Source organism: Bolinopsis microptera, chromosome 8, assembly GCF_026151205.1.
Source record: "Bolinopsis microptera isolate Bmic1 chromosome 8, MBARI_Bmic_1.0, whole genome shotgun sequence".
Classification (NCBI taxonomy): Eukaryota; Metazoa; Ctenophora; class Tentaculata; order Lobata; family Bolinopsidae; genus Bolinopsis; species Bolinopsis microptera.
The window spans coordinates 16189106-16333284 of record NC_087079.1 but is presented as its reverse complement, the minus strand read 5'-3'; the positions used below and the strand labels follow the sequence as shown (position 1 = coordinate 16333284).

The following is a 144179-nucleotide window of genomic DNA, read 5'->3' as shown; positions in this document are numbered from 1 at the left end:
CTAGGAGTGACAGATTCCGCTGATTTGTCCGGGACCCCACACTTCACAACAGGATAGCTGAAGCGTGCAGGGAAAAGTTGCTTCTTGGTACTAAGGCGTTCAAATCGGAAGACAAGCCACCATGATGACACAGTACAAGTCTCCTCGTTAGAAGCCAACTGGAGTTATTGCTGTCCATCTGTGGAATTGCTCTAAGAACAATGACATCCAACAGCTCGAAGGGATTCACGCGTACGTTTACATCGAAAATAGATGGCACCCAGCACCTCAACTACTGGACATAGATTAAAGCCCTAGATCTGATGTCCCATTGCAAAGAAGAATAGAACGGTAATTTAATCATCAACATGTGGAAAGTTCTGCATTGCCAAGTGCCCTACTGATATTGGTATCCCGTTCTTCGGTGACTCTCAACATGGACAAAAAGCGTTGTGCCAGTATAGGCTAATCCCCAGCAGTCAACGTATCAACACTACATGACAACTAATTGCAGTCCACTGGACCTCGATTATGGAATGTAATCCCATTACAATGCACACCATCGAGGATCCTATGCCATTCAAAAGCAGCTTTAACGAACTTTGTGAAGTCATTTCCGGACGAGAGCCTCCGCTCCAGGATACCAGCCTCGGAATGGAAACTCCTTGCTGATTGGAGTGTGATAAAACAGTTTTCTACACTGTCCGGGGGGTCGACTTTATTCGAATGGCCCGATAAGATTCTATGAAGCCCAACAAAGTAACCAAAGTAATACACAACAATCTCCTACCAATCTGTAGTTGAGGTTGAAGGATATTTAAGTAGCACTGATATCCACTGAAAAACGCGTCACTGATGTGGGGCCACGAGTCTTCTCTGTAATCCAGCGGCATTTAACTGATAAATATTCCTCATTTACTATAATACACATTTTAATAAACTGAGACATGCTGATAATAATAAATATATAATAAAGCATGATCATAATATTTGAAAACTTTACAGCTATAAATGCGTCACTAATGGCAGCCCACAGCATTGAAGGTGGTGTCCAGTTCAACAGTTGTGTGAGAAATAGTCAACATTCCCTATTCTTATAGGGCTTGAATAAATACAATATCATTCCACACGTAAATTTAAATTTCCACTATTAATTATTATCAATTAACAAATTATAAGAAACGACGAGGTACTCAAACTTCAATTCCCAAAGAAAGCTGTTGATATAAACGGAAAATCCATAGACATATAAAAAGATTATTTAGATTCAGAATATTTTAGAAGAGGAGCTTATCTGCCGTCCCCTACCGAAATTTCGCGTTTTTGACTAAATTCTTGACCAGGACCAATCAGCAGAAGGTCGGCTAGAGTGACACAAGGCGCCATCAAGGTATTCGAACCATATATTATCCGTTAAAACGTTGACGAATGGAAATTTTGAAAATAAAATCCTACGTTCAGTTTAACGTTCCTGCCTAATTTATGATACATATTACATAAAAGTAAAACTCTAATTTACCGCGGAGTTTTTGGAGGAAAGGAAACATCCACGGTAAATCGGGGTTACGGTAAATCAGAGGTGCGGTAAATCAGAGGGATTTACACAGACCTTGATAATCCGAAGGTGAATGTGGCCAAAAGGGGTGTCTACCCTCTGATTTGATGGGGAATCTCAGCAGTTTTAATCGCATCAGTCACCACGGGATCAGCACATCACGCACTGAGGGAGGGGGGGGGAGGCAGTTAAAGTTTCTACTTTTATCTTCTCATATATTGAAGATATTAGAACTCAAAAAAAAAAACCGATTTCTTATTGAAACTAATTATAAACCTACAAATAACCATTTACAATAACATCATATCCGAGCAGATTACTAAAATGTTATCAATAAAAACTTTCGCCACTCACAGTAGTTATGCCTTTCTGAGGACCTGGCATCGAAAACCAGATTTGAATTGTCAGGTTTGAATTACAGGTAGAGAGGCCCACAATGGGATAAGTATCGCAAACAGTATCCAATACATTCTGAGCTTAAAATAGTTTGTGATGAGAGTGAAATAGCAGATCAAAAACTACATAATCTCTACAGTCTATTTTGACAGTTAACACTTTTGACTAAACGAGAGGGAATGCAGCAAGTCTACCAAATCCAAAGTTAAATTTTGGGAACGAAAGTGAACAATGAATGTTGTATTTGTTAACCTAAACAAGTAGTATAAAATATATTAAAATTACAATGTCAACATTACAAATCATAAAATTCTTCAAGCTGAAAAGATTATACTTTATCGATTTGAAAATTAATGATAAACATTATTTATATATTTAGAAGGAAACAAAATTTTTAAGAAAAACAAAAAAACCGATGGCTAATTCTCTACTAAGGCCAGAAATTCTTTTATTTGTACGCCCATTATAATGTCAAGTAAGGTTCATGGAAAGTATATATCTTCAGTGAAATATTCTTCGAAAGATTCAATGATTTTCTACAGCTTTGTCACTGATTCAGGGATTATGCAAAGCCACTCGTAGATACGAGGTTAACCTTACTCTTAGAATCCGAGGCCATAAAAAAGGCTCAAGGTAAAACAGATAATTGTATTATTAAACAATACCTTTACAAATTTTAATATCAAAGGTATCTACAGATGACTTAAATTCAGGCAATTCTTTAACTGAACTCCTTCTTTTTGTGCAGTCCCACAATCATGAAACACCACCATCCCTGGTATAACAGGCATATTGGCATTAGTAAAAAGCTTTTTTGAAGTTTGGATAATATTCGACGAAAATGTTCCTTGCCCATTGAAAATAAGATTTCCTTCGGAGGGATAACATAAGTCCTTTGCCTCTGCAACAGCAGCTAAAGCTTCTTGTAGGATATAGTGCTAGCTCCAAATGTGTCACATTTTACAGATCCAAAAAAGCTTCTCGATCATATTTGCACCACCAAAGGCCCAACCGACCCGCAACCTAACCCTCCACACATTTTAACCCGGCACTGCACAGGTTATCGATACTCATCCCACCATTCCCTGACAAACGCCATCTTTGAATAAAAACCCTCCATTTAATTTAGAATTAATTAATGAATAAAATATCGGAACGCATATAATTAAGTGTTATATAAACTTCATAAAAAAGGCTAATAGAGACAAATGTCATAATTCTAAAAGTATACAGTTATGTGGATATGGGAACATCCTCTGTCCCTTAATGAATTAATTAAACTTACCTAGGATTTAGCAAAAGCTTGACTTTACCAGGTAGGGATCCATCTAAGGTGCTCGTGGTCCCATCAAATACATATCGAACATAACTCTCGTCAGCAAGTATCAACAATTGTACTCCTTACTTCAATTTTGAAATAAATTCAAGCTCTATTCCTGAAAATTGAACTTCATAAAAGTCAAATCATTTTTTTGAATACAATCCACCGTTTATAATGATCAAGTTTAGTAAAACTGTGTATGATTGCTTGATCATTTAAAACAAGCTTGATATGAGCGTATAAAACAAAAGTAAAAAAATTAACCTTACAAACTTTGCCGGTCGGATTGTGGGGTGTGTTTAACACAATCATCTTTGTGTAACAATAAAGCTGTTTTTCAAATAATTTCCTCATCAAGTACCCATGAACCGGTGGACTTGAAAAAATCAAAGTAACATCAAATTGTTATTTACTGTACCCTAAAACCCTGACTTTATATGTGATTGATCTATTTTTATTCGACTATTATCTCGACTAAACAAAATGAAACTTCTGCTAACGAATAACGATGCTGCCACTGGAACTGTTGTTTGATGAAGTCAGTTTTTGTTGAACTGCTTGTGAAAAAATTATCATTAATTTTCAGTATTCTGCTTTGTGTATGAATCTAGGATTTCACTTACCTCCAACTTAAGTGCTACAGGACGAATTTGCTCCTGCTAGGACACAGTCCAAGCGGTATGCAATCAACCAAAGGATCAAACACAATAACCTCTCCCCAGCTTGAACAAATGCTTCAAATGACCAAAATAATCCATGATACGCTCCAATAGTTACAAATTGCTTCTGATGGTTGAATATTCTCGACCAACTAAAGGATAATATGTTGCAATAATCTCTTCAATAAACTTTGGATGTCCTTGAGCTCGTGTATACCTAAAGTTGTGATATACATTAATAGTTGTAAATCCAAATATTTTCTGTGATCTAACAGTGAAACAGAAATTTGAAAATTATATGATAGGTATGCATATCCACTGAGTGTGAATTGAGAGCATAATGAATAGTGGAAAAAAATAACACTTTGATCTATCCTCTTTTTGAAAGAAGCTGCTGCTTTTCAAATACATAGCATTACAGCACCTTAATCAAAAGAAATTCCCCCCCAAATTAAAATGTGAATACAAAGAAAACAACTTGTGAACTTTCGTACCCCTATTTTCTTGAGCCGAAATCTCCGAGTATTAACTAAATTACAGAGAACTATTGACTAAACTATTATCTAAATACAGACTGAGAAACACCTACCAACAAGTCACAGGATTTTCCTGCGGCACTGACAAGTACTTTTTCTCCCTCAAATCAGGGTGGAGGAGGAAAATTAAGGAAATCCAGATCCTGAAGAGTATCATTTTACAACATGCACCAAGGTGACCTGCTCCACTACTTTATTGAATTTTATGCGATAATTCGCCCATTTATTTGTATTTGATTGATAAACATGTGACCATAGGATAAGAAAACTAGGCTGAATCAATTTTTTGGTTTGTCTTGTATAGGTTATTTATTTAGGTTATTATTTATGTTATTATTAATGTTTTTGAATATAAATGTATGTATCCTTAATAACATAAAAGATGTTTATGACCTAAATTACAAGAGTTGTTCTCCTTGCTAAGTCCCCCCCACACTATGCCACATGCTGGGTGCTGCCCAGTTCAGAGAATACTTGTCTCATGTCAATTCGCATATTATCCAGAAGGGTATCTACACTACAAGGTAAAGTTATCATTAAGAGAAAATTTGTGGAGTTGTACATTACAACCTCTTTTAAAAAAACCGGTGATACTCCGTAAAATAATTGTTTCAATATTAGACCGTCGACAAGTACAACTCGGTGTGCGTCTTGGTAGGTTATAAACTACAAAACCTCTTGCAATCGTATGCAATTTAATAGTCAAGTCAGTTATAACAAATCGTGAGAGACATTTCATACTTTGAGTTTGAAGAGATTAGCCCTCTTGGACTGCTTCAATCATTTTTGGTTTTCAGGAGCTAACAGTCAAATAATTGAATATGGATGAGAACCTCTTCAATTTTGGCATTATCCCTACTGTTACTGGTCCAGGGGGGGTTGGATTAGGTACCACAAATACTAAGCCCATACCTGAACCTCCATTATAAACCGCTTAATCACATTATTTTGTTTTAATCAAGCAAAGGTAAGAGTTAGGAGTTATTTTTTAATGTTTATTTGCTAGACAATTTTGTTACAAGTCTGATTCAGTTTTCGACGAGGGGAATATACTTTCGCTATATTGTTTTTAAACTGCAATAGCGAAATTCAGCCGAAATTGGGTTGTACAATAACCTTACTACTAGTGTGAACACTAAGTGTAATGTAAATACTCAGCGATTCAATATTTAATATACTTTTTTATCATTATATTTTAATTACTGGGCGGCGCTCAAGCTGTCATTTCCGCCGAAATCTTTATTCGGTGGTTATGAACATATAGCCTGGGGGTCCCAAGATAAAAGATTTAATACACAACCAGTTGATTTGCTTCGCCATTTGGTGCACTGAAGATTTTTATTTTGCAAGTGCAACGTGTTTTTGAAGATTTAAAACGTGCAGCCTGAACACCTGCTATAAGCACTATGCAGCTTCATATTATTTCGCTTCAGAGTACTTACTAGCTTATATTATTATGGTTGTTATTATATCATCATAAGATAATAAAGACGGCAGGTTTTATTAATAGGTCTAGTTATACTCGCAAAATACTTGTTTCCAGGACTTCGCAGCTTCGAAAACGGCCGCGCGAACTATCATTAAATGGCTTTGCAGAGCAACATGATCTGAATTGGAATCACGTCAGACACCCCATCGTCGTTTCACTTAGTACAGTTTCACTATAGATAGTTTCACTATGGTAAGAGTTAGTACAATACAATGGGGAGCCGCACACATCGTGCACGGCGGTCATACAACGTATGACAAGATCTGAAAGGTGATATCGTCAATCAAATTTGTTCAAATATTAAATTAATTATTAGTCGATAAGATCGACTGAAGACCGCCGAACGATCCAACTCGGCGCGCCGCTTGGTAGGTTATAAACTTACAACAAGTCCTTGATTCCCGATGACAATCCTTTGCATCTCGTCGAATCTAGCATTACATTTGTGGTTGCGATAAGCATATATTTGATTGCGCGCGCGACCCAGTAGTGCATCGCGCCTACAAAACACGTCTATCGTAATTGGATCAATGTATAATGAAAGCAGATCCTATTAATATTTTGTTCGAGATGCGTCTGTTTGTAAGATTAGTATGATCTTCAAAAGCCATGTGTCTACGCGTACTGCGAACGCGCCTTCGGCGTCGCGCGCTAGTGGCAAGCGAGAGGGCTCTGGTATAGAGCAAAGTACTTATTTTAATGTGTGCCACTTCAGACGCTCTAGGATCATCGAGGGTGATCCTATATTTAATTGGTATATATCTGATTAAAACCCTAATTTAGCTGGCCGGCGCTTCAGCTGTCATTTCCGCCTAATCTTTATTATCCTTATATTGTTTAAGAAACATAATTGACGATGTCAATTCATCGTAGCTCGGGCGAGGCCCAGTAGCGCATTTCGCCGATTTAGTGGTCGGCGATAACATAATGAGTGCGCGGCGCGCCCAGTAACGCATTGCCCACAATATAAACATAATCTTTACTAATTTCTCGCCCAAAAATATCACGTGACTTAGAGTTTTTTATGGTTTTTGCAGCGTGCAAAACGGTGTTACCGACACCCTACATCCCAACCCTAACCACCTAAAGTCTAAACCCTAACCAAAACCCCGAACTAGAAGCTATCTTAACCCTTCGAGCGTGCTAATCCTCAACATTCGATCTTCGAGATGTGTTCTAAAGGGCCCCCGACAGTTGAAACCAACTTCAATCGATGTATTTTCGACGCTGATTCCGAACACCCCCCCCCTGAACATAGGGGGTTAAAATCCTCCCTGACGAGATATTGGCGAAAAACTGTCTCGATTCACGTGATATGCCCATAAAGGAAGTTAGTTCTAATATTTCGGTTATTAGGGTTAGGGTTTAGCAATGCTTTGTAGTTTATGGGATGGGTTAGGGTTAGGGTTGGGATCAACTAAAAGGTTAGGGTTCCGAATAGTCTTTTAGGCCAGCTAGAGAACGGGTTGAAAAAGACACGTGACAGTCGAGTGTAAGGATTAATCATCATCCTAACCCCTTACCATGTACCACAACCCTAACCCTTACACGAGTCCTAAAAATCGAATTCATGTTTTAACCCATAAATCCCAGGGAAACATTTTTACCCTAAACGTCATGGGGTGATTCGGATTTCCGGAAACAGCGTCTAAAAAACAAACCGATCTAGATCAATTTCATACCCAAAGGGCCTTTTCTCACACGAATTTTCTTGAATTTGGGGCATGCGATTTAGTAGAAGCGATATCTGATGAACTCCAAGTAAACATATAAACCTCGCATAACTCGGCCTTGAAGCATCGGATGTTACGTGTCTAAATTTCTTCGAAGAGCGCGCGCCGCTTTCTTCTCGAATGTTATGGGCCCTATGGCACGTGCACGAAGTAGCGCGCGCCCTGGGCCAAGACCATTAACACATTTATGAACAAGAAATGCGGCCGCTTTTCTTTTGTGGATGGCCGCTCAATTTCCCGATCCGTGATGGCGTATTTATCATATTCCATACAACCTGGGGACGGCCCAGTCTTTACTGTTTATATAAATTATAAAAATGCAAATATGGCGAAGTGACATGCCGACTGCCGAGCGCAGCCCAGTTAATATAATTCTATATTGAATTTTAAAATCGTGTATACTTCTATGTAACCATATGTTTTTTGTTTATGCAACCTGACACGGATCTGAGCAAAATAGTAATACTAACTCAAAATAATAATAATATGCTATCAATTAGTGCCTAGTGGGATACGTACATGATGAAATTAATAATGTACTTGGTTGGTTCAGCGCCGCGCGCCAACAATTATATAATTCAGATTATCACGCAAAATAACTTTTCGCAGGTAGTTATGTGGGCGATAACAGTGCTCGCAGGCACGCACGGTCGCAAAGCTACCATATTTTTAAAAAACCTCGATCGCTAACCCTTGTCCTTGACTCTTTTGTGCCTTCGGCACCTTTGAGTCATGGATTGGGAAAAAATTTGTTAAGAATCCAAAAACTTAAATGGTCTTATTAGAGGAATTGAACTCGAAATAACAAAGTGTGGAGTTAAAGTTTTTATGCCAAAAACCTGATTGGTAGGGTAGCTAATGTATGAGTCTGGTTCTGTATAGTTTTTACTGTCTGCAACATACTGCTGAAACCGTTCCAACGTGTTGAGACGCTCACGTTCTTCCGAGATGTAATCCCCAAGCAATTGCACCTGGAAGAAGTACTTTTGAGAAAGTAACCAATGATGCTGGAATGTTATTGATTAATTTTAAAAGTCAGCACAGATCTTTATGTTGAAGACTGGCTGTATTGCAAGTGTTCTCTTAATATAATTTTCTGTTGGCACAATTACTAGATCATCTGAAACACAGGGATATAGAAGCCAAGGCACACGGTCATCTGCGTCCAAAAGGTGTCCATTTAGAAATTGGGCCCATGATTACGAACAACAATATAGAGTTGGCTTTAGGGAATTTTTAAGGAATACTAGATTCATCACAGAAGCCAGTTGTAAATTTTCTCACCAGTTGATTCTCGATCTTGTTGATATGCCTTACATTCTCATAAGAGCTGTAGACTTCTCCAGTTGCTTTCCAAAACAGGTTCAATAGAATAAACAGCAACATCCTGATGCCTATTATAAATTATTGTGATCATCTCAGTTCATTATGTGTATAAATTTATAGACATCCCAAAAATACAGGGAGATTAACATTTAAGATAAAAATACGATAAATGAATAAGTAAATAAAAATAATAATCAATGACGAACATCTTCTAATTTGATCCATTGAATATGAATTTTTTTAAATTATTCCTGGTATATCGATATTATCAAAAAAATCAATGGAGAAAATTTCGATTTTACAAGAATCATTGGACAATGGACACTAGAGTTAGAATGATAGTTAACAGTGTTGATACTGTATGACTTGATACGATTCATTACTACCTTTCATATAACAACGGTGTAGTTACTGGTACCAACACACAAGGTTAACAGTGGTTGCAGGAAGTGTGAAAATGTCAAAGCAAAGCCCTCCTAGGATTGGTGAGGATTATGGAGCATGGAAAAAGGAGATAAAAATCTGGGAGTTAGGGACAGATGTCGCGGTGAAGAAACAAGCTCCTACGGTTATTGGGGTCTTGGGTGGAGACTACAAAACTGTTGCAATTGAAATGTCTCTAGAAGATATGGTCAAAGAAAATGGTTTGGAACTTTTAATCACACATCTAGACAAGGTGTTTGAGAAAGACAAAAATGATATGGCCTATGAAAGGTATGTTATTTTTGAAGATATAAGAAGAAATCAAGATGAAGAAGTCGCAGACTTCATGATTCGTTTTGACCGTGCTATGAAACAAGCTAAAGCTATTGACATTACTTATCCTGATAATGTGCTTGCTTTCAAATTGATGAGGTCCATGGATCTGAGTGCTGATGAACAGAAAATGATCATGACTGCTTGCACTGATATTAAATATGACTCAATGCAGTCTGTCATCAAACGTATCTTGGGTGGAAAAACCAGCACATGTGGATCAAATGATATCAAAATTAAGCAGGAGACACAAGAGTCGTTCTATGCCAGACAAGGACAAAAGAACTACCAAAACTTCAGATCAGGGAACAAATTCAGTTCAAATAATAATCAACAGTATTACCCGAACGGTAATCAGCAGCAACATCAGGGCAAGAACAAGTACATAAATCGAAAGGACAAGTATGGGAACATAATGTTGTGTTTGATATGTGATTCAAAGTATCATTTGGTGCGAGAATGCCCACGCAAAAGTACACCATCCTTCTTTACACGCTCAGTCCAAGGAGAGCTGGAAAGTGAACCTAATCTGGAGAACGTTACAGAGAAGGTGAAACTTCAATATTTCACCAAAGAGTATTCCTCACCCCAAGCTATTTACCTTGCTGAATCATTTGGTAATGCTATTTTGGATACTGGTTGTACCAAAACAGTGTGTGGTGAATTATGGTTGAAGGATTTTGTGAAATAGTCCAAAGTTGTTCTCGAAACCTCTCCTTCTTCGTCTGTGTATAGGTTTGGTGATGGTGACCCTATCAGAGCAACAAAACAGGTTCTTCTGCCAATGAATCTTGATGGTGAGTTGTTTGATCTAAAATGTGATGTGGTAAATGATGATATACCTCTTTTAATTAGTCAAGAGACTATGCAGAATACTGAGACTGTCATTGATATGGTCAACAACCGTGTTAGTATGTTTGGGAAGGACATTCCCACTTCTTTCACCTCCACTGGGCTAATAATGATTGATATGTTGCCTCACATTGAGATTGATGATACATTTGAAGACCACTTAGAAGAAGCAGCTACCGTTAATGTCTGTCAGTTTGTCGAAAAGAAATTGGACAAAGCTTCGGTGAAAAAGCTTCATTGTCAGCTGGGACATGGTTCATATGACAAGCTCAGGCGATTACTTAGTGATGCTGGTTTGGGAGATGTAGATTTGTTTAGAGTTCTACAAGAGGTCATTGAAACTTGTGAGATCTGTCAAGTTTACAAGAAGGCTCCTGCTAAACCATGCACATCATTTCCAAGAGCTCGAGGAATAAATGAATCAGTTGCCATTGATCTGCACAAGCTGGATAATAATGTGTACTACCTGCACATCATTGATGAATTCTCTCGGTTTAGTCAGGCTGGGATTGTCAGGTCCAAGAAGACTAGTGAAATTATTGATGTTCTCAGTCAGAAATGGATATCCGTCTTTGGGTGCCCTTCATTGATATTCTCTGATAATGGCGGAGAGTTTTGTTCCAAAGAGTTTGAAGATTGGACACAGAATTTCAACATTGAGCATAAGACTTCTGCTGCCTATAGTCCTTTCTCAAATGGAATAGTTGAGCGGCATAATGCTGTAATTTCCTTGATGATGCTGAAACTGGCTGAAGAATTTCCAAATACTAAGGTTGATACCATACTCAGCTGGGCGTGTAGTGCAAAGAACTCACTCAGTACTGTTGCGGGTTTCTCACCCAATCAGCTCATGTTTGGGACACAAACATACCTGCCCAATGTCCTCAACTCAAGTCCACCTGCTCTTGAGAATGAAACATCAAGTAAAGTAGTCGCTAGTCATATTAATGCAATGAACGCTTCTAGAAGGATGTTTCTAAGCTGTGAAAGCTCCAATAGGATAATGAAGGCTTTGAAGAAGCCACTGAGAACTTACACAACACCCATAACCTTTGGAAGTAAAGTTTACTACAAAGCTGTGGGATCAGACAAGTGGAAGGGCCCTGCAACGGTAATAGGACAAGATAGTACAGTGGTATTTCTTCGTCAAGGAAGCTTTGTAACAAGAGTACATCAGAGCAGGATCTCTCTTGTGAAGGACCAGGTTCCCTATGAATCTAAATCTGATAGTACAAATGGTCCAATTCAGGATGTTGAGTCTATCAAAGAGGCAAGTGTACTTAGAATACCAGGTCTTGACTGTTCTAGTGATGATGTTCCAGTCCAAGAAGTTGAAGTAGAGCCTTCTACAAACCCTGTAGCTGAAGTTAATTATCCAACTGAAATCGAAGCTGAGTCACCTACAAGTTTGCCTGAAATTGCTGAGTTAGATAAAAACACAGTCAGTACTAAGCAGGATCAAAGAATTGACAAGCCAACTGCCATTAAGAGAGGCTCAACAATAATCTTTGTTGATGATGGGACACAGTATGAGGCTGTTGTATTGTCAAGAGGAGGGAGGGCTAATGGTAAACATAAGAATTGGTACAATGTTCATGTTAAAGAAACAGACGAAGTCATATCTATAGATGTATCTACCATTGATGACTTCACTGTACTGAACAAAGATGAAGGTGATGATTTTGATTTCGACCCAATTGAAGATGTCTATGCTGTTCAATTGGATGACTATGCAACTGAAAAGCAGTTAGAACTGAGTTCGTGGGTAACTAACAAGGTGTATGAAGAAGTTCAGATAGAAGAGCTAGATGCTAGAAAAATTATCACAAGTACTTGGGTATGTAAACAGAATGGCGATACCAAAAAGGCTAGACTAGTTGCTCGGGGATTTCTTGAGGATACATCGTCCATCCTAAGTGATTCCCCTACTTGTTGCAAAGAGAGTCTTCGTTTGCTTCTTGCCATCATTGCCGGAGAGAATTGGATTGTACAAGCATTAGACATTAAGTCTGCTTTCTTGCAAGGGAACGACATGATGAGACCTGTGTACATGAAACCTCCTAAAGAAGCAAAAGTTGCCTCAGAGGTAATATGGAAGTTAAAAAAGTGTGTCTATGGGCTAGTGGACGCCAGTCTTAAGTGGTATCAGCGAGTTGCTGATTGTTTAATTGATCTTGATGGTGTGAAATCGAAAGACCCTGCTGTGTTTTACTGGAGAAAGGATGGAGACCTTGAAGGGGTTCTTGCCTTGCATGTCGACGATTTCATGTTTGCTGGATCAGCGAAGTTTCTTGAAGAAGTAATGACAAAAGTAAAATCTGAATTCCTCATAAAGATTGAAGAAAAATCTGCTTTCACTTACCTTGGGCTAGAAATTCGTCAAAAGGCTGACTATATTGAGATGGATCAGAAGAAGTATATTGAAAAGCTTTGTCCCATTGATATACCAGGTGGCGCCCTTAAAACCAGGGACCTCTCCAGTGATGAGAAGAATACTCTTAAGTCTAAGCTGGGCCAGATCCTTTGGGTATCCAACCACTCTAGGCCTGATGTGTCATTTCAGGTTTGTGTCACCAGCACAGGTATCAAAGATGCCACTGTGAAGGACTTTCATGACTGTAATCAGGTCATAGAAAGGCTAAAGAGAAAGCATGTCTGTATCAAACATCACTCACTTGGGAATCTGAAAAATCTGAAGTTTATCCTCTTTAGTGATGCCTCACACAAAAACCTCTACAATGGAGCTTCACAGGGTGGATATGTAGTGTTCATTAAGTCGGATGATAGCCAGTTTGCCACTCCTTTGATATGGTGCTCAAAGAAGTTAAAGCGAATTGTAAGAAGCACCTTGTTTGCAGAAACCTATGCACTCCTTGAAGCAATTGACTCCTGCATCTTCCTTCGCAGAATGACATCACAGCTACTCAACATTGAGGATATTAAAATTGAATGTTATGTTGATAGTCAAACTTTGTGTGATTCCATTGTTAGTAATAAACTGAATGAGGATAAGAGACTTAGGCATGAAATAGAATGTTTAAAAGAAACTGTTAAATTAGATAATATTGATGTTCATTGGATATCTAATAAACTGCAAGTTGCAAACGTATTTACCAAAGCTGGGGCACCGACAAATTTAATACTTGAAGTTCTGGATACTGGAGTTTTAAGATTTCGATAATTTATTTATCGTGTATTTGATAGATTTTACCCCCGGTGTTTTTTATGGGTCTATTGTTAGATCTCATTCGTTGTTTTATATGAACCCCCAGAGTTTCATCTCACCTTTACTTTATAAATGAAGTTTTATATTGACTATTTAAATTATTACTATCACCTCGATTTTATCCTAAGCTTTTGTTCATTGTTTGAAAGGGGTAAGATTGTTAAGTTGCTTTATATCATTAACTATGTATTTCCCAGGGCTTTGCTGTATATAAGCGTATGACTTGATACTGTATGACTTGATACGATTCATTACTACCTTTCATATAACAACGGTGTAGTTACTGGTACCAACACACAAGGTTAACAAACAGGACAGGATGGCACTCAGCTGTTCGATTAGAATAAGCACCACAATGAAAACGGCACTTCAAAGTTATGAGGGAGTTGTCAGGTAGTGGCGTAACGTTGCATGTTGCCCCCCCCCCCCCCCTCTACTCAAACGTTCGAATGTAAGCGCACGCATGATCTTTGTGAAGTCATGTTGTAAGGTGTCCAATCCTCGTTTAGACAACTCAGCCATGCAGTTTTAACACACAGTTAATTGCAAAGCACATCATCACATCATATCAACCAGGGTGTCCAGGACACCCTGCAATTTGAACTATCTGCTATCATACTGCGCGGCTGAGATCATACACGTGTGGTGTCCTATTTCACTCATTTTATAAGTTTCCGTTTTTGCTTGCTGTCACCTGTTACTCATTACATACAGGCCCTGTGTGTAACTGTAATATGTAAAACATGTGGGCTCCCACGAGCCGCCTCTGGCCCCCCTATCGGCACTCCTCCCCTTTTAGCGCACCTCCCTTAAAATAGACAAATTAGGAGATTCTTAAGGATACGCCGGCAAAATCTCTTGCGCAAAATCTCTTGCGCAGTGTTGCTAGTACTGTAGTTAGGTTTTTCAAAATTGTCCCACATTCAAACAACGATTTGGCGCTTCTCTAATATGGTAACCCTCTGCACAGCTGGGTCAGCGGGGCCCTTCGTCACGCCACTGTTGTCAGGCTGAATTTTAGGGTTCATTTGTCGAGGAAGGTAATATGAAGGGACAGTAATATGATAGTATGACTGGTTGCTTTATTAAGGTATGTGCTTCTGGGGTTCCTTCTCTCAAATACACAGGCAAATGACAAATCTGAATCATTGTAGTTTACAATGAGCATTTCAAAAGATTGTCTTATATGAACAGAAACATTCTTAGCACATAGTGGATCTTTAAGTATTAAAAATATATTAATACTTTAACAGATATTCAGGTCGAGCAATATCGTAATTTGATAATTTCACAGTGCACAGTGATGTTACCTGCAGCCAGAGATATGAAGTGGTTGATAAAAGTCATTATCGTAGGAGATATAAGGTGAGTGAGATATGAAGCAAGTGATGTTGATTTATTTGAGTTTTGATTGAGTAGTCAAAATTTTGATGCGAATGGAAGCTTAATGCGAAAAGTTGTGATTTAAAGGGAAATTCTGACATGTTAAAATTTACCTGTATTATAACTTTTTGTATTATACTTCCATTCACTTCCACCTTTTAGATATTATAAAATGTAAAATGTTGATTCATTCTCAACTAAGTTTCACTATTATTGGTAATTGACTATTCAAATATGGGCTTTACACATTATATATTATGTTACCAAATGACATGTTATAATTCTAAATATAAATTTCTTCAAAAGAAGTATTAAGTAAATAAAATAATCCACATCAGGTCAGTCTATGCCATTGATAAATAATAAAAAATAAAAGACAAAATCATACTATGGAACTACAATAATCTATATATGATATAAGAAAATTGTAAATACAAAAGATAAAGAGTTTAAAAGGTTTTATATTAGAACCATATGATGTAATTTTGCGTGCAACAAAGCATTACAAATAACAAATAAACTAAATTAACACAAAAGTGATCAAATAATTTTTTGTTCAATTGTGTGCACTTATATTCTTTTAACTATATTCATGTCATTATATTATATTGACAAGTGACCGAGTGTAAACAAAATAAGGGACACCGAAACACCAGTTGACCAGTAAACTGATCATAGCAATTACATCGGGCCCTAAATGCACCTATAAGTGAAGCGATGCTGCAACCAAGGCATACTAGGTTTATTCCATTGAACTAATAAGGTTACAGCCTAAAATATAAATATAATAAATAACAATGTACCATAAATCATAATTATAAACACACTTTATTTAACATATTTTATTAATTATACTTTTTATCAATTTATATTTAGATAAATGAAATGGTAGGTTTCTTTTATTCAAATCATTTATAATAAACTTTAAAAGATTACTTTGGTGTCGACCAACACGTCCTTTCATGGTAAATAACGCATTAACAGCAAATTGAAGAGCTCTCGATAAATTTAAATGCACGATTCAATTTCATGTTAAGTTATTGTCATAAATAATTATAATAAAAGTATATAGTTATTAATAAAATTATGCCACTACATAATATATAATATAAACCAGTATAGAAGCGCGATTATTTGTTTGCTTTGATACATGTTAAATTACGTATCCGCCTTCGGCGGCGCGAAAAGTGGCATGCAACGTATGCATATGATTAATTAATAAAACAAATATTTTAATAAAACAAATATTTATTTTTACGGCACAATCAAACAATATCAATAATAAATAAATCAGGGGAGGTTTGAAGAGGTTTCAAGTGCCGAAGGCCGCTGCTTATCTTTAGGATTTGAGAGTGACCTGTGCTTGAAACCCCCTCAACCATCCACTACGTCAATACCTATACTTATTATACAAATATATGATATAGAAAAATATAATTATCTAAGCTAAAATTGACGATGTCAATTCATCTCAGCTCGGCGCAGCACCACAGTAGCGCATCCCGCCGATTTAGTGGCGCATGTCGCTGTGAGAAGCCTCATTGAGTGCGCGGCGCGGCACAGTAACGCATCGCGCTACAAGTATATGTTTGCTCATATCCCATTGAATGCCTGAGCGCTAAAGTAGCCGAAAAGTTTTTAGTGACGCTGACCGACGCGCGCTCGAAAAGAGCATTAACGGGTGATACTCGTAAAATATTTGTTCCGATTATTATTACAAAAAGAGCATTGCAATCTGACAAGGCAAGTCGCGCGTTCAGCGTTGTAAATTTATAACTTATCAAAACGCGCGCGTTGTGTTTGACTCGAGGACGTCTAATATTTGAAACAACTATTTTACAAGTATCACGTGTTTAGTTGCGAGCCACGAATTAATAATACTATTTGATTAGTTGAAATATAATGGGACGGCCTGTTGACCATTGTTAATGATTAGGCCCGGCGTGCGCTACTTCGAAGAAATTTAAACGAGTAACATCCGTCAAGACGGCCTGGGATTTAAATTACAAATAATGGTATATTTTAAGAAATTCAAAATTTTAAAGTGTGTAGTGAGTCTAATTGTAAATTTATAACCTACCAAAACGCGCGCCGGGTTGAACTCCGGACTCGTCGACGGTCTTGGAATATTTTGATATTTGGAACAAATATTTTACGATCAGTATCACTCGTTAAAATGGTTACTGGTTAATAGGTGAACATATATAATAACAATAAAGTAAAGTAAAGTAAAATAAGTAAAGTAAAATAAGGAAAGTAAAATTTATGACATCACATCATCATTCATCACACATGTTTACAAAATATCGTTGCACTATTTGAGAAATTATATAATAACTTTTTTTTAAATTTTAAAAATGGTTACTGGTTAATAGGTGAACATATATAATAACAATAAAGTAAAGTAAAGTAAAATAAGTAAAGTAAAATAAGGAAAGTAAAATTTATGACATCACATCATCATTCATCACACATGTTTACAAAATATCGTTGCACTATTTGAGAAATTATATAATAACTTTTTTTTAAATTTATCAAAACATTATCCTATGTCCTATTTAAAAAACTTATCCTTTCATTAATTCATTCATTTGATCATTTGTAATCATTTGTAATACTTTTAGAAATCATGTCTTTCTGAAATCCTACTAGTTTAATTTTAAAGCCTAAAACTGTCACAGAGTTTTTGACGTCCGGAGGGAGTTTGTTCCAATATGGAGTTTCTTGATCCGGGAAAAAGACAATTAATAAAAATAATTACAAATTCAGTAAAAATGTATCGGAAAGATTCCTTTAAATAGTATCAATATAATTCTATTATTATTGGTCTTTTGAACCAACTTCTATGATTTTCTTAGTATAGGCGTATTTTGTCCTGAATAATTGCGAGTATGCAGGAAGTTAATGATATTGTCGAGCATCTAGACCCACTTATTCCACATGCCTTGCAAACTTACAGCACGGTATCTCTATGTGCGATGGTTTAATTATTCCTAGTTCCCGTTGAAGATTGAACCGTTCATGTCAGTATCATCGGAGAATATAAAGCTTAGCCACATCTGGGCTCACAAACAATCAAGGAGGCTGCATTTTTTCTCTATTTGATGTGTATTGTGTACCCTAGTATTTATCTGTACAATTTAGTCTTAGTAATTTTCTTGAATTATTTCACATCAGTCAAAAATCATTAGTTTTAAGAAAACTGTTAATCAGATAGGTCTTTTAATTGCCTACATTGAGGGGCCATGTTTGTTTCAATCTCATCTGTACTCTGCTCGCTTGTGAGCGACTTTCAGCAATCTTGCACCATAGTTCTAGGGTCCAGACTACAGCATGAGACACTACGGCTTGAGACTCCGCAGCGGCGCCGTTTAAAACTGGACTTTAAAGCGTGGGAACACGAAAGTACAGGACTTTTACGATGGCACTGAATCATTTTCCAATTTCAAAAGAAATACAGCTAATTTTATACATATAAATAGGATTCCCGTGATCACAGGGAGTGTTCTTTGAAAGTCATTGCATCAAGAAATATCCATCCTGACCTATGATACAGCCAATGAAATGTAACACTGTTTAAACACATTTGCAAATTTGACAACCAAAACTGATGATAATGTTATTCCAATAATCTATGCATATTGCACTTGCATGTGCAAGACTGTTACTATGCGACTTTTTTCACCAAATCTGCACATGCCCTGGGAGGTCAAACATAATGGGGCCCAATTGGTTTCTATCTTCGATCCTGTATCACCCTGAATTCTTTTTGACGTATTTTTGTATTAGGTATATATTTTCTAGCCACTCTCTTGCTACTCCAAGTCCCCTAAGATATCTGGTATAAAGGTCCTGCTAGTTATATATAAAATATATTTTTGTTTGCTTTAATTGATACTAAATAAAATTGTTGTTTTCTTGAAATTTTTGTTTTCTTCTACCTGCAAAAGTCAAAATGACAATCTCATCTGACAGAACAGAGTTATTATAATGAAAATACTCTACCGAAGGTGCATGTTTGGCTTTATTAAGATCTGAGTAAAATAGCAGGCACAGCTGCAGAATCCTATCGTTCGATTCAGTTTCCTCCACATCTTCCAACAGATGGCAGATTATTGATGAATTTATTAGTTGGAAATATGAAAATGTTTACCTGTTGCCACCGGAAGGTCATGTTATTTCACTTCTCCATGCTGCAGAGTCCTGTTTTGCATGGCCTTACAGTGCTGTAAGTGACCACTGAACAGTGTACCATTGCAGTTTCAAGGGTCAAATTAATGACTTATTTTCGGATGCAAAAGATAAATTGACTTATCTCTAACTGTAGATCTTTCATATCGAAAATTTACCAGTCACTACTTTACAATACTGTATCTGAATTATAGACATTCTCCAATTGTCAACTTTTCAAAACCTATTAAATGGCTTATAATCAAGTAATTACATACAAATTGTGTGAGCCAATATCTTAATTTGATCATGTTATATAGTGATGGCAACCAGAAAGAAGGTCCTATTAAAAGTCATTATCTTAGGAGATAGTGGGTGAGTGATGTTAATTTATCTTATTGACATTTCATATTTTCAGCAGTGATTCAATTAATCTTGGTGGTTAAAATATATTCATAAGTGTTAGGAAAACCATTTATATCCGAACACAAATATAATTACCAAGATGACGACTTGTAGTACAATATAAGACATCAATAATTTAACAGAACTAGTAGGTTAGCTTATTGTTGGTGTTTACATATTTAAAATTTTTCATTCCAAAATTAAACCCTTGTTTATTAATAAAAGCACAGCCCACAACTGATTAGAAATGCTATAATAACATTGCTCAGTCACTAATTAGAATTATGATTAGAATTAGATTAAAATGTACACTGCACAGCCATTACCAATGATGACACAATACACACTCATGAGTGTCCAGTGTATTCAGATAATCTACATTGTATGATCTAAAAATGAGCTGTACAGGATGTATCAAATCATATGGCAACATTACGATGATGTGGCTACCATTTAGTTTTCCAATGACTACATGCCTTAGAAACCAGATAATATATCTGCAACAAATTTAGTCGAACTTTTGACTAAAATTGTTTTAAATGAAATATAATGTGACTAAATGAGTCAACAAATAATTTAAATGCCAATCAAAATTTTGGTACCAGAGGATAAATACTTCTAATTTACCATAAAATAGTTGATTACAACAGCTCTGCTAAAATATCATGATTATCTTCGACCACATCCACCCATTCCTTCTCAAAGTAAAAAGTTTGGTTTTCAAAATGCTAAGTTATTCTTAGCTTGTATTTTCATATGAATTTCACTCAAATTAATGGATAAATAGATAAAAATGTTAGTATTGTCGTGGACATATCTTGTACAATGTACATATATTTTTGAAACTTTTAAACCTAATCCTCTCAATGGCCGTTCGCTGGACCTGGTGAAAGTTTATCATTGTAAATAATAAACACAATTACTAATATTGCAGGGTGGGCAAGACGTCGTTGATGAACCAATATGTGCAGAAAAAGTTTAGTAACCAATATAAAGCAACTATTGGGGCAGACTTTCTGACAAAAGAAGTTGTTGTCGATGACAGACTGGTGACTATGCAGGTATAAAATTGTAATTTTATTGAGGTTTCAAAAATCCACTGCAACCTTTTTTAATATATTTAACCTTTTTCGTATAATTATGATCAATTCACAAAGCCTTTAATTGTGCAGTGTGCACCTTTTATCATAGTAGCTTGTTTTATGTTTGTCACTGTTTATCATGTCAGCTTGTGTGTCACAAGCTGAGATGTTGTGGTATGGAATCTTAATTTTCTAGTTGCCGAACTCTTAGTCACTCCATTGTGTTTTCTCATGCGAAGTGTATGTGGCCCTCTTGGACCGAATTTGCATACATAAAACAATCACGTGCTACAAATTCTGTGTTTGATTTTGAATATATTTCAGATTTGGGACACAGCTGGGCAGGAAAGATTTCAGAGTTTAGGTTAGTAATAATTGATAGATTAGAATAAGCAAGAAGATTTTATCCTAACTTTTATTGATTGACATTTGACATAAAGTGTAAACAATATATTTATGAGATTATATCAGGTTAATTTCAATATGGTCATCATGTCTGTTCAATTAGTTCAATTAGTTCAATTAAATAAGCAGAGTACTGTTTTCTCGAATCTGCAAGTTTTAGCATCATGATAGTTTGGGTGCAAATCAGATACAAATAGGGGTATACTGAGGGTCCTGGTAATCTGTTCCACTAAAAGTAACCCCTTATTGCAGGTGTAGCATTCTATAGAGGGGCCGACTGTTGCGTACTGGTGTTTGATGTAACGCAGCCAAATACATTCAAGGTACGGACACGTGTACACATTTATAACATCATTTATTCACTTTACAGCGGAGATTAGTAACTTTGCAGATTGCATACTGTAACTACTAACTAAACTACTACTAACTACTCATTCGAGGATTCTGTCGCCAGAATATAAACTTCTATTTTCTGGAGGCCACACCCTTTCAACATTGAAGTAATTATATACTCGTCATGGCAAACGAGCTAGAAACCCTATTTTTTACACATCGAAGTAGGTTTAAATCGATTGTGACATATGGTCGGAATAAATAATGTGCACAAAACGGAGGTTTCCAGCTCAAACGGTTTGATAATAATCAGCAAAAAATACGGTTTTCAAGTTCTGGCCATAACGAGAAATGGCTGGGTGCGGGATAAAAACTCTATACTGGCACACTATTCGCACACATGCCGTTAAAGCACATGTGAGTCATCAGTCATTAGGCTTTGCTATAAGTGCCCTGCTACCGTGTAATCCGGCAAACTACTAAAACTTGAAAGTATAATGTTAAAGTTCGGGCGTCCGTACGCAATAAAAGCCCATATATAACATGCGTTGCCAGGCTATGCGTTGCAAGCCCATATATAACATGCGTTGCCAGGCTAGGCTAGATTTTACATGGTTTTATTTCAGACACTGGATAGCTGGAGGGACGAGTTTTTAATACAAGCATCACCACGAGATCCTGACAACTTCCCCTTCGTCGTGCTCGGCAACAAAGTGGACCTCGAGAATAGGGCGGTCAGTTTACTAATAATAATAATAAGATTTTGGCCATATAGCCAACTCAATTCGATCATTAAAACCCTACTCGAACTCAACCCGATTGCAGTTCACACCAAGTTTAATCAGTTCTTTTTTAAAAGAAAATCATTAAAATTTGTATTAATAGTAGACTGTGCATTAAAGTTTACTCCTGCATTTTTCTTCCTTGCGGATATTAATTACTTGAGCAGCCATTTCTTTTAACACCATATAAAGCTAGTTTAACCCTAATGCATGGGTTCCTGTGATACAATGTACATTCTGACTTGTATGTACCTAGCATTTTCACTGAAATTCTCGGAATTCGTAATAGTATTTATTTTATTACATTTTACACTCCTCGCCAAATCCACTCAACGTAAGGAACATATAAAAAGGTAGTTTTAAAGATAAATATACGAAACAAAATATGTAGAAACAGTAATTAAAACTAACGGGTAGAGGAAGGAAGCCACCTACCATACATATAATTTGCAAACTAACGACAAGACAACTTGGCATTGGTGATGTCATTAACACGTCATTATGAGATCATCAATGCCTTATACATTATGTTATATATTAGCTGTTTTGTCTTTATGATTTATATTTTGATTGCGGTCGAACATTGGACAATTGGACATCATGTCATACGTGTTCAGTGTTCGTGTCATTCCATAGAACGTGATTGGTGAGTGTTTGTGGAGAGGAAATAGCCAGTACATACCAGAGCCAGTACATACCAGTACATACCAGAGCCAGTACATACCAGAGCCAGTACATACCAGTACATACCAGAGCCAGTACATACCAGAGCCAGTACATACCAGTACATACCAGAGCCAGTACATACCAGAGCCAGTACATACAAGATACAAGGGCAGGTATCTCCCGAACGTTGGGATGGCCTGAGGTGCTTATCTCCTTTTCAGTAACCCTAAGCCACTCTGTGCCGAGGCACTATACTAGCTGTAGGGGGGTTAGTCCTACGAGCCAGAGAGTGTGTATTACCAGAGCCAGTACATACCAGAGGCTAAAGAATGTACATTGCAGACCTCTGTATATTGTTAGACTTTTAACATTGTAGTGATCAGTAGATCTATAGACTTTTAAAGCTAAAACTGTAAGCACTAATATTGCAACTGTAAGCACTATTGTCAATATATTTCAATACAAATGGTCAACATGGCATTGAGTCATCTCGCTATTCTCGAATAGGTCTAACAATTTTCTCCATTCAATTTTGTCACTCGCTAATTCTGGGGGGGGGGGGGGTCCAAGGGGAACTTTGGGGAACTTTGGGAAAGTCCCCCAAGATTTCTGAAGTTCCCCAAAAAAAAAGTTCCCCAAAACTCCCCAAAGTTCCCCAAAATTATTCAAAATTATTTAAAATTATTCAAAATTATTCAAAATTATTCAAAATTTCTCTGATATACATTAATACCCATTAATGTTAACATGTATGTTATTATAAGGTATAATCTTAACTTACTTGTTGATACTTGCAGCATGATAATTTGTTTGGCATTATAATTTTTTTGGGGAACTTTGGGGAACTTTGGGGAATTTTGGGGAACTTTCTGAAGTTCCCCAAAATAAAAATTCCCCAAAATTCCCCAAAATTATTTGTTTCATTGATAATTTTTTGGGGAACTTTGGGAAAGTCCCCCAGGTTTCCTGAAGTTCCCCAAAAAAAAGTTCCCCAAAGTTCCCCTTGGACCCCCCCCTAATTCTCTTATATTTAAAATATTATCATAGCTAATCAAAACACAATGATACATTTAAAGATCATCACAAATATTCATAAAAATGTATTTATAATGAAACTTAATTTAATACTCCAAAATGACAATCCATCCTTGAATACTAAAAGTAGAATACAGAATGGTGTATAGGACAACTCACCCTACTTACTTGGGAATCACCTGAATCCTGATCAATATACATTATACATATACATTATAAAAGCTCGTTAATGAGATCCTTGATTGGCTGACAGCCCAAATGATCCCTCTTCGTACCATGAGACAATTGACTATGACTTAATTTACTATACTAATATTACAATATTCATATTAACATATTAAGGTTCGCATCTGGCCTCTTCCTCCCACCATATTTACATTAACATATTATCATCTTAACAATAGCTTCTTTTGTTGTAATAATTATAAAACTGAAGATTAGTGCTCGTAATCTCCCACATTGAAAAAGGCAGCTACTCTGACAACCCCGTGAGCAAAGACTGTGCTTGGTGCCAAAAACGTATGGGCCTCGAGACCGTCGAAGATGAATCACATGTTTTGTGACCTGTACTCAAAACAGAGATCAAAATTAGCAAAAGATCTTACTGGGGGGGGGGGGGGGGGTACCGACGGACATTTATGGCAGTATTTTAAAATTTTGCTCAGACTGCCATTAATGCCCATTAATGCACATTAATGTCCGTTGGTCCCCCCCCAGTGGCGTAACGTTGCCTGTTGGCGCCCCCCTGCCGAAAAAAGCGCCCCCCCCCCCCTGTTGGCGCCCCTCCCCTTTTGGTGCCCCTCCCTAGAATTGAACAAATTAGGTGATTTTAGAGAATACGCCGGTAAAATCTCTAAAAAAGTGTGTATCTAGAGCAAAACGCGCAGTTTTGCTAGTACTTTAGTTAAGTTTTCGAAATTGTCCCACATTCAAACGACGATTTGGCGCCCCCCTAAGACGGCGCCCCCCTGCACAGCGGGGTCAGCAGGGCCTTTCGTTACGCCACTGTCCCCCCCCCCCCCCCCCCCCCCCCATCTTACTAAAAGGCCACAAATCGCAAAAAGGACTGAAACCACCAACACAAGCAAAATCAATGAAGCAAATCTCATAGACCATTGCATTATAGCAATTTTGTCACATTACCCACCAATTGCTACTATAAATTCACAAAATCACCTGACCTTCATATTGACTGTCACCGCTCACTCATTATTGAACCAAACACACAATTTAGTGAGAACCTGGCTCTGATTTCAAACCAACTTACTAAAAGGCCACAAATCGCAAAAAGGACTGAAACCACCAACACAAGCAAAATCAATGAAGCAAATCTCATAGACCATTGCATTATAGCAATTTTGTCACATTACCCACCAATTGCTACTATAAATTCACAAAATCACCTGACCTTCATATTGACTGTCACCGCTCACTCATTATTGAACCAAACACACAATTTAGTGAGAACCTGGCTCTGATTTCAAACCAACTTGGATGATAAATAATGCTATGTTTATCCGATAGTGTGCAATTATGATGTCCCTTAATTTAATTTTAATCCTCTAACATGTACGTGATATTAACGTGTACGTGATATTAACTTGTTCAGAGCAGACGAGTTCTCAGAATCACGTACCACACTGTTTTGGCCTTGTCAGCACATCCAGGTGCTCTGTAGAATGAAACATTATACAGAAGAGTGTACGCCTGCGCAGTGTTTTAGGCCCTATATCAAGTTCCTGTAAGAAAGCTGATACCATACACACACACACACAAAAAAGATAAGGCTGCTCAGCAGAGTGAAGCAAATTATGCGGTCTATTATTAGGCCCTAACTTTTATTTCATGAATAATCTTCAGATTTTATCAGACTTGATAATTACGGTTGACGGACATTTAAGTGTGTACTATTCCCTGGGTACATGCATTATATTGAACCTAATCAATAGCTTGGGTGTTTCTTATCCATACTTGTAATTTGACTCAAAATTAGGAAAGTATTACGTTACTAGTCTGTAATGCTCATCGCGTGACTTAAAGGGACACAATTACATATTAACTAAAACTACTAGCTCCTCACTGCCTCAGACTTGTGAAAATCTTCTATTATTTCCTCGAAACGCGCGTAGTCGCGCCGCGCATATTTACCTTTGCGCCGAATTATGTAGAGATGTAGCTGTTTACTATCTAAAAATAGATTAGCAGTGAACTGGTTTGATATCTGACACACGGATTAATGATACAATTTCGAGTTTATTGCCTGTAATCTTTTGAAATAACAAATGGAAATCCTAAAACCACCTCATCTACACGCTGTCCTTGCATATCGGGGAAACACATAGGGTTACTGATCAACTGGGAGATAGCGAATTGTTTATTGGTATATTATATTAAGTTTGAAAACAAAGCCTCGTTCAAATTGTAAACATTAACTTACCGAAATTTGTACAGGACTAATTCTTCTTCTGCGTACACTGTCACAGTACTGATCCAACATCTCAGCATGAATATTACGTTTCAACAAATATTACGTTTCAACAAATTAATACACTAGTCTGATCAGAAAACATTACAAATGGTGAACAAATGAAGAAGAAAAAAATATGTGACATGAATATTAGATTGCGGATACTAAACCAGATTCTCAAACTAATTACATCTGCTTTTCAGGTCTCCCAAAAGTGGGCCCAGCAGTGGTGCCAGGGCAAGAACAACATTCCGTATTTCGAAACTTCCGCCAAAGAAGCGATCAATGTTGAACAAGCATTCTACACGATCGCCCAGAACGCCCTTCAACAGGAAACGGACGCCGACCTCTACACGGAGTTTCCCGAAACGATAAAAATACCTCCTGGTGGCCAGTCGGGACAGAAGAGCGATTGTGGATGTTAGAGAGTGCCCGGTACCACTTGCCATGGAAATGGAGCACGTTACCCTGAAGATGGTGCCCGTTGCCATGGAAACTGTACATCATGACAGGAACTCGGAGCCTAGTTGACCAGTTAAATGGTGGAATACTGGCCACCTCCCCTCGGTGATCACCACGGCTACCATGGATAGTGTTGTCATGATATTGACAACATCTTAGTGCGGTTTTGTTTTATTTTAAACTGGGCTAATATCTATCCAAAGAGGCCCAAATGTGTAAAATATAAAATTGACTCTTTATAAATTGATTTGTCTTTTTAATTCAGAGAATTGTGGGCAAGATGTAAGAATTTGTTTCCTTGCGCGGCAGTTAAATACAGTGAGCTGTGACACGCAGTAAGGGTTACCATGGATAAAATCTTCTTGTACCCTCAGTTAAAGTTGTATTGAGGCTGGGGGACTTCCCCCGTATAATAGTGCTACTTTTGTTGAGTAATCTAAAATGGGAACTTTTTAATGATATTCGCATGCCTCAGTTACCACAGTTGCCATGGTAACCAGTTGAGTTGGAACTTTATATGCGCATGTCTCAATTTTAAATAAAACTGGGATCAGTAGATTATTATTGTAACGTAAGTTTTATTTTCATCAAAATTATTGTTAGGTTTCCCATAGTTAGTGCAGGATAACTTTTTCTTCAAGCTGATATCAGCTGGTGGCAAACTTGTTGGCCCTGCAATGGATAAACTGAGATTAAAACGGACATTCGACAATAGAGAGTTAGAACTTGAGTTAGAACTTGATCCTTCATTATTCCGAATCATTCGATATGAGAAAAGAAATTGGATAAACTCAAAGTTTCCAGATTTGAAAGATATTGAACGTTGTACAAGTATTTCGTGACATTTTCATGGAAATTACATCAAACTCATTTTCCATGTTAGTGGTTTTGCCGTTGACTGAAAATCATTATCCTGCACAGCTTCACTAGGGAAATGTTTTAGTTGATCAAGCTTGAAAACGGTCACATGGTACATATTTAAATGGGACTAGCTAGATATGCGACCTTGACAACGCCTGCACACCGTAACCATGGAGACACTATTTTAGTAATGATTTTAGAGGCTACATCTTATGGATGAGTTGTTTGTTTTGTTATATTGATTTGTGTGAAAATATTACCAGTAAATACGTTTTGATTTACTAAACCGTTACGAATGTTGAAAATTGTACATTAAGAAATTCCAACTATCAACCCTAGCAGTTTTTCCCAACTAAAGTACTACATGCCTTTGTTTTTCTATATACGAAGTAACCAATTAGGGCTATTAAATGCCGAACACAAGGATATTTCGTATTCGGATCATATGCCTGCAGGCTGTCTGTCGCTTAAGACCATGGTGATGTTAAGTGAGACCGTGAGCACCACTTCTTGCCAATTTGCTTTTGAATTACGGCCCAATCATGAAGTTAAACAGTACAAGTTGTGTTTTAACGGCAAAATACAGCGAATTCTAGCCCTTGAAAGTTGTAGGTTTGGAAGATCAATACGGCTGCTTTAATTCTTAAAAGTCTTAAGTTAGAACGACCAAAACACCCTACTCGGCGTCAGCCAGCTGCATGGCCCTAAATGCCACAAATTTGTAGCCAGCGCCCAGCATAGATCCAATGTTAAACTTGTTGACAACAGTAACTGATTCTTCAATCTTCATCGGAGGAAACTGCCGAATTAAAATACTAGCTAATCCTGGGTCAATAACTGAAATCATTTCATTTCTGGATTGACCTCAACGTATGTATTCCTTTCATTTCTGGCTGAGTTTTTTCCAGTTCCCTAGCTATTTGGGTTCAGTGCAGCTCCTTGGTTTACTGGGTTTATTTCAGTCCCCTGGCTGACTGGGATTAGTTTAGCTGCGTTGTACCAGCTCGTGAAGCACCGTTTGACCCTCTTCCTGACATCTCTCACCCCTTTATCTGTGATGAGTTCTCCGTTATCTTTCACAACCACCAATCTGGGTATTACCACCACACTGTGCTTTAACTTTAAGTAGTTTATGAGACTGCTCGAATGGGGTAATGACATCCAAGAGGTCGGGAAATGACTCGCCAGCTCCCTCATTTCCTCTCTAGTTCTGTCAAAACTCACGTAGATAACTTGCAGCGGGGCGTGGTCTGACTCTAGCTCAGAGTAGAATCGTTTGAAGAGAGATAAGAACTCCAAGAAGGGTGGGGACCAAGCGGCGCCGTACAGCAAACAAATAACTTTGCCGAGCAGCGCGTCCGGGCTGACTTGTTGTCCAGACTGACCGAGAAAGTAGAATTTCTCTGACTCGGCAAATAGGACGTGTGTAGTTTTCATGTCATCCTGAATTAAACGGGTGATACTCGTAAAATATTTGTTTCAAATATTAGGACCGTCGACGATCAGTCCAACTCTGAACTCGGCGCGCGTCCTGGTAGGTTATAAACTAGGCTATCCACTCCGATAATCGTAACACTAACCGATAATTATCTCCGATAATTCGTTAAAAACAGTTATCTGTTTATCTAGATAAAACATATTTTTATCGGTATAAAAATTTACTACATACTAGAAATTACCAAAAATACTGCTACAATACCGTAATTTTTTTTAAATGAGTGTTTTTGCCTCTCTCTGTTCCCAAGTAGGTATTCCAAGAAACAGTCCCAAACGTCTTCTAGTATGATGGAAGAGGTAGTTCACTTGGATGTGAGCTTAAGAGGTTTATTTACATTTGTATACCTATGGAACTGTAGAACTGTAGAAATCCAGAGAAGGTTATTGACATTGTTCTCTTGAGGGTGCTGGCGTTTCACCTTACAACCATTCTGGAGTCGGGAACGAGCATGCTACTGTTAACAAGAGTCAAAAATACCGGCAGGGCACTCGATTGAATTCCGTAAGTGTTCTGGGCGTGAAACATTGTCTTCAGGAGAAGGAATCTGTTGCTCCAAGTTATCCCCAGGATAAGGAAACGGTTCACTGAATCATGCTCTATTCATGTTTTGAGGAGAATTGGTATTTGCTGCACTACTGTTCTCAGGAGAAGGAAACCCTTCGTCTACTGTTTTGAACAGAACTAGTGCGTCACTGTTCTCAGTTCTCAGGAGAAGGAAACCGTCGGTCTACTGTTTTGAAGATAACTGGTAGTGGTAGTACACTACTGTTCTCAGGAGAAGGAAACCGGTGGTCTACTGTTTTGGAGAGAACTGGTGCACTTCTGTTCCCCGGAGAAAAAAAACTGATGCTCTAATATTTTCAAAAGAAAGGAAGTGGTACTTTACCAAGATTACTGGTAAACAGTGATAAAACGAACTAGTGCGTTACTGTTTTCAGGAGAAGGAAACCGTCGGTCTACTGTTTTGAAGAGAACTGGTGCACTTCTATTCCCCGGAGAAGAAAACTGATGCTCTAATATTTTCAAAAGAAAGGAAGTGGTACTTTACCAAGATTACTGGTAAGCAGTGATAAAAGTCGACAATTAGTTTTTGTGAAATTTGGAAAACAGTTTGGCTTTGGCCCAGTAATCGACTGGGATTCCCGGCGCCGTGAAATCCCGGCACCGGGGGAGCTATTTCTTCCCGGCCCCGGCCGATTTTCAATTTTTGCCGGGAATTTTTGATCAAAATCGGCCTAAAACTTTCATATAAATCTTAAAATGGATTTTCAATTTTGAAAGGATGATGTCCAGAGTGCCAACTTTCAAGAGCAGTCCTTTGTTTTTGTCGTGGATTTATTAAATTCACGGCCCCGGCCCCGGCCAAATTCCAGAACGGCCAATTCACAATTCCCGGCCCCGGGAAAATTTGGACATTCCCGGCCCCGGCCAAATCCTACCCCCGGTCGTTTACTGCTTTGGCCTTCAGCAGAAAAATTATCGGTTTTATCTATGCGATCTAGATAAAACCTACATCTTTATCTGCCTGTTTATCTAGATAAAAGATTTCATACCGATAATGGATATCCTATTATAAACCTACAAACAAACAAACATATCCTGAGATTATTAGTATTGATAGCCTGGGCCGTCCCCCGGTAACGCCCCTTACCTGATATGAGGACCCCCGAGCGTGCTAAATCACGTTACAGTCGATCTTCGAGATTATTCTAAAAGGGCCCCCCGACAGTTGAGACCAACTTCATTCCGCGATTTATTTTCGGACGCTGATTCCGAATCACCCCTTACGACATCAGACATAGGGTTAAAATGCTCGCGGGGGAGCATTTTAACCCTATGTGAGGCCTGACGAAATATTGGCGAAAAACTGTCTCGATCACGTGATTTAACCTACAAACAACCTATAAGCAGGACGCGCGCCGAGTTGGACTGATCGTCGACGGTCCTGAAACAGATATTTTACGAGTATCACCCGTTATTAGGGGTCGTTCACATATTACTTAATCAGCCGAGGGGGGAGGGGGTTTCCAAATGCTTACGATTGATTGCGGAGGGGGGGGGGCGGGGTTTCGGTCGTTTGTCGTTATGATTGCGTAATCAAAATTTTCTTTTTTACCGTCTTGAATAATAAAAATTTGACAATATTTCAATTCAAATTCCACTCTGATAGTTGATAGTGATAAAATTTAGAAATTGATCGAATATCCGGCTATAATAGTAAGTAGTTTAGAAGGTGCTTGGCCGGATATCATAACAATGATTTCGGCTCATCATGATAGCATGATCGGGGTAGCATGAAACGTAGAGAAAAGTGTTTTCTAGGAAAAAAAGTCAAGGGGGGGGGGGGTCATATCAGGCCATGATTACGTAATATTGCTGTCAGGAGGGGGTAGGGTTTTGATTACGGTTGATTACGGAAGGGGGGAGGGGGTGAAAATTGCTCAAATATTGATTACGTAATATGTGAACGACCACTATAAGTATAATAGAGGGGGGGGGGGGGGTGTCACGTCCGTTTATGTCCGCTTGTCTCATAGAATCCAAAAAGGACAGGACATAGGCGGACATTAATGGACACCTAAATTGCTAAATAAAATGTTCAATTTTTTACATCAACTGTCTTTTTCTTTAAAAAGGCATAAGATGTATAGAAGTGGAAGGAATTGAGAATGGGTATAGTAGGTAGGTATGTTTTTCGTTCGGTGTCACAAAGGAAAACATGCATAACCCTCCGCATACGTTATTTTAATGTATATTGTCCGCGCGCAGAGCAGTTATGGTGTCGTCGACATGGTTACCCTCCGCATACGTTTGCACGATTTGACGATTGATTGAATTACACCTCAAATGCGCGGCGCCAAGCATACAATTTGAATTCTATGGTAATTGATTTGAATAACAAGCGATTTCCCAAATCTTATAAATGTGTTAAGTAGCTCACGCTCTTTTTTACTTGATCATTGATCATGATGCGGTACAACATACTAACTTCTCGTTTTGTTGTGAGTGCTTGATTTGTTATACGAAATGGACCATAAATGTTATTATGAGTTGCATGATTATTATATTATACCTACTACTATACGGATTTCACGACTTTTATCTGCATATCACCACACAGGTGCAGGCTACGGTGTCCGGTCATTTAACTTTTTAAATTTGACTATTGACAATGGCAACCCCTCCACTTTATGTTCCGTAGCGCCCCAAGAATGGTGAATAAAGAACCATTATTTAATATTTTGACCAACATGAAACTATCGTTAATTTTAATTTCAAATTTTAAAAGGCATGGCAATCACTACGGTTGATGGAAATCTAGCGTCCGCTAACCGGCGCAATTCTTGTTGCTGTTATATTGATACATGTTTTGTACATCCTTCGGCGGCGCGCGCGAAAAGTGGCATGCAACGTATGTCAACTGTTATAGCATATAGGGGGATCATGTTTTTTGTCCGTTCGGTACCCTATATTTTCAAAACGGACAAAAAATAGAGCGGACAAAAACGGACAAAAATGGAAATAACATTTAGATGCTTCCTCCTCCTACTCTTCCTCCTCCTCCCCCTGATCTTCTCTTCCTCCTCCTCCCCCTGGGTTTTCCTGATCTTCCTCAGTCCTCTTCCTCCTCAGTCCTTCTCATCAGTCCTCAACAGTCCTCCCCCTCCCCAGTCCTCCTTCTCCTCCTCTTCATCCTCCTCCTCAGTCCTCCATCCTCCTCCTCCTCCTCTTCCCTCTCAGTCATCCTCTTCCTGGGTCCTCCTTCTCTTCATCCTCCTCCTCCCCAGTCAGTGGCGTAACTTTGCCTGTTGACGCCCCCCGCTCAGTGACGAAAAGCGCCCGCCTAAAATTTTGTGTGTCCCTAAAAAAAAGAAAAAAAGTCGGGTACTCTCTTTTCTCGCCCCCTTCAGCTTTTAGCGCCCCCCTGAAGCAAAAAATGGTACCCCAAATATTTTTTTCGCGTCGACCGAACGCTAAATTGGACAGGGAAATACACAAACAAGGCGTTTTTTTCAGTGAAAGGGCTTACCTGAGGACCCCAGGCTATTATGTTCATTAACATAGCCTGGTGAGACTGAACCCTCTAATACGCGCAAGTCTCTCTGACGGGCGCGTTTTTGCGCGTGGAATGCTGAGCGCGCAAAATATATGTTTTGTAATGATAATCGCATATCGGTAGACCTTTTAAAAGCAGTATGTGACAGAGTGGCAACAAGCCGACAAGCGACATGTTGTAAGTTACAAGTGCGGTAGCGTGATGATACTTTATGAAGTTTCTCATTTGTTTTGGTCAATTTGCAATTGCAATTGCAATCCCGAACTTTGACGGATCAAAGGTTTCATGATGGTATAACTAGTATTACTATTACTTAATTGTTAATGATCACACGACAACTCGCCTAGCATTCCACACCAAAAACGCGACCAATGTCATTCCACCATATTATATATATCAATCGTGTTAAAGAACACAAAAGCCGGAGGTCTAAAGGTAAATACAATCAAGTGGAAAAAGGTGGTAGACATATCATTATCACAGAATTTATGTCAATTTTCATATTTTAATCATTTTATTACATAATTTAAAGATCATATTCTAATAATTTTATTACATAATTTAAAGAGAACGGTTAATAATGGAGTCATTCGTAAACTATTGACAAATAGCTATTCACGAGAGTGCTCAGTTGTCAGTGCTATAGCCAGTACCATTACCAAATACACAAATCACTCATAATATTTTCAGCTTTAAACTTACTCGGGGACCCCGGGCTTTGTGTTCTCTAACACAGTAGTTATATTAATATTAGATTTTAGTAATATGCTTGATTCATGACTGATACGTGTATGAAAACCTAAAACGGGGTCCCCAGGTACTCAATCGATTAGATATGTAAAGATTCCGATACGAGGGATTATCATACCTCATGCTAGCTATGCATTTTTCGTATGATACAGAATGACATTAACTGCGGAGCACCGTACTGAGTTTCTACAACAAGGTCTACAATAAACTGAAACAGTAAAATGTGAAGATGATTGATCACTCCGTACTCGACCAACTGCACGTAGCATACTTTAACACGTACTACTTCAAGTAGTCCTTAGAGACTATTACAAATCTAAACCCAAATTAGAGTGTAGAACGTATGTTGAAAACCCTTACCCGTACGACTACGCAAATTATGCCAACATCCCTTATTTGGTCATACTATCTGGTCATTATAAAGAGGTTCAATAAAAGGAAACATATCCAAATAATTATGTATCAATTAAGATAATTTTACGTTCAAAAGGCTCAAAGAGTTTGTTGGCCTATTCTTGCTGCAAGGAGAGCTCTTCGCTCTAGAGGTAGGTCTTTATCAAACAAGGATAGTGGGACGAGCTTTAAGTCAGGTCCATGTTTGCCTCTTCAGGACTGCCGTGGTGATGGCTGATACTATGTCCACACTCTTGTACCTTTGAAGACTCTGTAACAAACGGGTGTCGGCGGAGGCTGTAGATTCAAGGATGAAGGAAAGGAGCGCTGAACCAAGCTCTCAAATAAACGAAGACAAATAAGTGAGCCCTCTTCTGCAACGTTTCTCTTCTTGTACAGTGAATTGGTATCTAGTTAAGAAAAGCCATCTAGAATGTAGATGGACTTAGCCATCCATCTGGCCCTGGTGGTCCAGCTCCCAGGTCTTTGTATCTCGGAAGACGTAATCCTTTCTTCATATCTATGCTTTCTCTATGGATTAGTTTAGCAAGCTCTAGGAATTCCTTGTAATGTTCTGGGCTGGTTGTTGAGTTGACGGATGTGATTAATAAAGGATCTTGAAAAGGGTTACTTCGAGTGATATTGTGTCACCGAACAGTTGCTTGGAGGGAGATCCCTCTTACAAGCTCCGCCTCCAGGACGTGATGTCTGCACGGCCATCCAGAGGATCTGTCGATAGAGGACCTGCTGAAGAGAAGTAATGCTCTTTTGTGAACTCCAGTATTGGATGATGTGTAACAAATCCCAACGGCTAATATTTTATCTGCCTAGGTCCGGTCGTCGAGAATCTTCTACACTATGTCTGCTTCGTCCTAGTCCCCCATTTTTTGACTGAAGAGTAACTAGTCGTACAGATTGCGAGTCTCTTGTTCTCCTCCTCTTGTACTAGGACCATAGCCAGTCTGTTTACTTTACTAAACCCTCGAGGTCTGTTTTCGTCAAAATTTATCTGTCTGACATCAGAGGTAAAGTCTCTTTTTATCCTTTGCTGCTTACCTCTGATCGGACTGTGACAACGTGCAGTGGACTTTGAGAGGAAAACTGCCTTCAATCCCGTGCTCCACTGAGCAGTGAGATGCAGTGTCTCCTCAAACCGTCACTGAGGGAGAAGAAAATAAGTACTACGTGTGAAAATGCGGGGAAAATGTTCAACTCTCTATCATGAAATTACCCAATTAACAAATCTGATTCATTTTTAATCAAAGATGACATATGCAAGGCGGCTTTTAGTTTTAACAACCAGGGTTTAAGCCAGGAAGGATAGTTTTATTTTAAACTAATGATATACCTGATTTTAGAGATGCAACTGCAGCCAAGACTGATATCAAGACGATGAACTCCGCAAATTTCTGGCCAGAAATAGATCATCTTTCATTATTGTAGATCACCTCCTGAAAAATCGGTGTGCGTTTAGAACTCTATTTAGAATTTATAAGCTAAGTCTATAATATTCCAGTTACGTGGGATGAGTTGCATGAGTACCAATTGTCGGAAAAGTGATTTGATTACGAATATAAAGTGGTTTTAGTAATATACAAACAAACATAAACACAAATTCATGGATAAGTGCGTGGGCTGTATTAATTGCCGTTGAATGACTCCATGTTACGTGTCATATGGAATGTGGTATCTTGAAAATTCCCCAACACGTTTGGGATGTAAAACTAAACTGTGTCCTTAACAGTGAACATTCTTTTTAAATTTTTGACGGAATTACCAGTAAGTGAGAAAAAATAAAACATTGTAACCCAAATACTCAACTACCGTCTTCAACCGGCGAAGTTTTCTTTCTCTTCTGTAAGGGTGAGCGACTTGAAGGGGTGATAGAGGTGGTAGCGTAACTAACGTCCTAAAGGGTCGATCCACTTTACCGTCTGTACGCGACAATTCACGTAACGTACTTAAATAATAGTTATTGACACGGTATTGTGTCGAATGATTTAGGGACAGTTCACATATTACGTAATTAGGTTATCACTATTGGCCAATTCTTACACCTCCCCACCCCCACTACGTTATCAATTTTACAGATTAGTATAGCTATTGTGTCATAATAACACTAGCGTAATCTAAATCATTTGATGATTTGAACCCCCGCCCTGCCCCCATCGGTGATCGGCACGCCCGGGAGCGCGGTAAATATAGAAATATATGCTGAAGTGAGTGTGGTTTCTATAAAACTCTTCGCAGATACATATTTTGATGAATGAATTTGTGCCGTGACTATAAAATTATGGCATGACTAGAAGCCGCGCGGCACGTCCCAAAGTCCCACACATTTGAAATTATTTTACAATAACACAATTACAGTGGAATGTTTTAATTGTCAAAGGGGACGGTGTGTACGTGCTGAGGTAGCCGTGTTAGGGAAAGGCGCTGTAAGGGGAAATTAAGAAGAAATTGCCAAAATTATGCCCTTTATTAAAATTGAAATAACTCTTTTTTTTTTCAATATTTTTGAAGAATTTTTTGGAATGGGTTTTAAAGTTTGGCTTTCAAGTTTATTGTGGGGGAAAAAAATTTTTTGATGTAGGCCCCCAAAGGGGGATTTGGGTAAAATTTGGAAAAAATCTTTATTTTAATTATTTTTAAAAAAATGTTGCCCCCCCCCCCCCCCCCCCCCCCCCCCCCCCCCCCCCCCCCCCCCCCCCCCCCCCCCCCCCCCCCACCCCCCCCCCCCCCCCCCCCCCCCCCCCCCCCCCCCCCCCCCCCCCCCCCCCCCCCCCCCCACCCCCCCCCCCCCCCCCCCCCCCCCCCCCCCCCCCCCCCCCCCCCCCCCCCCCACCCCCCCCCCCCCCCCCCCCCCCCCCCCCCCCCCCCCCCCCCCCCCCCCCCCCACCCCCCCCCCCCCCCCCCCCCCCCCCCCCCCCATATTTGAGGGGACACAAAAATTATGCCATTTTTAACTTTTTTGAGGGGTTTTAAAAGAACGTTTTTTTCCCAAAGTCCGTTTTCCAAATACCAAAACCCAAAACCCAGTCCCTTTAGTTTTTAACCTGGGATATAAATAATTTTAAAAAATAATAACTTAATATCGAGTAGGGAAACCCGGGGGGTTTTTGAGGATGGTATTTAAAAACAGAACAGCTGGGCTGTAATAATATCCCGATTGTCAGAAAATATCGTCTAATCAAGCTAAAAAAGTTTGGTAACTTATCGACTACCCGAGAAATTGAAAGTACGACTTTTTTCCCGTTTTTCTCACCAAAATTTTTTTCAGCGCTTTTTTTCTCATCGTCAGATTCCCTTATTCCCATACGTAATGACCCTCCTGCTTCTATATCGCTCCCTCTTCGGCTTCTGTCTATTACTGCTCTCTCCGCGGCCATCTGTAAATGGGGGGTTGTAAAAAGATAAAACAAGTCAGTATACAGTTTTCAGCCAATTCAGAATGAATCAAACGGTTTTCTTTCCAAACTGATCGCTTGTTCAGGTTAGACGATACGAAATTTCAGTGGCCTTTTACTCCCAAGTTATATACATATCTTCATTAAAAACACTGTTTGTGGCTCATCGCAAGCTGATCTGCAAATTTTATAGCAAACTTAATATTGTGATAGTGAATATTTTACCTTGAGCGGGCCCCGTCACAGTTGACAAAAAAAGTATCTCGACGAGGGAGCCTGGGAGAGATAGAACTTAGCCTAAAATGATAGGGAAAGGGTTAAACAAAGTTTTCAAAACAATTTAAAACGAAACATGCAGCATTAATAACCAAACATGATGAGCCATAACAGAGTAACCACACCACGATAAACCCAATTGCCATGGTTACGCGCAAGTGTGAAGTAACACAGTTACAATAGATATTGATATAATTCATAAATATAGCCGAAAAGACAGACAAGTAAGTATTTTAGTTGAGGTTATGATATGATTAAGAGTTAAAAGGTTTTGCCAATTCAGCTGGCTGCCAAAATCAGGGACAATCCAAAGATAGATTTTAGTGACGATCGTATCATAAACAACATCGACACTAAAATCTCATTATATGTAACTACTGACAGTTCTGCCCGACAGTTCCGCCACTCTAGATCAATTGCCTTCCATGGATGATGCCGACGAATCAAAACAAAGTTTTAAAAACAACCTTTCGTTGGTAGTACGTAAATCCGGACCTCTGTCAAGGAGCTGGTCGGATCCACACTTGCCGGTAAGGAAACAATTACTGAAAACAGCCATGATACTTTCACTTTCAACTGCTTTTTACTAAAAATGGCTTAAATTGCATGACTTTTAATCCCATCCACACCTATTGATACTAGTAACATAGTTTACTATGAAAATATAGGTAGAGTGAATGGGTTCAGCCACAGACCTCAAATTACATTGCCCGTATGATGGAAACGAGTCATCTTTAAGCATTTCTAAGTAGTTTTGTATGTATCATCGCGTCTGGATCTGTCAGCATTGATTTACTTTAGCATAATATGACGTTTATACTTGTCGGCTAAACACGGCTTTGTATAGATACGATAGGACGTCTGTCTCATTAGGAATAACTAATAAGAATCTATTAGAACTCATGCAGACAATTTTTAGAAGTGCAGCAACGTTGTGTCAGGTGTGCTACCAAATAGAAATTATCATTGTCAGGATATTACAGCAGCTTTCCTGTCTTTTAGCTTTATTTTCTACGAATTGCTACGATGTTGCTAGGGGACCACTATGGCGTTACGATGGTGTTACTGTGGCGTTGCTAAGGTACCCTTCAGCTCTGTTCAGACCATAAGTTGCTTTTAAAAGGTCAAAATAAATATACTCATGGGTTTAACCTTTTAGGAAGTTTCTGGAGTCAAAGAAATAACAACACAGATTTTGGCTGAATTTGCTTGCAACCTTATTCAAAACAATTCATTTCGGCGTCCCGGACTCTACGGCCTTGAGACTTCTCTTAAATGCACTCGCGCCTGTTTACATTTGAAAGTTTGCATGATATTAACGACCCAGGAATATCTATAATGTATAGCTCACAGTATGACTATCGTTTTCAGATAAGTTCAAACCCGCTATGTGTTCAAATCAGTGTCTACATTTCATCGGCTGTATCATAGGTCAAGATAATATTTCTTGATGAGATAAAGCTTACTTTCGAAAAGAAACATTTCCTGTAACCATGGGCACCCCTAATTTGATATGGAATTCTATCTATTTTGATCGAAAATATGAAACAAATATTTCCCGCCGTAGAGTCCTAGTTTTCTACTGCACGCCGACCGTAGACGTCTTTTACCCTCGGTTTGGGCTCACACCCCCCAAAAGTACCGGTAACCCGGGCCTCGTTTAGATGGGGTACAGGCACCCTTTTTGGGGGGGGTTCCAAAAAAATATTTTAGATGGCCCGAAATCATTTGGGTTTTGATTAATCATCTACACTCGACTGTCACGTGATTTTTAAAAACCCGTTTTTAAGGGGGCCAGAATAACCCCATTAAACTGATTTTCCAAACCCCAATCCAAACCCCCTCTTAACAAAAACATATGCCAAAAACCCAACCCTTTTAGAACGAGATATTTGAAAAAATTTTATTTTTTATAATTTGGAAAATATCACGTGATCAAAACAGCTATTTCGCCTTTATTGCCAGGGGAATTTTTTTGTATGAGGGGTGATTCGGAATCAGCGTTCAAACCCCCTGGGGGGGCTTTTTAGAAAAATCTTTTTTGGTCGATGATTTTTGCACGTCGGCCAAACCCTTCCCCTTCATATATTGTCAAATAATAAAAATCTTCATCAGTAGTTATAGGGTGTAAGAGATCATAATGATACAAATTAAACCATTTTTAGATTAACAAAGCAAAAAACGGCCCCTTCGTAAATAGGCGGGGAAGTGAGTGATCTTGAACAAAGTTACCGTACCATAAGTCGAAAACTAAAAGTGATGGCAAATCCTCGAAAGAGGTGTTTGATCACCAAACACTGTGCAGATATTTTGAAAATATATTATTATTATCTGTATCAGGTATTCCTTATAAACCAGAGGGCAATGAGATCTGGCGTCTCTTAATTCTCTATAGCGGTTTTCGACTAATATAATAGTTACTGTTAACAAAGAACAACGAAGGACCACTAAATAACTGAAGTAATTGCACGCAGTAAACGATATCCCTCACCTTCTTCCTGGGTCGGGGTCTGTTGCCATAGCAACGAGGGAAGAAGAGCGGCAGCGGTTAGGGTGGGTTTTGCGATGGTTATTGATTTCTTACCGAAGTTTGCTAAAAACGTCGGTGGAATAGTATTCTATGTCATAAACAGCCAATGATCAGCTAAATAGTACGGTTTATTTTACACGGTGACTCGTTCTACTTGAAACTGTATCAATGGTAACAGAGTTTAAATGGTCTCTTACTCATTAGTCTTAGTCTTACAGGAGATCTACACGGTGAATGTAAGTGGGTCTGGGAATCTATGGCGTAAGACTCTACGGTGGAAAACTTTACGGTGGCGCCGTACAAAAAACCAACAGGTGTAAAAAACAGGACTATTAGTGGCAAAGTCTATAATCAGGCATGAGATAGTAAGATAAAGAACTTAAGAAATAATGCGAGCAAACAAATGTTATATTTTTTTATCGATATTGATAAACTTGGCAAGGTGTCCCCTCATTAAATTTATGAGTCTAAGGCGTTGCAAGAGTGGCAAATTCGAATTCGAAACAATAAATTTGGAATTAACACAGTTGTTTGCCTAAAATTTGTGACAAAGACCAGGCAAGGGGATATACAAGGATTTCTAAGATATGATATTACACGATTATACATTGTGTCAGTGATCACATAAGCCTGTCCTCCAGTCCCTATCCCCCAAGTAAATATCAATATATAATCAGGTACTAGATAGTCAGAAATAATGCGAGCTCTCAGCATATATCTCAGAGTCAGTATCACTATCGAAATATATTGTGGATTGTCGACTGAAGCATGAAGTTTATTAAATTCCGAGACAAAATATTTAACGGCGCTTCCTGAGAACAGAACATGGGGATTTGAACTTAAAACACACGAGATAGCCGGAACCAGTACAAATAAGTGAAGCTATATTTTAACTAATTATTCTTAGAAGACTGTTTATGGTTAGTTGACTCTGAGATCAAAACCTTCACTACAAGAGGCTTCGTCATAAAAGTAAAAAATTGAAAATAAAACGGGGAACCGGTTTCAATAAAAGATATAAAAAAACGTTCAAATTATTTTACACCTACCCCTAAAAAATTGTTTCCCCAACATGTCAAACTACAAAAAAAATTTGATTGGCAGCGGGGTAGATAAAGAAAAGAATTTTTGAAATATAGACCCCAGAATGTTTGTTGAATATCATTTAAAAAAACGGCAAAAAGTGCACAACACACCCAAAAGGGGATAGAATTATAAGGAAGTTAGGAAATAGGCAAAATTGAAAGAATCGCACATAACTGGGCCGGCTAGCCCCGTCTTCCGCCTAATCTCTTTTTTAATGAAAATTTAAAAGTGGGTCCCCCAAAGGTTTAAAACAAGCACTGATAACGAAACAAAAAATTTTATTTCACTGTGTTGGGTTTGTTGACCAAAAAAGTTTCTAACAGACTAGATTGTTGATGAAATTGTCTTGACCCCATTTTGTGAAATTACAAAAAAAAAAAAGTAACCCTTTTTTTTTTAAGGGGGGGTCAAAAGAGACAGGGGAAATAGCACCGGAAATTTAAAAAGGAATTAAAGAGGAATTAAAAAGGGGAAATTTAAAAAAGAATTAAAGAGGGGAATTTTAAAGGGGGAATTAAAAAAGGAATTAAAAAAGGAATTTAACCCTTTAAAAAATTCCCAAAGGGGAAAAACTAAAAGAAATCGTCTTGGCTATACATAAATTTTTTAAAAAGGTTTTTATTTAAAATTTTAGACTTTTTCACAACCCTTTGGCCCCTTTAGATGAGAAAACAATATCTGTAAAAGTTTAAAATTTAATTTTAGAAATACTTTGTCTGGGAGGATGAATGTAAAATTTTGGGTAAAAAAATATCCTGTGGTTTAAAAAAAAGACCGATATAACAGAAAAAAATTTTAAACGGGTTTGGGTTTGATCCACATTTCGAAAAGTAACTCAGGGAAAAACCCCAAAAAAAGACGCTTCAAAGCATTTACAATGAAGGATAATTTTTTATAGATTTTAAATCCCCAAATTTTTTAAATTAAGGGGGACAATCTATTCCCTTTCAAAATTTAAAAACAAACTATAAAATTTTTTCAACATTTTAGGGATTAAGGGCAAAGGATAATTTAGAGTACGGAAAAACTTTATTTCCCTCACCAAAGCAAATTTTTAAAATAAAATAATTTAAAAAAAAAAAATTTTTTTAAACCTTTATTTAAAGATTGTAAATATGAATATCGACCATTTTGTGTTTTTTTCTACGATTTCCCAAACCCCGAACTTTGGGAAATAATGCAAAGGGGAAAAAAGGTTTCAGGGGAGAATAAAATTTTAGTTTACATTTTAAAAGGGTTTTTTCGAAACAGGGCCCTTTTTTGAAAAAGCAAAAAAGGGGACGGGCCCCAAACCCGGCCCGTCCGGGAAAAAATTAAAATACAAAAGACAGTTTTTAAAGGTCAAAAACAATCTGACATATTTTTTTCCTTCTAGTAACCCCGAACCCCTTGATTTGGATTTTTTAAATAAAAACGTTTTAGTTCCCGGAAAAATTAAATTTAAATTTCATTGCATGAGTATATAAAAGAAAATCTTAGATAAATGCAAAAATGAATTTACAAAAATTTAAAAAAAACCCCATCAGAGGGGGTCTTTAAAGGCCTTTTTAAATTTGATTTTAAGGAAAAACTAACACTTTCGCTAGGCTGAGTCCCTTTAAAAAAGGGAAATAAATGGCGGGTAGCCCAAAAAATAAACAAAGGGGTAGACAAACCCCCCCCCCCCCACGATTTTTTTAAAAAGTTTTGTAAGCCCAAACGAAAAGGCATCAAAAATATTTTAACTACAGGAACAAAATTTAAAAATTTAAGGGGGAAAACCCGTGTTACGTGCGTGTGATAACACGGGTTTTCAGCGAGGGAAACACCCATGATGACCTCTTTTCGCTCGATTTTTTCAATCCCAAAAATCCAAAATTTTTCAATCTAATCCGCGCGCGGCTCCCCTAGCTAATTTCGGGTTTCTTTTTCCAATGGGTTTTGTTTGCGTTTCACGTGTTCTTTTCTGTAGGCCCCAATTGGTTTTAAAATGATCAACGTGAATGGGTGGGGCACGGCACATCAACTTCCAATGAGCGTACTTTCCTTTTTTTTGAGGGGTTTGGGGTCCCTAAATTTATCAGCCCAAAAAAGATTTGGGGGGGAATGACGGCTGAGGCGGCCCCCGTAATTTAAAGGGGCCCAAAAATTTGGAAAATTGGGGGCCCCCCTTTTACGGGCCCCCCCCCCAGTGGGGTCTTTTGGGGGCCCCAAGTTAGCAAGTCCCAGTTCCCTTCCCCGTTTCCCCCCCCTTTCAGTTTCCCCCTCCTCCTCGGTTTTTCCCCAGTCCCTTATCATTTCTCCCAAGTCCTCCCCCCTCCCCTCGGCCTCTTCGTCCCCCAAAATGTTTGTTCCCCTTTGTCCTAATGTCCTTCCCAAATCCCCCAATGTTCGTCCGGGTCCGCCCAAAGTCCGTCCGAGTCCGCCCCAAAGGGCCCAAAAAAACCGTCCGTTGTTTTAGAATCCAAAAAGGAAAAGGGCTTGGGCACCCCCCCCCCCAAAAAGGAATTTAGAATCCGGCCCCCCCGGCCGATGTTGTGGCAAGGGGGTAGTTTTTAATTTTGCGCGGCGGGGTTTTTAAAATTTTAAAGGAAGGCCGCCCCCGGCCCCTTAAAAAATTTTTTTTGCCCATTCATTTTTTACAAAGTCAGCTAGTACCGAGATAATTTTGAACTTTTTTTTAATAGGGTGGCAGGGTTTTGGGGCCTTTTTTTAGTAAATTTTGGGCCGAAAATTTTGCTTAACCCCTTTTGCTTAGCATGTTTGTTCGGTTGGGGCTGCCGTTTAATAAAAGGGGGGGGCAGCTGAACTGAACCCCGGGACTTCATTGCCTATGTTCAACAATGTCAGTAATCTCCATGAGGTTTTCCGTTGAACCACATGGCCATTTCGGGACAATAGTCGTTTCATAGCGTGTCATCCTTTGACTTGAGGTTATCGTAAACCACACTTACATTTAGGGTTAAACAGCTAACAACACTAATGATACGATAACTAATAAAGGACAAACAGTAATAAGCTACAAATTATATAATGTACTATTTTTTTGGGCGTTTTTTGTATCTCTGAACAGGACAATTCAAAGATGCAGATTGCAGGGTTCAACTATAAGTTGAAAATCCTAATCGACGTATTTTTAGCCATGTAATATGGCTAACAATACCTCGATTAGGATTTTGAGCCCACACCTTTTTGCTACGCTATCTGCGAACAACTATCCGAGTAACTGAAAGCACTGGCAAAAAATAAGTGCATAAAGATGAGTCAGGGGAGACTTTGAAGAGGAGCGGTATGCGAGTGCCTGATTGTGTTTTTTATCTTGGAATGTTTAAAATTTAACAGTACCAGTCTCCACTGAGGTCTGTGAGGCTTTAAAAACTAACAATTTGGACTTTGTGATTCAAAGAAAGCTAAAAGACAACTTCAATATCACTTTTAAAAACATTACATAATTATAAAGCCAGCGTTTTTTGAGTTTTAAAATCTAAACAAATAGGAATTCACAACATTAGAAAGACGCAATGATAAAGGTAACATGCGCTACTTTATTGGCTACTATAGCAACCACAGTCCTACTAAAGACTACTTGTGAAGAACAGTGGCATGCACGACAAAACATATTACTAGATACAGATACAATACATAACTAGATACAGATACAATACATTACTAGATACAGATACAATACATTACTAGATACAGATACAATACATTACTAGATACATATACAATACATTACTAGATACAGATACAATACATTACTAGATACAGATACAATACATTACTAGATACAGATACAATACATTACTAGATACAGATACAATACATTACTAGATACAGATACAATACCATTACTAGATACAGATACAATACATTACTAGATACAGATACAATACATTACTAGATACAGATACAATACATTACTAGATACAGATACAATACATTACTAGATACAGATACAATACATTACTAGATACAGATACAATACCTTACTAGATACAGATACATACATTACTAGATACAGATACAATACATTACTAGATACAGAATACACTACATTACTAGATACAGATACAATACATTACTAGATACAGATACAATACATTACTAGATACAGATACAATACCATTACTAGATACAGATACAATACATTACTAGATACAGATACAATACCATCTACGCACTGATAATACAATACAATTAATTCTGATATGCCTTATATTTGTATTAATTGTAAAGTCAAATTTTATCGACAGTTTTCTTGTTTCAGTTTTTCACTGCTCAATTTAAAAAAATGTATTCTATGCCTAGCTGGCAGTTTAAGCGATTTATAAATGTTTAAAGTAATTTTAGTGATTTATACGCTGATTGATTTATATACGCTCTAACTCATTTAAAATGTCAATTTGTGCTGCAATATAGGTCTCGGTTCGAGAAATTAAACGTACATTTTTCAAATTCCAATGAAACAGAGGTTAAAAAATGTATTCGCGGAGGTCAGATCATACTCGTGAATCATATCCACTATTGAATGAGGATCTCACTTATCAAACCGTCTTAGAGACTAGAGTTACTAACAAATATCACTTAGTCGCTTTTTCTTTGTTGGCGAAACTGGTTGCCCGTTTAAAAGAATCGTTAACATAATTTTACGTACGCCAGTTTTTGCCCATTTAGACTGCCTCTTTACACATTAAGCCGTAGGTAGAAAATAGGTAGAAATAGGTAGAACTATGTAGAAATAGGTAGAAATATGTAGAAATAGGTAGAAATGCCACTTACATTAGCTTCTACAAAACCCCTCCCCCACAAGCTGATTTACGTGATATAATGTGAACGATACTTTGATAGGACAGTAAAAAAAACAACAAAGATTACAAACTTGAGAACTGATAGTATAAGGACATATAATACTCATAATATATAAGTCACCGTTTCATTGTCACTAATCGCAGATTTTAATTGACATATTTTTATTTTTTGGATATCGTTTAAGGAACATTTCATTAAAATAAACGATTTCCAAGGTTAAACCAAGAAACTACGAACTGAAAGAACAATTAAATTACTCTTTAAATACTGGAGATTTCCATAATTATAATGTTTACTCCTGGCTGCAATACCCCATTTTATTACTTAAGTTTGGAAGTAAACCCCTAAAATAACAAATCAGTGTATACCAAATGATACCAGATCATACCTGATAACTGCTGCCCCCAAAAAAGATTATTAAATATATCCTGAGTAAAATTTAGTCTTAAGCACTCTCTTAATTTTAAGAGAGTTTATCATCAGTGGATATTGTGTAGATGTTACACAGAGATTTAAAATGTAACAAGGTACAAGGCTTGCTCGGTTTTCAGTCTGCATGGTTTGATATTATGGTGATTTGGACCTAGATCTTCCAGAGGCCAGCGGGAAACAGGAGAGCGGGAAGCTGATTTGGGAAGTGGGAGATTTCCTTCTGTCTGGAGGAGCGGCCGGGGCTGACTCCTGGACCTGGATCTGGACGAGAGGGTGTTTTAGAGCCAGGTGTGTGTGATCTGGACCTGGACTGACGGGATCTGCGGGGGGATCTGCTGCGACGTCTCCTTCTGGGGCTCCTGCTGCGACTGCGGCTGCCCCTCCGGCCCGTAACCGTAACGTGTAGCCGCGGTCTCCTTGCGTCTCATCAGGTTAGGATTCTTTCTGTCGCCCTCTGCAAAAACAATCTCCAACTCCCTGTCCATGAACCTGTATCCGTCCAGCTCCTCCATGGAATCTGATGCGTCACGTGCGTCCTCAAACTCAACATACGCGAAACCACGTGGCTCTCTCGTGTAGTAGTCAAGAGGGATGTACACGTCTCTCACGTAGCCATACCGAGTAAACAACTTGCGCAGATCCTCAGGCTTGGTGTCGTATGACACATTACGTATAAACAAAGAGGTGGTCCCTCTGCCTCTACCACTGCGGCGATGTGACATGACCTGATCAAAAGAGAAGTTAAAAATATTTACAAACACCGTAAACAATAAACAATAATCCCGTGTATCACTTAAGTGAAATGAAGTAAGTAACGAATCAAGCAGAGAGAGAGAGGTAAGAATGAAGTAATGTTGAGTGAATGTTGTGTACACATGTCATGTGACATAGCCTGTCAAAATCCACTGTCAAACACAGTCATACACTTTCATTGCACTGATCATGTGACTTATTAGCTTAGCAACTAAACTTATCTAGTTACTACAACAATCTGAACACCTCCAGTATGATGTTACCCTTAATGCTAGTTGAATTGGGGTGGCAAGCCATACAGTATAGCCTCAACAGTGGTTAATATCATAGCGTGGATAAGCTGTGAACCCCGAGGTCTAGGTCGGAATTACGGCAGTATCCAAGACGCCCGACCAGCGGAATTCCACGTTAAACCTATTTCCAACAATATCCCTATTCCACTTCACTGGTCGGGCTCCTTGGATAGTGCTGAAATTACTCCCCAATGGTAATGACGAGTAAAATAAACTGTCATGTCATCATGATGATATCTCGTTTACACTTACTAATATTTGAGATGGATGTGTATGAAAATGACACCGTAATACCAAGATAAGGGTGTGTTAAATAACTTCTTACAAATTGCACTTGTATGGATCTTTAATCTTTGTTATTCGTTAGGGAATCTTGAACTTTAATAAAATCTTTAGCTTTAGCCTTTATATAATCTTTAGCCTTTAGAACTCTAGAATCTCTGCCCTGGTTGATTGAATGTGAGATAATTCAGAAGCGTTTATTACACTGTATTCCTTAATGGTTTACAATTATGTTGAACATCACAATTTCAATTTTTTTCAGATCACTTGAATTTTTTGGTTCACGAAAAAGTATACGGTCACAGGGGTGAGCTGGGGCAGGAAAAAGATACTAAGTTTAATTTAGTTAAAGGGGACAAATTCTGGTGAAAGAGGGGTCTGGAGGAGGGGTCCTGCCCCAGTAAGAGGGGTCATACTCTAGTAAGAGGTGTCATACCCCAGTAAGAGGTGTCATACCCCAGTAAGAGGGGTCATACCCCAGTAAGAGGTGTCATACCCCTGTAAGAGGGGTCAATGGTCATACCCCAGTAAGAGGTGTCATACCCCAGTAAGAGGGGTCATACCCCAGTAAGAGGTGTCATACCCCAGTAAGAGGGGTCATACCCCAGTAAGAGGGGTCATACCCCAGTAAGAGGGGCCATACCCCAGTAAGCGGGGTCATACCCCAGTAAGAGGTGTCATACCCCTGGCCCTGTAAGAAGGGTCATACCCCTGTAAGAGGTGTCATATCCCAGTAAGAGGGGTCATACCCCAGTAAGAGGGGCCATACCCCAGTAAGAGGGGTCATACCCCAGTAAGAGGGGTCATACCCCAGTAAGAGGTGTCATACCCCAGTAAGAGGGGTCATACCCCAGTAAGAGGTGTCATACCCCAGTAAGAGGGGTTATATTCCAGAAAGAGGGGTCGCCAGGTCCTGCCCCTGTAAGAGGGGTCATACCACTGTGGGAAAAGCCTTACTCCTTTGCCATTTGATAACTTCTTAACTTTGAAATTTGTAATGTACTCACTCACCAAATATAATCTTTACAGATTCTTTATTCCTGCCACTTTATCTTTACTTTCTATTTTATTGCTCGCTCTGAACATCATAAAATTTGAGTGCAACTCTGAAAAGCAGTGATACGCAAAAGAGACAATTCACAATTCATTCAACCTGTTAAGTGTTATTTATCCCATTAATTAAAGTAGTTTAAAAAGAAATTATAACTTGAGTTTTACAAAGTATTGCAGGTTAGAGAACATTATCACAGAGACATACTACGGAGCTAGGGTAACAAAATCCAACTAGAAAATTAAAAAATCATTCCTATTAAATTATGTAGACTAGTAGGCTAGGAGACTATTTACTAAGTAACATACTCTAGAAACTATTTTCATTTTAATACTACACAATACCCTACAATGCAAATAAGGCTTTTAGCATGCTTCCCTCGTAATACTAACATATCATAACAGATTACATTTAAAATATTGTCGATACAAAAATATCCCATTAGGACACATCATCTTTGTGTCATTAAAGATAAAATGAATACATGGCTGAATTGTTTCAGTATAGCAGTTTAGTATCTCATGATGCCCTTATATGGGCAACAAACATTTTCCTCTCAGAGTAATATTAATCTCCTGTATAACTGCTGTTTCGTGAATAAAACTATTTGACTTGGCGTTCTCTTGACAGTCCAGGGCGTCGTGAATCTTATTACCTGAATAGAATAATATAAAACTAATGATAATATAAGCAAATAAGCACCACACATGACTAGTTTTATGTGTAATCATGTTAGTAAGCATGTGAATTGTGAGTGGTCGGGCCATCAAATCTAGAAACTTGGTGGGTCATTTGAAGTTGTGGGGGGGGGGGGGGGGCGGGGGTTCATAATGGCCGTGTTACGGAAAATTTGGAGCACGTGGTCGTACATGGTGGTCTTTAAACTCAATGGTTCTAGATAAAATGGCCATTTCTTTTTTTGAAATTTTCATTTAACTCTAGTTTTAGTTCCAACCTAAAAATATACTAATTACTAGGGCTCTGTTCGCGTTTGGGCAAAAAGGACGACAATCGGTGTGCCTCTCCCCCAAGACAGGATGAGTGAGAAGGGAATAAAAGAGAAGACAGGATGAGTGAGAAGGGAATAAAAGAGAAGACAGGATGAGTGAGAAGGGAATAAAAGAGAAGACAGGATGAGAGAGAAGGGAATAAAAGAGAAGACAGGATGAGTGAGAAGGGAATAAAAGAGAAGACAGGATGAGTGAGAAGGGACAAAAAAGAGAAGACAGGATGAGTGAGAAGGGAATAAAAGAGAAGACAGGATGAGTGAGAAGGGAATAAAAGAGAAGACAGGATGAGTGAGAAGGGAATAAAAGAGAAGACAGGATGAGTGAGAAGGGAATAAAAGAGAAGACAGGATGAGAGAGAAGGGAATAAAAGAGAAGACAGGATGAGTGAGAGATGATACTACGATAGGATTATTAGCAGCGGTGTAAACGGTGCGGCGTGGGCTCACAATTTGAATGGATGGTTACAGTCTGTGAGTGTGTCAATGATCAGTAATATACTCGGATAGTCCAACATGTAGACTTTCAAATCAGTCATCACAAGACTCCAGGAACACACACTCTTAAAAAATGGCTGGCGCATTATTTGAGAACATTAGCATGCACTTCCAACACCGGATTTGCAGTGGATGTACAATTCTGCAAATGCACAAATGTTATACCCTTGACAGTGTGTTGATAAGGATGAGCTATGTAGTGTACATGTAGAATGATAATATATTATGACATAATGATATGATATATGTAGTACAATACTCACAATTTAAGTTATAAATCTAATAGAATACTTACTCGACTATTGCAGAGGGCTGTTATGATAACAGATCGATCTTTGAAACCTTTTATAAGCCTTTTAACTTTCTCTTAACTACTTTAAATCGAGAATAGATCTCAACAGATCCTTTAAGGTTTACGTAGCGCGTAAGCGGTTTTGTCCTTAAATTCTTTATCATTGTCATGGTAACAGTAGTGTTGTCCATGGTAACTGTAGTGTTGTTATGGCGGTGTTTAAAAAACTCCATACCGGGCTTAAGTTAAACTTATTTCTTTGTTCATGTCGGTTTACGTTACCTTTATTTCTTTGATCGTATGGCAATATGACATCATCTTTTAAAGATATGAATCTTGGTATATAATTTCTCCATCGTCCAGTAATTTTATACAGGACTAGGTGCTGAATAATATTAGGAACTATAAATTTACCAACTCTAGTCATCATCGGGGGAGGTCAGATATTGGACAAGAAACCTTTTGGAAGTGGAGACAGCTGATTCACTTCCAAAACTTTGACGTCTTCATGGCTGTGTCAAATAACAGCAATATCACAGTGGAACACTTTTCCATAAAATAAATTGATAAGCCGCAAAAGGTTGGAAATATCATTTAATTCTCTAGCTCATAATCTAAGGTTGCTGGAGCAAAATGAAACCTCGACTGTTTCATATGAACACTTTGGAGCAGAATAGAGCTTTGACATTAAATTAGACTACTTTGGGGAAAAAATGGACCTTTGGCATTGTATTTGACTACTTTGGCATAAATTGAACCTTTGTAAACGTTTGAAGACTTTGAAGCAGAAGAAACTTTGATGTCGGCCTCTCATATCATTGGAGCAAGTGAAAACCATGGCATGTCCGCCCATAACTACTTGAAGCAAATTGAAGCTTTGCTTTGGGCCTTTCACTACCTTGAGGGGGGATTGAGGCTTGGAACAACATATTGTGTACATGAGCTTTAACCGAAGAGCAGTTCTTTTAGAGTGACCTTTGACTGAAGAATTCCGGAGAATCTGCAAATCTACCAATAGCTGATGCACTTAATCTGAAGAATAGTTGCGTCAAAGCTTACAATTACATATCCTTTAAGTCTAAGTAATTTTTCAGATGAACTGATGAGCAAATCGAAATCGTAACAAAATAATGATTCAACGATTTTACTATATTATATGTTAAAAATTTGACGTTGAATCAGGTTTCATTATGAATCGAATGCAAACACTTAATAATTCTGAACGCCATGTCGTAGAAATTATATTCAGACTACCTAAAATAATCTCCTAGATGAAACAGATTAAAGTTCCCAGTCATCATACTGTATTAAATGAAAGATTCCCTTTTGATAAGTCATCACGTTATGTAACAAAAATTCAACACATCAGGTAAATTTGAAGATTTGGAAAAAAATCATGTGTAAGTTTACAATTAGTACGATGAATCTACAGAGGTTATATACATATTTGACATACCTCTAGCTTTAGTTGAAGTCTATGTCCAGATTGTCCATATCATCCATTGCATCCAACTCTTCGTAATATTCTTCCTCATCAACAAACTCCTGGGTAAAAAGCAGAATTTAACAAGCAGTAACTGCACTGACTCATACAGAGTCGTCTAGCTCCATTTTCACCTGTTGCATATTTCTCTTTCACTTTCACTTTAACCCTTTCCATCTTTGGGTGCAGGTATAGTCCCTCCACAAAAATGATAGTGCAGGCTGTTCTCAAACGATCTCTGATTAAAAATTTGATAGCTATGTTTGTCAAATTGTTAACTATGTATCAAGTCGGAGAATCCGAATACTACTTACAAAATCCTCTTCATTGTTTCGTCTAGAATCACTCTGCCTTCTACGACTGCGGTTGGCGTGGTCCTCACGTCTCCGGTCAGACATTTTGTGTGATCGAGGTGAATGTGTTCTCTCATGATGAACTGGTATTTCAGGAGTTTCGAGCAAAACTCTTGCTTGAGGTGACCTCCCACGCATAACATCCCTTCCTCCTTTCGGAGACCTACCTCTAGGTCGAGAAACTTACTCTCCCTTTTGGGATATCTGGAAGAGAAACGTGATCTATTGGGTGGTGCAGTACTGTGATTTGCTTGCATGGGGCTGCCGCCTGATTGGCCTTTTCCTTGGAGGACTCTGATCAAAAGATCCTTGTGTTCGCCTGAGTCCATCATATCTAGACTGTCGACCATCATCTCACATTTTTTTCATCTCGCCTTTCATTCATTCGATCATCTCTAGCCCGCACTCTGCCCACCCTGTCGTGAGGACCCTATCGTCCTATCATCCTTGTTGTCATTAGAAACAGTTATCCTGTGGTTTGTTAAAGGGCTGGTATGGTGACGGACTCTGGGAGGGCTGGTAGATCTCCTACTAGATAATATGATCAATCTTCTCTTATGCTGTGTTTACTTCTGTTCACGTTGGGTCTGCAGACCAGGAGAGGGTGATCTACGGGAAGTGCGATGAATAGGGGATCTGTTTCCAGGGGAACGCCCCTCAAAGCATGGTTCAGAATGTTGAGGGGAGATTCAATAAGAGGAGCAGGAGACCTGACCCTTCTCTGTGGACGATTGTGTGGAGCTGGCGACCTCTGCCTCCTCACAATGTGTTCTTTACCCGGTGGGGATCTGTTTCTAACTGGGCCTGGGGAGCTCCCTTCGTACAGGTATTCTTCTCCTGGAAGGAGGAGAGCGAGCTGGGTCAAGTCCTACTGTCAATCTGTTTCTTACAGGAGATCCTCCTCTGGTAGGGGATCTTTGCTGAGGAGGTGATCGCTGACGAATGATAGGGGATCTCTGTCTTAATGGTGAACGATTTCCTTGCCGTAAACATGGTGAATGATCCCGGTGGGAAGTTGCGATAGAAGGAGGGGAGTTGCGCCTATTCATTGATCTATGAGGCTGAGGGGGAACTCCTTCTCCGTCGTGGGGATTTGATCTTCTCCGATCAGAAGAAACTGTTTCTCCGTGAGGTGGTCTCCTTCTCCAACCATTTGACCTGAAATAATTGTCAAAATTCACAGGACAAAGACATGGATAATTTTGGGGAGTTGGACCATATTTCTTGACATGGAAAGCGTTTTACCAATCAGTACAGATTAGAGGAATGGCCAATAAAATGTACATATTATATATAATATAATATAAAAAGTTCATATATTAAGATTAAATCATAATTTTGGAGGATATTATCTTAATTGTATCACTAATTTCTGTTGATTAATTGAAGGGTTTGTGTATTTATTGTGAAAATATCATATAAGTTGGTTGTTACTTGTTGGACACTGAAATAAATAAAAACAACCTTTTATTAAAGCAACTTTAAACAGACTGGATCTGCAATGATGTGGAGTTGCCACATGCCTGATAAATCAGTATAACTGCATGAAAAATTACCTGGTTTTTTGCGATCCCCTTCTGCAAAGCGTACATCAAGTTCTCGACCTTTCATTTTAAAACCGTGTAGTTCCTGAACAGCTGCTTCAGCATCTTGCTCGTTTTCAAATTGAATGTATCCAAAACCTCGTGGTTCCTGAAAATATAATATTGTACTTGATCGCATTCAATATAATTTAAGATATATATGAATCTTGATTGTTGGAGGGAGTATGCGTTACATTTAAAACAAACATTAAAGGCTCTCGTGATGAAAATATCATTAAAGAATTCAAATTTGAGAAGAAAAGTTAAAACAAGTTTCTGCCAACCTTTGTGTGAAAGTCGAGAGGGATATAAACATCTCGTAATCTGCCAAATTTTCCAAATACGTCTTTCAGATCAACTTCTTTGGCATCATAGGGTAAGTTCTTGACAAAAACTGATGCATTAGGAAGCGCCGACTTTTTTGGCATCCTTATGAATAAATTATTGTGAAATATGATATTATGTAGGTGGCAAATATGATAATGAAAATCTCTTGTATGTTTCATATGTGCTATAACAACTCAACATTCTATTAAATCGAAATATATGTGTTTAATCACGTAAATGGTTAAAGGCTATGAATGCTGCCAGCTGCTATACATTTTCTAGCAGAAAATGAGCAAGGTTGTTTCAATACTGACTCCTGCTGTTAGCGCAGTAACTTATTAATAATACCCACAGAAATTATTATGGGAAAATAGCATCTTTTCTGCTAAAGGTTTCACTTGATTGCCTTATTGACCAGGGCAGGCACTGGGGGTAGACATTCCAACACCAGTGCGTTGGGACATAGTGTTGGTCTGCTTCAGGATGGGTTAGATCCCAGACAAGCCGCCATCCCTCTACTGCTTTAGCTCAGTAGCAGCACGAGCACTGGTCTCCTGCCACATTGTTACCTCCAAAAGTACAGAAAGGTGGTGGACTTCGGGGCCCAGGATCCTCCCTCTTGATTTAAATGAGATCATATGGGGCCGTTTAACTAGTTGGCTAAATTATGGAGAGATTCATTTTGTCTCCAAAGAAATTCAACTCTTCTGATAAATACTTTTCGCGTGCTGCTTTTTGTTGGAATCGGAATTTCTTCTAGATTAGAATACGAGTCAGCTCCATTCAGTTCTTGTTTCAGTTGAAGGTGACTGTTGTCCTGGACTGCTTTTGTAAGAAAAAAGGCTGCGCCTCCACGAGTTATATTGGGGTTACTGATCAACTTTCAGGATTTAAAGAAAAGCCGATTATATACATCAAAATGGCGGCACATTCAGCAATGAGCATATAATTCGAAAAATTTAAAGAATTAACTAGCATGATTGTATGTTTCGAAATAACTATATCCCCTGGCCCTTTCAATAGTTCTGTTCCCCTAATTCCGTCAAATTTTAAATATCTAACAGTGTTATTATATCGTAGAGGATGAATGAAAACCAACAAGACCAGGATATTACCAAGCTGGACCTGGGCAAGATAAAAGAAAAGAAAAAAGAACTGAGGAAACAGAAAGAGGAGGTTCTCTCCCAAAGGTTCAAGGTGCTCTATAATGAGTCAGATCATCCTCTTAAGAACCACCTAGACCAAGCAAGAGAGAAGGGAGCCTCAACATGGCTCTCAACACTACCACTGAAGGACCTCAACTATGTTCTGAACAGGCAGGAGTTTGTATTCCTTAAATATGCATGCGGAAATGTATCTATAACGCCCTTGACTGTAAACTAGGTGGATACGTTTCTATGTGCCACAATGCCATAAGAGACACTGCTGCTTTCTTCCTCCGAGAAGCAAAGTGTAAAGACGTAAGGATAGAACCAGCACTCATACCAGTCCAACCAAGCTCATTCTCAAGGAAGACCAACACCCAGGATGAAGCCCGTCTTGATGTAGCAGCTGTCGGATTGTATGCACCTTTTGAAAGAACATTCTATGACATCAGGGTCACACATCCTAACTGTGACACAAATACATTTAAGCCACTAGATAAGATCTATAGAGATCATGAGAAAGAAAAGAAAGATTTGTATGAAGAGAGAGTACTTCAGTCGGAGAAGGGATCCTTTATCCCTCTAGTCTTCACAACCTCCGGAGGTATGGGATCACTCTGCACAGTGTTTGTAGATCGTGTCTCTGAGATGATAGCTGACCACAAAAAAGAAGCCAAGAGCCAAGTCCAAAATCACATCAGAACACGATTCAGATTCGATCTGTTAAGAAGTACACTCATTGCACTGAGGGGAATCAGAGGAAGAAAAGAGAGGTATTGCGATGTGGTAAGACATGTAAGGACAAGAATAAGATTCGCTATGTTAAGAACCACACTCATAGCTCTACGAGGGTACAGAGGGAAAAAAATGGACAGCAAATATGAGACACCACTATCAGAAGTCTCTTATAACCTCATCCCTGCCCCTATGATGGAGTAGATGTGTATATAAAAAGATATTCAAACAATATAATACACATAATATAGCAATGACCCTATATAAAATTCTGTAAAAATGGTACAAATTTAAAAACTGAGGTAGAAATAAAAATAAAACCCTTTGTAATAATATAATATATAAAATCCACTAAATCACATCACAACAAAAAGCAGTTTAGACCCCCATCCAACTAGAGCATGACCTTTTAGGGTTTAAGAGTGTTGATCAGGTTAAGGTCCAAATCACTTATTGCCGTGGGTGGAAGGGTTCTGGTACCTCTGTACCCCCTGATAGAGATTATACAGGTTCTGAGTAGATCAAAACGCAGTCTGCGTCTGACAAATGACATCACATCACAATACCGTTGGCCTTTCTTTAGGCTGATCTTTTCAGCGAGATGTTTTAGAAACTGTGAAGCCTCAGTTGCCATTCCTCCTGTAGTACTGAACACCAGTGGCGTGAAGGTAGCCTTTTCAACATTGAGGACTCTGTCATTGTACTCACGTTTTTTGCTTTTCTCGTGAGATTGGTACATCTGTGAGATGCTCTTGTCACTGTTGGACTGGGCTTGAGGGTGAAGTACCCTTACATCTGTGAATGCCCTGTCCAGCGGCGACCAAAACGATCTCGCACTGATGTCCAGTCTTGCACCATCCTGTCTATTTGTTCCATTAGATAGTTCAAGTGTGTGAGGAACGGAGAGAAGCTGGGGTTCTGTTTCAACGTCTTTGCAAACAGTGGTTAGGAGTTCAGCTATTGTATCTCTTAGTGAATTGTGTCTAAGTGAAACGTAGCCTCCGATTTTGCAGGTTAGAGTATGGTTGATATGATTTTGATTTCCACATACACATAGGGGACTTCTGTTAGCTGTAGACAGTGTAAGATTATATCTGAGTGAGAGGGCATCAAAGAATTCTTGTTTGTTAAGGACGTACCCACATGCTTTTAGAGGGAGTGTGGATAACCAAATGGATGCTCCTTTTTCACTAAGGAGTTCTAATTGCCTTTGTGTTGATGGGGATACCTCATTCGTAATAGTTTCACGTTGGTGTTTGTAAAGCTCTTCCTTACGCTTCTTTACTTCACTTATGATGTCATGCTGCAGTTCTCCGTTTAGTTGGAAAGTAGTAAGCTGTTGAAAAACTGCTTCTGTGAGCTGTTTTGTAGCATTTACTGAGTTAGTGTACTCCATCTCTGCTGTTGATGTGCAGTCTGGAATGCTCAGCCCGCCCATTCTTGCAGGAAGTGAAGCTATTTTTCTGATTTGATCAGGCACAAAACTTTTGCCCATAATGGCTGGTATAAAGTCTTCCTTGACACAATATTCCAAGAGTTTCAGATGGTCGGAAATCCCTGGGGTTGTACGGCAAACAAAATTCCATCTTTTGGAGGTTCCGTAGATGAAAGCGGAGTAGGCTAGCTGGGGTTCGTTTGCAGCTATTTCGACGAGTCCGAGAATGTCTGCTTTCCAACTTTCGGTCTCCTTTAGTATGAACTCTTTTACCCCTTCTTCTGATCCAATATATGACCCAAGATAACGGTGGCCTTTGGTAGTGATCTGAACATCTGGAAAGAGTTCCTTAGCTTTGGTTGCATGCTCTGGTTTCACTATCAACCATGTCTTGCTGGGTTTTGGGTAATACCCATACATGGGACCATGATCTTTAAGGTCCTCCCACCATTTCGTGAGTTGATCAAGTTTACCCCCTGCTGCAGAGTCGTCAGCATACCAAACTTGTTTGGGATAAGTGTTGGGTTCCCTGTCTGATTCTAGTTCTGTTTCAGGTTCTGTCTGTTTAACCTGGACTTCTCTGAGCAGAGGCATTAGGCTCAGTGCATACCATCCGAGTGCACAGGTATCTCCCTGTGTAGTTCCTTCCTGAGATTGTAAGTGGTCATCACTGTTGGCAATGAATAGGTTAGCTTCTTGTCTGTATGTATTTAGGATGTAAGTGAATAGCTCTGGACAGGTGTATCGAAGATTCCTAAGGGCTGTGTTGCGATTTAATGCATTGAAGGCGTTTTCAGCATCAACAAGCAGGATCGCTTCTGTGGATTCCTCTTCAAAGATCTTTCTGACTGCATGAATGGCCGCTTCCACTCCTCCTTGTAAGCCACCACACAGTTGCATGGGTGCTGTGTTCATGATAATGTCCTGTTTCAATGTGGTCATCACTGCTTTTCCGACTATTCTTCTAAGGACTTCACCAATCCCAATGGGTCTAACCCCTGGGTCTTTATCAAGGGGGATGAGGCGACCTGCTATGTATGTTTTCAGGTGGTCGGGCTGTATCTTTTGGCAACACAGCTTTCTGGCCAAAACTGCGACTGCTTCTTTTAGAAGTTCAGGCTTTTTCTTAAACTGCTTAGAGCAGAGAATATGCTGCCATGTCTCTGCATCAGTTCCTGAGGGCCCACCAGATCCGCTGAGGTCTCTTGCAACCTTTTCAATTCTGCTGGAATCAATGGAATCAAATATGACGTTGTCTACTTCTTCAATGGGTCCCTTCATCAGACTAGATTCGAGTGATGGGCTGCTTTCGGGGTGTTTCTTTATGAGTTCCTGTATGACAGTAGGGCTTGTGTCCAGGAGTTTACTTCTCTGGCTCCCATTCCATCTTAAGGCTGCGGAGACTTTTCCTAGTAACATGAGTCGTGTAAAGACTTTGTTGTGATGTCCTGGGCTGTACTTAGATTTGAGTAGGCGATCTTGTATTGATTTACATTCCCTAGCGAGCTTCTCTATTTCGCCATCTTTCCATAGTTGGAGTCTTCTTTCCAGGTGTGCTACATGGTCTTTGGCTTTAGAGGATTTGGAGGGTTTCTGGAGCAGGAGGGGAAAAATTATAAGCGTCATAGTAATTGCAACACTCTCAAGGTTAGAGCCACTGTTAAAGAGATTGATGGTATTGGCAACTTCCTCAATAAAACTCTCTCCTATCTTGCCTTTCGGTACCTTAAACATGTTCTTCTTCCAAAGGACTACCCTCTTGTAGATAGAGTCTACAGCTGGCCTTATCTGTAAACCTTTTAGGACTCCCCATTTTGCATTGTTGATCGATGCGATGACTGCATCCGGGGGAGGTAAAGTGGATGTAGTAAGGCGTTGTTTTTCACAGTTACCACATACAAATGCTATGTCAAACTTTTCATCTTGGAGGTGTTTGTATTCTTTGGTGTTGATTTCCTCACAAATGGGATGGTGCCAAACATTGCACTGTTCACAAAGGAGCCCATCTTGTTCAGCAAGAACACCTAGGTGGCATGTTGGACAGATATCTTCTTGGGTGCTGTGGTCTGATATTAGGATCTGTTGTCTGTTAGATTTCAGTCTTTCCGATGTTATGAACTCATCTATGGCTGTGTTAGGAGCTTGGATTTCTTGTGCTCTTTTGTGAATGTGGATAGGGAGAGCATGCTTTTCACTAAGGGAGGTGGGATTTAGAGATTTACGGCTTCTAGGAGGGGGTATAGGAGCAGTAAGTGTGGATTCTAGCTGGGGAACTGTTTTCGATCTGGTGTTCATTTCCAACCCAAAAACGCGGACCACTACTGTTTTCCGAGTCGATTACCAGCAGGAGCTGTAGCTTACCGCCAACAGTCCCTACTGGATGCGGGTCTCCTTAACAATAGTGGATCCGAATTTGGGATCTGATGGAGTAATCTCGACACCAGAGGGTTTTACAGAATACTGCAACACTTGAATTACTTTATTGTATATATATATATACATATAGATGTGTATATATCTGATTGTTGATATTTCATATATAATATTGGTAGCAGTGGACAATTTCCGCTATCTCTGTATTGTGCTTTGCCAATTGCAACACTTGAATCAGAGGAAGGCCAACAGCCCAGCATCTTGAACTGCAAGACGTATCCTTCAACCTCATCTCCTAGATTTGTTTATGTAAATTTTGTAGATATTTTACTGTACTATTTTATATTGTATACAATTTTACGGACGAAATGATCCCAGGGGGGACTCCCAACCCACTGCTTCGGCGGGTAGTTGATGCACCGATCACAAGCAAGAGCCACTTTGGTCTATTTGCTGTGAGGTGTCTCAGCTACATGGGTTGGGGTCCCCCTTTTTTTCTTAAAAAAAAAAGAAAACTAATTCGATATCAACAATCACTATATGGGTTACTTGAGTTGCTTGGGTTGGGTTCCGAGCTAGAGTGTAGAGTGCTACCAGGCCAAGAATGTCTTGCATCTCCACCGCCAATATGTACTATAATAATAATATATCATGATGAAATTAAAATGTATTTTTTGACTTTTTTGACGGATGTTACTCGTCTAAATTTCTTCGAAGTAGCGCGCGCCGATTTCTTCTCGAAATGTTGGCCCGATGGCACGAGCTACGAAGTAGCGCGCGCCGGGCCAGATCATTAACAATGGTCAAGTGATACTCGAAAAATATTTGTTCCAAATATTAGACCATCGATGAATTCTACTCGGCGTGCGTTTTGGTAGGTTATAAACCTACAACAATAAGTAAAATACAATTTTAAGTAAGTAAAATAAATGTATTAAAGTGTAAATCAATTTTGATGATAAACGAGCAAGTTCAAACTGCAAGCATGTAAAACGGTGCTTTATACTTATTATTTATGCCGGTATAAAGTATAGCATTTTTACCAAATAAAAATCGCGTCGAAACCCCCTTTTCAAAATAAAATGGATTTTATTATTTCATTGCATTTAATCAATGAAACGAAAAGTTTTCAATGAAACGAAAAGTTTTATTTTACATTCCTTTAATCATAAATAAAATAAGAGCTTAAACCACGAATTAGTTAGCTAGAAGTAAACTTGAGGAAATATTTTTGGTGATTGTATATAATTATTTAAAAACTTTATTTGGTTGTTAGTATTTTAATTATGGTAAGTGGTTGAATTTAGTGAGACAAGGTCAGTTTCTCTATTATCTTAGAAAAATTTCTACTTTACAGTAGGCAATGCTGAGTGGCAGGAATGAGGGACCAAAACGCTTGGGGCTAACAATGGCCCATTTACAAACCACTTCAGACATGGCAATGATTTCATTTATGCTTAATTCGTCTGAAACTGACCCTACTGCACTTGTAACATTCTATAAAAATCTCTTCTAAAATAGGTATAAAAATGCATAACACAAAACACACAAACAAAATGTTTATACCGTAATCCTTATATAATAAATTTCTATAGAACTTTTAAATTTCTATAAAACTAATAAACCTATATATATATTCATTTTGCACCCAGAGAAAGATGTGATCACAGAGGTAGTTTCGATATTATGTTCATGACAAAGTATGGGGCTGCTGCAAGTTATATTTTGCTAAGATATTACCGCTTTTTCAAGCTTAAGTAATCTAGGCAAGGTCAATTTTAAAGTTTTTGAATTTTGTCGAACGCTGTTTAAGGCTAAGTTCCAGTCATTTGGTTCTCCTTCCTTTTGAGTGTGAGTGATGGTGATTCTTATGGATGATTTGAGGTGATTGGGCTATTGTATTGGTTTATTCATTTTTTGAGGGTGTCTATCCTTATAGCTAGACAATTACCATCGTTAAAATTATTTGTATACTGTTCGATGCATTTAAAAAAACTTACTGTAAATCTATATCAAATATGGAAAAAGGTTGACCAGGTTATAAGGTAACCACTAACCAGCAGCCCAGAACGCTTTGTTGATATGGGATTACTATAGAGCCCACAAGGCTCAAAGCAGCATTTATGTGAGAGTTGGCAGATCAGCTGAATTGAATGCTGAATATTCTTTATATCAGGTAGGGATTCCTGAAAACTTTACTCACTTTCTGTTGCCTCTAGATCTTACAGTCTCTAGATCTTCTATCTGCCATACCGCCAGACCAGTATCTTTACAAAACTTTTACTAGGTTGCTTTTTGCTGTTAGCAATAGTGTGAAGCACACTGGCCTCTTTGCCCCAAGGCATGACTATCAGAATATTTTAGTAATTTTTTTGTCAAAGAGGGATTCTGTTAAAGGCGAGGTACTTCTTTGGGAGTTGCATTCAGATTTTTTGTTCAGCACAAGGAGTGTTCACATGACCCACGTTGATGTCTGAACTTGAAACACTTATGGCCAAGCAAACTGCTTGTGAAAACTGCACAAGTGGCTCATTCATGGAGAGAATATGTATGGTCTTCCTCAATGGACACACACGATTAGGAGCCAATCGATATTTTTAATTATCCTGGGATATCAGAGTTATGCCATTATATCACTCAAGTTTTGCTGCAAGCTAAACTCATGCTAGGCAAGCATTTAAAGGTTCTGGTTCTTGATGCAATATGTACCACAACGACGACGAGGTGGCTCTTGACAGTCGCAAGGTATTTATGTAGTTTTCATTTGGAGCTGATGAGGACCTCGGAACATATTCCAGAAAATGGGATAAGAGATGTACAGTAAATGCATATCACCCAAAGGGCTTTGAGTTTGTATATTATGAAACCGGGGTGTCTGGAATATTGTCTTCACAAGGTTTAGGGCAGAGAGCTCAGTTAATGGGGACTCGGTATAGCCTTATCTTTTTCGCTGTCAGATACCGAGACAGTTACAAATGTAGTCAAGAGAGCAGATTGTCCTCCCTACATTCCTATGCGCCCACACACCTCAACACAACCTTTACGACCGAAATGCTCCATGAAACCGCAGGCAGGGAACACCATGTCCTGTTTGGTACGTCATGAAAAAATTTCGTACGGACATGAGTTGGATTGGGGAAGGAAAGTAATCAATGTCGTCTCAAGTGGTGCATAAAAAAAAATAATAAACTTAGAGGACTTCACTGAAAATATTCTTCCATTTTCATAAAACTCATGCAGTGCGAAGCTGACGTATTGAACAAGATTATATTGAGTGTTGGTACCAAATGACATTAAAATTTCTAAAGTATGGGTTCAGTTCCTTAGGAAGTATCCTTATGAATTAAGTGACACACTAAGCTGTTATTTCCCGCTGCAATTTTAATTATCCAATGTTGTCTTCCTTTTAAGTGTTTATATTCTTACATCGCAAAGAATGTTCTGATTTTAACAATCGACTTAAAGACTTATGCCTAAAGAATAATTGGCGTGTTTCCTAGACTGTTTCTCAGGACTTTAGCCGAGACTTTAGATATTGTAATGAACTTCTATACCAGGATTGGCTTCCATATCAACATGAGAGGAGTAGGTTTACTGTCCACTTGGCTTAAGTTTGTTGTAAAACGAAAACACAGTTTTGACCGGGTTGTAAATAATCTTCTGAGAATTTAAATCTTTGATCTTTTCTTCCCCATTTAATATTTTGATTTAAAGACGTTGCGCCTAAAATTAAACTCAAACAAATCTCTGATTTAATCTTTTCACAATTTTATGCCTCCCATGTCAGGTATTATTCGGTCACTGTACATTTTCCAAACATGTCTAGGACAAATGAATCGTTTAGACTTAGATAGGTCTTTTTGCATTGCAATAGGCTGTACACAGTCACGAATGCACTTTTACATATCAACACGTGTATACCTACCAAATTTAACATTGAAGTCTCCCATACACCCCCACACTTAACTACAATTATATAATCATATGTTTTCTTCTATTCTCTCATTCATGACTTACTTTCTCCCAAATTCTTTCTCTCCACGGTTAGGTCATGAACACCGTATTCCCCTAGATTTCTGCATTCATTCTCTCTACTCTTGACAGCCCACGGTATCTGTATACCATATCTTGCTGCGCCACATCAAAAACTTTTGCTTTGTAATTATCTCCTCATGGTTTATAAGAATGTTCTTCTCCCTGGTTAGATTTAATAGAGTCAAGTATTCAGCCGCCTCATTGGCGTCTAGTCTATTTATTCAATCTTTGTGTTTTCTCTCTTAACTGCTCTTTTTGTAACTCTTGTTATCCTTCTATGCTTAATCCAGGTCCCAAATCCCTTCTGGACTATACAAAATGTCAAGGTCTTATTACCTTTCAGTATACATATAGCTCTCCCTTTCCCCTTCTTGATCGTATAAGATTCCGATTCAAATCTTTGCTAACATAGGCAGCCTGACATAATTGCCCTAAATGTGACTTGGCTCAAAAAGGGCATATTTCTAGCAACGAAATCTTTCCTTCTTCTCAATATGAAATCTTCCGCAATGACCGCACGAGAAAGGACTCATCCTCAAGATCCTAATAACCCTAAAAAGTTTAGAAAATGGAGGTGGTGTTCTTTTGGCTGTTCGGTTCTGATCTCGATGCACTACAACCCGACTACCAGTTAAGCCTCGGTGCAGAGATGCTTGCCGTTAATTGCTTTTCCTACAAGAGAGTAATGTAATCTGTACGTGTATAGAGTAGGAAAACTCTTGGGTTACCTAATCATGATGTCATAGTTAGTTATATTCGCAAGCTAGTTTCCAAAGAATCCCCTTAATCTATGTTATTGGTGATTTTAATCTCCCCCATACAGACTGGCTATCTTCATCCTGTACCGTACTATTGGATCCTTTATCGTTTCTTTCAGTAATCTTTCTCTCTCCAGTTGATCCACATCACCCACCCATAAAAGTGGTAATACATTAGACATTTCTCAGTATTATGATAACACAATCGATACTTGATGTCCATGTGATCTCATTCCGTGAGCAAATCGGATCATTTTCCTGTCACTTTTCATAAAAGCTCCCTTTTCCGCCAAGAAAAGAAAATCCTAAACGTAAATCTATATTATAAGAAAGCAAAACTGGGACTTGATAAATCGTTCGTTTTATGCTCGATTAATTGGCAAGTCCTAGATATGCCTAGATCTGATTCGTCTTGGAAGTTAGGTAAAGACTGCATTATGAATTTTGTTGTTATACATATTCATAACGTAACTATTAAATCAGAGTTCAACCCCCGTGGTTCGGATAGTGAACTTTTTTCTTCATGCCGTAAAAGATAGACTCCGAGCTAAATTTAAAATTTCTGGTTCTATTTCTGATGAGTTACACGTTTGTTACTAGCCGTACGATTTTAAGAGCTTTCAGCAGCCAAATAAGAGACAATTCTTTCAATAGTGACTGATCCAGCGCTTATAACTAAGAAGTTTTGGTCACATGTGAAGACTCAATCTAACTCCTGCCGTATTCCTAATTGTGTTAGTGATTCTGGACAGCTTAGTTCAAACCAAGCTCAAGCTGATCTTATCAATTCTTTCTTTTTGTAACCAGTTTTCGGATCCTTCACTTTATGACACTAGACATCTCTATGTCATGATGTGATTTTGATATTGACTTTGGATCATCGGGATGTTCGTAAGCTTCTTCAATCTTAATTCAATAAAGGCCCAGGGACCAGATGGCATACACGGTAAAATTCTCTAAAATTGTTCCGTAGGTGTAGCTTACCTCTTAACATGCATTTTTCGTGGATCTTACACCAGCGGCTACCTTCCACAAGAAGGGAAACTGCAAAAGTTGTCCCAATTTTAAGAAAGGTAAGAAAAGTGTGTGGAAAAACTATAGGACCAATATCCCTTACTTGTTTAGTCATGACAAGTTTTTGAGCGGCATTGTTAAACGTAAATGCTTTCTATTGACAAGTACCTTCTTGTTCCAGGCAGCCATGGTTTTCTAGAGCACAAGTCATGCACAACAAAGGGTTGAATTTTGTGATAGCAAGGCATTGTCTCTTAACGAAAACATCTATCAATCATGTGTGTATTTTGATTGTCACTAAGGCATTTGATTCTGTAAATCTTGATATCCTTCTTCTTAAGCTAAAGACCTTATTAACATTGATGGATACACTTTTCAAATTTCTTACCAATATACCTTCAAGGCCGTTACAAAGAGTGGTATTGGTAATGAGATGTCATCTACCCTACTCAGTTAATTCTGGTGTCCCCAAGGGCTCTATTCTTGGTCCTATTACTTTTTTGTTTATACTTGTTTATCAATGATTTTTCTCTTGGCCTTCTCGGTAATTACTGATATTGTTTTATATGCGATGTTACAAAAATCTGGGCGTAAAATACATTTCTATCTTCTGTAATATAATTTACAAATGGATTTAGACTATCTCTCTGACTTGGGCATAGAAACAAAATGCGTTCCATCCAGCAAAAGTAAAGTGCTTATTGTTTTCGGGAAAACCATCTTGATCTCCTCGTGCGCATATGATCTTGGATGGCTCTCCTCTTGTGTATGTAGAGTTAGAAAAGATTCTTGGAGTCGATGTTACTCCTAAGCTAAGTTGGAATAGTCAGTGCCGCAGAATATATACTAAGGCCTGCAACAACTTGTTTGGTCAGAAGAGATGGCCCATATTGTCATTGATCAGAAACGTCGCCGGGCGCTTTACACTTCTGGTTCGTAGCCATTCGAAAAATTGTTCCATAATCTGGCGCCTTGTATAAATCACTAGTGATATAATTAGAAAGTCTCAAAGGAGAGCTTTTAATGGATTCTGTCGAGAAGAGGGCGCAGTTATCCACCGGAGCAATATGTCAAAAAGTGCACGATTGTCGCATTCTCCCTTTGTCTCAAAGTTTGACTTGAATGATCTTATTTTTTTACACAAGTTCTTAACAATTTAATTCCTGTATCGCTTGCCTCACTATTCTCTCTTTATATCAGGGCACTTCTCGGACTAAGACGTTGCTACTCGACAGTCTGTCTATTGTGTCATCAATTTTACCTAAGTTAAGTTCAGGAATTCACCACAACCACATGTTACATCAATAGCCCACTGGCAAAATCATTTTTCTACTGAACCCATATACTGTGGAATGCTCCCTTTACAGTTAGACAGATTGTGTCTACTAGTCTTTTCAAAGCTGAGTGTCACTAGCATCTAATGGAAATGTTATTGGATAGTGAAACAACAGTCTAGCCTGGTCTCTTTGCTCCCCATATTATTATTATTTTTTGTTTTCTTAATTTTTTATCTACTTCCCATACTTTCAACATTCATATCACCTTCACCGCACACCTTCTCACACATTAATGACATTTCCAGACCTTTATTAATGTATCTGGAATTGACGTATTGAATACCAATTTTGACTCTATATCCACAGTTACTCACCATGGATTTATTTGTATTAATAGTTTTTCATAAATTTTTGGATTAGATTAATTCGATGTCATGGGCCAAGTTATGCGGGGACATCGTTCAACTATGTGTTTTACCGTGTTGGGTGCCATCTATTTTTTTTTTTTACAGATGGGGGCCGAGATTTTGAACGATTTGATTTTATATTCATCTATTGCTGTACTCTGTAAAATTGAAAAGTATTTAATAAAAAAATTTATAACGATTCGCAGACTTCTGCAGAACGATATGAAAATTGTCTTCCAAAGAGTTGGGTTTAATCAACATAGAGGTTAAATTAAACAGGAATCAGAAGGGGTGCAAGTTATTTAAGATTTTTTTCTGCATTTTTGCCACCCTCCCATTATTAGTCAGTCCCAGCTGTTACTGGGAAGACAAGATCAGATATGGATGTGAAAATAAACATCTTTATTTATGTAAGATGTGGAGAATATGTAAATTGCTTACCAAATTTTCAAATAATGTTTTAAAACTAAAATAAAAAATCAAGTATGATTTCAATTCGACAGTTTAAAACATATATGATATAAGAACATCAGATAAGAATTTTTTTAGTTCATTTGTAATAACCCAATCTTTGATTAAACTATCTATTTTTTGTTTTTGGTGACTGAATAGATTAAGGATGTATGTAAGGCATAATGAATATCCAAGACCAAATCGGAGAAACTATACAGTACACGTTGTTCTTCCTGATTTTTACGTGACATGTGTTATTTAAATGTTGCTTCCTCTGTCAAGGTTACATTACAGATGTAGATTGTAGGCAAAGGTAACAGTGTTATCTGCGATAGTTCACTAACCAGAGGACTGTAGGTCTATTTCCGAGGAAACACTACATATTGCTGACAAGTATGTGAATCTTTCCTCCTACTTGGACATCATGTTTTGGATGTGGCCTCACTGCACTGGAATGCAAATTTAATTCCAAAGGCGATTGATGTCAAATAACTTGTTTGTTTGGAGCAATTGGGGTTGTAACAATATGTTTTCTAATTTCAAACAAAGCAACCATTTATATTTGTTTTAACCTATATTTTTTATGGTTTAGTTAGATTGTTTACATGAAGGCCTCCTGAGGGAGTGAGCCAGGAGACCCAAGTTTTCACTCCTGATGATAACGTTTGAAGGAATAATTGGCTTCTTATAAATTTTTCATGGGGGCAACCCAGCTCAGCCAGGGATATGAGTACTGAATTCTCTTTAATAGATAATTTATGTGGCAATTTGATTTATATCTCATTTATTCAGAATGATGAGGCCTCATGTATGTATGGACAACAAAAATACTTTACTGTCGCTTTTATTGTACACCAGATATTGCCTCAATCAAAAGCTAACAAGTGATGTGTGGTGTCATTGTTATTGTTATGCGTTGTGATTAGATTTGATAACCCCATTACCAATTATATGCACACTCAACTTATTGGTGTGATTAACAGCACCTGATGAAAGTATTAAACACCATTGACTAGTCGAAGAGACCTGGTGACAATCTCATGCTCAAGGTACCAAAGAATAAAAAATTCCGATGTTGATGACAGACGTTTCTCATTTATATATATATAACTCTAAAACTTGGTCACAAGAGCAATTGCCTAAACGGTGCATGAAGTGAAAACAATTAAATAAAATACTAGCAATCCTTTAAATCGCAATAAAATAAGTTCGTTCAATGTCATTATATATTCTAAAACACAGATATATGTGACCAGTAAATAATGTATGGGTCTATAGACTACTGTATAAATTTTTCTCATATAAACTGTTAAACCAATAAATAAATTAATTAAAAACCACACAACAACCTTTGTGTGTAGAATGATAGCAAAAAAAAAAAAACGATTAAAACAGCCTCATTTTGCCAAAAATATCTAATACTATTTAGTATATGCTTTAATATTAGAATGTTAAGTTGAGTTCAGTAAAAGAATTTACTGTATAGAACCTCTGCTGTGTTATCCACTGTTGAGATGTTGCCATATCTTCGTCCGGTCTAACAGTGACCCGCTCATGAATTATATGGATTCGTCGGTCTACACATTGAACCCGGCTCCTCTAATCATAGGGAAGGTGTAGTTATGGTATTTGGAAGATAATCAATGTTTAAAGTGTTATCTCATATTCGAAGGATTTTCTGCATCCTTTGTTATTTCAGTGCTAGATAAAGAGACTCTCGAAGTTGCTCCCATCAAGTCTGCTCATCGAATTTACTGCTTTTGAAGGCGGTGAAGAATTCATTCATATGTTGTTCGGATAGAACATCTTAGAAAAAGGTTCAAGTTGCTTGATGTTTTGGGCGGAAATTGAGCTTTTGTGGCGTCACTGTAGGTGCCTCTGTAACACCCTTCCAGCTGGTACTGGCTGTTTATGGGACGATTGCCAAAGCTGTCACTGGAATGTTTCATCCCTGATTTACTGTGAGATGCATCCTTTTATTGATAGACTGGTGAGTTGTTTCTAGTTCATGGTTTATTTATGATTTTTAGATCCTCATTAGTGAAGTGTTCAGGAAGTATCGAGATTTCTCACAATTGAAACTGAAATACTTCATTATACTTTTCCATGTTAGTGCGCTTGTAATGGCTGATTTCATTGGTCATCAATAAGGTGTTTCAGTGGATCCTCTTTTTATGCGGGAATATATTCCGTTTAGGATGTGCTTCACTGAGTTCACTTTGTTTTGATATGTTGAGTTGCAACACAACAGTATCATTTCAGCTGTAGTTAGTCTTTACATTGAACACTGCACCAAAGCTGCTTTTATAGTCCTTTATACAAGCGCTTTCAATTTCTTTGATATTCTATTATTGATCGACAGTTCAGCATAGTGGATCCGTGAATATATGAGACACTTCAATTAGCCTTACAATGACCTGTAGTCTGACATTCCCAGTTGCGGTTTGTATACTTGCATATTGTAGCCACCGGCCAAGTTTCTTTGTTTTTAAAGCACCATTCAACCACACGCTTTTTCACATGCAGAAAATCAATTGAAGGGAGGATCTTCAAACATAAAAGTGACAAATGACAATGCCTCACAAGAAATGCAGTGTCCGCTGCTGACTCACTTGGGTGGGGGGTAACCTCACTCCACCATCTATAAAGACCGTTGCCCCACCAGCATCAGTCTTTCCCATGTAAAACAGAAGAGTAGCCACACGATTTCCTCCTTCGTGGTCTAGGAAAGCTTTCTCCTCTCGGGTAGCCATGTCATAGTGCGGCTCATACTGTCCGGCCATGCCGTAGTTATTGACCTGTAAAAATAGCATTGAGGCCCAGGAGGCCTGGTAAGACACAACTAACCCACCTTTTTTGGAAGTAACCGCGCGCCACCATCGGTGAATATGGTGGCACCCCCATCAACTGGCTCTTGGAGATAAATCAATAGTGTCGCCACTCGGTTACCCGCCTCGCTCGGGCCGAGTTTCTGTACTTTTATGTCTCTAAGTGTTTTCATATCATAATGGGGCTCGTACTGGCCAGCCATACCATAGTTATTAACCTGAAATGTACAGACAGACTCTGTTACCATCAATAACTCACTCTACAAACAGCTACTATTATATTACTAACGGATAAAACACTGGCTGTGTATTACACAGCCAGTGTACACAGTGTGTAACGGATAAAACACTGGTTATGTAACGGATAAAACACTGGCTGTGTAACGGATAAAACACTGGCTGTGTAAGGCATCATGTAGCCTCCAGGCTCGACAAACCCCGACAAACCCCGACAAATCCCGACAAACCCCGACATATCCCGACAAACCCCGACAAACGGGGTTTGTCGGGGTTTGTCGAGGGGTTTTGCCTCGGGCCCACCGGCTACATGAGGCCTTCTTGTATAGTGTTTTTCCACGTAAAGCTTGATGAATCCGTCTCGGCTTTTTGTTGGGAGACTCAAAAAAAAAAAAAAAAAAAAAAGCCTCCAGGCTCGACAAACCGGAAACCCCGTCAAACCCCGTCAAACCCTGACAAACCCCGACAAACCCCGACAAACCCCGACAAACCCAGACAAATCCCGACAAACCCCGACGTGTCAAGATATGTCGTATCATGTCGGGCCCACCGGCTACATGATGCCTTGTGTAACGGATAAAACACTGGTTATGTAACGGATAAAACACAGGTTATGTAACGGATAAAACACTGGTTGTGTAACGGATAAAACACAGGTTATGTAACGGATAAAACACTGGTTATTTAACGGATAAAACACAGGTTATGTTACGGATAAAACACTGGTTATGTAACGGATAAAACACTGGTTATGTAACGGATAAAACACTGGTTATGTAACGGATAAAACACTGGTTATGTAACGGATAAAACACTGGATGTGTAACGGATAAAACACTGGTTATTAGGGCCTTTCGTGATATCATGGATCAAATTAGTTCCAACGGGATCTAGTAGTACTCATTATTCTGCGGCCTGTATGTACAGTATTATCATCTCGAACATTTTTCAGTTTTCCAGACATGGATTGGGTTGACGAGTTGTCATACGTCACCTCGAGATGGAGCACCCAGGCTGCACCCCACTTGATTGGGTCTGAGGTCAAGTGACTATGACGTCACTCGAACTGCTGCTCCGTTTCCCGATCGTTAGACCAGGTGAGAACGCATGCTTGTTAAATTTTGCACCTTCAAAGTATATACCCCTGATGTTTAAACTAATTTTCGTCGATTTGAGGGTGTCCTAAATGGTGCAAATTTTGACTTTTTGCACACATGCAATTACAATATAAAATTATCTTTCAGATGCGATGGCACTGTACACTCACTCCATTTTGCCATTAGGGACACGGAGGGGTGGGAGAATCTGATGTTTATAGATTGTTTTATTTTGAAAAGGAGTTGGTGTAAATTATAATTGATGGCATTCGATAGTTGAGGTGATATTAGGTGGAGAATTGTTTGATTTCAGAAAATAGTAGTGTGGTTTATTACTGTTTTTACAGTAAAGTTGATGATGGTTCTTATATAATTGGGCACTTTACGCAATAGATAATCTTCCGTGAGGTCGTTTACTAAATCTCCCTTTCGCGATTTCTTTGTTTACCGTTCTCCTCTTATTGTTAGTTTTAGGGGAAGGGGGGATTTTCAGCAGTAATTGGGTTACCCTCCCAACAATAGAAAACTTCCCATGCGACACGTTGTTGAGGAAGGTTTAGAGTAGCAATTCTTTTAAATGCATGATATCTGTAAGATGAGTTCAGTTCTTGTACAACCTATTTGAATTCCTCTTTAAAGTTATCGAGACCCCGGCCGTACCTTGGTTCGCCCTTATTTTTGTACGGCCAAGGCTGATCTCTAAAATCTGTAAGTAAGTTGTAAGTCTTGTACTTACAGTACTTACAGTACAAGTCTTGTACTTACAGATTTTATTCTTCTTTTCTAAAACATTTTCACTGATACATGGCTGTTACTTAGTACAACTTCAAGTACAATTTCGTTAGAAACTCAACCGCTTTGAGTTAATTAAGTAAAAACAATTTGCATGCCGACTTGCGCTAATAATTATTGATGGATGAAATACAGCAGCAGGTTAAATGTTTAAGATTTCGTGTATGGCTCTATTTCTCATGGTGACTGCACTGACAAAGACAGCAACCATACCATCAGACTCTCACACAGAAAAGTACAAATCTCTCCTGGAAGAATTGGGCAAACCGGAAGCAGTGAATGGCGTGAAGCTTATGTGGCATACCATTGAGGTGATTTCAATTTATCTCAGCAGTGTTAGTTCAACCAAATCTGAACCCTTACAAAAATACCTGATAGAGAAAGATGTGGAGGAGGAGGACCTTGCTGATCAAGAAACTAAGGATGCCTTGATAAATGACGCCGACAAGAACATGGAGCAGGAAATGACTCGTAAAGAATTCCAGATTTTTGACAGAATCAGGAATGCTTTGGTGGATTTGATCTGCGACAACGAAGTTGAACTAAATTGTGTATTTTGGAGGTTTGCAACAATGAAATTTAATAGTTGATTTTGTTTTGACTTTTGATGTGATTGAAAACATGAAATTTTTCTTATTTGATTTATCCACTTACTTTATGGAAGGGACTTATTCGTATCACTAAAAGTTTCATTACTTCAGGAAGTTCGCAAAAAATGTTGAATCATGGGAAGAATCTCTCATCAACGATGCTAATCCCTAAATCTAAAGTACGCAGGTTACTGGACGATTGGAAAAGTTAATCGGAAATTCCAATTTTAAATTTTCAACAGGGACACTTCTTTAGTAGCATCAAGCATGGCATGTTTATCAAATCTTGACTACGCACATCGTACGTTTAATGGTATCTTAGTGCGATAAAAGGCACTTTTACATTCTTAGAATATTTCTTTTGATATAATTGGGAATAAAAATACCTTTCTTAATTGGATTTGGAAACAAAATGCAAATTTTCATTGGGATATTAACTTTCAATATTACACACTCCTTATTAGCAAATAGCAATATAATACTTATTACTTTTAACCATGTAGTTTTATTGCACATACAAGTTGTTAAGTGTTAGAGACATATGACATAACACGTAACGGTTAAAACACTGGTTGTAACTTGTAACACATAACATACTGGTTGTGTAACGTTTAAAACACTGGTTGTAACACTTAAAATACTGGTTGTGTAACGGTTAAAACACTGGTTGTAACACTTAAAATACTGGTTGTGTAACGGTTAAAACACTGGTTGAAACACATAAAATACTGGTTGAGTAGCGGACACTATACTGACCTGATCGAGTTCTGCGTAGTCGTGACTGAGCTCCGTAGCGTCTTCCATCCTCCGGTTTATCCTGCGGACGATCCGCCCCTTGTCCTCAGTCATGTCGTCATCTAGCCACGCTGTCTTGCTCACTCTGTACTCAGCGTTCTCTAATTTACCTGTAACATAACGTTTAACATAACTTGTAACATAACGTGTAACATGACGTGTAACATAACGTGTAACATGACGTGTGACATCACGTGTGACATAACGTGTAACATAACGTGTAACATAACGTGTAACATCACGTGTAACATAACGTATAACATAACGTGTAACATAACGTGTAACATAACGTGTAACATAACGTGTAACATAACGTGTAACATAACGTGTAACATAACGTGTAACATAACGTGTAACATAACGTGTAACTGGTAACATCACGTGTAACATCACGTGTAACATAACGTGTAACATAACGTGCAACTGGTAACATCACGTGTAACATAACGTGTAACATAACGTGTAACATAACGTGTAACATAACGTGTAACTGGTAACATCACGTGTAACATAACGTGTAACATCACGTCTAACATAACGTGTAACATAACGTGTAACATAACGTGTAACATAACGTGTAACATAACGTGTAACATAACGTGTAACATCACATGATCATTGATAAAAAATTGAGGTTTTTTAACCAGTTGTATCACATGTATGGTCATTGGTCAACGATGTGTTTTTTTCAGTTTTTAATAATACTGATTATATTACACGTTTGTTATTCGTGCGGCGTCTATCAGGTTCACCGACGATGTATGTATATAGTATACCTATAATGTGTACATTATCGGTGATTGATGCTAGCTGCGCTCGGCTGAAATGAGGTTGAAATGAAGTTGAAATGAGTTTGAAATAAGGTTAAGTTACCTGTGTTCTTGTTGTGCACCGTCGCTCTATTCAAATGAGGTTGAGCGAGTTCCATCATTATATTAGCCTCCTCGTCACTAACTATGTCGTAGAATACGACAATCCGGGGGGAAGGCCAGACCTAGATAGTAGATATTAATTAAAACCACGGAAATTTGTTTTAAATATTATGTTTAACATTTTTAAAGTTCACTTTGATATTTAAAAATGTTAAATTTTTAAATACTTTGTAAGTGCAACATTTTCTAAAATAAGTTGAATATTATAAAGACAGTAACCATGAAAATTGATAAGGAGTGGAAAGAAAAGTTAACTTAATAAGAGTTAATAAAGTACTCACAACTTCAACTTTAATGGGCTTTAGGTAGCTCCTGGGTGTGTTTTGTTTGTAATAACAGGTAAGTCTTTCTATCTGCTGCTTGATCTGGGGAGTGAGTGCAGGACGTTCTTTACACAACTTCTTATACTTCTTTATCCTTGTTGGGGAGGAATGTGGTGATATCGTCACACTTTACAAGTTTATTAATTATTTAATAGCTTTAGCTTATTATATCGTCACACTTTACAAGTTTATTAATAATTTAATAGCTTTAAATGCGTCTCCAGTCTCCACCTCCGAAGAATCCACAAACTTCCAGTAATTCCGTACAAATTTTGAAATTCCATCTCCACTACCAGTACATGCGCTAAAATGTAACTCCTCGAGAGCGAGGGTAACAGTTGACTCTTACAACATACCATATCATTTTAATATTGCATTTATTTAACACTCAGAGGCTTAACATGTAACAGAAGACACGTATAAACCACCCTACTACTACACGTATAAACCACCCTACTACTACACGTATAAACCACCCTACTACTACACGTATAAACCACCCTACTACTACACGTATAAACCACCCTACTACTACACGTATAAACCACCCTACTACTACACGTATAAACCACCCTACTACTACACGTATAAACCACCCTACTACTACACGTATAAACCACCCTACTACTACACGTATAAACCACCCTACTACTACACGTATAAACCACCCTACTACTACACGTATAAACCACCCTACTACTACTACTACTACACTGCCACACTATATTAGATAACCTCTCGAGTAGGATTAGCGCATTAGTAGGGGTTCGAGAAAGCGCTAAATTTGAAATATTTCAAAACATTCCATGATTTCCAACTGATATGTCCACACGCCCTCACATTTTGTCATGTACTTTTTAAAAGTTATTCAAAATCCTCGCATAACTTGCCATAATTAAAGTATCAAGGACCCAGGAGAAAATAAAATAACGGGTGTTACAAAATTAGTACAGAAGATGTTCAGTAGAATTACGTGAAAGTGATGAAAACTATCGAAGTATGATGAAACTGTTCCTGGATCAACAATATTAAAATAAAATCTGTTCAGTACATAAACTACATACGCTCCTGTCCATAGTTTATTATTTTCAGATTTTAAGTAAAACAAGTGTAAACAATAAAAGTAACGGTAGACAGGTACTTTCAGAATTAAATTAAACAAGTGTAAATAATAAAAGCAACAGTACCTCTCGCCCCACTTCTTATAAACAAGTGTAAATAATAAAAGTAACAGTACCTCTCGCCCCACTTCTTATAAACAAGTGTAAATAATAAAAGCAACAGTACCTCTCTTAATTAAATTAAACAAGTGTAAATAATAAAAGTAACAGTACCTCTCGCCCCACTTCTTATAGTGAATTAAATTAAACAAGTGTAAATAATAAAAGCAACAGTACCTCTCGCCCCACTTCTTATAAACAAGTGTAAATAATAAAAGCAACAGTACCTCTCGCCCCACTTCTTATAGTGAATTAAATTAAACAAGTGTAAATAATAAAAGCAACAGTACCTCTCTTAATTAAATTAAACAAGTGTAAAGAATAAAAGCAACAGTACCTCTCGCCCCACTTCTTATAGTGCCTGTCCTGAATTTCATCCTCAATCGTCTCCTCTGACAGTATAGTCTGGTCAGCCCCAGGGTACAGCTTAGGAACGTATGTTATCTCCACCTCTACCTCGCCATCCTCTTCAAGACTGGGGAGAGGCTCCGATACCACACTTCTCTTCCCTAAAACACACATATTATTAGCAATTTAATAGTATGTTTCATGTTTAAAGCAGGAAAAGAGTTTTACCATTATAATCTTCACGACATCAAGATTCACGGTCTGCTTCTTTGAATTGTATAACTAGAGATACTGTGTCAAAACGTCAATATGTGCTCATTTAAGTATAACTGATGTCAGGTGAAAGAGCTGGATAAAAAGGGGAGATGACAATATCGGAAAGGTAGAGTAGTTTGAAGTCTTAGGTAGACATGGGATGATGATAGTGATGGTGGGAACTTGGAGAAAGGATTTGTAAGACTTTTAAATATCTAATCATTTGCAGTAGAACACTTTAGTAATCAATAAAACGTTTAATAAAAGGTGGGTAGTGGTACATACCTCTGGATTCGTCAACAGCAACTTCTCCCTTTTCAACAAGCCCTTTGAAGAACTTCATATTGCCTTTAAGTCGATCATGGTCAGGATAGTGAACCATCATTTCAGTAGTTATCTCCACAGCGTGCTGTATTTCCTCTGTAATATTTCAGCATTTTCAGCATATTCAGCTGAATTCCCCTTTTGATATTCTATTATTCGTCTTTAACGCTAAAAATCCCCAGTTTTTTTAATTCCAGCAAATTTATTAAACAAAACAGAAGCATAGCTTACCAGTTTTATACAAACAGAAAGCAAAGTGGTCAGTGATGTCGAACCATATTGTGGTGGAAGGGTCGTGTTCTCGGAATGTTTGGAGTTGATAGTAGGCTTGTTGTCCCCAACCTGCACACTTCCGCCACTCTAGAGATTGGAGAATTAATTAATACCTAAAATATATAAATGGCTTTTTAAAATTATTGAGACAACAGGTTTCTAAGTTAATTGCAACCTGGAAGTTAAAGTAAATAGTACAATTGAAGTGAATGTGCGTAAGAGTTAAGTGACCTTACCTTCATTTTCATATGCATCCTTAACAAATAGCAGGAGAGCCTTAATGTTAAGGGGTTGTCCTCTCACCAAGCCACCGTCTCCAGGCCCTGAAACACAGAGGGATCAGAAATGTACCAGCTGTACGAGTAGTATGAACAGACGGCATTAACCGTTATTAAATATCTAACTCGTACATTTTGAATACGTTCGCACGATGCACGATTTAAATAAATACCTACTTTTCAGAATTTTACAGAAATAATGTATCTTGTAAACACTATCTCTCTCAAGGGCACTGTAATAGCTATGTTGTCCCCCTTGTTTGAGAAGCTAGGTCGATACTTTGTGCACCATGATTGAACAATAGCAAACTGAAAGTTCAATGGCAGCCGCTATTGTTTCTACTTGCCCTTCTTGACTAAGTGCAGATCAGAGGAGACTGAGTTAAACAATTTTAACAAACATTCCTGAGATGACAAAAGAAAAATAGCACAATCCGTTAATTAGTGCATTTTAGCATTTCTTGATCACTTTCTTGAATCACGTTTTTTTCATAGTTGGGCATTTTTTGTATTGGCTCCTAAATATCGAAGCTACTCTGATTTCTTACTGTGCTTACATCTATCATATTTACTTGATGACGTATTTACTTGTTACATTGCCAGGTTCTCAATGGTCTTGTAGCCGAACCTGTCATTGAATGCTGCCCCAAATTAAACTAATAGTGTAATTAATAAAAGGTAATATACCTTTTAATATTCGGGCCCTTGCTAATATATTGCCTCATTATCTTTTTGATAAAGCTTACTAATTGCAATTTAAGTGTCATGAACACAAATTAGTGGTTTCGTGTGTTTCCCAGTATGTGAAACACACGAAATGTACTGTCATGGTAACAGAGTGTAGGCAACAGTACCTACCCAGTGGATCTCCCCTAGAAAAGTGGCCAGCTTTGATTTTGTAAATATCCTGCAGTCGATGTATAGCTTTTATTGCTCCTGAAGAAAATATGTTTGATTCGATGCGATGAAACCCCTTTCCCCGAATTAGTTTAAGTCGCTAAACTGGTGTAACAACAAGTTTAGTTAGTACTTGGTCCCGTAGCGGGAGAAAGGAAAAAAAGCCAAAACTTAGCTGCTTCACCAATAAGTTTGCTGATATAATGTCCTTACCTTTGACATCATTCTGGCCAGGAAAATATTGTCTGTAATTTTGGTATGCTGAAGTGATGGCCTCGCTCCTACTATTTGTCCATTCTTGCAGGTTATTCCAGTCCGCAACAAATCTATGTATCACATTAAACTGAAACAAAAAAGACAAATGCATTTATGAAAAATTTGTTAAGAACCCAAAAAACTTGAATGGTCTTAAATTAGAGGAATTGAACTCAAAATAACAAAGTGTGGAGTTAAAGTTTTTATGCCAAAAACCTGATTGGTAGGGTAGCTAATGTATGAGTCTGGTTCTGTATAGTTTTTACTGTCTGCAACATACTGCTGAAACCGTTCCAACGTGTTGAGACGCTCACGTTCTTCCGAGATGTAATCCCCAAGCAATTGCACCTGGAAGAAGTACTTTTAAGAAAGTAACCAATGATGCTGGAATGTTATTGATTAATTTTAAAAGTCAGCACAGATCTTTATGTTGAAGACTGGCTGTATTGCAAGTGTTCTCTTAATATAATTTTCTGTTGACACAATTACTAGATCATCTGAAACACAGGGATATAGAAGCCAAGGCACACGGTCATCTGCGTCCGAAAGGTGTCCATTTAGCAATTGGGCCCATAATTACAAACAACAATATAGAGTTGGCTTTAGGGAATTTTTAAGGAATACTAGATTCATCACAGCAGCCAGTTGTAAATTTTCTCACCAGTTGATTCTCGATCTTGTTGATATGCCTTACATTCTCATAAGAGCTGTACACTTCTCCAGTTGCTTTCCAAAACAGGTTCAATAGAATAAACAGCAACATCCTGATGCCTATCAAAAATTATTGTGATCATCTCAGTTCATTATGTATATAAATTTATAGACATCCCAAAAATACAGGAAAATTAACATTAGATAAAAATTCGATAAATAAATAAGTAAATAAAAAGAATAATCAATGACGAACATCTTCTTACTAATTTGATCCATTGAATATGAATTTTTTTAAATTATTCCTGGTATATCGATATTATCAAAAACATCAATGGAGAAAATTTCGATTTTAAAAGAATCATTGGACAATGGACACTATAGTTAGAATGATAGTTAACAGGGCAGGATGGCACTCAGCTGTTCGATTCGAATAAGCACCACAACGAAAACTACACTTTAAAGTTATGAGGGAGTTGTCAGGTAGTGGCGTAACGTTGCCCCCTCTACTCAAACGTTCGAATGTAAGCGCACGCATGATCTTTGTGAAGTCATGTTGTAAGGTGTCCAATCCTCGTTTAGACGACTCAGCCATGCAGTTTTAACACACAGTTAATTGCAAATGGCTACAAAGCACATCAACCAGGGTGTCCACGACACCCTGCAATTTGAACTGAAAGAAACTCTTCTTATAACAACCATGCCCTCAATCAGTTTCGTTTACCAATCTAGTTGCCTTTGGAATTCATTCCGTCAGATGTTGGCACTGAACGACCTTGAAATGACTCATGGTGTATTCAAATCAAAGGTAAAAAAAGTTATTCTCTCGCCCCAGTGTAAAGGTGACCAGAATTCCTGGGCCCCTTTGGCAAACTTCCTGAACTCAGGCAGCTTGAACGACTGAATTTGAAAAGTAAAACTTCTTGTCTGAATGAACTATTAGAACCTCAAGAAGCTCATCACTTAACGTAGTTTAATCTTCAAAGTGAGTTGTACAATCTAGGTTGTTTTAAGTAGCTGTTGATAGTGTAAAACAGGAGTGACCTGATCGTTTTCATAACTTCGCTTTACAATTTGTACCATAATAAAACTAGCACTGCCATGGGGTTCAAAAAGGGTCATTGTAAGCCTCCAGCATAATGGTCCTAAGTCTCTGCCCCATGCGGTGCCTGTCAGCATCAGCTAACAGAATAGCCCTAACATATCGATCAAGTCACAAATTAGGTCCCTATAATGATTTAATATTGTTGAATAAAGAGATTTGAATATAATATTTGTTTTATTTTGAATATTTGTTTTATTCTAAACTATCTGCTATCATACTGCGCGGCTGAGATCATGCACGTGTGGTGTCCTATTTCACTCATTTTATAAGATTCCGTTTTTGCTTGCTGTCAACTGTTACACATTACATACAGGCCCTGTGTGTAACTGTAATATGTAAAACATGTGGGCTCCCACGAGCCTCTGGCCCCCCCTATCGGCACTCCTCCCCTTTTAGAGCCCCTCCCTAAAATTAGACAAATTAGGAGATTTTAAAGGATACGCCGGCAAAATCTCTTGCGCAAAATCTCTTGCACAGTTTTGCTAGTACTGTAGCTAGGTTTTTCAAAATTGTCCCACATTCAAACGACGATTTGGCGCTTCTCTAATATGGCACCCCTCTGCACAGCTGGGTCAGCGGGGCCCTTTGTTACGCCACTGTTGTCAGGCTGAATTTTAGGGGTCATGGGTCGAGGAAGGTAATATGAAGGGACAGTAATATGAAGGTATGTGCTTCTGGGGTTTCTTCTCTCGAATACACAGGCAAATGGTAAATCTGAATCATTGTAGTTTACAATGAGCATTTCAGAAGATTGCCTTATATGAACAGAAACATTCCTAGCACACAGTGGATCTTCCACATACAAAATCAGGGTGACACTATTTGACAGTATTAAAAATATATTAACAGATATTCATGTCGAGCAATATCGTAATTTGATAATTTCACAGTGCGCAGTGATGTTACCTGCAGCCAGAGATATGAAGTGGTTGATAAAAGTCATTATCGTAGGAGATATTAGGTGAGTGAGATATGAAGCAAGTGATGTTGATTTATTTGAGTTTTGATTGAGTAGTCAAAATTTTAATGCGAATGGAAGCTTAATGCGAAAAGTTGTGATAAAGGGAAATTCTGACATGTTACAATTTTCCTGTATTATAACTTTTTGTATTATACTTCCATTCACTTCCACCTTTTAGATATTATAAAATGTAAAATGTTGTATAATACCATTAATAAATAATTAAAATAATTAAAGACATAAATCGTGCTATGGAACTACTATAATAAATCAAATCAAATCAAATCAAATCAAAATATAATGACACAAACATCATCACACATCATCAAAAATATATCTACTAAAGTTTTAAAAATATCTTAAATCTATTGGCCTAAACAACCAAGATAAAATGAATCTAATTTACATACTTTCCACTACTATATAAGTTAATAAAGCGTTTCTTAGCAACATGAGGATTACACACAAGATATTCATTGTGCTTCTCTTTATTAGTAGCATAATTTAATCCCTCAATCTTCCCTAATACTTCGTCCGAAACATACCAAAAATGAATATCATTTACGGATCCGTTTAAAATAGTCTCTTTTTTGAAAGCTTCTAATCTTATTTTAAAACTTAACACAGTCCCACAATTCTTGACATCCGAGGGGAGTTTGTTCCAATAAGGTCTCACCCTCTCCGGAAGAAAAGAACTGTGGACTTTCTTCATTTTACTGCTACTTTTACTGCATCTACTGTTTGATACCACATTAAAACCAGATCTGCTCATACTGAACAAACCAGCTCCGTAATTGGCCAAACCACTTATCATTTTAAAAGATTCAATGAGGTCCCCACGTATTCGCCGCTCTGCCAGCGTTGTTAAATTGAGGATTTCCAGTCGACGACTGTATGGAAGAGTACCCACCTCGTCAATCAGACGGGTAAACCGCCTCTGGACACTCTCCAGCTCCAAGATGATCCCCCAACTTCCATGAGCCGCAACTGGACTCCACAATTGAACACAATACTCTAAATGGGGTCTTATCAAAGCTTTGTAAATGGATATCATCACAGATTTTTCCCTGATAATCAAATTTCTAACAATCCAACATATCATTCTGTTGGCTTTAGATATTGAAGCCTTAATCTGTTCATTCCAAAGCAGAGAGTTATGGGTTATAACTCCCAAGTCTTTTTCCTGTACAGATTCTGCCAATGTAACTCCATTAAGAGAATAACTTGATCTTGGGTTATCGTTAACATCTAAATGCATTACTGAACACTTAGTAGGATTAAACTTTAAAAGCCATTTACTCTCCCACATCTCTAGTTCGTTCAGATCATTAGCTATAGTTTCATGCTCGGAGGCATTAGCTATAAGCTTAAGATCATCAGCAAATATTTTAACTTTACTTTTAATGTTATCTGGTAAATCATTAATAAATAACACAAATAGTAATGGTCCAAGGACTGATCCCTGGGGAACTCCTGACCATACAATCTTCCACTCTGAAGTTTCACCTTCTACACACACTCTCATAGTTCTATTTGAGATAAAATCTGTAATTACACTAAAACTTTACCAGTTATCCCTAGACTCTCTAGCTTGTTAATCAAGCGATAATGGGGAACAGAATCGAAAGCTTTACTAAAATCAAAATAAAATAAGTCCACAGGAGCACCTTCATCTATTAAATTAAGTATAGTGTCGAAAGTCTCCAAAAGATTTGACAAACAAGATTTTCCTTTAACAAACCCATGTTGGTCCTTTGAAATACGGTCTTCTAAAAATTCTAACACATGGGATCTAACAAACTGTTCATAAACTTTACAAAGAATACAGGTAAGAGAAACTGGTCTATAGTTAAGAGGGTCAGACTTAGAGCCCTTTTTAAAAAATCTATATAAGAAAATTGTAAATACAAAAGATTAAAAGTTTAAAAGGTTTTTATACATTATAAACCTGCAACATTACAAATAATAAATAAACTAAAACATAAAAGTGATCAAATAATTTGTTGTTCAATTAAGTAAAACAAAATTTAAGTAAAACAAAATTTAAATTTTATTGCCATTACAATGAATAATGATATCATAATAAATATAAGTAGACATCCGATAATAAACTTGTTACATCCAGTACAACCCAAGATGTCAGCCGACACGACTTACAAAAATAAAGAAAGCTAGCATGTTATGTTCATTGTTCATAGTTTATCTAACGAGCATGCTTAGCACTTAGGCTGTACGGAAATAGCTTTAATTCTACGTCATATTAAAAACTTTACATCATTTTTGAGATACAAAAATAAATTTTAAAATAAATAACTCTTTTGCTGCTTAGGCGCGGCACCGCGCTTGTTCCACATGCTATACAGTGTGTAGCAACACATCGCTGAAAACAGAAGCTGAATGAGCTATAACATATAAGCAGTGCGCCGCGCCTAAACCTAAATCCATAAACTTTAAATATTGTCAAGATATTAAACGAGTTTTGCAAAATAATATAGCATGCTGACTTCGTAGGATATTACAATTATACCAGTGCCAGTTCCAAATGTGAGTCCGCGCTTAAACCAAAAGCAGTTGGCAAAAGGAGCCAGTTGCCTGCAAGAGCTTTACTAGCACCCGATTTACCACTTTTGGAGCACAAACTCAAACCTAAAACCGGCCAAGCACAAAAATATGTTATCGCCACGATTGGGTGGATTGATTCCCAGAATATTTATCAGCACGCGGCACTAATAATATATGAAGTTCATTATCGAATTTTAGATATGCCCTGGATCGTTTAACACATATATAAAAGGTTATTAAAAAAATAATTAATGTTTGGTTCGTATAAATCGATATTAATCAATTATTTGAAATAGTATTTGTGTTTGTTATTATTAACTATTGAGTTGCGTTCGATTTAAATATTAAAACACTACTACAATACATTTCACAAAACAAAACGACGGGGACACAGAAAGGAGGAGGACAACACATCACACGGACGGAAACTGCTGCTGTTGACGAGTATCTGATTATATTAATTATGGGTCTTTTGTTCATTAAAATAAGTGTGATCATACTTCTAGAGTATATTGGGCTGACACAGTTGCTGCAAGGTTAACATTGGGGTCCAAAACCGGGAGTGTGATACAACTTAATTTCGCGTTACGTAGTAAGAGATACGAAATATAAAATATAAGATATAAGTGACGGTAGGTTCACGGATATAGCGCGGCGTCATTTCATTAATCTGGCGCGGTAAATCACGCTGGGTAATGAAATGATAGAGTTATACAATATTTAAGTTTCGCGCCGTACGTTTACACAATATATTTGTGAGTCCGTCCCACGTTCCAGACGTACACTCCAGACAAGTCCAGACACTAGTGTAAAGCGGGTGAGCTGATCAGTGTTCTGTGTTATATGTGTGAATATATAGTTTCTATGTTTGACTGTGGTGTGTATTGTGTGTGTTATTTTGTGTGTGTAGTATGAAATCTATATGGACTAGTTTGTATGTTCTTATTATAGGCACATGTCATTTCCATCAAAGTTGAGTTCTGACCATTCATCAGTGTTTCCAGCTTTTTGAGCATTGAGTAGCATAGTTTTAATGCGACCTTTAACAAGTGCAATTGGGGACGAGAAGTCAATCTTACTAGAAGGTTTAAGGAATTTATTCCACATATTCGAGGTTTTATATACAAACAAATTGGTTGCAGCGGGGTTAATAAAGTAGTTATCACGTCGGGGTGACTTTTGAAATAAATTGTACATCGGTATTGGAGTGTGAAGTTTGATTATTTTAAACATTTCAAGTAGACAGTGGTACTTATACAAATTATGCACGCAGAGTATTTTGTTTCTGCTGAGAAGGGGTTTACTTGATTCTCGTTTATAGAAGTCGGCTCCAAGTTTTTGGGATCCAATTGGGCGGGTTCTAGCACATGTTTTGAACTTATTACTGTATGCCTCTTGATCACCAAATAGAATACGAGTGCACTTTTTTTGAATTTTAAATATTGGTTCAAGCCTATTGTTCGATATGCCTCCCCACACTGAGATCCCATATCCTAGATGAGATTCGAAGAGGGTGTGGTAGAGGTCATTATACAGCTCTTTAGGTATAAATCTTCTCATACGGCAGAGTTTACCGACTTCACACTTTAATTTAGAACTAAGATATGCAGTATGAGGTTTCCAGTTAAGGTTTTTATCTATAATAACGCCGAGGAATTTAGTTTCATCAACACGTTTAATGACTGTGTTATTCAACGTTAAAATAAGATCATTACTATTACTACTACTACTAGTTACATCCTTCTTTCCTGGTGTAAAGTGAATGTAACAGCATTTCTTGATGTTAATGTGGAGAAGATTGCATTTCATATAATTGTAAACAGAATTCATTATAGTATTAGCTTTTTGGTAGAGATTCTGGACAGATTTGTCGACTACAAATATATTGGTGTCATCAGCGAAAAGTATAAATTTTCCTAGGTCTGATGAGTTATAGATATCGTTTATGTAAATTATAAACAGTAGCGGTCCTAAAACACTACCTTGTGGTACTCCACAAATAACAGGGAGTTTATCAGATTCCTCACCTAAAACTGAAACGTACTGCTGTCTGTTAGATAGGTAACTTCCAATAAGCTCGTTTGCGTTACCTCTTATACCATATTTGTCAAGTTTTATGAGAAGTTTATCGTGACTGATAGTGTCAAATGCCTTTGATAAGTCAATAAAGATACCTAATACATGTTGCTTTTCCTTTATATGGGAGTTTACATAGTCAACTGAGTAATTAAGGGCGTGGTTAGTTGAGTGACTCTTCCTAAAACCAAACTGGTTCTCAAACAAAACGTTCTGCGACACAAGAAAACTGTACAAACGGGAGTAGATTACTTTCTCAAATAACTTTCCGAACACAGCTAGGGTAGATACTGGCCTATAGTTTTCGAGATATTCTGTACCGTCTTTTTTGTATATAGGGCTAATTTTACCAATTTTCAGTCGGTCTGGAAAAGTTCCATTTCTCATGTGTTCATTAAATAATACTGACAGGAGTGGGCTTATAATCTTAGACGTTCGTTTGATGACGTGAATAGGGATGTCACTAGCTTTTCCATTCTTGAGTTCGCTAATGATTTTCTCTATTTCTTCTGGTGTACAATCGCTGAGAAATATACTTGAGGTATTTGGCCTTGGTAAGTAGTCCGTAAAGCATTGAATTGGACTTAGTCTAATTTGACCGGTTGTACTGTATGATTCATTCAACTTAGGGGCAAGAGATACAAAGTAATTATTAAATTCGTTAGCTATAATTCTACGGTTCATTATTTTCTCATTATTAATAACAAACGGGGGTTTAATTTCTCGTTTCCCTTTGCCGCGTATCTTATTGATTAGTTGCCATGTTTTCTTACTGTCACCTTGAACTTCATTAAATTTACCCATATTGTACGAAGTTTGAGCCTTTTCACGTATAACTTTGAGTTCTTTTCTATAATATTTATAAGTTAAGTACTCACTGCGCTTTTTGTTACATACTGCGCAGTGACAGAAGCCACCTTTTGTGTCAGTATCTCCTAGATTGCACTTGACTTTGCGAGCTTTGACCCAGTTTTCGTATAGTTCGTGACAGTGATTTATTGATGTTATAATTGCTGGTGTAATCCATGGATTGTTTTGCATAGTGCGTTTTGTACATTTCGGGGTTTCTAACTTGAAACATTCGTCAAAAGCAACGTTAAATGTGTCAGCAAAGGTATCAAAACAATTTATTACAGTGTTATCAAGACTATTGGATAGTTTGTCGGTGAACTTATCTACGTTAGAGTTACAGTAGTCATAAAACTGTTCATACTTAATCTTGCAATCGTTCTGGTCAAGGTGTGTGTTGAGTGCTAAGAATATGGGGTGATGATGTGTGATTTTGTCTTTGAATGTGCCAGATGTTATAATGTTGTCTAAATCATTGGTAATGATGTTATCGATGCATGAAGGAATACAGCCGGGTTTTTCATGGGTCATTACAGATATGAGAGGATAGAAGCCTCGACTGTAAAGAACGTGTTCATATTTAGCAACCTTGTTGCTGTCGCCGTGAAGATTGATGTTAAAGTCACCAGCTATATACGAGTGTCTGGGGACTTTGTCCAGAGTGTCGGCTAGTTCACTTAGCGCTAAGTCAAAATTGCCACTCGGAGGGCGGTATAAAACTCCAACAAAGGTGCTTGAGTTACCACTGTTGAATCTTAAAAATAGGATTTCTAGGTTTTCACTCACATAGGAGAGGGTATTATCGATTGTTGCATTTAGTGACTGGTGGATATAAATTGCAACTCCGGTGCCCTTCTTTTTCTCTCGAAAGGTTGCTTGGTAAAAACTATTGTATTCGGTTAATTGATACAAACTACTTAATTCAGGTCCTACATTTGTTTCAGCAAGTGCAATTATGGAAAACTTTTTGTTATATCGGCGAAGATCTATACACATAGTATCAAAGTTACTTTTGTTACCGTCTATGTTTTGAAACATCATTGACATTTGACCTTCGGTTAAAGTTTCTAGAGTTTGATTAATTTGACTTCTGTTAAGCTGAGAACAACTGTTTAAAATTTGCGAGAGCTTAGTTATCGTATCGTCTAGATCGATTTCTTCGTCGGAAATATCATATTTGAACGGGTTGTATCGTTTTACAGCAAGATTTACACATGTATTGCAGAGAAAGTTACCGCATAAATCGGTATTGACAATATTGTAGCATTTATGATGAGTTGCATGGTTACATTCGGAACACTCGACTATGGCTTGGCCCACATAGATACCCTTGCAGCAGTGTTTACATACCTCTTTAGTTAGAGTAGTCATGACGGTTGGTAGCCGTCAGGAGCACCAGATACTCGTTTATCAGCAGGAAGAGAGCGTGCAGTTATGTCACGAAATGATGTGGAGTCCACCTGATTCCCCCCTCGTCCAGCTCTGCGTCTGTCTCGACCACCATTAACTCTAAGAAGAATAGTATTTTTAATGATTGCTGCTAATTTTGCAACCCCCCTCCAATTGAGGTGTAAGTAATCAGGTTTCTGGAACTTCGTCAACCTTTTTGACAAGTGTTGGCTTAATAGCCCGTTCTCATCAGCAAAGCTTGGAAACCCTTCTACCAGTCTCACACCAAAGTTGAAAGGGAGAAGCTGGGTTTGAATCAGATAGTTAAAGAAATTGACTCTTCTATTTAAATCAATACATTTAGTTGGCAGCAGCGGACATATATAAACATTAGTTTTTTTATTGACAGCTTGAATTTCAGCAATTTTACTAGTAAATTTATTGAACACTTGTTTGATGTCAGATGGAGTTTTGACATTATCCTGCCTAATATCATTGAGTCCGCAGAGAATGACAGTGTTTTTGTAGCCGCAGGATTCGTATGGGTCAATGTGGTCTACAGTAGGTGCGAAGACTTGTTTTCCAGGAAGGAACTTTCCAAAGGATCTCTTAGGATCAAGTCCAAATTTAAGTCCACCAGTGTTCGAATCTCCCATGATGCATGTAGAAGCACGGTTTAGAGCACTAACAGATCTGAGGGTCACAGAGTATCGAACACCGGAGTCGACAGATCCTGATTCAATTCTGTGTTCGTACAAATCCTGACTTGCCCTGGTCATAGTGTATAGTGATCGTGGTGGACAAGACTGGTTGTGATAGGGTTCTGTGGTGCCAGTCTTGCTGAAAGTGACTGTGCAATGGTGACCTAGTGAAAGTGTGTGTACTGATGAGTCAGGGTGAATGAGGGGTTCGTTGTCTGAGTGTTGTGGAAGGAAGCTTGAGTGACCATCATACCGATTGATGAGAATGCTGTTGACAGGTGGAGAGTTTGGATGATCATTGTTCAGTTGTGTTATGAGTGATTGGAGTTGGTCTGGGAGTTGGTCGGATGAGGGTGATGATTTTGTGCCAGTGTAGTGATATCTTTCTCCAAAAGCCAGAACAGATCGTCCATTCTCATTCTTGAACTCAGATGTGCGAGAATCAAGCATTTCTATGAGATCCTTCTCTGTCTCTTCATCAATAAAATCGAGAGTGTGTTTAGAGACAGGCGGGCGACTGTGTGGGGGCAGCTGGGTTACAACCTGGGTGTTGAGCTCTTGTAATCCAGGGAGGGTCAGTGGATGCTCTGAGGAATGCTGCAGATTTGCTGTTGATTGCTTCAGCTCCTGCTTGCATACCTCTCTGAGCTCTTGTGACACCCGTTCAAGGAGCTTTTCAGATTGATCTGATGTTGGTGAGGTGGTCATGTCTGATGATAGGGATGTGACTTGCTGTTTGAGTTCATTTAGTTGGTTGGTGAGTGAGTGGAAAGTCTTGTCATGAGTTTGTAAGGCAGTTGTGAGGTTTTCAATTGTGGTGTTGAGTGGTGGTGTGGGTGATTTATCTAGGGTAGTGGCCAACTGGTCTGAAAGGAGCTTTATATCTGAGTCTAAGGATTTCCAGGGCTGGTCTTTTAGGAGGAGGTGCTGAAGGCGTTGGTCAAATTGGCCAAGTGTGTCAATTCTGTTACTGAATTGAACAAAGTCAATATCCTTAATGAGCTTGCAACAATTGGCTAAGGGTTCTAGTTGTGATGAAATGAGTGCTGTTTCTGCTTCCAGGTTTGACTGCTGTAGTGATAAAGTGTTTCTGCAGACGTGACAGACGTCAACTTGGGTGGATATAGTAGCAATAGGTGATACAAAACAAAAGGGACAGGGCCATTGTGTGAGATCATTGAGCATCTTACTATTTAGTCCATTAAGGCCTACGCAGTTCGCATGCCAATACTGTCCACACTTGGCACAGTCTAGTTTCCACGACGATTCCAGTGACTGGTCGCAGGGACATTTCCTCTTATCTCTGTGGGAGTGCTGGATGGCTGGCATTGCAATGTGTGGTGTAAGGTTCAGCTGGGGCGCTATTGAAGAAGCATCTAACTCTGATAGGGATGATGATGTGTGCTTCTTAGCAGTTTTTGATTTATGTTGAGTTGGTGTAGAACTGGAACTGGAACTGGCGGAGAGGGCTTTGTTTCTCCCTTGCCTCTTAGCAATACCAGACATAGTAGAAATCAGCTATATCTATGATCTAAAATAAACACAAGTGTGCAGCGGTAATGCAGTAAGAGCTTTCACAGCCAACAAAACAACGAAAACTTACGTCTCCCCTTGGGGGGCCTTAATACATGCTATCCCTGAACTCAAATTATTTGTTATATAGTAGTGTTGAAAGTATTAAAAAAAATTGTGCACTATATTCATGTCATTATTTGTGAATTAATATTTTTATATTCGCTTTGTACTAATTTAATTGCTCTATAAACGATCAAAAATAAAAAATGTCCATTATAAATTTAAATGCACGATTCAATTTCATGTTTAAGTTATTGCTATAAATAATTAAAATAATTCTATATAGTTGGAGGACTTCGCCGCTTCGACGCGCCGCGCGAACTAGCATTCTTGCCTTCGCAGAGCAACGATCTCGACGGATTGACATCGTCAATCAATCTAGTATATAGTTATTAAATATAATTATACCAATACATAATCAATAATATATAATAGAAACCAGTATAGAAGCGCGCTTCTTTGTTTGCTCATATCCGGCCCATGAATGCCTGAGCGCTAAAGTATCTGAAAAGTTTTTAGTGACGCTAAACGACACGCACTAAAAAAGTATTGCAATCTGATTAGATGCAGGGCAAGTCGTGCGTGCAGCGTTTTAAACTTATCAAGACGCGCGCGCCGTGTTTGACTTGACACACGCTGTAACCCCTTTTGAGCGCGCGCGCGGCCGGCCGGCCGGCGTGCACGCTTCGCGTGCACGAGAGGTATACAACGTGTAGCAATGTTTGACTCGTCGACGTTTAATATTTGGAACAAATATTTTACAAATATCACGTGTTAAGTTGCGAGCCACGAATTAATAATATTATCTGATTAGTTGAAGTATAATGGGACGGCCTGGGATTTAAATTATAGTTTATTTTTGTGTAGCATGAGTCTAACTATAAGCTAGTTGTAGGTTTATAACCTACCAAAACGCGCGCCGGGTTGAACTCGACGGACTTGTCGACGGTCTTGGAATGTTTTACAAGTATCACTCGTTAAATGGTTACTGGTTAATCGGTGAACATATATTATAACATTAAAGTAAAGTAAAATATAAGTAAAGTAAAATTTATGACATCACATCATCATTTAAAATTTAGTAAAATTGTATAGGTAATTTCTCACTATCTTAAACTATGCAAAGTAGCTTTATACATTTAACATTTAATATCCTGTGTGTACAGTGCATTTGAGATAAATATGTCTATATACAGTAGTTAGAAATTACATGGTTAACATTTTACTCAGATTTACAAATCTGAGTATGTATGATATCGGATTTAACTGATACTGGATAAGTTTAAATTCATTATGCATCTGCCTTACTGAAAAATCAAGGAAAGATTCCTTTAAATATTATCAATAGAATTCTATTATTATTGGTCTTTTGAACCAACTTCTATGATTTTTGTAGTATAGGCGTATTTTGTCCTGAATAATTGCGAGCATGCAGGAAGTTAATGATATTGTCGAGCATCTAGACCCACTTATTCCACATGCCTTGCAAACTTACAGGACGGTTCAAGTCGAAGGATGGGAAGTATGAACACCCAAAGCCAAAGTTGAGGAAGGAGAGGCCCTTTGAGAGAGCGAAAGACTGGAAGCTGATATGGGACGAGGATACACTACCTGCCCAGTTCCCACAGCACATCTACAGCACAGCGGAGAGACCCGACATTGTAGTATGGTCAGATAGTTTGAGAGAAGTAGTTCTGATTGAACTGACTTGTGGTGACGAGAGTAACTTCAGTGACCAAGTAGCACGTAAAGAAGCACGCTACAACAGAGAGCTGATTCCTGGCATCGACGGGTGCGGTTGGAAAGCTCTGCTCTTTACGGTAGAGATTGGGTGTAGGGGCTTCTGGCACCATACTGTACCAGCTCTATTTAACTACTTTGGATTGGCGAAGAGAACGAAGAATAAAGCCCTGAATGAGGCTGCTTTGGTCGCTCTTCGATGTTCCTATACAATCTGGTTAGCCCGCGACAACAAGAAATGGTCTACCTGCTACGACATCGCAAGGAGGCCAGAAGTCATAAACTGTGAAAGCTGAGTGTTGGGCCCATAAAACATGTTGAAAGCTGCAACCAGGATCACAAGTACTGGTGGAATACAGAATGACTTGCTAATCAGATTGATAGATGGAGTTGCTATCGAAAGATATAGAACTCAGGTAAACATCTAACCTGTAATATTAGTTTATTGTTGATTTTTCTTCTATGCAATGGTTTAATTATTCCTAGTTCCTGCCAAAGATTGAACCGTTCATGTCAGTGTTATCGGAGAATATAAAGTTTAGCCACATCTGGGCTCACAAACAATCAAGGAGGATGCATGTATTCTCTATTTGACATGTTATTGTGTACACTAGTATTTATCTCTACTGTTTAGTTTTAGTAATTTTCTCTCTTAGTAATTATTTCACAGTAGTCAAAAAACATTTATTTGAAGAAAACTGTTGATCAGATAGGTCTTTTATTTGCCTACATTGAGGGGCCATGTTGTGCTAGGGTCCAGACTATAGCATGAGACTCTACGGCATGAGACTCCACGGCGGCGCCGTTCTGAACAAGATCAGCCTGCTTCTCCATTTTACCGTGAAGCCTAATTTCTAGTTTTTATAAATACAATGCAAGTGCAGGTTTACTAATCTTAATCTACTCAACAACTCAATAGCCCAAGTCACCATACCCGTAGTATATTCCATGGTAATAGAAGAACTTTAAAGTTTTTCAAATTGTTGCTATAATTGATTTAAATAAAAATTTGTTGTTTTCTTGAATTTTTTGTTTTCTTGAACAGCGTGGGAACACGAAATTACAGGACTTTTACGATGGAAATGAAACATTTTCCAATTTACGAAAGAAATACAGCTAATTTTATACATATAAATAGGATGCCCGTGATCACAGGGAGTGTTCTTTGAAAGTCATTGCATCAAGAAATATCCATCCTGGCCTATGATACAGCCAATGAAATGTAACACTGTTTAAACACATTTGCAAATTTGACAACCAAAACTGATGATAATGTTATTCCAATAATCTATGCATATTGCACTTGCATGTACTGTGCAACACTGTTACTATGCGACTTTTTTCACCAAATCTGCACATGCCCTGGGAGGTCAAACATTGAAATAAATTTTTCGTGCACATACAGAATGAATGGTTAATAATTTAATATATATGTAGACCAAGCTCTGTGCACGGGATGCTTCCTGGAAGAATCCAGTTCTTTTAGCGGGGCACCCTACCTAAAGCCAAATTGAGATATAATAATCATATTCCTAGGGAAATAATCAGAAATCGAATACCAATCAAATAATATGATATATAGGAGTAGTAACCATATTTACTATGCAAAATGCCCCAACCTCATAGTGTAAATTTATATAAAATTCAAATTCCATACCACCACTAAACCCCAACAGTCAACACAACAGCCCAAGCAAAATTAAATAACTTCTTATATATACTGTCATACTACAAATTAATTAAACATTTGAAATCTGTTAACCAGAGAATAAATTTCTAAACCTAATGCAAGTGAAATAATTTAGATGCAATAATGAATGCCTAATAATAACATAAAAACAATATGATATTAATGGGGCCCAATTGGTTTCTATCTTCGATCCTGTATCAAAAATTCTTTTTGACGTATTTTTGTATTAGGTATATATTTTCTAGCCACTCTCTTGCTACTCCAAGTCCCCTAAGATATCTGGTATAAAGGTCCTGCTAGTTATATATAAAATATATTTTTGTTTGCTTTAATTGATACTAAATAAAATTGTTGTTTTCTTGAAATTTTTGTTTTCTTCTACCTGCGAAGGTCAAAATGACAATCTCATCTGACAGGACAGAGTTATTATAATGAAAATACTCTACCGAAGGTGCATGTTTGGCTGCTTTATTAAGATCTGAGTAAAATAGCAGGCACAGCTGCAGAATCATATCGTTCGATTCAGTTTCCTCCACATCTTCCAACAGATGGCAGATTATTGATGAATGTATTAGTTGGAAATATGAAAATGTTTACCTGTTGCCACCGGAAAGTCATGTTATTTCACCTCTCCATGCTGCAGAGTCCTGTTTTGCACGGCCTTACAGACCTTACAGTGCTGTAAGTGACCACTGGAACCATTGCAGGTTCAAGGGTCAAATTAATGACTTATTTTCGGATGCAAAAGATAAATTGACTTATCTCTAACTGTAGATCTTTCACATCGAAAATTTACCAGTCACTACTTTACAATATCTGAATTATAGACATTCTCCAATTGTCAACTTTTCAAAACCTATTAAATGGCTTATAATCAAGTAATTACATACAAATTGTGTGAGCCAATATCTTAATTTGATCATGTTATATAGTGATGGCAACCAGAAAGAAGGTCCTTTTAAAAGTCATTATCTTAGGAGATAGTGGGTGAGTGATGTTAATTTATCTTATTGACATTTCATATTTTCAGCAGTGATTCAATTAATCTTGGCGGTTAAAATATATATTCATAAGTGTTAGGAAAACCATTTATATCCGAACACAAATATAATTACCAAGATGAAGACTTGTAGTTACAATATAAGACATCAATAATTTAACAAAACTAGTAGGTTAGCTTATTGTTGGTGTTTACATATTACAAATTTTTCATTCCAAAATTAAACCTTTGTTTATTAATAAGAGCACAGCCCACAACTGATTAGAAATGCTATAACAATATTGCTCAGTCACTAATTAGAATTATGATTAGAATTAGATTCAAATGTACACTGCACAGCCATTACCAATGATGACACAATACACCATGAGTGTCCAGTGTATTCAGATAATCTACATTGTATTATCTAAAAATGAGCTGTACAGGATGAATCAAATCATTTGGCATCTAGACAACATTACGATGATGTGGCTACCATTTAGTTTTCCATTGACTACATGCCTTAGAAACCAGATAATATATCTGCAACAAATTTAGTCGAACTTTTGACTAAAATTGTTTTAAATGAAATATAATGTGACTAAATGAGTCAACAAATAATTTAAATGCCAATCAAAATTTTGGTACCAGAGGATAAATACTTCTAATTTACCATAAAATAGTTGATTACGACAGTTCTGCTAAAATATCATGCTTATCTTCGACCACATCCACCCATTCCTTCTCAAAGTAAAAAATTTGGATTTCAAAATGCTAAGTTATTCTTAGCTTGTATTTTCATATGAATTTCACTCAAATTAATGGATAAATAGATAAAAATGTTAGTATTGTCCTGGAAATCGCAAACAAAATTGAGTAAAATCTATTGTCTATAGATTAAAAATTTGAAAAACTTCTGGTTAAAGTATTTGTAGCCCAAATTTACTACAATTTTCTGTATCAGATTAATTAAAAAAATTTAATGAATATAATACATATATCTTGTACAATGTACATACATTTTTGCAACTTTTAAACCTAATCCTCTCAATGGTCGTTGGCTGGACCTGGTGAAAGTTTATCATTGTAAATAATAAACACAATTACTATTAATGTTGCAGGGTGGGCAAGACGTCGTTGATGAACCAATATGTGCAGAAAAAGTTTAGTAACCAATATAAAGCAACTATTGGGGCAGACTTTCTGACAAAAGAAGTTGTTGTCGATGACAGACTGGTGACTATGCAGGTATAAAATTTTGTAATTTTATTGAGGTTTCAAAAATCCACTGCAACCTTTTTTAATATATTTAACCTTTTTCGTATAATTATGATCAATTCGTGACAAAGCCTTTAATTGTGCAGTGTGCACCTTTTATCATAGTAGCTTGTTTTATGTTTGTCACTGTTTATCATGTCAGCTTGTGTGTCACAAGCTGAGATGTTGTGGTATGGAATCTTAATTTTCTAGTTGCCGAACTCTTAGTCACTCCATTGTATTTTCTCATGCGAAGTGTATGTGGCCCTCTTGGACCGAATATGCATACATAAAACGTGCTACAAATTCTGTGTTTGATTTTGAATATATTTCAGATTTGGGACACAGCTGGACAGGAAAGATTTCAGAGTTTAGGTTAGTAATAATTTATATATTAGCATAAGCAAGAAGATTTTATGAGATTATATCAGGTTAATGTCAATATGGTCATGATGTCTGTTCAATTAGTTCAATTAAATAAGCAGAGTACTGTTTTCTCGAATCTGCAAGTTTTAGCATTGATAGTTTGGGTGCAAATCAGATACAAATAGGGGTATACTGAGGGTCCTGATATTCTGTTTTACTAAAAGTAACCCCTTATTGCAGGTGTAGCATTCTATAGAGGGGCCGACTGTTGCGTACTGGTGTTTGATGTAACGCAGCCAAATACATTCAAGGTACGTGCACACGTGTACACATTTATAACATCATTTATTCACTTTACAGCGGAGATTAGTAACTTTGCAGATTGCATACTGTAACTACTAACTAAACTACTACTAACTACTCATTCGAGGATTCTGTCGCCAGAATATAAACTTCTATTTTCTGGAGGCCACACCCTTTCAACATTGAAGTGATTATATACTCGTCATGGCAAACGAGCTAGAAACCCTATTTTGTACACATCGAAATAGGTTTAAATCGATTGTGACATATGGTCGGAATAAATAATGTGCACAAAACGGAGGTTTCCAGCTCAAACGGTTTAATATAATAATCAGCAAAAATTACGGTTTTCAAGTTCCGGCCATTACGAGAAATGGCTGGGTGCGGGATAAAAACTCTATACTGGCACACTATTCGCACACATGCCGTTAAAGCACATATCATGTGAGTCATCAGTCATTAGGCTTTGCTATAAGTGCCCTGCTACCGTGTAATCCGGCAAACTACTAAAACTTGAAAGTATAATGTTAAAGTTCGGGCGTCCGTACGCAATAAAAGCCCATATATAACATGCGTTGCCAGGCTATGCGTTGCAAGCCCATATATTAGTGCTTTTCATTCAAACAAGTAAAAACGAATCTTTTATGTCATGTTTCCAGGGTTTGGACTGGAATTGCCCGCTTAAATATATATAACATGCGTTGCCAGTCTATGCGTTGCCAGGCTATGCGTTGCCAGGCTATGCGTTGCCAGGCTATGCTTGATTTTTAATGGTTTTATTTCAGACACTGGATAGCTGGAGGGACGAGTTTTTAATACAAGCATCACCACGAGATCCTGACAACTTCCCCTTCGTAGTACTTGGCAACAAAGTGGACCTCGAGAATAGGGCGGTCAGTTTACTCCTGCATTTTTCTTGCGGCTATTAATTACTTGAGCAGCCATTTCTTTTAACACCATGTAAAGCTAGTTTAACCCTAATGCATGGGTTCCTGTGATACAATGTACATTCTGACTTGTATGTACCATCAGTTCTAGCATTTTCACTGAAATTCTCGGAATTCGTAATAGTATTTATTTTACTACATTTTACACTCCTCGCCAAATCCACTCAACGTAAGGAACATATAAAAAGGTAGTTTTAGAGATAAATATACGAAACAAATGTAGAAACAGTAATTAAAACTAACGGGTAGAGGAAGGAAGCCACCTACCATACATATAATTTGCAAACTAACGACAAGACAACTTGGCATTGGTGATGTAATTATCACGTCATAGTGAGATCATCAATGCCTTATACATTATGTTATATATTAGCTGTTTTTTCTTTATGATTTATGTTTTGATTGCGGTCGAACATTGGACAATTGGACATCATGTCATACGTGTTCAGTGTTCGTGTCATTAGGTCATAACTGTTCAGTGTTCCATAGAACGTGATTGGTGAGTGTTTGTGGAGAGGAAATAGCCAGTACATACCAGAGCCAGTGCATACCAGTACATACCAGAGCCAGTACATACCAGAGCCAGTACATACCAGTACACACCAGAGCCAGTACATACCAGAGCCAGTACATACAAGATACAAGGGCAGGTCTCTCCCGAACGTTGGGATGGCCTGAGGTGCTTATCTCCTTTTCAGTAACCCTAAGCCACTCTGTGCCGAGGCACTATACTAGCTGTAGGGGGGTTAGTCCTACGAGCCAGAGAGTGTGTATTACCAGAGCCAGTACATACCAGAGGCTGAAGAATGTACATTGCAGACCTCTGTATATTGATGGACTTTTAACATTGTAGTGATCAGTAGATCTATAGACTTTTAAAGCTAAGACTGTAAGCACTATTGCAACTGTAAGCACTATTGTCAATATATTTCAATACAAATGGTCAACATGGCATTGAGTCATCTCGCTATTCTCGAATAGGTCTAACAATTTTCTCCATTCAATTTTGTCACTCGCTAATTCTCTTATATTTAAAATATTATCATAGCTAATCAAAACACAATGATACATTTAAAGATCATCACAAATATTCATGAAAATTTATTTATAATTAAACTTAATTTAATACCCCAAAATGGCAATCCATCCTTGAATACTAAAAGTAGAATAAAGAATGGTGTATAGGACAACTCACCCTACTTACTTGGGAATCACCTGAATCCTGATCAATATACATTATACATTATACATTATACATTATAAAAGCTCGTTAATGAGATCCTTGATTGGCTGACAGCCCAAATGATCCCTCTTCGTACCATGAGACAATGACTATGACTTAATTTACTATATTAATATTACAATATTCATATTAACATATTAAGGTTCGCATCTGGCCTCTTCCTCCCACCATATTTACATTAACATATTATCATCTTAACAATAGCTTCTTTTGTTGTAATAATTATAAAACTGAAGATTAGTGCTCGTCATCTCCCACAATGAAAAAGGCAGCTACTCTGACAACCCCGTGAGCAAAGACTGTGCTTGGTGCCAAAAACGTATTGGCCTCGAGACCGTCGAAGATGAATCACATGTTTTGTATGCATGTGACCTGTTATGTACTCAAAACAGAGATCAAAATTAGCAAAAGATCTTAATTAAAGGCCGCTAATCGCAAAAAGGACTGAAACCACCAACACAAGCAATGAAGCAAATCTCATAGACCATTGTATTATAGCAATTCTGTCACATTACCCACCAATACTATAAATTCACAAAATCACCTGACCTTCATATTCACTGTCACCGCTCACTCAATATTGAACCAAACACACAATTTAGTGTGAACCTGGCTCTCATTTCAAACCAACTTGGATGATAAATAATGCTATGTTTATTGTTTATCCGATAGTGTACAATTATGATGTCCCTTAATTTAATTTTCTAACATGTACGTGATATTAAGGTGTACATGATACTAACGTGTTCGCTGCACTCAGAGCAGACGAGTTCTCAGAATCACGTACCACACTGTTAAGGCCTTGTCAGCACATCCAGGTGCTCTGTAGAATGAAACATTATACAGAAGAGTGTACGCTTGCGCAGTGTTTTAGGCCCTATATCAAGTTCCTGTAAGAAAGCTGATACCATACACACACACACACACAAAAAAGATAAGGCTGCTCAGCAGAGTGAAGCAAATTATGCGGTCTATTATTAGGCCCTAACTTTTATTTCATGAATAATCTTCAGATTTTATCAGACTTGATAATTACGGTTGACGGACATTTAAGTGTGTACTATTTCCTGGGTACATGCATTATATTGAACCTAATCAATAGCTTGGGTGTTTCTTATCCTTACTTGTAATTTGACTCAAAATTTGGAAAGTATTACGTTACTAGTCTGTAATGCTCATCGCGTGACTTAAAGGGACACAATTACATATTAACTAAAACTACTAGCTCCTCACTGCCTCAGACTTGTGAAAATCTTCTATTATTTCCTCGAAACGCGCGCAGTCGCGCCGCGCATATTTACCTTTGCGCCGAATTATGTAGAGATGTAGCTGTTTACTATCTAAAAATAGATTAGCAGTGAACTGGTTTGATATCTGACACACGGATTAATGATACAATTTCGAGTTTATTGCCTGTAATCTTTTGAAATAACAAATGGAAATCCTAAAACCACCTCATCTACACGCTGTCCTTGCATATCGGGGAAACACATAGGGTTACTGATTAACTGGGAGATAGCGAATTGTTTATTGGTATATTATATTAAGTTTGAAAACAAAGCCTCGTTCAAATTGTAAACATTAACTTACCGAAATTTGTACAGGACTAATTCCATCTGCGTACACTGTCACAGTACTGATCCAACATCTCAGCATGAATATTACGTTTCAACAAATATTACGTTTCAACAAATTAATACTTTAGTCTGATCAGAAAACATTACAAATGGTTAACAAATGAAGAAGAAAAAAATATGTGACATGAATATTAGATTGCGGATAATAAACCAGATTCTCAAACTAATTCCATCTGCTTTTCAGGTCTCCCAAAAGTGGGCCCAGCAGTGGTGCCAGGGCAAGAACAACATTCCTTATTTCGAAACTTCCGCCAAAGAAGCGATCAATGTTGAGCAAGCATTCTACACGATCGCCCAGAACGCCCTTCAACAGGAAACGGACGCCGACCTCTACACGGAGTTTCCCGAAACGATAAAAATACCTCCTGGTGGCCAGTCGGGACAAAAGAGCGATTGTGGATGTTAGAGAGTGTCCGGTACCACTTGCCATGGAAATGGAGCACGTTACCCTGAAGATGGTGCCCGTTGCCATGGAAACTGTACATCATGACAGGAACTCGGAGCCTAGTTGACCAGTTAAATGGTGGAATACTGGCCACCTCCCCTCGGTGATCACCACGGCTACCATGGATAGTGTTGTCATGATATTGACAACATCTTAGTGCGGTTTTGTTTTATTTTAAACTGGGCTAATATCTATCCAAAGAGGCCCAAATGTGTAAAATATAAAATTGACTCTTTATAAATTGATTTGTCTTTTTAATTCAGAGAATTGTGGGCAAGATGTAAGAATTTGTTTCCTTGCGCGGCAGCTAAATACAGTGAGTTGTGACACGCAGTAAGGGTTACCATGGATAATATCTTCTTGTACCCTCAGTTAAAATAGTATTGAGGCTGGGGGACTTCCCCCGTATGATAGTGCTACTTTTGTTGAGTAATCTAAAATGGGAACTTTTTAATGATATTCGCATGCCTCAGTTACCACAGTTGCCATGGTAACCAGTTGAGTTGGAACTTTATATGCGCATGTCTCATTTTAAATAAAACTGGGATCAGTAGATTATTATTGTAACGTAAGTTTTATTTTCATCAAAATTATTGTTAGGTTTCCCATAGTTAGTGCAGGATAACTTTTTCTTTAAGCTGATATCAGCTGGTGGCAAACTTGTTGGCCCGGCCATGGATAAACTGAGATTAAAACGGACATTCGACAATAGAGAGTTAGAACTTGAGTTAGAACTTGATCCTTCATTATTCCGAATCATTCGATATGAGAAAAGAAATTGGATAAACTCAAAGTTTCGAGATTTGAAAGATATTGAACGTTGTACAAGTATTTCGTGACATTTTCATGGAAATTACATCAAATTCATTTTCCATGTTAGTGGTTTTGCCGTTCAGACTGAAAATCATTATCCTGCACAGCTTCACTAGGGAAATGTTTTAGTTGATCAAGCTTGAAAACTGTCACATGGTACATATTTAAATGGGACTACCTAGATATGCGACCTTGACAACGCCTGCACACCGTAACCATGGAGACACTATTTTAGTAATGATTTTAGAGGCTACATCTTATGGATGAGTTGTTTGTTTTGTTATATTGATTTGTGTGAAAATATTACCAGTAAATACGTTTTGATTTACTAAACCGGTACGAATGTTGAAAATTGTACATTAAGAAATTCCAACTATCAACCCTAGCAGTTTTTGCCAACTAAAGTACTACATGCCTTTGTTTTTCTATATACGAAGTAACCAATTAGGGCTATTAAATGCCGAACACAAGGATATTTCGTATTCGGATCATATCCCTGCAGGCTGTCTGTCGCTTAAGACCATGGTCGCTCTTAACTGAGCGTGACGTTAAGTGAGACCGTGAGCACCACTTCTTGCCAATTTGCTTTTGAATTACGGCCCAATCATGAAGTTAAACAGTACAAGTTGTGTTTTAACGGCAAAATACAGCGAATTCTAGCCCTTGAAAGTTGTAGGTTTGGAAGATCAATACGGCTGCTTTAATTCTTAAAAGTCTTAAGTTAGAACGGCCAAAACACCCTACTCGGCGTCAGCCAGCTGCATGGCCCTAAATGCCACAAATTTGTAGCCAGCACCCAGCATAGATCCAATGTTAAACTTGTTGACAACAGTAACTGATTCTTCAATCTTCATCGGAGGAAACTGCCGAATTAAAATACTAGCTAATCCTGGGTCGATAACTGAAATCATTTCATTTCTGGATTGACCTCAACGTATGTATTCCTTTCATTTCTGGCTGAGTTTTTTTTTTCAGTTCCCTAGCTATTTGGGTTCAGTGCAGCTCCTTGGTTTACTGGGTTTGTTTCAGTCCCCTGGCTGACTGGGATTAGTTTAGCTGCGTTGTACCAGCTCGTGAAGCACCGTTTGACCCTCTTCCTGACATCTCTCACCCCTTTATCTGTGATGAGTTCTCCGTTATCTTTCACAACCACCAATCTGGGTATTACCACCACACTGTGCTTTAACTTTAAGTAGTTTATGAGACTGCTCGAATGGGGTAATGACACCCAAGAGGTCGGGAAATGACTCGCCAGCTCCCTCATTTCCTCTCTAGTTCTGTCAAAACTCACGTAGATAACTTGCAGCGGGGCGTGGTCTGACTCTAGCTCAGAGTAGAATCGTTTGAAGAGAGATAAGAACTCCAAGAAGGGTGGGGACCAAGCGGCACCGTACAGCAAACAAATAACTTTGCCGAGCAGCGCGTCTGGGCTGACTTGTTGTCCGGACTGACCGAGAAAGTAGAATTTCTCTGACTCGGCAAATAGGACGTGTGTAGTTTGTGTACCCGTAACCATTTTCATGTCATCCTGAATAGTGATTAGTGAATAGAGTTTTTATTCTTGTCATACGTTGTATCGGGAATCCCGATTTTCGAGAATCCCGGGATTTTCGTTGCTCGGGATTCCCGAATCCCGGAATTAATTATTTTGATCGGAATTGACTTCACTAAACCAGTCCCATAACTCTAAGTCTGACCGTTTTCTTGATTAACAATTAAGCCGCTCGGAAATTACACGCGAACGAACACTTAACGGGTGATACTCGTAAAATATTTGTTTCAAATATTAGGACCGTCGACGAGTCCGCAACTCTGAACTCGTCGCGCGTCCTGGTAGTGGTAGGTTATAAACCTACAAACAAACACACATAACATATCCTGTAGTTATTTAGTAGTATTGATGGCCTGGGCCGTCCCCCGGTAACGCCCCTTACCTGATATGAGGAGTGAGGACCCCCGAGCGTGCTAAATCACTTTACAGTCGATTTTCGAGATTGTTCTAATATAAAAGGGCCCCCCGGCAGTTGTGATTTGAGACCAACTTCATTCCGCGATTTATTTTCGGACGCTGATTCCGAATCACCCCCTACGACATTGTATGTTGTATCACATCGTGACCCCCACGGTCGTTTCACTATAGTGAAAGTTTGAACGATAGAGGGGCGAAGTTTGAACGATACAGGTGGGTCATACAACTACGACATAGGGTTAAAATGCTCCCCTGACGAAATATTGGCGAAAAACTGTCTCGATCACGTGATATGACCGTATAAGGAAGTTAGTCTAAATCTAATTCATCATTAGGGTTTCAGTATAATTATATGCTTTTGTTAAGGATTGGGTTAGGGTTTGTATGTTTGTAACCTATAACCAGGACGCGCGCCGAATTGGAACAAATATTTTACGAGTATCACCCGTTAAGTTAGGGTTAGGTTTGGGATCAGATTAAAGGGTTAGGGTTTCGATTGTATCACGTCGTGGCCCCCAATGTCGTTTCACTATAGAGTTTCTACGATACAGGGGGAGCCGCGCACTCGTGCGGCGGGTCATACAACGTATGACGAGGTTTCGAATTAATATGGAATAGCCGTTCAGGACCAGCTTGAGAATGGGTTGAAAAAGTCACGTGACAGTCAACTGTAGAGTGATTAATCATCATCCGAGTTGTAGGTTTACAACCTACCAGGACGCGCGCCGAGTTGGACTCGTCGACGGTCCTGGAACGGATTAGATATATGGAACAGTTATTTTACGAGTATCACCCGTTAACATTCATGACATTGATCCGAGGACCCCGGGCTAGATTATGTCCACGAACAAATTGAGCATGAATTGTAGGTTTACAACCTACCAGCAACCAGGACGCGCGCAGAGTTGGCCTCGTCGATGGTCCTGGAATATATGGAACAGATATTTTAAGAGTATCACTTGATTCACGATGTCAATCGTTCGCAGCTCGGTGAGGCACAGTGGTGCATCTTGCGAGAAGCATTATTTGATGCGCGCGCGACCCAGTAGTGCATCGCGCTACAAGAGTATCACCCGTTAAAGCATGAAATGTGAAAGGCTGAGCGCCGTCCACTAAATGGTAAAACGCCCCTATAAATCAAGAGGCTTGCATATAATGAACATATTGACACGGGTGCAGAGTTGAGTCTGTACGGAACCTATATCATATCGTCATAGGATTGTTGTAGGTTTATAACCTACCAGGACGCTCGCCGAGTTGGACTTGTCGACGGTCCTGAAACAAATATTTTACGAGTGTCACCCGTTAATAGAATTGAGAACCCCGTCCCGCCCGATGTGCGATGATTGTGACAATGGGCGAGTATATTATATAAATCAAGAGGCTTGCATATAATGAACATATTGACACGGGTGCAGAGTTGAGTCTGTACGGAACCTAGTAGTTTCAGATCCTTGTTTAACTTGCCGTACAGCAAGGTCATCCACTACTTTAGCCCGGCGAGGCACATAACTCCCTCTACAACTCCATGACAAATGTTTCATATATACTAGCCGAGTTCACAAGAATATATCCTTGTGTTTGAGAAGAGCTCGTTAGAACTGCTTCCTTTCCCTTCAGTATCCCACAGTCTCTCGAGTTTCGTAACTGCCAGAGAACTCTCTTAAACAATTACTAGACTCGGTGATTATAAATCAAGAGGCTTGCATATAATGAACATATTGACACGGGTGCAGAGTTGAGTCTGTACGGAACCTAGTAGTTTCAGATCCTTGTTTAAGGCCAGAGGGGGGGGGGGGTAAATGGCACTTTTCTAGTTTTCACATATTTGATAATAGCTGCTGGAGACGAACAAGAAGAAAAAAACCAGATCAAAATCTGACCTTGCGTTCCTGAGATATCGCGCGCTAAATTTTGAGGTTTACCTGTAATTACATGTTGAACTGGATCTTTAAACGGCTGTAACTTTTTTGACCTTTCGATTCCTTAGTTGAGAAAACTGGCCACTCCCTGATCTTGAGGTTTGGTACAGTGGTTCCTTAGACAATTATCCTCATTTATTATGTGAGCGATTTTTGTTATTTGACTCGGTTCTTGAATTATGAGGTTAACCATGTCAAAAATTCGGAAAATTTAGCTGGTTAACCTCATAATTCGAGAACCGAGTCAAATAAAAAAAATCGGTCACATAATAAATGAGGATAATTGTCCAAGGAACCACTGTACCAAATCTCAATATCAGGGGGTGGCTGGTTTTCTCAACTAAGGAATCGAAAGGTCAAAAAATGTGTTTTGAGATAGATGCAATTTAGTGTTTTCAAAATTTTGAATATTCACTGGAATGTATCACAGTTCGTTAGTTAGGACTTTTTATAAACTTAATAACGTTTACTTGATCAGACCTGGCCGTCCCCTAAATGATTTTAGCTACTTTCAGTAGTTAATTTCCTTGTATTGTAAAAAATGAGGTTAACCAAGACTTCCTGTAAACACTAACTGCTTAAAATTTGGTTGTTAACCTCGCTTTAGACCATATAACACTGGGATTGGTTTATCAATATGTTATTATATATGTAGTAAAACATTTGCACAGTATAACGATTAAGTTTTTGAGGTTAAAATATAATTGATTAGTCAGGTATTCAAAAAATGAGAGGTTAACCTCATTTTTTAGCCATTTACGGGTAAAATCTTCTACTAAAATATGGTCAGTTCGAATCACCTTTGTCACGTGATTATAGTTGTAGGCATTGTGATACCAATAGATACCTCACTTCGATATTGTGGTACATTACATAAGTAAGAATCGTATGTATATTCCCTACGGTACCAAAATGTGTTGGTTAACCTCATTTTTTTCATTTTCCCAAGATAAAAGAAAGTCAATCAACACGTCATCTATTTAGAAATGTGTATACCGTAAACTTACGATGAAAATAATAACTCTATCATTTGATCTATTCTCGCTATATCTAAAAGACGAGGTTAACCTCATTTAATCACGTTTGGATATTACTTTTTCTGACAATTATGAACCTAAAATTTAGAGTTTACATTTGCTGACCGAAATAACAAAAAATTATGGCGTGTAATAAAATATTAACCTCAATTTTATTAACCTCAATGTTGTATAGTCAATTTTGTGAAAATCGGTTAACCTCAATTATAAAATAAAGTTAATCAGCTACAAATATGTGAATAGCGGCAATGTTTTTGTCATTAAAAATTAAATCGATTTAGAAAATAATATTTTGGTAGAATTTTTTGACCCCTTACCCCCCCCCCTCTGGCCTTAACTATATATAGCTAGGTTAGATATAATCGCGCGCGCGCGGGATTTAATTTAACGTACCGGCCGCCGCGCCCCATAAGTTTTTCTTTGCCTATACGTTTTGACAAAGTCAGCTAGTACCAGAAGATGAATCCGAGTTCGTGGAAACATTTGTGTCCGATTTGGAAACATGTTTTTGGCTGTATATGTCCGTAAACAGAGTTGGATTTGCCCTGGTATGATACAGTGGCTTGAGTACTAACATTTTAAGCTTCCTGTGAAATATTTCTATGATTCATATAATGAACGAAATGAACAAAAAATGAACATTATCCTAGAATTGCCTAAAATGAGCTGAAACCGATTGGTATCGCTTGGTATTGATACCACAAGTGTCCCTGAGAAGTTTGGTGGGTCTAGTATGTCCAGAAAGGGCTCTGGGGCAATGTTTCCATTTTAGTGTCAGAGTAGTTGAGCTCGTGGAAACATTTGTGTCCAATTTGGAAACATGCCTTTGTAGCCGCAATTATGCCTGGACTGACTTGAAATCGATCTGGTATGGTAGAGGGACATGTGTACTAACATTTCTAAGCACTCAGATGTGCGAAATATTGCCATGGTTCATGGAATGAACGAAATGAACAAAAAATTAACATTATCCTTGAATTGCCTAAAATGAACTGAAACCGATTGGGATTGATTGGCATGGTATTGATACCACAAGTGTCCCTGAGAAGTTTGGTGGGTCTAGCATGTCCAGAAAGAGATCTGGGGCAATGTTTCCATTTTGGTGTCAGAGTAGTTGAGCTCGTGGAAACATTTGTGTCCGATTTGGAAACATGCCCTTGTAGCCGCAATTATGCCTGAACTGACTTGAAATCGATCTGGTATGGTAGAGGGACATGTGTACTAACATTTTTTACCACCCAGAAGTGCGAAATATTGCCTTGGTTCATGAAATGAACGAAATGAACAAAAAATGAACATTATCCTAGAATCGCCTGAAATGAGCTGGAATCGATTTGAGGGGGGGGGGGGGGGGGGGGGGAGTCAGTACCCATACGTTGGGTCTTATACCACCGCCGTGTTTTATAATATATATTATATACATATATCAAATATTAATAATATTTGAGAGTTGTTGCTTTGCAGATGGCAATTCCGTCACCAAAATTTAAAAAATTCGATTTTTGGGGGCCACACGCAATCAACATTGAATTACTTATATTCGTGTTTGTGAACATGTTAGAGAATCCGTTGTAACATATTGCCTGGGTCGTTTAATCCGGAATATAATCTGAAAGATGGCGCGAAACGGAATTAAAATGAAGAAGTTATCAAGCAATTTGTTTATCTCGTTAGCAAAATTGATTGGGTACTCAATGATTACCCAATTACAGCAACCATAATTGGGCTCTCTGCATGCTTCCCATAATGCGGGTCTAGCCTCAACCCAATTACCTGATCACATGTAATGAACAAACTTGTTATGCTTCATATGTCTTAATACTTGCAACACTACTATATAGCAAATAATTTGAGCCTGATGAAAGTGTATTACACTGAAAGCTCGCGTTTCCTCCTAAACAATAGTTTGATAAGTCTCTACTACCGGTTATCCATAAAATTATTATCTTCATATCTCGGTCATCTGAGAAGCTAGGACTCATTTTTTCAGGACAAACGTAATTTAAATGGCCAAACACCATTCAATAACATTTGGTTCGATCCGGATATCAAAACTATCAAATAAATGCGAAAATGAACCTTCATTTGGTAGTAAGTCATACCAAAAATAATTATTTCAATTGGGCACTCAGTGACTGAGCTATTAAGGCCAACGTATGGGTACTTACTTTTGCCCCCCCCCCTGTATTATTCAATAGTATACAAAAACATTTAAATTCAACGTCTGGCACGTTTGGGAGCGTTTAGGGGTCCACCATCACTTCTCATTCTTTTCAACGGCATGTTTCCAAATCGGACACAAATGTTTCCACAAGCTCAACTACTCTGACACCAAAATGGAAACATTGCCCCAGAGCCCTTTCTGGACATGCTAGACCCACCAAACTTCTCAGGGACACTTGTGGTATCAATACCAATCGATCCCAATTGGTTTCAGCTCATTTTAGGCGATTCTAGGACAATGTTCATTTTTTGTTCATTTCGTTCATTCCATGAACCAGGGCAATATTTCGCACTTCTGAGTGGCTAGAAATGTTAGTACACATGTCCCTCTACCATACCAGATCAATTTCAAGTCAGTCCAGGCATAATTGCGGCTACAAAGGCATGTTTCCAAATCGGACACAAATGTTTCCACAAGCTCAACTACTCTGACACCAAAATGGAAACATTGCCCAGAGCCCTTTCTGGACATGCTAGACCCACCAAACTTCTCAGGGACACTTGTGGTATCAATACCAATCGATCCCAATCGGTTTCAGCTCATTTTAGGCGATTCTAGGACAATGTTCATTTTTTGTTCATTTCGTTCATTCCATGAACCAGGGCAATATTTCGCACTTCTGAGTGGCTAGAAATGTTAGTACACATGTCCCTCTACCATACCAGATCGATTTCAAGTCAGTCCAGGCATAATTGCGGCTACAAAGGCATGTTTCCAAATCGGACACAAATGTTTCCACGAGCTCAACTACTCTGACACCAAAATGGAAACATTGCCCCAGAGCCCTTTCTGGACATGCTAGACCCACCAAACTTCTCAGGGACACTTGTGGTATCAATACCAATCGATCCCAATCGGTTTCAGCTCATTTTAGGCGATTCTAGGACAATGTTCATTTTTTGTTCATTTCGTTCATTCCATGAACCAGGGCAATATTTCGCACTTCTGAGTGGCTATAAATGTTAGTACACATGTCCCTCTACCATACCAGATCGATTTCAAGTCAGTCCAGGCATAATTGCGGCTACAAAGGCATGTTTCCAAATCGGACACAAATGTTTCCACGAGCTCAACTACTCTGACACCAAAATGGAAACATTGCCCCAGAGCCCTTTCTGGACATGCTAGACCCACCAAACTTCTCAGGGACACTTGTGGTATCAATACCAATCGATCCCAATCGGTTTCAGCTCATTTTAGGCGATTCTAGGACAATGTTCATTTTTTTGTTCATTTCGTTCATTCCATGAACCAGGGCAATATTTCGCACTTCTGAGTGGCTATAAATGTTAGTACACATGTCCCTCTACCATACCAGATCGATTTCAAGTCAGTCCAGGCATAATTGCGGCTACAAAGGCATGTTTCCAAATCGGACACAAATGTTTCCACGAGCTCAACTACTCTGACACCAAAATGGAAACATTGCCCCAGATCCCTTTCTGGACATGCTAGAACCACTAAACTTTTCAGGGACACTTGTGGTATCAATACCAATCGATCCCAATCGGTTTCAGCTCATTTTAGGCGATTCTAGGACAATGTTCATTTTTTGTTCATTTCGTTCATTCCATGAACCAGGGCAATATTTCGCACTTCTGAGTGGCTAGAAATGTTAGTACACATGTCCCTCTACCATACCAGATCGATTTCAAGTCAGTCCAGGCATAATTGCGGCTACAAAGGCATGTTTCCAAATCGGACACAAATGTTTCCACGAGCTCAACTACTCTGACACCAAAATGGAACATTGCCCCAGAGCCCTTTCTGGACATGCTAGACCCACCAAACTTCTCAGGGACACTTGTGGTATCAATACCAATCGATCCCAATCGGTTTCAGCTCATTTTAGGCGATTCTAGGACAATGTTCATTTTTTGTTCATTTCGTTCATTCCATGAACCAGGGCAATATTTCGCACTTCTGAGTGGCTATAAATGTTAGTACACATGTCCCTCTACCATACCAGATCGATTTCAAGTCAGTCCAGGCATAATTGCGGCTACAAAGGCATGTTTCCAAATCGGACACAAATGTTTCCACGAGCTCAACTACTCTGACACCAAAATGGAAACATTGCCCCAGAGCCCTTTCTGGACATGCTAGAACCACTCAACTTTTCAGGGACACTTGTGGTATCAATACCAATCGATCCCAATCGGTTTCAGCTCATTTTAGGCGATTCTAGGACAATGTTCATTTTTTGTTCATTTCGTTCATTCCATGAACCAGGGCAATATTTCGCACTTCTGAGTGGCTAGAAATGTTAGTACACATGTCCCTCTACCATACCAGATCGATTTCAAGTCAGTCCAGGCATAATTGCGGCTACAAAGGCATGTTTCCAAATCGGACACAATTCTGACACAATTCTGACACATGTTTCCAAAATGTTTCCAAAATCTCGGATTCATGAACTCGCTAGTACCAGTAGATGAATCTGAACTTTTTCTAATCGGGTGGCATGATTATGAGCCTTTTGTAGCTAATTGTGACAGTAATTCTGCTTAACTTTCGTATATCATGTTTAGTTCGGTTGCGGGCTGCAGTCAATAAACGAGAGCAGCTGAACTGAACCTGCACTTACATTGCCTATGTTTAACAATGTCAGTAATCTCCATGAGGTTTTCCGTTGAACCACATGGCCATTTCGGGACCAGTGGCGTAACGAAGGGCCCTGCTGACCCCGCTGTGCAGGGGGGCGCCGTCTTAGGGGGGCGCCAAATCGTCGTTTGAATGTGGGACAATTTCGAAAACTTAACTAAAGTACTAGCAAAACTGCGCGTTTTGCTCTAGATACACACTTTTTTAGAGATTTTACCGGCGTATCCTCTAAAATCACCTAATTTGTTCAATTTTAGGGAGGGGCACCAAAAGGGGAGGGGGCGCCAACAGGGGGGCGCCTTTTCGGCAGGGGGGCGCCAACAGGCAACGTTACGCCACTGTTCGGGACAATAGTCGTTTCATAGCGTGTCATCCTTTGACTTGAGGTTATCGTAAACCACACTTACATTTAGGGTTAAAACAGCTAACAACACTAATGATACGATAACTAATAAAGGACAAACAGTAATAAGCTACAAAATTATATAATGTACTATTTTTTGGGCGTTTTTGTATCTCTGAACAGGACAATTCAAAGATGCAGATTGCAGGGTTCAACTATAAGTTGAAAATCCTAATCGACGTATTTTTAGCCATGTAATATGGCTAAAAATACGTCGATAAGGATTTTGAGCCCACACCTTTTTGCTACGCTATCTGCGAACAACTATCCGAGTAACTGAAAGCACTGGCAAAAAATAAGTGCATAAAGATGAGTCAGGGGAGACTTTGTTGTGAAGAGGAGCGGTATGCGAGTGCCTGATTGTGTTCTTTATCTTGGAATGTTTAAAATTTAACAGTACCAATCTCCACTGAGGTCTGTGAGGCTTTAAAACTAACAATTTGGACTTTGTGATTCAAAGAAAGCTAAAAGACAACTTCAATATCACTTTTAAAAACATTACATAATTATAAAGCCAGCGTTTTAGAGTTTTAAAATCTAAACAAATAGGAATTCACAACATTAGAAAGACGCAATGATAAAGGTAACATGCGCTACTTTATTGGCTACTATAGCAACCACAGTCCTACTAAAGACTACTTGTGAAGAACAGTGGCATGCACGACAAAACATATTACTAGATACAGATACAATACATTACTAGATACAGATACAATACATTACTAGATACAGATACAATACATTACTAGATACAGATACAATAAATTACTAGATACAGATACAATACATTACTAGATACAGATACAATACATTACTAGATACAGATACAATACATTACTAGATACAGATACAATGCATTACTAGATACAGATACAATACATCTACGCACTGATAATACAATACAATTAATTCTGATATGCCTTATATTTGTATTAATTGTAAAGTCAAATTTTATCGACAGTTTTCTTGTTTCAGTTTTTCACTGCTAAATTAAAAAAAAATGTATTCTATGCTAGCTGGCAGTTTAAGCGATTTATAAATGTTTAAAGAAATTTTAGTGATTTATACGCTGATTGATTTATATACGCTCTAACTCATTTAAAATGTCAATTTGTGCTGCAATATAGGTCTCGGTTCGAGAATTAAACGTACATTTTTCAAATTCCAATGAAACAGAGGTTAAAAAATGTATTCGCGGAGGTCAGATCATACTCGTGAATCATATCCACTATTGAATGAGGATCTCACTTCTCAAACCGTCTAGAGACTAGAGTTACTAACAAATATCACTTAGTCGCTTTTTCTTTGTTGGCGAAACTGGTTGCCCGTTTAAAAGAATCGTTAACATAATTTTACGTACGCCAGTTTTTGCCCATTTAGACTGCCTCTTTACACATTAAGCCGTAGGTAGAAATAGGTAGAAATAGGTAGAAATATGTAGAAATAGGTAGAAATATGTAGAAATAGGTAGAAATGACACTTACATTAGCTTCTACAAACCCCCTCCCCCAAAGCTGATTTACGTGATATAATGTGAACGATACTTTGATAGGACAGTAAAAAAAACAACAAAGTTTAACAACTTGAGAACTGATAGTATAAGGACATATAATACTCATAATATATAAGTCACCGTTTCATTGTCTCTAATCGCAGATTTTAATTGACATACTTTTATTTTTTGGATATCGTTTAAGGAACATTTCATTAAAATAACCGATTTCCAAGGTTAAACCAAGAAACTACGAACTGAAAGAACAATTAAATTATCTTTAAATACTGGAGATTTCCATAATTATAATGTTTACTCCTGGCTGCAATACCCCATTTTATTACTTAAGTTTGGAAGTAAACCCTAAAATAACAAATCAGTGTATACCAAATGATACCAGATCATACCTGATAACTGCTGCCCCCAAAAAATATTATTGAATATATCCTGAGTAAAATTTAGTCTTAAGCACTCTCTTAATTTTAAGAGAGTTTATCATCAGTGGATATTGTGTAGATGTTATACAGAGATTTAAAATGTAACAAGGTACAAGGCTTGCTCGGTTTTCAGTCTGCATGGTTTGATATTATGGTGATTTGGACCTAGATCTTCCAGAGGCAGCGGAAACAGGAGAGCGGGAAGCTGATTTGGGAGTGGGAGATTTCCTTCTGTTGGAGGAGCGGCGGGGCTGACTCCTGGACCTGGATCTGGAACGAGAGGGTGTTTTAGAGCCAGGTGTGTGTGATCTGGACCTGGACTGACGGGATCTGCGGGGGGATCTGCTGCGGCGTCTCCTTCTGGGGCTCCTGCTGCGACTGCGGCTGCCCCTCCGGCCGTAACCGTAACGTGTAGCCGCGGTCTCCTTGCGTCTCATCAGGTTAGGATTCTTTCTGTCGCCCTCTGCAAAAACAATCTCCAACTCCCTGTCCATGAACCTGTATCCGTCCAGCTCCTCCATGGAATCTGATGCGTCACGTGCGTCCTCAAACTCAACATACGCGAAACCACGTGGCTCTCTCGTGTAGTAGTCAAGTGGGATGTACACGTCTCTCACGTAGCCATACCGAGTAAACAACTTGCGCAGATCCTCAGGCTTGGTGTCGTATGACACATTACGTATAAACAAAGAGGTGGTCCCTCTGCCTCTACCACTGCGGCGATGTGACATGACCTGATCAAAAGAGAAGTTAAAAATATTTACAAACACCGTAAACAATAAACCATAATCCCGTGTATCATAAAATGAAGTAAGTAACGAATCAAGCAGAGAGAGAGAGGTAAGAATGAAGTAATGTTGAGTGAATGTTGTGTACACATGTCATGTGACATAGCCTGTCAAAATCCACTGTCAAACACAGTCATACACTTTCATGGCACTGATCATATGACTTATTAGCTTAGCAACTAAACTTATCTAGTTACTACAACAATCTGAACACCTCCAGTATGATGTTACCCTTAATGCTAGTTGAATTGGGGTGGCAAGCCATACAGTATAGCCTCAACAGTGGTTAATATTATAGCGTGGATCAGCTGTGAACCCCGAGGTCTAGGTCGAAATTACGGCAGTATCCAACACGCCCGACCAGCGGAATTCCACGTTAAACCTATTTCCAACAATATCCCTATTCTGTAGTAGTGGAACAGCAATACTAAGGTAATGGGACGAAGATGACGATCAGACCTCATTAATATCCCTATTCCACTTGACTGGTCGGGCTCCTTGGATAGTGCTGAAACTACTACCCAATGGTAATGACGAGTAAAATAAACTGTCATGTCATCATGATGATATCTCGTTTACACTTACTAATATGAGATGGATGTGTATGAAAATGACACCGTAATGCCAAGATAAGGGTGAGTTAAATAACTTCTTACAAATTGCACTTGTATGGATCTTTAATCTTTGTTATTCGTTAGGGAATCTTGAACTTTAATAAAATCTTTAGCTTTAGCCTTTATATAATCTTTAGCCTTTAGAACTCTAGAATCTCTGTCCTGGTTGATTGAATGTGAGATAATTCAGAAGCGTTATTACACTGTATTCCTTAATGGTTTACAATTATGTTGAACATCACAATTTCAATTTTTTTCAGATCACTTGAATTTTTTGGTTCACGAAAAAGTATACGGTCACAGGGGTGAGCTGGGACAGGAAAAAGATACTAAGTTTAATTTAGTTAAAGGGGACAAATTCTGGTGAAAGAGGGGTCTGGAGGAGGGGTCCTGCCCCAGTAAGAGGGGTCATACCCTAGTAAGAGGGGTCATACCCCAGTAAGAGGGGTCATACCCCAGTAAGAGGGGCCATACCCTAGTAAGAGGAGTCATACCCCAGTAAGAGGTGTCATACCCCAGTAAGAGGTGTCATACCCCAGTAAGAGGTGTCATACCCCAGTAAGAGGGGTCATACCCCAGTAAGAGGTGTCATACCCTAGTAAGAGGGGCCATACCCTAGTAAGAGGAGTCATACCCCAGTAAGAGGTGTCATACCCCAGTAAGAGGGGTCATACCCCAGTAAGAGGGGCCATACCCTAGTAAGAGGGGTCATACCCCAGTAAGAGGTGTCATACCCCTGTAAGAGGGGTCATACCCCAGTAAGAGGTGTCATACCCCAGTAAGAGGGGTCATACCCTAGTAAGAGGGGTCATACCCCAGTAAGAGGGGTCATACCCCAGTAAGAGGGGTCATACCCCAGTAAGAGGGGCCATACCCTAGTAAGAGGTGTCATACCCCAGTAAGAGGTGTCATACCCCAGTAAGAGGTGTCATACCCCAGTAAGAGGGGTCATACCCCAGTAAGAGGGGTCATACCCCAGTACTATTAAGAGGGGTCATACCCTAGTAAGAGGGGTCATACCCCAGTAAGAGGTGTCATACCCTAGTAAGAGGGGCCATACCCTAGTAAGAGGGGTCATACCCCTGTAAGAGGGGTCATACCCCTGTAAGAGGGGTCATACCCCAGTAAGAGGTGTCATACCCCAGTAAGAGGGGTCATACCCTAGTAAGAGGTGTCATACCCCAGTAAGAGGTGTCATACCCCTGTAAGAGGGGTCATACCCCAGTAAGAGGTGTCATACCCCAGTAAGAGGGGTCATACTCTAGTAAGAGGAGTCATACCCCTGTAAGCAGTAAGAGGTACAGGTGTCATACCCCAGTAAGAGGTGTCATACCACTGTGGGAAAAGCCTTACTCCTTTGCCATTTGATTTATTTTGATAACTTCTTACGTAACTTTGAAATTTGTAATACTCACTCACCAAATATAATCTTTACAGATTCTTTATTCCTGCCACTTTATCTTTACTTTCTATTTTATTGCTCGCTCTGAACATCATAAAATTTGAGTGCAACTCTGAAAAGCAGTGATACGCAAAAGAAACAATTCACAATTCATTCAACCTGTTGAGTGTTACTTTATCCCATTAATTAAAGTAGTTTAAAAAGAAATTATAGTGAGTTTTACAGTGCCGTAAGAACAAAGTATTGCAGGTTAGAGAACATTATCACAGAGACATACTACGGAGCTAGGGTAACAAAATCCAACTAGAAAATTAAAAAATCATTCCTATTAAATTATGTAGACTAGTAGGCTAGGAGACTATTTACTAAGTAACATACTCTAGAAACTAGTTTCATTTTAATACTACACAATACCCTACTATGCAAATAAGGCTTTTAGCATGCTTCCCTCTTAATACTAACATATCATAACAGATTACATTTAAAATATTGTCGATACAAAAATATCCCATTAGGACACATCATCTTTGTGTCATTAAAGATAAAATGAAGACATGGTTGAATTGTTTCAGTATAGCAGTTTAGTATCTCATCATGAGATTCTCATGATGCCCATATATGGGCAACGAACATTTTCCTCTCAGAGTAATATTAATCTCCTGTATAACTGCTGTTTCGTGAATAAAACTGTTTGACTTGGCGTTCTCTTGACAGTCCAGGGCGTCGTGAATCTTATTACCTGAATAGAATCATATAAAACTAATGATAAAATAAGCAAATAAACACCCCACAAGACTAGTTTTATGTGTAATCATGTTAGTAAGCATGTGAATTGTGAGTGGTCGGGCCATCAAATCTAGAAACTTGGTGGTCATTTGAAGTTGTGGGGGGGGGGGGGGGGCGGGGGTTCATAATGGCCGTGTTTACGGAAAATTTGGAGCACGTGGTCGTACATGGTGGTCTTTAAACTCAATGGTTAGATAAAATGTCCATTTCTTTTTTTGAAATTTTCATTAAACTCTAGTTTTAGTTCCAACCTAAAAATATAGGGCTCTGTTCGCGTTTGGGCAAAAAGGACGACAATCGGTGTGCCTCTTCCCCAAGACTGCTGAGAGAGAAGGGAACAAAAGAGAAGACAGGATGAGTGAGAGATGATACTACGATAGGATTATTTGAAGCGGTGTAAACGGTGCGGCGTGGGCTCACAATTTGAATGGATGGTTACAGTCTGTGAGTGTGTCAATGATCAGTCATATACTCGGATAGTCCAACATGTAAACATTCAAATCAGTCATCACAATTCACAAGACTCAGCTCCAGGAACACACACTCTTAAAAAATGGCTGGCGCATTATTTGAGAACATTAGCATGCACTTCCAACACCGGATTTGCAGTCGATGTACAATTCTACAAATGCATGACTGGCACAAATGTTATACCCTTGACAGTGTGTTGATAAGGATGAGCTATGTAGTGTACATGTAGAATGATAATATATTATGGGTGGGCGACAATTGACCCCCGGCCCCCGACAATTGACCCCCCGACAATTGACCCCCCGACAATTGACCCCCCGACAATTGACCCCCCGACAATTAACCCCCCGACAATTGACCCCCGACAATTGACCCCCGACAATTGACCCCCCGACAATTGACCCCCCGACAATTGACCCCCGAAAATATAATTTAATACAATTAACCCTGACCCTGACCCTGACCCTGACCCTGACCCTGACCCTGACCCTGACCCTGACCCTGACCCTGACCCTGACCCTGACCCTGACCCTGACCCTGACCCTGACCCAGGAACAGCTGTCCCTGACCCTAACCCCAACCCTAACCCTAACCCCAACCCTAACCCTAACCCTAACCCTAACCCTAACCCTAACCCTTTAACCCTAACCCTAACCCTAACCCTAACCCTAACCCTAACCCTAACCCTAACCCTAACCCTAACCCTAACCCTAACCCTAACCCGATTAATTTACCCCAGTTTAATTACAATTGTCGGGGGTCAATTGTCGGGGGGTCAATTGTCGGGGGGTCAATTGTCGGGGGGTCAATTGTCGTACTAAGCCCTAGATTTCGCGACAATTGACCCCAGTGTAATTACATAGGGGGTCAATTGTCGGGGGGTCAATTGTCGGGGGGTTAATTGTCGGGGGGTCAATTGTCGGGGGGTCAATTGTCGTACTAAACCCTAGATTTCGCGACAATTGACCCCAGTGTAATTACATAGGGGGTCAATTGTCGGGGGGTCAATTGTCGGGGGGTCAATTGTCGCGGTACCTATATTATGACATAATGATATGATATATGTAGTACAATACTCACAATTTATGTTATAAATCTAATAGAATACTTACTCGACTATTGCAGAGGGCTGTTATGATAACAGATCGATCTTTGAAACCTTTTAAAAGCCTTTTACTTTCTTTAACTACTTTAAATCCGAGAATAGATCTCAACAGATCTTTAAGGTTTACGTAGCGCGTAAGCGGTTTTGTCCTTAAATTCTTTATCATTGTCATGGTAACAGTAGTGTTGTCATGGTAACTGTAGTGTTGTTATGGCGGTGTTTAAAAAACTCCATACCGGCTTAAGTTAAACTTATTTCTTTGTTCATGTCGGTTTACGTTACCTTTATTTCTTTGATCGTATGGCAATATGACATCATCTTTTAAAGATACGAATCTTGGTATATAATTTCTTCAATTTTCTCCATCGTTCAGTAATTTTATACAGGACTAGGTGCTGAATAATATTAGGAACTATAAATTTACCAACTCTAGTCATCATCGGGGGAGGTCAGATATTGGACAAGAAACCTTTTGGAAGTGGAGACAGCTGATTCACTTCCCAAACTTTGACGTCTTCATGGATGTGTCAAATAACAGCAATATCACAGTGGAACACTTTTCCATCAAATAAATTGATAAGCCGCAAAAGGTTGGAAATATCATTTAATTCTCTAGCTCATAATCTAAGGTTGCTGGAGCAAAATGAAACCTCGACTGTTTCATATGAACACTTTGGAGCAGAATAGAGCTTTGATATTAAATTTGACTACTTTGGGGAAAAAATGGACCTTTGGCATTGTATTTGACTACTTTGGCATAAATTGAACCTTTGTAAACGTTTGAAGACTTTGAAGCAGAAGAAACTTTGATGTCGGCCTTTCATATCATTGGAGCAAGTGAAACCATGGCATGTCCGCCCATAACTACCTTGAAGCAAATTGAAGCTTTGCTGTGGGCCTTTCACTACCTTGAGGGGGATTGAGGCTTGGAACAACATATTGTGTACATGAAGCTTTAACCGAAGAGCAGTTCTTTTAGAGTGACCTTTGACTGAAGAATTCCGGAGAATCTGCAAATCTACCAATAGCTGATGCAACTTAATCTGAAGAATAGTTGCGTCAAAGCTTACAATTACATATCCTTTAAGTCTAAGTAATTTTTTAGATGAACTGATGAGCAGATCGAAATCGTAACAAAATAATGATTCAACGATTTTACTATATTATATGTTAAAAATTGACGTTGAATCAGGTTTCATTATGAATGCAAACACTTAATAATTCTGAACGCCATGTCGTAGAAATTATATTCAGACTACCTAAAATAATCTCCTAGATGAAACAGATTAAAGTTCCCAGTCATCATACTGTATTAAATGAACGATTCCCTTTTGATAAGTCATCACGTTATAATGTAACAAAAATTCAACACATCAGGTAAATTTGAAGATTTGGAAAAAAATCATGTGTAAGTTTATAATTAGTACGATGAATCTACAGAGGTTATATACATAGTTGACATACCTCTAGCTTTAGTTGAAGTCTATGTCCAGATTGTCCATATCATCCATTGCATCCAACTCTTCGTAATACTCTTCCTCATCAACAAACTCCTGGGTAAAAAGCAGAATTTAACAAGCAGTAACTGCACTGACTCATACAGCTCCATTTTCACCTGTTGCATATTTCTCTTTCACTTTCACTTTAACCCTTTCCATCTTTGGGTGCAGGTATAGTCCCTCCACAAAAATGATAGTGCAGGCTGTTCTCAAACGATCTCTGATTAAAAATTTGATAGCTATGTTTGTCAAACTGTTAACTATGTATCAAGTCGGAGAATCCGAATACTACTTACAAAATCCTCTTCATTGTTTCGTCTAGAATCACTCTGCCTTCTACGACTGCGGTTGGTGTGGTCCTCACGTCTCCGGTCAGACATTTTGTGTGATCGAGGTGAATGTGTTCTCTCATGATGAACTGGTATTTCAGGAGTTTCGAGCAAAACTCTTGCTTGAGGTGACCTCCCACGCACAACATCCCTTCCTCCTTTCGGAGACCTACCTCTAGGTCGAGAACTTACTCTCCCTTTTGGGATATCTGGAGAGAAACGTGATCTATTGGGTGGTGCAGTACTGTGATTTGCTTGCATGGGGCTGCGCCTGATTGGCCTTTTCCTTGGAGGACTCTGATCAAAAGATCCTTGTGTTCGCCTGAGTCCATCATATCTAGACTGTCGACCATCATCTACATTTTTTTCATCTCGCCTTTCATTCATTCGATCATCTCTAGCCCGCACTCTGCCACCCTGTCGTGAGGACCCTATCGTCCTATCATCCTTGTTGTCATTAGAAACAGTTATCCTGTGGTTTGTTAAAGGGCTGGTATGGTGACGGACTCTGGGAGGGCTGGTAGATCTCCTACTAGATAATATGATCAACTCTTCTCTTATGCTGTGTTTACTTCTGTTCACGTTGGGTCTGAGACCAGGAGAGGGTGATCTACGGGAAGTGCGATGAATAGGGGATCTGTTTCCAGGGGAACGCCTCAAAGCATGGTCAGAATGTTGAGGGGGAGATTCAATAAGAGGAGCAGGAGACCTGACCCTTCTCTGTGGACGATTGTGTGGAGCTGGCGACCTCTGCCTCCTCACAATGTGTTCTTTACCCGGTGGGGATCTGTTTCTAACTGGGCCTGGGGAGCTCCTTCGTACAGGTATTCTTCTCCTGGAAGGAGGAGAGCGAGCTGGGTCAAGTCCTACTGTCAATCTGTTTCTTACAGGAGATCCTCCTCTGGTAGGGGATCTTTGCTGAGGAGGTGATCGCTGACGAATGATAGGGGATCTCTGTCTTAATGGTGAACGATTTCCTTGCCGTAACAATGGTGAATGATCCCGGTGGGAGTTGCGATAAGAAGGAGGGGAGTTGCGCCTATTCATTGATCTATGAGGCTGAGGGGAACTCCTTCTCCGTCGTGGGGACTCTGATCTTCTCCGATCAGAAGAACTGTTTCTCCGTGAGGTGGTTTCCTTCCTCACCATTTGACCTGAAAATATTTGTCAAAATTCACAGGACAAAGACATGGATAATTTTGGGGAGGTGAACCATATTTCTTGACATGGAACTATGGAAAGCGTTTTACCAATCAGTACAGATTAGAGGAATGGCCAATAAAATGTACATATTATATATATACTTTTTATATATATATAAAAAGTTCATATATTAAGATAAAATCATAATTTTGGAGGATATTATCTTAATTGTATCACTAATTTCTGTTGGTTAATTGAAGGGTTTGTGTATTAAGCGATATACCTGATTGCATATTTTATTGTGAAAATATCATATAAGTTGGTTGTTACTTGTTGGACACTGAAATAAATAAAAACAACCTTTTATTAAAGCAACTTTAAACAGACTGGATCTGCAATGATGTGGAGTTGCCACATGCCTGATAAATCAGTATGAAAAATTACCTGGTTTTTTGCGATCCCCTTCTGCAAAGCGTACATCAAGTTCTCGACCTTTCATTTTAAAACCGTGTAGTTCCTGAACAGCTGCTTCAGCATCTTGCTCGTTTTCAAATTGAATGTATCCAAAACCTCGTGGTTCCTGAAAATATAATATTGTACTTGATCGCATTCAATATAATTTAAGATATATATGAATCTTGATTGTTGGAGGGAGTATGCGTTACATTTAAAACAAACATTAAAGGCTCTCGTGATGAAAATATCATTAAAGAATTCAAATTTGAGAAGAAAAGTTAAAACAAGTTTCTGCCAACCTTTGTGTGAAAGTCGAGAGGGATATAAACATCTCGTAATCTGCCAAATTTTCCAAATACGTCTTTCAGATCAACTTCTTTGGCATCATAGGGTAAGTTCTTGACAAAAACTGATGCATTAGGAAGCGCCGACTTTTTTGGCATCCTTATGAATAAATTATTGTGAAATATGATATTACGTAGGTGGCAAATATGATAATGAAAATCTCTTGTATGTCTCATATGTGCTATAACAACTCAACATTCTATTAAATCGAAATATATGTGTTTAATCACGTAAATGGTTAAAGGCTATGAATGCTGCCAGCTGCTATACATTTTCTAGCAGAAAATGAGCAAGGTTGTTTCAATACTGACTCCTGCTGTTAGCGCAGTAACTTATTAATAATACCCACAGAAATTATTATGGGAAAATAGCATCTTTTCTGCTAAAGGTTTCACTTGATTGCCTTATTGACCAGGGCAGGCACTGGGGGTAGACATTCCAACACCAGTGCGTTGGGACATAGTGTTGGTCTGCTTCAGGATGGGTTAGATCCCAGACAAGCCGCCATCCCTCTACTGCTTTAGCTCAGTAGCAGCACGAGCACTGGTCTCCTGCCACATTGGTACCTCCGAAAGTACAGAAAGGTGGTGGACTTCGGGGCCCAGGATCCTCCCTCTTGATTTAAATGAGATCATATGGGGCCGTTTAACTAGTTGGCTAAATTATGGAGAGATTCATTTTGTCTCCAAAGAAATTCAACTCTTCTGATAAATACTTTTCGCGTGCTGCTTTTTGTTGGAATCGGAATTTCTTCTAGATTAGAATACGAGTCAGCTCCATTCAGTTCTTGTTTCAGTTGAAGGTGACTGTTGTCCTGGACTGCTTTTGTAAGAAAAAAGGCTGCGCCTCCACGAGTTATATTGGGGTTACTGATCAACTTTCAGGATTTAAAGAAAAGCCGATTATATACATCAAAATGGCGGCACATTCAGCAATGAGCGTATAATTCGAAAAATTTAAAGAATTAACTAGCATGATTGTATGTTTCGAAATAACTATATCCCCTGGCCCTTTCAATAGTTTTGTTCCCCTAATTCTGTCAAATTTTAAATATCTAACAGTGTTATTATATCGTAGAGGATGAATGAAAACCAACAAGACCAGGATATTACCAAGCTGGACCTGGGCAAGATAAAAGAAAAGAAAAAAGAACTGAGGAAACAGAAAGAGGAGGTTCTCTCCCAAAGGTTCAAGGTGCTCTATAATGAGTCAGATCATCCTCTTAAGAACCACCTAGACCAAGCAAGAGAGAAGGGAGCCTCAACATGGCTCTCAACACTACCACTGTAGGACCTCAACTATGTTCTGAACAGGTAGGAGTTTGTATTCCTTAAATATGCATGCGGAAATGTAAACAGTATCTATAACGCCCTTGACTGTAAACTAGGTGGATACGTTTCTATGTGCCACAATGCCATAAGAGACACTGCTGCTTTCTTCCTCCGAGAAGCAAAGTGTAAAGACGTAAGGATAGAACCAGCACTCATACCAGTCCAACCAAGCTCATTCTCAAGGAAGACCAACACCCAGGATGAAGCCCGTCTTGATGTAGCAGCTGTCGGATTGTATGCACCTTTTGAAAGAACATTCTATGACATCAGGGTCACACATCCTAACTGTGACACAAATACATTTAAGCCACTAGATAAGATCTATAGAGATCATGAGAAAGAAAAGAAAGATTTGTATGAAGAGAGAGTACTTCAGTCGGAGAAGGGATCCTTTATCCCTCTAGTCTTCACAACCTCCGGAGGTATGGGATCACTCTGCACAGTGTTTGTAGATCGTGTCTCTGAGATGATAGCTGACCACAAAAAAGAAGCCAAGAGCCAAGTCCAAAATCATATCAGAACACGATTCAGATTCGATCTGTTAAGAAGTACACTCATTGCACTGAGGGGAATCAGAGGAAGAAAAGAGATGTATTGCGATGTGGTAAGACATGTAAGGACAAGAATAAGATTCGCTATGTTAAGAACCACACTCATAGCTCTACGAGGGTACAGAGGAAAAAAATGGACAGCAAATATGAGACACCACTATCAGAAGTCTCTTATAACCTCATCCCTGCCCCTATGATGGAGTAGATGTGTATATATCTGATTGTTGATATTTCATATGTAATATTGGTAGCAGTGGACAATTTCCGCTATCTCTGTATTGAGCTTTGCCAATTGCAACACTTGAATCAGAGGAAGGCCAACAGCCCAGCATCTTGAACTGCAAGACGTATCCTTCAACCTCATCTCCTAGATTTGTTTATGTAAATTTTGTAGATATTTTACTGTACTATTTTATATTGTATACAATTTTACGGACGAAATGATCCCAGGGGGGACTCCCAACCCACTGCTTCGGCGGGTAGTTGATGCACCGATCACAAGCAAGAGCCACTTTGGTCTATTTGCTGTGAGGTGTCTCAGCTACATGGGTTGGGGTCCCCCTTTTTTTCTTTAAAAAAAAGAAAACTAATTCGATATCAACAATCACAAATCACTATATGGGTTACTTGGGTTACTTGGGTTGGGTTCCGAGCTAGAGTGTAGAGTGCTACCAGGCCAAGAATGTCTTGCATCTCCACCGCCAATATGTACTATAATAATAATAATATATCATGATGAAATTAAAATGTATTTCTTGACTTTTTTGACGGATGTTGATTCACGATGTCAATCCTTGCATCTCGCCGATCTGCATACGGTTGCGAGAAGCATTATTTGATGCGCGCGCGACCCAGTAGTGCATCGCGCTACAAGCAATGACGGATGTTACTCGTCTAAATTTCTTCGAAGTAGCGCGGGCCGATTTCTTCTCGAAATGTTGGCCCGATGGCACGAGCTACGAAGTAGCGCGCGCCGGGCCAGATCATTAACAATGGTCAAGACTTTTTAGTCGATAGAAACGTTTGGAATTCCGAATTAGTACAGACGATGAATCCACATCAATAAAAATACGTAAAAACATAGTTAATAATCAATTTACATATCTTGACAACAATTGATTCAAAAAGAGTCCTGGGACTTTATCAAATATCACCGAAAACTACTGTGTACTTTGTATTATCACGTCGTAACCCTTACAGTCTTTGAGTTTCTACGATACAGGGGGCCGCCCACTCGTGTGCGGCGGGTCATACAACGTATGACAATGTGTACTGAGGTATTTATATAAACGTAAAATAGAGATTCGGCGGAATAACAGGCTGAGCGCGGCCCAGTAATATTTGCTTCAGCGCCCGATTTTCATATAATATTACGGTGTAACTTGTTGTAGGTTCATAATTTACCAAAACACACGCCGAGTTGGGCTCGTCGACGATTCGAAACAAATATTTTCGTGAATGTAAAATGGTAACAATATGCGCAGCTTATATAAAATTGTGGTTCCGTGTCACAATAATTTTTTGTCGTAGCATAGCATATAGGGACTACGGGTGGAAGATGAATAATTGATATTCCAACAGCATCTTGTTCCCTGCATTGTGCTTCTTTTAGTTCTGGCAACAAGGTAAGAAAAATCGTTTTCATTTTATTTTGAAATGACAATATTAATGTAATTATAATTCAGGAAGATCAAGGGCCTCTACGACAAATTGAAAAAGCGTAAGAACATGCGGAAAAGGGAAACGATTGAAAATTTTGACTCCTTCTTGGACAAGGAGTTCCTTCTTGGTAGAGATCGTGCTGCAGACGATCACCATGTACTTACTGGGCCGCGCTCAGCCTGTCATTCCGCCAAATCTTTATTATTTAATGTTTATGAACATAATAGCCTGGGGTCCCCAGGTAACCATGTACCTGATTCCCATGTTCCTGATCCATTACAGTAAGTTATATTAAGATAAGATACTGGGAGCGGATAAGACTGATAGGTTATACACATGCTCTGATATATCTAAAATTCTTAAATAATATCTCTCTCGATTCTCGAATCAAGATTAGTTCGTTGATAGATGTAATGTTTACTCAGTAAAGCTTTAAAGTGATGTCAGGAATAATAAGTAAAAGTAAATCGGTCGGATAGGAAGGGAGTCTATGTTAGAATCAGAGTGGATGCAGGTTCACCGGAACTAGATTAAGATGTATAATATATAATATTTAAACCAACTAAATAATCTAGAATTCATTCTTTTCAGGAATATGCGGGACAGGTTGACCAATCTTTCCACAAGAGTGAGATCTCCTGAACAGTCACCATCCTCTTCGAACTCCGGGAATATAACTGGATTAGCAGCAGATTACAACCAGCCTAGCTGTTCCTCAACTCCTGACGAAACAGCCATTGACGGGGACCCATCGGCTCTTGACAGAGGCTGAGATGAGGACGGCTGCCAATAACGTCCGGGAACAGTTCATTTCTAGTCTGGGACAGCTCGAATTCAATGGTAAGAAGTAAGAAGCAATCCAAATAATGAAAGATATATTGTACAAAAATATAGATCATCACCCGATTTACACGTTTTAATTTTTATAGCTATCTATTTTGACGGCAAAGAAAGCGAGAGTTTGGTTTGGCTCGACGGAAAGAACCAAAAGATCAGGGAAGAAACATACACTATATTGGCATATCCTGGTGCACATTCTCTAGGATTCGTCACTATAGATGACAAGACAGGTTTTTATTGTGCATTGTGTTTCAAGTCAAACAACTTATCGTACCATCTTAACATCTTAACATCTTAAAATTATGACATCTTAACATCGTAACATCTTAACATCTTAATATCTTAACATCTTAACATCTTAAAATTATGACATCTTAACATCGTAACATCTTAACATCTTAACATCTTAACATCTTAACATCTTAACATCTTAACATCTTATCGTCGACATAGCCTGAACTTAATTCAACTTGAAACATAAAACTTAAAGCTCAAAACAAGTTTCTGATAGTATAGTAGTAAAATACTTTTTGAGTTAATCATGTCGTTATTGAATATAAAGTTAAATGGTTATTATATAATAATGGTTATTAATTCTTGTTGGTACCTTCAGGAAGAGGTATCGCATCAACAATTATCAATTACTTGGAGAGTAAGCGAATCAACTACAAGAAGATAGAGGTGCTAGGGAGTGACGGTACCAACACGCTTACGGGATACAATGTAAGAATTTAATGTAATAAAAAACGACTTTGTGATCAAACGGTTTAAGGATCACTTTTTTATGATATAACGAAAACAATACCTAATTTGTAATCTTTACAGGAGGGTGCTTTAAGACACATACAGGAAATGATCGGAAAGCCCTGCTTTCTGTCTGTGTGCTTACTTCACTCGGTGGAGTTACCACTTCGTTTGTTCTGTGAGCTTGATAACGTGAAAGAAGGTAAATTAAATTTAAACAAACTTTCTGTAGTCCAAATTTGCATGGAATGAATTATTACGACCTTTTCTATATAGCCAGGCATAATGCATACTTTTCAATTAAATATGCAACTTCAGGAAAAGGTCAGTTTGGTGGCAGACTGGGTAAAGTTCTGTTAAAGGGATCATGAAGTGTCCCCGACTTAATCGTCAAAACATTTCACATATACTATCACATAGAAACACTAATATAACAATAGGGCTCGGAATTCCCAGATTCGTAACTTAATTATGTCGCGTGAAATCGATACAGGAAGATGATGACGTATACAAAAGGAAAATTGCAAAGTTTAATACGATCTCCTGTGCTGATTTTCCGAGGAAAACAGAGGAAGTTCAAAAAACTAATGAAATGATTTATTAAAAGAGAACACTCGTTATATAATATTTTGTATGATGTTTCACAATATTGAGTTTATTCCCGAAAATTTCGAGACTACTTCTTTAAAATTAGCTTTCTCTGGATGATATGCAGACTGCAGCGAAGAAATATCAAACAGTCATAAATATGTTAGTAATTCCATCGCTATACTTCGTCCACACACTGAACTTAGCAATCTTGATTATAAGTATTAAACAATGCAATATAAATATAAATAGATTTTAATTCCAAGTGTTCGTAGAATAATTGAAAACGTAGCACTGTAAATGCGCCAGCTATTCAACTTATGATAACTTAATTAAATTGATGACATTCAAGTGCATTTTGAAAAAATTTACCCGATACTATGATATTTTTTATGGCGCAGTTTATATCTCCGCCAAAAGCATCACATTTTAGCATTAATGCGCGTAGTTTTCTCAACTATTTTCACAGTCGCGCCTTCCTGAAGTTACATTAAACAGCCTCTTTTGCTTCCTAACATACCAGTTTACAGGAAGCAAAATATTATATATAAGTAAAGTGCAAGAAACCGAATTCGAACTTGGCACATTAATAGCATGGGAGACGATATTATACATGAGCGATATTTAGTAGAGAATAAACCAGTACCTATAACGGTGTACCGGTACCGGTATACCTACGGGGGTGATATTAGTACAATTTTGTAAGAACACCTCCTCCCGTATTATTGAGAATAAATTTACTTTTCCATACAATTGTGCACTTCAGTCGTATAGTAAACCGGCAGTAAAGCATGATTTGCTTTTAATGATAAAAGATTCGTTTGTTACATAATCATGCTTTTTTTGAGTCGAGAATTACAAAATATGATGTTAACAAAACACAACTTTAAAGAACGATCAAAATTCTTACAAAGTTTTATTATAAAACACTGTGACTGTTAAAAAGTATTAGGTAAATGATTCTTTTAATTCTGCCTTGATGGTCTGTAGCTTTTTCTCCTGTTTCCCTATTCCTAGTCCTTGCTATGACAGTATTAAAACTGTAATAATTATCACGAGATGTTTGATCTAGTTGTTAGAGTTGAGCTATTCCTAGTCCTTGTTATGACAGTATTAAAACTGTAATAATTGTCACGAGCTTTTTGATCTGGTTATCAGAGTTGAGCTATTCCTAGTCCTTGTTATGACAGTATTAAAACTACAATAGTTGTCACGAGATGTTTGATCTAGTTGTTAGAGTTGAGCTATTCCTAGTCCTTGTTATGACAGTATTAAAACTGTAATAATTGTCACGAGATGTTTGATCTAGTTATTAGAGTTGAGCTATTCCTAGTCACTGCTATGACAGTATTAAAACTACAATAGTTGTCACGAGATGTTTGATCTAGTTATTAGAGTTGAGCTATTCCTAGTCCTTGATATGACAGTATTAAAACTGTAATAATTGTCACGAGATGTTTGATCTAGTTATTAGAGTTGAGCTATTCCTAGTCACTGCTATGACAGTATTAAAACTACAATAGTTGTCACGAGATGTTTGATCTAGTTGTTAGAGTTGAGCTATTCCTAGTCCTTGTTATGACAGTATTAAAACTGTAATAATTGTCACGAGATGTTTGATCTAGTTGTTAGAGTTGAGCTATTCCTAGTCCTTGTTATGACAGTATTAAAACTACAATAGTTGTCACGAGATGTTTGATCTAGTTGTTAGAGTTGAGCTATTCCTAGTCCTTGTTATGACAGTATTAAAACTGTAATAATTGTCACGAGATGTTTGATCTAGTTATATTAGAGTTGAGATATTCCTAGTCCTTGTTATGACAGTATTAACACTGTAATAATTGTCACGAGATGTTTGATCTAGTTATTAGAGTTAAGCTATTCCTAGTCACTGCTATGACAGTATTAAAACTACAATAGTTGTCACGAGATGTTTGATCTAGTTATATTAGAGTTGAGATATTCCTAGTCCTTGTTATGACAGTATTAAAACTGTAATAATTGTCACGAGATGTTTGATCTAGTTATTAGAGTTGAGCTATTCCTAGTCCTTGTTATAAATCAAGAGGCTTGCATATAATGAACATATTGACACGGGTGCAGAGTTGAGTCTGTACGGAACCTAGTAGTTTACAGTATTAAAACTGTAATAATTGTCACGAGATGTTTGATCTAGTTATTAGAGTTGAGCTATTCCTAGTCCTTGATATGACAGTATTAAAACTACAATAGTTGTCACGAGATGTTTGATCTAGTTATTAGAGTTGAGCTATTCCTAGTCCTTGATATAAATCAAGAGGCTTGCATATAATGAACATATTGATATGACAGTATTAAAACTGTAATAATTGTCACGAGATGTTTGATCTAGTTATTAGAGTTAAGCTATTCCTAGTCACTGCTATGACAGTATTAAAACTACAATAGTTGTCACGAGATGTTTGATCTAGTTGTATTAGAGTTGAGATATTCCTAGTCCTTGTTATGACAGTATTAACACTGTAATAATTGTCACGAGATGTTTGATCTAGTTATTAGAGTTGAGCTATTCCTAGTCCTTGATATGACAGTATTAAAACTACAATAGATCAAACATCTCGTGACAATTATTACAGTTTTAATACTGTCGTAGCAAGGACTAGGAATAGCTCAACTCTAATAACTAGATCAAACATCTCGTGACAATCATTATAATTTTCATACACAACTGATCGTACAGTTTAAAATGGAACAAAATAAGACAGAATAATTGATAAAATGTTAAACAATAAGCTGATTTAAGAGAAGAAAATATTAGTCAACTGAAATTCTAATCTGATAAAGTGCACTGCAACTGTAAACTCAAATGTATTAAACAAATTCACAACTGATCGTACAGTTTAAAATGGAACAAAATAAGACAGAATAATTGATCAAATGTTTAAAAAATAAGCTGTTTAAAGATAAAGGTATCATATCAGACGAGTAGTTAAATGCGGGGCGAAGGTCTCAATTGAAGGAATAAATTGCTGCAGGGCGCGGCATAGCAACGATCCAATAGGCAACGATCCAATGCGAAAATTTAATATCACAGTTGGATATAATGCGCGTGAGTGCTTACAAATTTGCTTTTGGCGGAGATATAAACTGCGCCATTTTTTATAGTAATAACACGACGTTCAATTCAAGCCCATTCAATGACTGATGTGCGGATCACAGGCTTCGTTATTGACAATAACTGAGATTAGGCAGATATAGTGGTTCCAGTCGTTACCTGGGGACCCCAGGCTGTAATATTAAGAAAAATTGAAGCTGCGGCGGAATGACAATCTGGGATGAGTGCGGCCCAGGAATGCCAGCCGTTCAGCTTAATGTAAAAACTGTATTACAATTGATAGCATCATTACAATTTCAATCACGTTTTAGAGCAATTTACACGAGAGTAGGACAATTATAACCTGTTTAATCTTGTTCGGCGTCATCGAAAACATAGGGTTACAAGGTTTCCGCTTCGATTTCCATCAATAAAAAATCCTTCTAATTTCGATTCTCTGGGCCAGCTGTCTGCTGGGTTTCAGAAGGTGGTACCAGATGCTGCTATAATTGAGCGCTCAGCTGCTCTAATTGGGTCCAATTACACCCGATACACGATATTATTCCATATAAGGCCTGATCAAGTAGCTTCAGCTCTGGTGACGTCACAAAATCTCCTAGTCGGCATACGACACGTTACGAATGTGATCACGTGCCCGAGGCTTTACGAATCAAGGTCACGTGATAGGATTAGCGGTCACGTGATAGTTCTGAATGTCACGTGACCTCAGTTATCCCTTATATGGCACAAGTAGCTGCAATTGATCAGCTCTTAATTAGGCTGAAATCCTTGACAGGCCTATAATTACCCAATTTTAAATGATATGAACGATATCTCATCCTACAAAATGATGAGAGCGTAAACAAAATGCTTCCCGGAATCAGCACAATGCAGGGAACAAGATGCTGTTGGAATATCAATTATTCATCTTCCACCCGTAGTCCCTACATAGCATAATCAAATTATTCTTTTCTATAAAATGTTATAAATGGTTCACCTAGTATAATAGCCATAAGTCTAAGCGAACTGCGTGACGCGCGGTCGCGCGCTACTGCAAGCGAGAGGGGTAGAACAAATTATACAAAGAAAATACCCAATACTATGACATGGAACTAAAATATTTTAAATTGACGATGTCAACCATTCCAGATCGATGCTTTTGGCTTTGCAACCATCTCGAAGCAACCATCTCGAAACAAGAATGCTAGTTTGCGCGGCGTGTCGAAGTCCTCTGATAAAGTATAACAATGAATTAGTGCGCGCGAAAATTTTAAGTTTTAAACACTTTTTGACTTTTTTGGATGGAGCAGATTGTATTTTTGCCAAAAGCACATCTAATTTGATACTTATAAAATATATGTTTATAGCTTTTTTGAATATGCATTGTAGGTTTAAAACCTAACATGTACCAAGACGAACGCCGAATTGGACGGTGGACGCGGAATCGTTTAAAATCACCTCTTACGCTATTTGAGTATTAAGTGCTTTTTATGGAGAAATAGTCAGTAACGTTTTTGAGCTTGTAATTGCATGCCATTGGTGGTACCATTGGTGGAACGGACATGTTGTCAGAATGGCAGAAACGCGGTTTCCCAATTTCTTACTGGATTGGAAACCAAACTATGGAAAGAGACTGAGAGGACGACCCCGCAAAGGCTGGATGGCCTATGTACTCGAGGATGCGGCTGAATTTACAGGTGTCGATAACATCAGCAGAGATGCAGTAAAACAGTTGGCTCTAAAGCGAGTGGAATGGAGGAACATGTTACGCCGTAGAAGAGATGTGTGTGATGCAGGCCACTCCAACGACTAGGAGGAGACCTCTTCATGTAGCATGTATGTAATTGCATGCAGCTGACGCAGAGAAGGGTATTTTGGTTCAAACTTGACATACGTTGCATGCCACTTCTCTCGCGCGATATTTGTGATACTTAAAGTTAACATTGAACATGTATCAAGTTCAAACTTTGAACTTAAAACTTTAAGTTTAAAGAATTAAAAGTAGCCGTATTGATCCTCCACACCTATGAGTATGACGTTAATGAACTAAAATTAGCTTTATTTTGCCGTTAAACTGCAGCTTTTACTTTTTACTTCATGATTGGGTCGTAATCCAAAAAATAATTTGACAAGAAGTGGGGCTCATCGGGTCACTAACCGTCACCGGTCACTTTTAAGATTATTGACGTTGGTTCAGCAATGTCAGCTATGTAGTAGAGGCTCTTACGGGCAAATAAGGCACTCTTCTGATGGAGCCCCTGGGCTCCTGGGCTGATTGTTTTATGGACTAGTAATTAGTGCCGCATCGATAGCCGATCTCAGATGCCACTATGGAGGCTGTATGGCCATGTGCTGACGGTTATTTGCTTTTCCCCGCGCACCTTGCTAAATCACAAAGTAAACGCTCGAATTTGATTTCAAAATATTCACACAACTTCTAGATACCTACTTGACAATATTACGTAGCCAGATTTACCTCTGTTGCTTATCTCTAGGTGTTATGACCATTCAAAGTTTCAGATTATCACGTGACACATTATGTCACAGTAAATGCGCGCAAGAAAAACTTTCACACATATTTTTGATTCGGCGCAAGCGCGTTCCGCACAATTACTACAAAAAGGACCAGAAATTTTCCCGACCAGTTACACTACGTCATTTAATAGACATTTGTTATTATGCGTGATACGAATGGTAACGAAACTTGTATCATAAGAAACAGTGATTTAAAAACAAGCTGCTATGATAAATGTTGTTATAAATCAGTAAGAACTACCTCGATGTAAGCATATTAGGGGTCGTTCACATAATACGGAATCACCGAGGGGGGGGGGGGGGGGGGTTAAATTAAACGTTGTTCAGGACGTGATTACGTAATATGTCAACGATCCTGTAAGAACATTACATTGGCTGTTACATTCCACATACATTGAGTTTTACGGGGCTAAATTTGAACTTTAACAAGTTCTCTGTTTTAGTGTTCTGCTCTGATGTTAGTTGGCATAACAAATACACCATTTGCAGCTTTTAATGTGACAGTGATCAGTGCCGGGGAAGATGTAATTGTAAAATAGCATTTAGTCCGCTGCATTTCCCTAACACCCAATTTGGATCTAATACCCACCAGGTACTGAAAATAGCACTTTCAACTGCTTTTAAAAATAAGCTATTTCTAATTATAATTTTCGATCTGACTGTAACTTCGTCGATTAGGCGAGGTTTTACAAGATAAAAAACTTTCATATGCCCCGTTTTAAACATCAAACTGTATTTTAATGTAATCAACGCCACAATGTAATAAAAACCATTTGTTTGATTAAAACTAAAAATGTCATAGCTGAAATCGATGGATCAGTTTGATAAAAGTTGAAACTAGTATAACGTGCTTCAAACCCCGGGTTGACACTTGGCCGTAAATCTCTGTTTGACATCTAGAGTTCTAAAGCTTACACACAATAATTCTAGCAAAAGTAATGTATTAAGAGAATACAACGTTAAAGAATTAAATTACAAAGAATACAACAATAATTTCCACAATCATTGATATAAACAAGATGGATGTTGACGTCTTATTTCGCTGAAGGTACTTTTGTAGAGTATAGCTGTGAAGTAAGCTTAATTCTTATATCCTTCCCTAGACCGTCCTCCAATCTGAAGTTATACAATTGTTATGCAATCTGAATTCTGAAGTTGTAGCAATTCGACTCCTAAACACCTTTCCTTTTTGTCAATATTTGAACAGCAGGATAATTCTGTGATTAAAAATAGTATGAAACCCTCAAAATTGTAACCACAAGTCTAGATTTATGAAAAGAATTTAGACTTGTGGTTACAATTCTGAGTCTCTATCTGTCCTCTGAAGTATGTCGGTACCACGTGACCCCACAAATTATGTTTTAAAGACCCGAGGACCACCCTTAAGGGCTTTGGAACCGGTTTATTGAATACAATATGATATAAAAATAAACTGCTATCGTAAAATTTATGTCGATACTAACTGAAATAATATAATCTGTAGTTAAAATAATAATACTGTCACCTAATTAAGATATATGATATAATTTATAAATAATAAAATAAATATCTCTTTTATTTCCACACTTATTCTAACATCAAGCTTTAATTCACACACCAAAACTTTAAATTTTATCAGATTACAAATGTCCTAATATATGCGTCTCTTATCTTTAGTTAAGAAGTCAGGGGTGCAGCCGTTGTACTTCAATTAAAATAATTGATCACGCCGGATCACGATGTTATTTTATCAAAATCAGCTAGCCGTTTAGAATTGATTGCTGAGCTCTGTGCAGGCTGTACGTGGTACTGTGAAGTGGATGTGTGTCTGAAGTGAGCAGTGACAATCCTTGCGAGTGGTTGTTATTATGATGCGCAGAGATCAAGTTGATGATCAAGAAAGCTAGAAGCACACTGTCATGGGTGTTTAGTGTCTTCAAAACTCGTGATAGGACCGTAATGACTACCCTATATATAAGTCTTTGGTCAGAAGCCTACTAGAGTACTGTTGTCCGCTGTGAGACCCTGTTAAGGTGACTGAGATCCAGCTTTTGGAGGGGGTCCAGCGAACATTCACCGATCGTATATGCGGTCTGGAAAATATGAACTACTGGGAGAAGCTTTCACATCTAAAGCTAATGTCACTGCAGCGCAGAAGGGAACGGTACACTATTCTGATGATGTGGAAGATCCTTCACAATGTTGTCCCCAATTGCAGCAATATAAGGTTTACAAAAACATCCAGACATGGTACCCGAGCAATCATCCCTTCCCTGTCTAGGTTGAGTTCCTCGAGCAACCAGACACTCTATGACAGCTCATTTGCTGTAAGAGGACCAAAACTGTGGAACTAAGTGCCTGATAATATTAAAGCTGAAGCTACGTTTGAGTCGTTTAAAGTTAGTTTGTCCAAGTTTATTGCTTTGATACCGAACAACCCTCCGACTTCCGGTTATAGCTGCAGCTGGTCTAATTCCCTGGTAGACTACTCGCCATCGAGGTGGTCAGAAATCTGATGACCCTTCCTGCTACGAGGATAAACACAACCAAAGTAACAAAAGTAAGTATGATATGTGATTGTGCGTGTTGTGCTGATAAGGCTTTGATTGAGCGATGTTACAGTTTTTGAATATAAACATATTGCATGTGCACATAAAAACATTTGATAAACATTAGCACACTACAGTAATGTGTACCTTTTTTCGCTCTTGTGAGTGGGTGCATCATATTTCATTTTTGGAAGTCTCCTAAGTGAGAGTCTCCTACAATCAAATATTAGCATATCGCATTAGGCACTGGATGATATCAGAGTTGAAGTATTAAATCAGATTTCAGAGCGTACAGATTACAGGGTGTTCAAAAATATTGCAAGGATGTACTTTTGAATAACTCTTTTTCCACTAGGATTGCCGGATAGGATCAGCTACTACAAAAGTAAACTGCAGTTAAGACAAATGACTAGTGCAAACTTGATTTTGTGAAAAGTTATTGGTAGTTCTAAGGTTTAATGGCTAATTTTGAGTTATATTTTTCTCGAAGAAATATGGGCAATTTATTCCTTTGTCCTATAATATGGCACACCAAACCATAACGTTTTCCTTGGAATTTACTTTGGAAAAACCTGCATGAGCAGTGAGCTAGTAAATTGACGATGATTGGAGTCAAAATTGTGAAACAGTACCAAGGATTAATTAGGTAAATCACCCAAATTTGCCTCGGTAGCTAGGGCACTGATTGTGGTTGCTATGGGGCCATGGCAACGTGTTATCGAGTTACAAGACCTTGATTTTAGAATTAAATCCCACCAAACTTGCATAATATCGAAGATCCCCTGTACTTTAAAGTAACTAGCAGGAACCCGTCTAACCCTAAAATGGTGTCAAGACTCAAGAGACTAAAACAATTATTACCTATTTAATTCGCGTTTTTGACACCACTTGGGGTACCAAATTTTGGGCTCTAAAACTCCTATTTCTTGGCCTATTTTTTATTTTTTCATGCTGATTTGGAGGCCATTAAAGCATTTGACCCAGTCAAAAAAGTTTCAGTTGTATATTTTTTACGGTTTTAGCGGAAATGCGCGTTAAAGTTGATGCCGTGGTGTCAGTAAAATGGCACGGATAAATATATATATATATATATCGTCTCGCTTCATATATAGTAAGATGCTTACGACGTTTGTGAAATCATTCTTAATGGTGAATAATGGAATAATCAAATAATTGAAATGGAAAATGGTCTCAAAAAGTCGAAAAATGTGACTAAAATTGTTGTAGACTAAAAATTTGCAAAATTTGTGACTTAAATTATGGTAGCCAAATTTATTGTGAACCAAATTTATTGGCCCTAAGGTAATACGAGCAGAAGGCTCAGTCTGCTTAATAATAAAAATTACTGACAATAAATCATTGCTTCAAAGTTGGTTGTAATTGTGGAGGAAAGCTTGAAGGTACACAATTAAGAATAACTTATTTTTACTAACCAGGTTACACTGTTACAGGTTAGACTGTCAGTTTGTTGCAGAGGTACCTGGTACATTAATCAGTCACAGTCATAGTACATGAACTAAAGCATCTGGCTCTGGTGTTCATCGCACTTGTCCACCGACCAGTCCACTGTAGATTGTAGCACTGCTTCAAATCATCTCCTAAACAGTTTAAAGCTAAAGTAGTTTAAACGAAGAGTAGCGCAATATATCTTTATCAAGAATAGACCACATTAAAATCAATAAAATCTTGGGCTGCAACTTCAAATTGCCACCTCAATCAAAATGAGCACTTGATTCCTACGTGGATAAGAACAATATCTTTTGAGGAGCTATAAAATAATGACATTATACATCTTACAATATCATACATTTAAAACACTGCGTGGGGAAGTTAAACATAACTTTCGAGATACAAATCGAAAAGTTCAATCATCCAGACAAGATATATTACTTACTATTAAGTATCTGTGCTCCCAAAAATCTTAACGACCCTCTAACACCAGGTTAGTAGCCAGCTGTTACGGTAATAGCCCAGCCCTCTAACACCCCTTTAATAGCCATAACACCACCAGTAGTTATCAGGTATAATCCACGATTCTGCCTTCACTGATTATCAGCCAGTGTTCACAATTATTTAATAAAGGATAACACTACACAGTGTAACTGTATATATATGATATGATATTTATGATAAATACAATGTATTTAAACATAAAATCGAGGGTTTAGCTGACACCTACATTTCCCTGGTATCATAAGCCGCAATTATTTTTTACATCACACCAGTTATCCCCAATCGATGAAGATCATTTTCCAGATGTCTTGAAAAACTACAGACCAGTTTCAAACCTTGGGAAAACTAATTAAAAGAGAAGGCTACAGGAGCAATGAGCATGTAATGATAACCTCAATTGTCCTGGACAATATGCTTACAAAAGAGATCATATTTCACTTGTTATTAAGATAGTGTTAATGATATCTTCATAGCAGCTGATGAAAATATGAACATATTTCTGTTCTTCAGATTAAGTCAAAACCTTCGTCAACCAACCGAGAAATTGTTTCTTGAGGACAAAGAACTGGATACATTTAAATAGGTACCGCAATAATTGACCCCCCCCCCGACAATTGACCCCCCGACAATTGACCCCCTATGTAGTTACACTGGGGTCAATTGTCTCGAAATCTAGGGTTTAGTACGACAATTGACCCCCTATGTAATTACACTGGGGTCAATTGTCACGAAATCTAGGGCTTAGTGCGACAATTGACCCCCCGACAATTGACCCCCCAACAATTGACCGCCCGACAATTTACCCCCGACAAGTGACCCCCTGACAATTGACCCCCCAGGCCCATGTAATTACACTGGGATCAATTGATCGGGTCAGATCAGGGTCAGGGTCAGGGTCAGGGTCAGGGTCAGGGTCAGGGTCAGGGTCAGGGTCAGGGTCAGGGTCAGGGTCAGGGTCAGGGTCAGGGTCAGGGTCAGGGTCAGGGTCAGGGTCAGGGTCAGGGTCAGTATAGGGTTAAGGTTAGGGTTAGGGTTAGGGTTAGGGTTAGTTAGGGTTAGGGTTAGGGTTAGGGTTAGGGTTAGGGTTAGGGTTAGGGTTAGGGTTAGGGTTAGGGTTAGGGTTATGGGGTAGGGTTAGGGTTAGGGTTAGGGTTAGGGTTAATTGTATTAAATTATATTGTCGAGGGGCCAATTGTCGGGGGTCAATTGTCGGGGGGATAACTGTTGGTGGGGGGGGTCAATTGTCGGGGGGTCAATTGTCGGGGGCTAATTGTTGCCCACCCGTTTAAATACTATCTGCAGCTAATGTACATGATTCTAATTTAACTAATATAAATAATTCTAAAATTCAAATTAAAGTCTTTCGGTCTAATATAGTATTACTCAATGAGATGGTGTGGAAATCGCTCATAAAACATTAGTAATGTTTGTGCCTACTATTGAAAGCCAGGGAGTGTTTTAGACGAGATTTGTAGTGAAATCAACAAGAAAATGTACGAGGAAATTCAATCTTGCAATTTAATGAACAAGAGATCAGTAACGAAAGAGAAACCATGCGAATGGTTGGAAACTGTTTGTTGTATATTGGACCAGTTCAGTATCACTTGGCTAAGGAAGGCGATACCTCTTGCAGAAGAAATTGACAAGTTGAAAAGTGAGAAGATTTCAGATCAGAGTATTATCATCGATCTTCAGAATAAGGCTATTGAAAAAAGCAACAAACAGCTCAAATCAATGCAGAATAACGTGCAAACGGAGATGAAAAGCTACTCTTCAGTCGTTAGAAAAAGCATCAATGCTGCTTGCGCCCCGAAGAAGATCCACGCTGCAGTTAAAAAAGTAGAAAACCAGATTGAGTGAAGCAAGAACGTAATCGTTTATGGTCTATCAGAATCAGAGAACGAGCAACTGCTGAGTAACGTTGAGGAGGTTCTGAATGAAATTAGTGAGAAGCCTTTAGTCAGGGACTGCTGCTGTATTGGAGCTCCGAAAGAAAATGTATCCAGACCAGTAAAGGTCACATTGAGCAGTTCTGACCATGCAACACCAGTGATCAGAAACACCAGTACACTACGTTCAAAGGAGGGGAACAGCTCAGTTTACATCTGCCCTGATAAGACTGCCACGGAACGAAAAGCTTATAAAAAGCTTGTAGAAGAACTGAGACTGAAACGAACTACAGAGCCTGACAAGTTTCATAGTATTAGGAACAATAAGATAGTCAGCTTGTAGAGAGTATAACTAGAGGTGAGACTGGCTAAAATTATTATTCCTACTTATCTAAATTTAAACATTATTGTTGATTTTGATCTTGAAGGGACCATAATTTATGAGGCCATTACTTGCCGATGATGTCAATGTTTATTTCAGGATTACCACTTTTGGAACTCAATAAATGTATCCTTGTATCCTTGTATCCTTGTATCCTATCAGGTCCAGTTACTACAAAATGCTGTAGCCAAAGCTGTTGATAGGCAATATAAACATTACCATCTTGAGGATGAACTGATCAATCTTTACTGGTTGGATAATGGATATAGAGAAGAGGATTGAATTCAAAATCTTACTGCAAAATCTCACAAATCCATACTAGGATTGGCTCCAACTTATCTGCAAGATATGTTCGGATTTATGTTTGGTGTGGGTAGCCTCTCTGTAGTAGCTTCTAAGATGTACAATCAATTTGCTAATTCAATTTGCTTCCGTTAAAGCTCTTCTAAAAAGTTTGTCGAAAAACTATTCAAGTCATATTTGGTGAAAGACCTTCAATTTAAAAAATATAACCTCATTGAATATTTTGAAATGGCCACAACCCATTTAAATATTTTAGTTTCTCTTATTCCGTCACATCTTACTATATACATTTCTAACAGAGTAATCGTATAGTATCAATTAAACCAATTCAGTATCAACAAACCACGATAAACTATGTAGAAGATAAGAATTAAGAGGTAAGTCACAAATAGAGCCGACTCTAGAGGGAAAAGCATATGATGAAAACGATAGGAAATAGAATGAATGGGTACTCCACATCAAAGAGAATACATTTAAACATAGTTAGTAATCAAATTACACATCAAAAAGATAACCAAATAGGGTGAAAAGGAGTTACGAAATGCGACAATAATACTGAAAAACAACCTAGGTATTCTTGTGACAATATGACAGTATTTGCTTTAGCGCTCGATTTTCATATCACGGTGTAAATTTTCGAAAATATGCGCGGCGCACCTACAATTTTGGTTCCATTAAAAATGAATTTTTTGGTCAACATTATATTTAACATATTTAAATTAGTTGTTATTACAAGATATATAACTAAAAATTTCCAAAATATAGCATATAAGTACCAAAAATAAATTGCGCGCAAAAAAGTCAAAATGTTTACCACTTTTTTGGATTTTTACCCCCAAAAAAATAGAGGGATTTTTCAAATTTTTATATCATCTTGTGCGGCTGTCTTTTAACTATCTCCATGCAAGTTTTGCCGACATGCCAACAAAATTAACTTGTTCAAAATATCAAAAAACATGGTTTTTTGGCCTATTTTTGGCCCAAAAATCGGTTTTTTGCGATTTTACCCCCAAAAAGTCAGTCCAATCATCTTGAAACCACTTTAAATCGATTCTACGGTCAAAAATACGTCTAGTAAGGTGTATCTGGGGTCCCTAGCGTATCGATCAGACAATGCCCGTAAGAGCCTCTACTAATGTTGAAATGCAATGTCATTGTTGTAACAACAAACAATGGATTGTTGATCGTCATTTTGGCTCAAATTCCTGCCCCAGGAAGGGGGCAACTTATATTATTATTATATTAGCTATTAACTATTGTTACAATACTGCATTCCAAAATAGCTGACACAACTTGTTATCGTTCCAATCTTGTGGTCTTGGTTCTGTCATGGAGATACAGCTGTACCCTAGCAAAGAGCCAGCCGAGCTCCATTTGAATTGTTTAGAC

The 144179-nt window shown here is 38.3% G+C and overlaps 9 protein-coding genes across 11 annotated transcripts; 3 read left to right on the top strand and 6 right to left on the bottom strand.

Moving 5' to 3' along the window:
• Window positions 1–10615: 10615 nt before the first annotated feature.
• On the top strand, window positions 10616–13514 carry LOC134820202 (uncharacterized). The gene is made up of 2 exons (XM_063830426.1): window positions 10616–13165; window positions 13461–13514. Exons 1-2 carry the CDS (start codon window positions 10616–10618, stop codon window positions 13512–13514), a joined length of 2604 nt encoding a protein of 867 aa, XP_063686496.1.
• Window positions 13515–19699: 6185 nt separating this feature from the next.
• LOC134819237 (ras-related protein rab7-like) lies at window positions 19700–28171 on the top strand. Its single transcript, XM_063829057.1, has 6 exons — window positions 19700–19756; window positions 20721–20847; window positions 21193–21232; window positions 21526–21596; window positions 22233–22340; window positions 26760–28171. The coding sequence occupies exons 1-6, from the start codon at window positions 19704–19706 to the stop codon at window positions 26979–26981; spliced, it is 621 nt and encodes a 206-aa protein (XP_063685127.1). The 5' UTR covers window positions 19700–19703; the 3' UTR covers window positions 26982–28171.
• A 620-nt stretch (window positions 28172–28791) lies between these two features.
• LOC134820201 (nucleoredoxin-like protein 2) lies at window positions 28792–29316 on the bottom strand. The gene has a single exon (XM_063830425.1). The coding sequence runs from the start codon at window positions 29314–29316 to the stop codon at window positions 28792–28794; it is 525 nt and encodes a 174-aa protein (XP_063686495.1).
• Window positions 29317–47250: 17934 nt separating this feature from the next.
• LOC134820200 (uncharacterized) lies at window positions 47251–55121 on the bottom strand. Its single transcript, XM_063830424.1, is given in 6 exon segments — window positions 47251–47479; window positions 47481–47824; window positions 53888–53966; window positions 54184–54268; window positions 54667–54802; window positions 54978–55121. Coding segments are annotated over 6 exon segments (1017 nt in total).
• Window positions 55122–71136: 16015 nt separating this feature from the next.
• On the bottom strand, window positions 71137–92060 carry LOC134819370 (prolyl 4-hydroxylase subunit alpha-2-like). Of its 2 annotated transcripts, XM_063829300.1 has the most exons (13): window positions 92035–92060; window positions 80758–80869; window positions 80313–80444; window positions 80055–80184; window positions 79803–79880; window positions 78903–78989; window positions 78625–78753; window positions 78355–78489; window positions 77804–77975; window positions 76205–76340; window positions 75865–75985; window positions 74953–75101; window positions 71137–71450 (listed from the first exon to the last, which is right to left on the bottom strand). In XM_063829300.1, the coding sequence occupies exons 2-13, from the start codon at window positions 80857–80859 to the stop codon at window positions 71232–71234; spliced, it is 1590 nt and encodes a 529-aa protein (XP_063685370.1). In that variant the 5' UTR covers window positions 80860–80869; window positions 92035–92060; the 3' UTR covers window positions 71137–71231. The 2 variants fall into 2 exon arrangements, with proteins under 2 accessions (XP_063685370.1, XP_063685369.1); XM_063829299.1 differs by lacking the exon at window positions 92035–92060 and having other exon boundaries at window positions 80758–80876.
• Window positions 84812–103724, top strand: LOC134819371 (ras-related protein rab7-like). Its single transcript, XM_063829301.1, has 7 exons — window positions 84812–84818; window positions 96328–96382; window positions 97496–97622; window positions 97967–98006; window positions 98238–98308; window positions 99086–99193; window positions 102312–103724. The coding sequence occupies exons 2-7, from the start codon at window positions 96330–96332 to the stop codon at window positions 102531–102533; spliced, it is 621 nt and encodes a 206-aa protein (XP_063685371.1). The 5' UTR covers window positions 84812–84818; window positions 96328–96329; the 3' UTR covers window positions 102534–103724.
• Window positions 103725–104364: 640 nt separating this feature from the next.
• Window positions 104365–104901, bottom strand: LOC134820199 (nucleoredoxin-like protein 2). The gene has a single exon (XM_063830423.1). The coding sequence runs from the start codon at window positions 104899–104901 to the stop codon at window positions 104365–104367; it is 537 nt and encodes a 178-aa protein (XP_063686493.1).
• A 10217-nt stretch (window positions 104902–115118) lies between these two features.
• LOC134819156 (serine/arginine repetitive matrix protein 1-like) lies at window positions 115119–124521 on the bottom strand. Of its 2 annotated transcripts, XM_063828939.1 has the most exons (8): window positions 124366–124521; window positions 124055–124190; window positions 122435–123621; window positions 122104–122192; window positions 120647–121682; window positions 118295–119016; window positions 116918–117037; window positions 115119–116207 (listed from the first exon to the last, which is right to left on the bottom strand). In XM_063828939.1, exons 1-4 carry the CDS (start codon window positions 124507–124509, stop codon window positions 122112–122114), a joined length of 1548 nt encoding a protein of 515 aa, XP_063685009.1. In that variant the 5' UTR covers window positions 124510–124521; the 3' UTR covers window positions 115119–116207; window positions 116918–117037; window positions 118295–119016; window positions 120647–121682; window positions 122104–122111. The 2 variants fall into 2 exon arrangements, with proteins under 2 accessions (XP_063685009.1, XP_063685008.1); XM_063828938.1 differs by lacking the exon at window positions 120647–121682.
• Window positions 115623–116204, bottom strand: LOC134820198 (serine/arginine-rich splicing factor 10-like). Its single transcript, XM_063830422.1, has one exon. It carries the CDS (start codon window positions 116202–116204, stop codon window positions 115623–115625), a length of 582 nt encoding a protein of 193 aa, XP_063686492.1.
• Window positions 124522–144179: the final 19658 nt, after the last annotated feature.

Bases quoted from the DNA above. Each gene is read 5' to 3' on its own strand.
- LOC134820199 (XM_063830423.1), bottom strand. From the start codon at position 104,901: ATGGTTACGGGTACACAAACTACACACGTCCTATTTGCCGAGTCAGAG.
- LOC134819370 (XM_063829300.1), bottom strand. From the start codon at position 80,859: ATGTTGCTGTTTATTCTATTGAACCTGTTTTGGAAAGCAACTGGAGAA. The intron at 80,445-80,757 runs GTGAGAAAATTT...TACTTCTTCCAG, and splicing joins ACAAGATCGAGAATCAACTG to GTGCAATTGCTTGGGGATTA. The intron at 76,341-77,803 runs GTACTGTTGCTT...CTCCCCAACAAG, and splicing joins TATAAGAAGTGGGGCGAGAG to GATAAAGAAGTATAAGAAGT.
- LOC134819156 (XM_063828939.1), bottom strand. From the start codon at position 124,509: ATGCCAAAAAAGTCGGCGCTTCCTAATGCATCAGTTTTTGTCAAGAAC. The intron at 124,191-124,365 runs GTTGGCAGAAAC...TTATATTTTCAG, and splicing joins CTCTCGACTTTCACACAAAG to GAACCACGAGGTTTTGGATA. The intron at 123,622-124,054 runs GTAATTTTTCAT...AAATATTTTCAG, and splicing joins AGGGGATCGCAAAAAACCAG to GTCAAATGGTGAGGAAGGAA.
- LOC134820198 (XM_063830422.1), bottom strand. From the start codon at position 116,204: ATGTCACATCGCCGCAGTGGTAGAGGCAGAGGGACCACCTCTTTGTTT.
- LOC134819237 (XM_063829057.1), top strand. From the start codon at position 19,704: ATGGCAACCAGAAAGAAGGTCCTATTAAAAGTCATTATCTTAGGAGAT. The intron at 21,597-22,232 runs GTACGGACACGT...GTTTTATTTCAG, and splicing joins CGCAGCCAAATACATTCAAG to ACACTGGATAGCTGGAGGGA. The intron at 22,341-26,759 runs GTCAGTTTACTA...TCTGCTTTTCAG, and splicing joins TGGACCTCGAGAATAGGGCG to GTCTCCCAAAAGTGGGCCCA.
- LOC134820201 (XM_063830425.1), bottom strand. From the start codon at position 29,316: ATGAAAACTACACACGTCCTATTTGCCGAGTCAGAGAAATTCTACTTT.
- LOC134819371 (XM_063829301.1), top strand. From the start codon at position 96,330: ATGGCAACCAGAAAGAAGGTCCTTTTAAAAGTCATTATCTTAGGAGAT. The intron at 96,383-97,495 runs GTGAGTGATGTT...TTAATGTTGCAG, and splicing joins ATTATCTTAGGAGATAGTGG to GGTGGGCAAGACGTCGTTGA. The intron at 98,007-98,237 runs GTTAGTAATAAT...CCCTTATTGCAG, and splicing joins GGAAAGATTTCAGAGTTTAG to GTGTAGCATTCTATAGAGGG.
- LOC134820202 (XM_063830426.1), top strand. From the start codon at position 10,616: ATGCAGAATACTGAGACTGTCATTGATATGGTCAACAACCGTGTTAGT. The intron at 13,166-13,460 runs GTTTGTGTCACC...CCTTGTTTGCAG, and splicing joins GGCCTGATGTGTCATTTCAG to AAACCTATGCACTCCTTGAA.